At 37.9% G+C, this 129,068-nt stretch overlaps 1 protein-coding gene across 2 annotated transcripts; it reads left to right on the forward strand.

The window, feature by feature from the left end:
• Nucleotides 1–13,429: 13,429 nt before the first annotated feature.
• ANO5 (anoctamin 5) lies at nt 13,430–109,867 on the forward strand. 2 transcript variants are annotated; one of them, XM_070624516.1, is made up of 22 exons: nt 13,430–14,274; nt 24,586–24,635; nt 36,580–36,627; nt 47,953–47,994; nt 49,959–50,072; nt 55,546–55,614; nt 56,664–56,948; nt 61,937–62,050; nt 64,638–64,753; nt 79,117–79,251; nt 79,599–79,704; nt 79,800–79,860; nt 84,256–84,407; nt 86,449–86,523; nt 88,109–88,331; nt 90,014–90,183; nt 90,792–90,889; nt 95,745–95,875; nt 98,078–98,283; nt 99,956–100,134; nt 101,553–101,658; nt 104,686–109,867. In XM_070624516.1, the coding sequence occupies exons 1-22, from the start codon at nt 13,509–13,511 to the stop codon at nt 104,884–104,886; spliced, it is 3,447 nt and encodes a 1,148-aa protein (XP_070480617.1). In that variant the 5' UTR covers nt 13,430–13,508; the 3' UTR covers nt 104,887–109,867. The 2 variants fall into 2 exon arrangements, with proteins under 2 accessions (XP_070480617.1, XP_070480618.1); XM_070624517.1 differs by lacking the exon at nt 47,953–47,994.
• The last annotated feature ends 19,201 nt before the right edge of the window (nt 109,868–129,068 follow it).

A 129,068-nucleotide genomic window follows, 5' to 3' on the forward strand; every position in this document is an offset into this window, starting at 1 on the left:
AGTTGAGGAGAGAATCATACCCCTCCCTTCCTAAAAATACCTCGCTCTGACCTCTGGGGACATCCTCAGCTTTGGCTTAACTGAATGCCTGTATTGTCACAGGCGTGCTGAGGTTCCTTCAAGCAGCTGTGAAATACTGGATTTGACAATGGAGAGCTGAGCAACAAGCAGCAGATGCTATATAGTAGTTTGCTGGCTGTGGCTAAGCTGGGAGAGCAAACTCTGAGCATGTTTTATGGGCGCTCTTTAAAGATCCCTGGAAATGGTATGGGGAGACACTTTGCTGGGCAAAGGAGTAGGGTACTTTGGAAGTACTGACTGGGGACAATATCAAGGTGGGAACCTACTTTCGTTTCTGCCTCATGTGTCCATGTAGAGTGACCTCTAAATCCAGAATGATCATATCCCAACACACTTAACTTAGTTGTTCTTACAAAGATCCTGTTTCCAAATAAGGTCACATTCACAGGGACCAGGGACTGGGACTTGGACATATGTTTTGAGGCGGACACTATCCAACCTGCTACCCTGTCCTACAGATGTGTCCCTTCAGTTGAGAATCACTAGCTTTTCTGCTCATCTCAACCAAGCAAGACAATTTTGTCCAGCTATATTTTCTATAGTTTGTATTATCAAAACTTTAGCGTTTTTTATTTTCTAGAAAAAATCATATTTACTTGAATTTCATTTTTCAAATATGTTCTCTCTTTACCCACCTCTCATCCCTATGAGGTAGGAATCCCCAGAACGCCTGCCAGTTAGTGTGTTGCACTGATACTTACCAAGAAAGACAGCCTCAGGCCATTCACTACCCGGGCCACGACTGAACTATTTCCCTTTATTCCTGGGCACCAAGCAGACTACATTTTCCACTCTCCTTTGCACTTTGGTGTGGTCATGTAACTGAATTCTGCCCAAAGGAATGTGAGCAGAAATGTTGCTCATCACTTCAGCCAACCCATCAAACCCTCTCATGAGATCACACATTCACTGCTCCCCCGACGCTCCCTAACTCACCTCCGTCTGGATATCTCCATTCGGGGAAAGCTTGGAAGCCATGTGTTGATCATGGCCAATATTCCATCAGTCTGAGTCCTTGAATGATTAAGTAAATAGAGCTCCCCAACACTGATCAGGAATGGAGTAAGAAATACAATTCCCTTCCACTCAGTATTACGTCACTGAGATTTTGAGAATTCTGTATCAGAGGAGTAAACATCCTCTTAATTAATACAAGCAGCTAGGGTGATGAGTAATCTGTTCAATTATTAGGATTGAAATCCAGACACACAGAATGGCAAGGGGATATTACATGAAGAATGAAAGGGTAAAAATGCACATTTCAAAGTAACCCATTAGGCCCTAATGAAAGAGCCCCTATGTCTGCCTTCTGCTTCCTCTCCTGTCGTTCACACCTTACTCACTCTGTTCCCACACACTAGTCTCTTTCCTGGACTTGAACACAAAAACACACTGCAGGGCCTTTCTCTACCTGGTTTACTCTTCCTTTGATTCTTTGCAATTAGCTTCTTCTCATTATTCAGCCTTAGGTTAAACATCATCTTCCCGAAGAAGCCTTTCTAGAAGCCCCTATTTAAACTACACATAAGTAACCTCTCTCATGCCCCCAGCCCAATCATTCTCTATCACATTACTCTGTTGTTGTTCCTATAACCCTTTGAAATGATCATTTTAATCTTTTTGCCTGTTTATTTATCTCTCCTTCAGACACTGGAAGTTCCATTAGACTAGGGACCTTATTTGTCGTGGTCACTATTCTGTCCCCAGAGCCTAGAACAATGCCAGTCAACACTGAGTATGCTCAGTGATAGTTGTTGAATGAATGAATGAGAGAAAAGAGGGAAAGAAAGAGAGAAATGGTAGAACACCCGAGAAGATCATTGTTACTTACTGACAATAAACTTTCGCTAGTTAAGTCCTGAGTCTTTGTTCTGTAAAAGGACCTAATATGATCTATACCATACTGTACTGTACTATACTCTTAGAGAATAAGATACTTTCAAATTACTTCCTGTCTTTTTCAATGTACTTCACATAGTAACTGGCACATTTTACAAAGAAGAGAATATGTAATTCAGATCAAAGATATAAGAAAATGTTTTAGAGAAAAAGATTTCAGTCTGAGGACAGATAATTAGATGTTTTTGGTTACAGCAACATAATGGGACTTAGGGAAAGACCATCAGGGCTCAGTGATTCAACACTTCACAGGAGGGCCAGGCTTAGGAAAGAGTCAGGAGTCAAAAGCAGGTTCAAAGGGTCCAGAACAGAAGGCAATAACCATCCTATGGCAGGAATGGTCTAGCCAGGACACCCTCCCATCCTAGATGTTGTTACTGCCGTCCTGACACGGCCGAGCACGTCATTGCTCAGATTAGCATTGTTCAGACCAGCATTGTTAGATTCTACCTCCCGCCATGGTGAATGAATTCGGATCTTCTTTTTTGTTTTGGTGCCATTTGCTCATGTTTCAAAGAACTAAATGGGAACATCTAATTGGCAAAGTCATGTGACCACTCCTTAGCTTCTACCCCATAAGCTTCTGTGTCAGGAGGGGAAGGAGTACCCCAAAAGAGAGATGCATTCCAGAAACCTGTACTTGCTGAGGCACCAAGGCACCAGCCTGCATGTTGAGGAGTTGGATGTTCTCAAACGAGGTCAAAGTGAGGAGGGATAGAGAGTTTTGAGGACACCAGGGAAGGCTGTGATCCAGTAAGAAAGAGCCTTGTGTGCCAGGCTCAGAAATTTGGGCTTTATCCAGGAGATAATGTGCGTATTATTTCTCTAACCAGGCCATAAGTTCCTTGGAGGTTTAGAGGATAAAATGTTTCTCTCTCCACCCCACTCCTACCCCATACTGCCAAGAGGATAACATGTTGACATGAATTTATAATAAAGGAATATAAATAAAAAGTCAAAGAGCAGGGCAACGTTAGACATTTAGAAAGAGGTTTATTTTTCTCCATCCTCTCCCTCTGACCCTTTCAGGACCCTGGAAACACCTCTTTCACTTCTTCTCCCCTTCCCTAGGAGGTACGCACGGTAATGGAGGAAACAGTACTTAAATTTGGAGTCAGTTAGATGTGATTGCCAATGCTCCACTGCTCACCAGCTATGTGACCATGGGCAAGTCCTTAACCTGTGCGATGTTCAGTTTCCTTGTTCACAAACTGGCCTTATAGTAACATCTCACTATTGTGAACAGTTTAACCTAATAGGGCAGTTCCTCTCTTTCTCCTCTGCCTGCCTCATACTGAGGCACCAAATCCAGTCCCAAGCACCCAGCAGTTCTCCATTGCTCCAGGATTCATTTCTCACCTTCTCCCCTCCCCATGCCCAGCCTCACGTTCTTGCCCACCAGATGCATCTTAAAAGAGGTAACTTGTGATGCAACAAATGAAACTTGAATGGTGCAATTACAGGCAGTTAGAGAGTAATCTTTGTTAGGGCATCCCTAGGGGCATTTCCATAACATAAATTAGAGATCCCTTTTGCATACAACACATCTGCCAGGTATTAAGAGTTTTCAGCTGTAATGTATAAAATCAATAAACCATTAGGACTTAGAATAGTGCAGGAAGCCAGAACATAATCTCCAGAGCCTATTGACCTCCTTGGAAATACTGGCTTTACCACTTACCCGCTGTGTGACCTCAGGCAAGTTACTAAAACTGTCTGTGCCTCAGTTTCCTCACCAGAAAAAGAGGGCAAATAACGTCTATTGTATGAGGTTGTTAAAAAGATTCAATAAGTTCATATCCATAAAGCCCTGAGAGCAGTGCCGGGGTTGGAATTGAAATCAGTTGAATAAAATGGTTAAGAGGAAGATCCCTGTATATAAAGAAAATAATACACAGGCTTGTACTATTAATCTTCTTTTATTCAAAACAGCTAAACCTACAGTGTGAGCAGACTTGCAAATTCTGACTCAGAGATACATACCTCACGCTCCTACCAAAGGAAGGTTAGTCACACCAAGATTTCTGAAGTGTGACACATACTAGGCACTCATTCACGCCTTGAGAAGAAAATAGATGACCCAAGCCAGACACAGATGTCTTTAGCCTCTTTCACTCTCTTTTACACACACACAGAAACACACACATCTTTCTTTCTGTCTTTCTCTTACACTAGCTCTATATCTTGTTGTCTCAAGGACTATTAATTTTCAAACAAGTTAAATGTAAACAATTATAAAAACTAACTAGAAATTAATTAAAAACTATAGTATGGCATAGTACAGTATAGTAGTTATGAGCATGAGCTCTGAGCCATACTTCATTTCTTTAACTGTTTTACAGATGGGCAGATTGAGACGAGGAGCTGTAAAGATATCTGCGTGAGATGATTGGGGAGCGGAGCTACTTTCATTGCGTATCAAGAGACTTACATGCTTCCTTGCCTCACCACCGCGATCCTCCCAAAATGGCATTATGCCCATTTCACAAACGAGGAAGCTGGGATCCGACGAGAGTTGGAAGCTTGAGCAAGATTATAAAGCCAGTAAGTCACAGAGCTATGATTTAAATTCCAGTTTGCCCACCCAAAATGCCATGTTTCTTTCTTGGTTTCTCAACTTTCATCACTTGGCAGTAGTTAGATGGAACTATATGAAATTATAGGAATTTATAGGTCAAAAATGGTCACATTCAGGAATTTCATATAATTCCATGTGTACTTAGAGATGTGCTGTGTAGAAATCATCACAACCCTTTCCTACCACTCCTGCTTCCCTCTCTTTTCCTTTGCTTTCTCAGATTCACAGCCTCACATGAGATAGGTGTTGTCACTGACTTGAATGAAACACCACTGGGAAGAATTTTGGAGGAATATAAGATATATTCTCTGCTCTCAGGTGACTACAGTCTAGTTGGGGAGATAAGACAGTCGCCGAAGAAACCATCAGAAAGCAAAACAATGGAGGAGAGATTTGTCTGTCCATCAATCAATGTATATTTCATTATGTCAAGGCCTGAGCTTGCCTCCGGTGGCTGCAGTGATGAGAAAGAGACTTGGTTCCTGTCCTCATGCGGCAATGGAGGAGAGATCAGTGAGCAACCAAATAATCACAGATGTAAAATATGCTTGGAGTGCCCAGAGTTCTTTTCTCTTCTGGTTATACTCCCTTCCTGAACAAGTCCTGGTCCTTCTGACCCTGCTCATGGTCCCTCTGAGGGGACTTCTCTGACCTCAGTGGCGTGGATGTCAGTCAGTTAACTTGGCAAGCAGCCTGTTTTCATTTTACAGACTCTCATTTCTTCGCCTTTGAAGATGACTTTTCTGGCAGTTCAGGATTACAGCCATCCCTTAATGTAAAACAAATATGTAATTAAGCAGAGTAGGCTCATTTTCTCTGTGAGTGACGGCTTGAAACTACAAATAAGTGTCTAACTTGGGGGAACTAAATAAAGAATGTGATTAAAAACTTTCTCCTTAAAACACGAAATTACAAACCACAGCAGGCTCAGTTACAAGTATGCTCATGATTTGGGAAGAATGAAACGTATTCTTGATGCTTCTTATGCTACTGTGAGAAACTTAGAGCCACTGGGTGGAGTACACGAAAAAGGATTTAATTAGGTGGACAAAACCACATATGTAATTGAAGTAGTGAAACTCTTTAATTGCGTTTTCTTTGTACTCTTGGTTGAAATTGTAACCAAATTAGACACTTTGAAAATAGGCTGTTTTCATAAACATATTTTATATAAGGCCTGACCAATTTTAGTATACGTAATCATATGTTTTCACTAACTTGAAGCTCCCGTATTTCAATCAAGTTTGGTTTTCTATTTAATCCATGTTTTAAGGACTCCTTTTGAATTTAAGTAGCGGGCATAATGTATTTTAGGGATATGAAAATTAATAAAGAGAAACTTTACTAAAATGGAGTTGGGAGACTTGAATGGGGAGTTTTTACTCCCCATTGTACCACGTGATGTCAACTACAGGAAGAATTGTTAACTACAGGTCCCAACAGAAGAAGTCAACAGGAATGAATCACCAATTACAGAACCTAAAAGGAAAAGATGCACATTACATCTCCTACAAGACATCAAATACCCCAGCAACTCAGCTAATGAGAAACTGTCACTCTTGCTTTCCACCAATGGACTTTTGTCCAAAACAACCCCTCTCAACTTCTTCCTTTTTCTCTGTAAAATAACGTTTCTCTTTTTTGCTTGCTGGACTTGCCTAGGGCTTTCGCTATAGCTTGTTTGTTCTGATTTGTAATTCCTTTGGTATTTCTGAATAAACCCTTCTTGCTGGTAAAATGACTGGCTGTTTTATTTTTAAGGTCGACAGGAAACATGAATTAGCCAAGAGTAATATTTGAATCCAAGCATTAAATCATCTTTAATGGAAACCTACTATTTTTCAGAGGCTTTTATTTCATTGCCACAGCACTAAAGATCATTTTAATGCTATGTAATGGAGTACTTTAATCAATATGTGAGTCCATTGGGTCTTAAGTTCCTCCACTGCTTCTAGCCATAGTTGTATTGACATTTTTATGCACTATGCACTTGATTTCATAGTCCAGAAATTTCTGGGTTTTCCTCGTAGATTACCAGAAGTATTCGACTGAGAAAAATAAACCGTTTCCTGAAAATTAAAGGAATGAATATACTATTAACAATAAAAGGTCCAAGCTTCTCCAAAATCCTACCACTTAAAATCAACTCAACAGTAATAATAACAAACGCAATAAAATGAAAATGGCTTCCCGTGGTTTAATATCTGAACAAGTGAAAACGAGATATTAATATGTATTTCACCAAATAACCCTGTGAATTTTCTCCATTTTGTAAATAAGGAAACTGAAGCTCAGAGAGATTAAGAGTCTCACCAAATATCACACAGTTAAGAACTGAGAGAGCTAAGATTTGAAATCAGTTCCATCAAAACCCAAAACCAACACACTTATCCACAAACAATATTGCCTGATGGGAAGGAAGAAAATCAACTATGAGGCTTCATAGGAATCAGAGAGGCTGTACAGTGATAGCAGTAGGAAATTACCCATTGTGGCTTCCTTCCAGATGAAATCATTTTCAATAACTGATGAGCAAGACATTTCAAAAGAAGAAATAACAGTAATTTAGGTGTGTGTTATAAAAATATTGGACAAAATCGGAGCTGATTTTAGTTTCCACCTTGAAAAGCTATGTGGTAATTAAGACCATGAACTGTGGAGTCAGGCTGTTCTGGATCCAAGCTCTTGCGCTGTGTGTTAACAGCTGTGCAATTCTGAGCAGTTAACCTCTTTTAGCCTCAGTTTACTAAAGGATTTTTTAGAATAGGAATACAGTAATTCTGTCTTAGCCTGAATTTCCACTAAAAGCAGAGCCTGACATAAGACTTATGTGCAGGAGAATTATTTTGGGAAATGATCCTAAGGAAGAGGAGTTGAGGGGTGGTGGGGGTGTTGGGAAGAAAAGCCAGTCCAAGGGCAGATGGGGGTCGGTCCCTCCAGTGAACCTTGAAGAGCTGTGTTTATTGAATGCACCTCAGAATTGCCCCTCCAAGGAATGGAGAAGAGGAATACTTATCTATCGTCCCCTATTGGTCAGAGTTGCCTCATGTTGTGCTAACTTCCTCCAACTCAAAGGTTTGCACATATGTTAGAGTGGCACAGGGGACACACATAAGAAACCCACTTCATGGTGGTGGAGAAACCCCAGGGCAGAAAGCATGGGATACTCAGGAGAGCTGAGGCAAGGTCCTGTCAAATCATCCTTGTGTGCATCTAGTTGCCACAGTAAAGACTGGAATAAAAAGGTGAACCAAAAAACTAGTGATAGAATATCAGTGATGGCCAGGGGCCAGTGGACGGGATGCGGGGATTGGCTACAAATGCATGGAGTGGTTTTGGGAAATATTCTGTATTGTGAATGTGGTATTGGTTACATAATTGTAGTCATGTCACAAAATTTATCTAACTGCACACTTAAAATTGGTGAATTTAATTATTAATGTAATTATAATTATTAACATAAATTATACCTCAATAAAATTGGTTTTAAAAGAAGGATGAGCCAGGAAGCTGTGCACACATACCAGAGGTGTCTGATCATAAGGACCCACCTCATATCATCATGAGGAGTCACTGTAGTAACACATGCAAAGCACATAATGCATATTTTAATAATAGCAGCTATACCAATAATTATAATCACTATACGATATAGTTACAATATAAATACAATATTATAATAGTAGCAATTATTAATCACTAACTTGAGATAATACTGGTGACTTTGAAATAGATAGAAGAGTCGGGACAAGTGTGCCTGATCCAGAATGCTCTGATGTTAACATGCATGCTCTTTCTTCCGCATCACACTTCCTGGAAAGTGCGAGAGTCAGAATTATGCATGGAGACTCAGCATGGCACGGGTCCTGCCAATCACTGCGAAGATTTGGAAAGAGGTTCTGGATGTAATGACTGATACAGGGGCAGTGAAGGATAACCTTGAAGGGGAACAGCTTTTCTCGGTGACATGAGAAGGTTCCAAGAAAGCTTTGATGGTAAAGAAAATGTAGAGCCAGTGGGTATAGACTCTTTATTGGAAAACTTTATCTGTAAACGATGAAAGGGAAATATAGTAATATAGGTATATCCACTCAAGGCCCAAGATCCAGATTCTTATTTGATGCACCCAGTGTAGACCATATGGGTTCATTTTCTTTTAATCCCCTGTTTATGTGTATGCCAAAGAGAAACAACAATCCTAAGCATCTGCCATTTAAACAAGAGGATGTGATTGCTTTATACTGAAAGCCACTTGTCCTTACAGGAATATGTAGCATAAAGCACAGAGAGGTCTGAGCTTGCCTCTTCTGTCATTTGCTGCCCCCACTTGCCAAAGGTCCAGCATCTGTCTTCAAAGAGAAGCCAAGAGATTGGTGCTCAGATGGAAAGACAAAGTCCTGATTTACTGTCTCTCTCTCTGCTGATTCCACTAGTTTCTTTAGATCATTTTTATAATTTCTTCAGAATTAGAAAATTATTTCTCAGAATGGCACTTGGCGCTCTCAGAGCCACAGGCCACTGTAAGTGTGTAATCCAATTATTCCTCCAGCTGCTAGAAAGCAAAGGGCCTTGGAGGAGTCGGCTCCCGACTTAGGGAAGAGGAAATTGGATGATAGACCTTGGTCATACCCTTCATTCAACACATATTTATTGAGAACCTTTCTGTGTCAGGCACCAACCTACATGCCACAGATACAAGTGAAGAGAACCAGCAAAACCTCAGCCTCTATGGAGCTTATACACAAATAATTATGCAGGAGCAAATAGATATTCAAAGTCAGAAAGAGATAACAGCTATGGAGAAAAATCATGCCAGCTAAGAGGAGAAGGATGTGAGATGGTTGTCTTAGAGTGCTCAGCAAAGCTCTTTCCAAGAAAGTGACATTTGCATAGAAAACTGAATAGTATAAGAGAAGGAACCATCAAGCATCTGTGTGAAGATCTTCGTGGGAACAGCAAGTGCAAAGTGCTTGGGAAAAGGTTGGGAAAGTGCTTATGGTGTTTGAGGAACAGCAACAAGACAGTGTGGCTGGAACGTGACAAGAGAGGTGGGAAATTATTAATAGAGATTTAGCCAGGCCCAGATCATGCACATATAGTGTTGCAGTCGTGCTGACAGGAAAGGGGTTTAGGGCTCCCCTAGAGGTAAAACGGCAAGCAGGACAGTGCCCTTTGTAACATCAGTTGCTGTTGTAAGCAGGCCTGGGAGAGAATAACACATCCTTGTTCTTTGTCTTTTGCTGAGACAGTGACATCTCTTTAGTCTGGGAATCAGTGCCATTTTTCTAGTTACAAGGCAGAATAGATGCACCATCCTAGGCAATATATATGCGTTATATATATATATATATATATATATACGCATATATATTATATATAATGGCAAATATCAAGCACACATGTGAGTGCTATGTATTAAACTGGCTGGCTGATGACCACGCTGGTTTCAGAGGCCAGCCTGTAAAGGGAGCTTTTTCTAGGAGAGGGAAGAATGCAAGAGGGTGGGCAGCAATGAAAGTGCTAGTAAACAGGACTAGGGCTTAAAAAAGTCAGGATTCAAAGAGAGAAATTTTGCAAATAAAGAGACTTCGCCCTGCCTCTGAAACCAGGGGGTACTGAATGAGGAATCTGTATGGAGTCAGAAAGAGCCTACAAATTCCAGAGAAACAGTTAAAGCAGCGTTTTGAGGAGAAAACAATCCCCACACCTAGTGATCCTACTTACTGGTAAATTGATAACCTTCCTTCTGCCAGTCAATAAAACTTTCTCATGTTTGTTACATTTCTATTGTTTCCAAAGCCCTTTCATGAGTGTGATTTGTTTGACTTTCTTATCAACTTTGGGAAGTGGGCGGAATGGCTAACAGCCTTAATAGTCACAGATGGAGGACCTGGAGCTCAAAGAAGCAAAGTCATCTGTTCCCGGTCACTGTGCTGTTTGGCTCATTAAGGGACAGAGACAGAGATAGAATGCAGGTCTTTTGACTCCTGATTCAAAGCTCCATACATTAGAGCACACTATTTTACCTGGATGGTAGTGATGTTGAAAATATATGGATAAATGAAATTTTTAGTGGCTTAAAAAAATAATGAATGCCTGGTCGCCCAAAAGGAGGAAGAAATACATTCTAGGAGTTAAAGTCTTGATATGTGGAGAGATTGAGAAAGTAGATTAATCCAGATCACAGAACCGAGGGGCCATATCCTAGCTTTAAACACCAGGGGGGAGAAGGATGCATTAGATGACCTCCTGGAGCCTTTTCTGGCCTCCAGAGTTGAGGTCATGAACTTCCCCTCTTCAGAGTTAAATCCATCTATTCAGTCAGGCTGCCAGAATAAGAAATATTCCCATGCAGGTGTCGCTCACATGTACACATTTACCTTTCATACAGCTCAGGCTTTCTCACATTGTATACAGACCCCCCTAAAGGGCTTTTCCCATAGCAAATTCACACTTTTACTTCTCTGTTGGCAAGCAAGTATCTTGAGCTTCCAGTTGACAGTTTACTTTCCTAAGTATCACCATTTATATCTTTACGGCTGTGTTTCTATTATCATTTGAATACTTTTGTATACCATCCTTAGTATAGGACACAAAGGGCATTTTTTTTTTAAAAAAGGCACTATTAGCTGATTGTAATAGCATTGAAACACAGGCTGAAATCATTTTGAGAGCTAGAAAAGACAACTTTTGGACCCCAATCCAATACTTAACTGTGTGGTCAATTACATTAAGGGAACAGGTATTCATGATTCAGAACATCCTTCTGGAAATGTTATGGTTTAAGATTGTGTCTAAAGAGGCAGGGCGTAGCGATGGAGGAAATGGACAGATCCTAAAATTATGAATGGATAAGCAACATAAAATTTGTTAGTGATAAGAATACAGAGAAAATTTCTCCAGATCTAAAGAGGTGTGGATAAGATAGAGACCTTCACCAAAAGAACACAAGGAGCTTTCAACTTTTTGTTAATAAAGTTTACTGGAAGTTGATAAAATATCAACTAATTCAGCATTCAAATATTCCATTTAATTTCGTGCAAAATGTGAACATTGAATGTCATCTTACAGTGCTACTTAGAACATGGTGCAGAATCAAGAAATGTAAAACGCATAATTTATAAAATTATAGAAAAATAATTTTATTGTGTTTATTTTTATTTATTCTATGTAAAGCAAAGACTGTTCTCGTCTGTTAAATTACAATATCCACAGCACCTAGCAGAGTACCTGGTATACAGGAAGAACATGAAACAAATCACGTTGTAAACATTTTATTAGAATCAAACAATGATTAATAATCAAGAGGTAAAAACAAATACTTGTAATGCAAGCAGCAATTTATTATAATTATGTGCAAGTCTATTGCTTGACTTACATGTTGATGCAAATAATCCATAGTCAATCTACAAATCAAAATTGAGATGAGTTTATTCTGAGCCACATTTGAGAACTATAGCTCGGGACCTTCTTTCCCCAAGGAAGGAAGGGCATCGAAGAAGTGAGGTGTACAGAGTGGTTATATAGCATCTTGGAACAAAGTGCATACATCAAACATGACAGGACTATCTCTTTTACTGCTGTCACCAGATGCTTAACTGGCACAGCAGGTCGGTGGTCAGCAGGTCAGTGGTCACAAGGTGAGCACAGCAGGTCAGTAATTAATCTTTAGTTTCCAGGAAGAGATGCTTATCCTTAAAGAAATGCCAATATGGGGGGAGCTACATCTCCATCTTTAAGGGCATCATTCTTGTCTTTGGGATATAGAAAATGTTTAAAGCAGACGTACAGTGCATGCTTAACAGGCCACGTCAGGCACTTTTGGAAAAACAAGGTCAGGCCGAATTAGTTTTAAACCAAATGGCTTCCTCATATATTCCAATATATCCTATTGCTTTTCATTTCTTTGTCACATGTATACTGGCATTTCAAACATAATTCCAAATGCATCAAGTAAGGAATTACCTAATTTCAAATCACTTGACCAGAACTGATGTATTCCCAGAGGTTTTAATAGGGAACAGATAGCAAGGTACAGAAATAAAACGTGATTTCTAGTTCCACAGTTAACCATGACCTTCCCCTAAACACTTCTCTCTAGGCCTGTTTCTTCACCTATAAAAGATAATTCTCAGTTCTAAAATGTCAACAGAAAGGGGAAAAAATAGAGTAGCTTAGAACTGAAGAAAGGTCAAGTGTTCCTTGGTCATCTCCTCCTTGTCATTCCCATCCCTGTCCCAAGCTCCCTCCCTCCTCAGCATCTCAAGGCCCTCAGCTCAGATCTGCACCTCACCCTTAGCTCATCATCGGTCATCCATATTTCTCCCCATTAGACAGTAATTCTTCTTATCTCTCAATTATCAGGGAGCTGGCAGTGGACAGGGTCTCAACAACACAGAACCAATTCAGAGGAGCCTGTGAAGAATGGGACCATTCACGCTGCTTGAGGTTGAAGCGCCGGAGTCGCTAAGGACATTGGAGGTGGACCAGGGCTCAGCGTACATGGGTTAGTTTTGAGAGCAGCTAAATTGTTAGCACATTATGCCAGGATGCTACACCTGCTCTTCGAAACACCCCTACGAGGTTGGAACTGCTATCGTTCTCATTTAAAGATGAGAAAACTGAAGCTTATAGAATCTTGCCCAACGCCATCCAACTTTTAAGGGGTAAGATTAAATTCAAATTCAGGCCAAAATATATGACTTTCCCCCAACTGTATTAAACAAAGATCCAGTTCGGCGTCCAGAAACCAGGAGAAAAATCAAAATCCACTCGCCCGACGCGGGAGGAAAGGAGGGGGCTGCTAGAATCTTGGAGGCGCGGGTCTTAAGGGGCGGGGCGGGGTGTTCCTTAAGGAAACGGGGCTTTTTCCCACCCGACAAAAAATAACTTCCCAAGTGGGAGGGGGTTCCCTGCGAGTGCCACCCTGCGAAGGCGCAAGGCTGGGCAGATGGAGGAGGATCAGGCCAACTGGCTGAGGGCGCAGCTGGCCCGGCGGCGGGGATCGGAGGAGGAGGGTTCGGAGACAGGGGAGGCGGCAGCCGCGGGGTACCAGGAGTCCGGGACGGGGGCCGACCCGGGGGAATGGGACCAGCGAGGCTTGTTGACAATGGAGCCGACCGGCCAAGAGAGCCGGGGGGCGGCGAGCCCCGAGTGGGGACGGGAGAAGACAGGCTCCGAGGAGGGAGGCGAGGGGACCGGCCCCCAGGAGGCGGCGGAGCCGGGGCCGAGCGGCTCGGGCGGGCCGGGGGGCGGGGAGATGGCTGCCCCCGAGGTCGAGAGGAGGAGGGAGGGGCGGGGAGAGGCGCGGGAGAGCGGGAGTGGAAAGGAGGCGGAGAGGCCGGGAGGCCGGCCGCCCCGCACGTTCCGGGAGAGGTACTGGGAGGGGTCCCGGGCGCGCTACCGGGAGAGGACGGAGAGGAAGTGGACGCCGGGCACCAAGTGGAAGTACCGGCTGGAGAGGAAGCCCCAGGGGCTGAGGAAGCCGAGTGCGGTGGACAACGGGGAGCGCGACGTCCTCCCGGAGGAGACAAAGGAGACCTTGGTGGGCTGGGTCCCGGACCAGGAACCCCGGCAGCCCACGATCCGATTCACTCTCTGCCCCCGATCTCGCCGCCAGTCGCAGTGGTCCTCTCCCTGCCGCCCCTCGGGCAGTGTCATCAACGAGCTGGCGAAGATGGGAGACCCAGACGTCCTGGAAATGGTGCAGGAGAAAGGTGGGAGCCGGCGGAAGGGCGCAGGGGCAGATCGGGCTCCGCGCGGACCCCGCCACCATGCGCGCAGCGACCCCGGGGGACGTTGGCGGCTCCGCGGCCTGGATCCCGGGGACGTTCGCGGAACGGCGCGCCTTGCGCGAGACGGGGACTGCGAGAGGAACGGCCCCTGCCCGGGGCGGGGGTGGCGCCCCGCGATTTCCCCTGCTTCTCCCGCAAGCTTGGGACCTGTGTCCCGTGACCCCCGGGGTGCCGAGACCACCCTCGTTGCTCCCCTGGCCGCGGGGCGGTGAGGTGATGCAGGCAGGCGAGGCGAGCGCGCCGAGCGTGGGAGCTGAGGTGCCCGGGCCTCTGACCCCGGGCGCCGGGAAGAAAGGATCCCCACCGAGAGCCGCAGCCGTGGGTGCATGACAGCGGCCCCGTGTGTGCGGAGCCGGCCCTCGCTTGAGTCCTTTTGCCTCTCTTTATTTGCTGATTACCGCTCACGCTTTGAGACCCTTCTTAATTACAGGAGGGGCAGAATCTAAGGTGGATCACCTTGGGATCCTTAGGCGCTTGGGAACGCTGCTGTTTTACCAACGTTCAGTGCATCTTTATTTCCAGTGAGAAATATTTGCTTATTATTTGCGAAGGCCTTTGTACGGATTTATATTCGCTGGCTCTGTTTCAGTGCACACATTTTCCTAAAAATGCACATATTTTTCTGAGTCTATCTCCGGGACCCTCAAATGACACCCAGTTACCTCATTGACACTGGTTTTTATGTCTTGTTTAGTATTAGATCTACACATGGAAACAGTTTTTCTAAGTGATGAAAGATCTAAGCAGTTTTACTATTCAGTCTTCAAACGCCCCAAGAAATACAATGCGTCATTGGATCCTCCTTCCCTTTCTTAACAGCTCTGTTGAGATATACTTTACATGCCGTAGATGTCACCCATTTCAAGTGTACAATTCAATGGTTTTTAGTATATTCACAGAGTTTTGCAATCCTCACCATAATCTAAATTTAGAATATTTTCATCATACCAAATAGAAACTTCTTAGCCATCACTTCCCATTGCCTACCCCCAGCTCCAGGCAGCCACTCATCTATTCACCGTCTCTCTAGATTTACCTGGTCTGTACACTTCATGTAAATAGACCAGCAGAATGTGATCTTTTGTAACTGGCTTCTTTGCTTTAGCATAATATTTTTAAAGTTCATCCGTATTGTAGCTTGTATTGGTTCGTCATTTCTTTTTATTGCCCAGTAACATTCCGTTGTATAGATATGCCACACTTGATCCATTCATCAGTTGGTGGGCATTTGAGTTGTTTCCACTTTTTCTGCTACTATGAATAATGCTGCCATGAACATTCATGTACGAGTTTTTGTATGAACGTATGTTTTCATTTTTCTTGGGTGTATACCTAGGAGTAGAGTGGCTGGATCATGTGAAGCTCTATATTGAACATTTTGAGGAACTGGCAAACTGTTTCTAAGTGTCTGCACCATTTTATATTCCTAGCAGCAATGCATAAGGGTTTCAATTTCTCCGCATCCTCACTAACACTTGTTATTGTCTGTCTTTTATTTATAGCCATCCTAGTGGTTGTGAAGTGGATCTCAATGTGGTTTTGGTTTGCATTTTCCCAATGACTAATGTGCCAAGTATCTTTTCCTATGCTTGTGGCCATTCACATATCTTCTTTGGAGAAATGTCTTTTTAAATCCTTTGCCCATTTAAAAAATTGAATTGTTTGTCTTTTTATTACTGCATTGTACAAGTTCTTTATGTATTCTGTATATGTGATTTGCAAATATTTTCTCCCATTCTGTCAGTTGTCTTTGCAGGTTCTTGATGGTGTCACTTGAAGGAACTCCCCTCTTGTTAAAATCAAAAAATATTTTAAAGATAGAGGGAAATATAACTAATGAAAACTTTAAGCTTTAACTAATGGCTCTGCTAAACAATACAATAACTTTAGTTGTTAGGGAAAATGATTCGTATTGAGTGGTGCAAAAGAAGTTAAATGACTTTCAGGTGTATAAAGTTGGAATCCCCTTTCTATACTTATTTAATAGTTTCCTCCTTTGCTGAGAATTACTTTCTGTTGTAGTTTCAGTAATCCAAAGGTCGAAATAGATTTTTTTTTTCCTTTAAAGCATTCACTAATTCCTTATGATTAGGTCTTCTGAAGTAAAGTTATGAGAAGGTACAGAAATACATTCTTCACTGAGGGAAGAGTGGAGGAAAAAAATGTGGAGCATGTAACTTTCTATGTATAATGAAGGAAAAACTATCAGTATGGCGTTACAGAGATTGCCCATTACTTTCTTTCAGGTGTTAGAAAAGTATGATCTAAGTTCACATCAGCATGATTTTACTTCCTAGAATGTGTACTGCAATTAGTCTTACTTCAGCATGAGCTGATCCAGCAGCTTGGGGCCATCCCAGGAAGGTTTTAGAATTTTTCCCAAGATGATTTCAGTTTTCCTTTTTCTTGGCAAAGGCCTTTGTAATTTATTGATATTCCCCCTTGTTGTGATTGCAGATTTTGCCACTGATATTGGTGGAGATAGGAGAAAAAGATATTGATGTGGAATACCTTATATATCATGAGCGGGTCTAGTAACCGCATCCTGCCCGTATTCTTGCTTCCCGTTTTCTTCATAGGTCCAGAACCCAAGCAGCAGAGGAATGTGGCACTGGCGTGAGCAGAGCCTAAGCAGCAGGGTGATCCAGGCCATTCAGATGACTCGTATTTTTCTAAATGTTTCTGTTATTTTGCTAGGCTGGTTTTATTGCCTATTATTGAGAGCTGTGTTATTACTAGGGTTATATGAAAACGGCATTGAATGAAGATGTATTTTGTTTTTGTTTTTAAATTATTTATTTATTTATTTATTTTGAGGAAGATTAGCCCTGAGTTAACATCTGCCTCCAATCCTCCTCTTTTTGCTGAGGTAGACTGGCCCTGAGCTAACATCCGTGCCCATCTTCCTCTCCTTTATATGTGGGACGCCTGCCACAGCATGGCTTGATGAGCAGTGCATAGGTCCACGCCTAAGATCCGAACCAGCCAATGCCGGGCCACCAAGGCAGAACGTGGGCAATCAACCGCTGCGCCACTCGGCAGGTCCCTGAAAATATATTTTTTAACAGTGACAATCGAATGAATTTTTCAAAGCCCAGTTCTAAAAATATGTTTCTTCCTGGAGTTTAATGACACGGTTATGAAAACAAAAGTGCTGATTGAAGAAGCCTGAAAAAGGCTGGGTTCCACCACATGAATTTTTAGGAGCTACTTTCATTTCTGTGTTTTAAAATATAAATGGATTTCTTAAAGTAAATTTACTGATATCGGTAAGCCTACATGTTGTATATGATGTATTTCCGAAATTGCCTTTAAAGAGTAAATATGAGAAAGTTAAACAATTGATTTACATGTGATAAGATTTCTTCCCAGAGAGAGAATGTGAACATTTTGCCTTTTTGACATAGTAGTTAATGAGATATTTCTGGGTTTCGTTATGTTTTCTCTGAGGTTATTTTCTTCACAATTGAACATATTAAGCAATCAGTGATCTCCAATTAGCTATTTTCCCCACTATCTAATAATTTTTAAAATGAAATTCTCAGGGCAAAGTGTAAAAGAAAATTTAAATAGCTATGTAAACAAAGACTGTAGTAAAATGCCAGTGTCGCTGAAATCGAACTATTGACTGGTTGATGTTGTAGGGAAGTTATGATTTGAAATATTCACCTTTGGCTGATTAATGATTCATTCAGCTTCGGAAAAGACAGTTTTACAGTTGAATGTAAAGTTGCTTGCATCTTTCCATCTACATTAAGCATTGTATTTAACCAAACCACCTGTCCTTTAGTAAGGGGATATTTCATCGCATGTATTTATTTTATGCTGCTGGAGGGAGTGTAAAGTGAGATGACCATTTGGTAAATGCAAGGGCTATTTTTGGCTTCTGCATTTGCTGGGGTGTGTGTTCTTAGTAATGTGCTCTCAAAGCTCAGTCTTTGGCCTGGTTTTACTTTTATCTCATATTTTGTGTTTCTCCAAGTGATTGGCATTAACCCCGTCATATCTGGTTTCTAGCCCATAGGAAGACTATAGTCATGTCCGTTGATTTTAGAGGAAGTTGGAGGAATGACAAGCAGCTGACTTAGAGGTGTTGGCTTCAGCTCCTGCCTCTTCAGCCAGGTCTCTGTTTTGACAGAAGTTTGGTGATTAGGCATAATTGTCGCAGCTTTTTAGACTCACTGAGTGTGAAAGTGTGTCTTCGGCTATGGCATGTGTGAACATCTGTGTGTGTGCAAGCCAGAGGGAGCTAGTGAGCATTGTGTGTGAGAGGGAGCATAGTGTGAGAGGAAACACATCTATCCTCTTTAATCTTTCTGCTTTTCAGAAAAGGATAGAGTTTATACAAAGTGTGCTCCCCTATGGAGCGAGGTGTAATTGGCCGAGGTTCCCAGAGAGGGAGCAGGTAGGAGGCCAACCCGGGGAGCAGGTGAGGAGGTTTCAGGCCAGGCCTGAGAGGACGATGTCAAAACTGACAAAATGTGAAAAATCAGCAAGCGTTAACCAAAGAAGAGAACAGTTGTTACTTCTGGGGAAAGGAAGCAGCAGGTTGAATGAGGGTGTTAAGAGAGAACTAGTAGCCGTAGGAGATAATCTGGAGGAACCCTAGCGTCCCTTTAACACTTTCTCAAACGAACACATTGCATCAAGTCCTGGTCCCGGTTTGAAAATGCTTTTTCAACTAGTTGTTTTGTGTTAAAAGGAGCAAAAATAGTTATAGGAGGGAGGAGTTAGTACTTGCAGTTTTTCAACTTTCTCTTCTAAAAAATAGAATTATGAATACTCTTTGAACCCTAGCTTAGGGCTTGCACTTGTCTGCTCTGTGCTTGGGACTGTATTTAGTTCTTCTGCGTAATCGTGACTGTTTTTGTCCTCGAGAAAACAAAAGCCTCCATGAGTCAGTGCTCCAGGGGAATACTTGGTGAAGCAAGACATGTATTTCTTAGCAGCCCATTCTTTACTCAGTATATGAGTTTGTTAGCTTGGTCTCCTTTTCATTCAAAAATCCAATGAGACGTGGTCAAGACATTGCGGAGTTTGGCGCTGTGCATCTAGACAGTATTTATGGGTAGAACCCTATGAAGCTTTAGATTTTTCAAATAATTTTTACTTACATTTTTAATCTTTTAGATGAGAAAACCTGCACTCAGGAAAGTTAGTAATAGAGCTATAGTTAGTTAAAGTTTGTTAGTTTTCATACTTGATTTACAATAACTATTAACTTTTTAATGACAGATCCTGCATCAAGGAGATCTCGGTACAAAAAAGAATTTTGTCTTTATTCTGACACTCTAAAACTTATCCCAAAGAATTTAAGACAGTTTTGAAAATTAATGAAAGAATAAAACATATCCTAATAATAATATCAGCAAGAATAACCAACGTTCATTGACTTCCTATGTGCCAATGACTTCGTGAAGCAATTTACATGCGTTATCTCATTTAATGATTACACAAACCTCGTGAGATAGACCTCAGTACCATTTATATGATATTTGATAGCTTTGAATCTGTGTCTTATTCTTAAGTGGCAAGGAAGGCTAGGAAATGTGGCTTTTGTTTTTTTTGGTGTTTTTTGTTCGACCATATTGCTGCATCACATAATTCGGGTTTTGTTAGTAAAGAAGAAGGCAGACAAAGGATATTTGTGGGCGGCCTGCAGCTCCTGCTGTATTAATTGCCCACCATTAATAATCTGCCCCATTTCATTAAATGGAATCTTCTTGAATTGCTCAATCCTAGGGTTGCTTCCGTCCTCTTTGCCCCTCAACTTGGACATCTGAAATTTGACAGCAGTTTGTTTCAAATTTTTACTCAATATCTGTAATCCGTTTACGTGTCTTCACATGCACCGCCCCAGTCCTGTGCAGACTGCTGGCATCTCCTGCGCTTCAGTGCGACAGCCTCATAATTTGTCTCCTTCCTCCGTGCTTGATTTCTTTTAACCCCTTCTCCACTCAGCAACTAGTGCTTTTTATAAACTGTAAATGTAAATACTATTTAAAAGCTTTTTTATAGCATATTGCTTCATTTGGAGAAAAATCCACGTGTACCGGGTCCTCCACAAACTGTCCCCGCACCATGCCTGTCCAGCATCTTCTCCTGCCCCTCTGCCATTTACCTATTTATCTCTAGCCTCACCTTCACTTCTTTGAACACCTCACATTGTTCCTGCCTTCCAGCCTGTATGTGTTCTCAAATGGCTTGCATCCTCTCGACCTTCAGATATCAGTATAAATATACTCCCTCAGATTTTCAGAGTTTCTCATATCTAAACTACAGCTCCTCCCCCCCACTCCCATTTCTCAACTCTGTCTGTTTTATAGCTTTTATCACAATTTTTGGTCTGTTTCCTCCACAGTACCGTAGATTTCTTGACAATAGAGAATCAACAAATGTTAGCCATGATCACCATCGTTATCATTATTATATTGATGGTCATTGTCAAGAACTGTGATAGGTTTGAGATTTTACTGAACTTGGAAGTTAGCAGGTAATCCGTCACAGTTTCGTGGATACTGGTAGAAGACATGAGATAGGTATGGATATTGGATCAGAGATAAAGGACAATTTATTACTCACAGTATTAACTGTAACCAGAGTAGCCGCATTTTGTGCCACTTTCCCAAGCCCAGGTTGCCACAGATTAACACAAAGAGGGCCAGATAATACCTGCATGTGTGATGGGTTGCAACACAGGAGAGCAGTTTAAGCTTAGGGAACTTTAGTCTTTTGTGTTGGTCAGTAATTATTCGCTCCCTTTGCTCTGGAGGGAGACACTGCTCCCATCTTCCAAGACTGTAAGCAAACCTACCTTTTGCTCCAGAAAGAGACACTGTCTCCATCTTCCAAGGCTTTTCACTCAACCAAGATCCTTGAAAAGATAATCCAGAACAAAGAGTGGTCAGTGTGTTACTTGCAAGATGCACAGAAACACGAGAGAGCCAAGGAGAATTGTCTCCCAACAATAAATGCCCTTAAGTATTCATCCGTAAGTAGCATACTTTGGCTTTCCATAATTAACTTTATATAATTGAAATATTACAGTTTCTGCCTTTTTTTGCTAAACAGTTTTGGAGATTTATCCATGTTTTTGCACACTATTGGAAAATTCATTAGATTTTGTTGCTAAATATAATATGTGGTATGATTATACCACATTGTGAATATCCATTCTACTATTTCTTGATATTTGAGATGATTTTGGTTTCCTAGTTATTCCCAATAGTACTTTGTGAACATTCTTGTACATTCGCATGTGCACGTATTTCGATTCAGTTTATACTTAAAATAGCACTTTTCAAACTTTTAACTCTCAGGACCCCTTTATACTCTTAACAGTTACTAGGAACTTAAAAGAGCTTTTGTTTATGTGAGTTATATCTACTGTTATTTACCAAGGATAGCCACTTTTGCCACTTTAACATAATGCTGGAAGGTCTAGCCAGATGAGTTAAGCACATGAAAAGAAATAAAAAGAATCCAAATTGGAAAGGAAGAATTAAAATTATCTCTGTTCGAAGATGATATGATCTTATATGTAGAAAACCCTAAAAATTCCACCAAAAACCAGTTAGAACCTATAAATGCATTCAGCAAAGTAGCAGAATACGAAGTCACCACAAAAATCAGTTGCGTTTTTGTAGACTAACAATGAATAATCTGAAAAGGAAATTAAGAAGACTATTCAATTTACAGTAGCATCAAAAAGAATAAAATACTTAAGAATTAACTTAACCAAGGAGGTGAAAGACTTGTACAAATAAAACTAAAGACATTGTTGGAAGAAATTTAAAAAGGTATAAATAAATGCAAAAACATCCTAAGTTAGTAAATTGGAAGACTTTACATTGGTAAGCTATCAATACTCCCCAAAGTGATGTACAGATGCAGTGCCATTCTCATCAAAATTCCAATGATGTCTTTTGAGGAAATAGAAAAACCCATCCTAATCATACATATGGCTTTTCATGGGACCTCAAATAGCCAGTTAATCTTGAAAGAGAACAAAGCTGGAGGACTCACACTTCCTGATTTCAAAACTTGCCACAAAGCTCCAGTAATCAAAACAGTATTGCTGGCATAAAGACAGACTTAGAGATCAATGGAATAGAATAGAGAACCCAGAAATAAACTCTGACATACATAGCCAAATGATTTCTTTACAAGGGTGCCAAGACCATTCGGTGGGGAAAGAACAGTCTTTTCCACAAATAGTGCTGGGAAAATTGGATATTCACATGCAAAAGAATGCAGTTGGACCGTTACCTAACACTACATACAAAAATTAACTCAAATGGATCACAGACCTAACCGTAACACCTGAAACGATAAACCTCTTAGAAGGAAACAGGGAAAGCTTTCACAGCGTTGGATCTGGCGCTGGTTTCTTGGCTATGACACCAAAGACACAGGCAAGAAAAAAGAAATAGACAAATGTACGTATGAATATTTAAAAAAATTTGCATCAAAAGATACTATAAACAGTATAAAGGCAGCCTACAGAATGGGAGAAAATAATTGCAAGTCATATATCTGATCCATAATATATGGAGAAGTCCTAAAACTCAACAATAAAACAAACAATCTGATTCAAAAATGGGCAAAGGGCTTCAATAGACATTTCTGCAAAGAAGGTGTAAAAATGGCCAATAAGAACATGAAAACATGCTGAACATCATAACCATTAGGGAAATGAAAACACTACAATGAGATGTCACTCAAATCCGTTAGGATGGCTACTATGAAAAAAACAAAAAGTAAGAGTTGGGGAGGATGTGGAATAACTGGAACCCTCGTGCAGTTGGTGAATGTAAAATGGGACAGCTGCTGTGGAAAACAGTTTGCTGGTTCCTCAAAAAACTGTAAATAGAATTCTCATATGATCCAGCAATTCCACTTCTGGATATATACCCAAACTAATTGAAAGGAGGATCTTAAAGAGATATTTGTACACCCATGTTGATAGCAGCATTATTCACAAGAGCTAAAATGTGGAAGCAACACAAATGTTCATGAACGGATGAATAGATAAGCAAAATGTGGTATACACATACAATTTAATATTATTCAGCCTTAAAAAGGAAGGAAATTCTAACCTATGTTACAACATGATGAACCTTGAGGACATTATTCTATGTGAAATAAGGCACTCACACAATGGCAAACACCGTGTGATTCCACGTATGTGGGGAATTTAGAAGAGTCAAAATCATAGAAACAGGAAGTAGAATCGTGGTTGCCTTGGGCTGGAGTGAGAAGTTGTTAATGGGTATAGAGTTTCAATTTTACAAGATGAAAATAGTTCTGGAGGTGGATGGTGGTGATGTTGGTTCCACACTGTGAACGTGTGTAATGCCATTGAACTGTACACTTAAAAATGGTTAAAATGGTAGCTCTTATCACAATGAAAAAAACTGGGAAAGAACAAAAAAAGCTGTACAAATGGTAGGTTTGTATTTTCTGTATTTTCGGAATATATACTGACACTTCTTAAAATTACAGTTACTGTGTAGATGGGCCGTAAGCGGTAGCAATATTTTATTCCATTTCCATTGCGATTTTCTCCAAAATTTTTTATATGGAAAGTTTTTGACTTGAGAAATTTTTCTCAATGTTTTTCCAAGTTGGAATCACTAGAGAATAGGAATCTGAATTCCATACTGAACATTGTTTTAGTGTCAGAAACTTATTTGAAGATGTCTTCCAGTCCAAATGATTCAACACATAACATCCTGAAGATGTCTGTGCATCAGGAAGGTAATCCGGCTGATTTAGAAATGGTGGTGCTGTGTTAGGGCTTTACTTGCAACCGGTTTGGTTCAGTTCCTGGAAAACATGCAGATAGAATATTAAATGCCACAGAATGAGAACTGAGAGATGGCGACGGACGTCCCTACTGGATGTTTAACGCCCAGCAGTTTTGTAGCTGTGGGTTAACAGCTACATTTATCAGGGTTAAGTTGATTTCTTAATGGGTGAGGTTATATTCTACACATCAGTATTTGATGCTCTCCCCTTGATTCTAGACGGTTTTTGGTGCTGACTTCCTTTGAAGGCTGTTTCGAACAGCTTAGCTCCAGGAAGATCTTGGACAATTTCTTCCAGCATTTTTTTCTTTGAACTTTTTTGTTTGATTTTTGAGTTCTTGTTTTCTCTTTATACAGACTGTTAAAATATTCTGATTAGCTGGCCGTTTTGACACGTTCTTTTTTTCTTTCTTATTTAATTTAGGGAGAAGAACCAGTAGAGACCCAGACTATGCTTCCCATATAAATGATGAGGTAAGTTAAATTGTATGTATTAGCTTCCTGTGAGTGAGAACGAAAAATCAACACAAGGTTAGAAATGTCCTTCATACGAATACTTAGGTCTTTGTCCTTCAGTTACTTAGGACTCACACTACATTGTCTCTATTTTGTCTTCTAACCTGTTCACTTATCAGTAAGCAAAGCAAATTCCATGTTTCATGTAGATTTAATATTGGATCTCTCTAGATGTTAAAAAGGGAGCAAACAGAAGTTTGGATTTGTTTTAAGGCTCCCTGTGAAATAAACCCAGCTCTACCGAGACTTGGTAGGCAAGATAATAATATTTGGCTTAACACTTTGCTGGAGTATAATGCAGTGATGGCATTTATCATATAGTTATTAGTGTGTGATTAATGCTTATCGATGACTGTGCAGGAGTTCAAGAGAGTCAACCCAAACTAAGGAAACATATTAAATAAAAGAGTAAATCAAATTAAATATAAGTTGTAAATATACAAAATTGTCTTAATCAAAAATCTTATTTTACTTACATAAACTTGCAAAAAGATACCAACAATTCAGATTTCTTATATACGGCATCGAAGTATTCTAACAGTATTTCAGATAAAATAATCTTCCCTAGTTCTCTAGTTGACCCAGAGCAACACTCTTGGAGATAAATATATATCCTTGAACTGGGTTGTGGGTGTCTAGCCAGGTAGAAAAAGTTTCTTTAAAAATAGCTTGTTAAGAATGACTGAAATTCCCATCCTGGGGAAACACAACCTACTAGAAAAGGTTGGCTGTGTGCTAGTTAGCTGGATAAACTGGCTGGATAAGCTGGTTGGCTCAAGATTCCCAGAAGTTCTGGGATTCCTTTAAAAACTCAGTGACCAAAATGCCGAGTGCAACAGAGTATGAGCAGTGAAGGGACTATTAAAATCATTTAGTGCAGTGATTTTTACAGTGTAATTTGTAGACCACCTGAATAAGAATTATATGAAGAATTTCTTAAAAATGCAGACTCTTGAGCCCAACCTCAGACAATCAGTATTCTTGGAAATAAGGTAAGGAATCATGACTTTTAAAAAGCACCCTAGGTGATTCTTAGACATTTAAAGTTTGAAAACCAGTGTCATAAAACAGGGTGTCCACAAGGAAAGTGACGTAATTGTGGCACAGAGAAATGTGTATTGAGTAAGTGAGTCAAGACAGTTATCTAGAAGATAAAGAACATGCAAAGTCAAAGTCTTCATGTCTTTGGAGCAGATTGAGGAAAGATTTACCTTGTGAGATTGATCCAGTTTAAATGATAAGAAATATATTGTCATTTTCATTTTGGTCATATTAACATAATAATAATATACTCCTCAGAGATCTTTATAGGTATTGCTCAAGTTATTTTCAATTACAGTTCATATTGTTTGCTTTGTGTGTATCCTTCATATTTCTATATATTCCAGACTTAAACTTCTATAACAGAAAAACCACTTCATCCAGTCATATTTATGCAGTTCCCCATCCCTTTGCACATTTCAAGAGTAATGGATATTGCTTCCTTGCTTTCAACCTCAGATAGGTCTTCATTTGAAACAATTTTGCTCAGATTTCTTAAGCTTTACATTTGCCTTGCCAAACTGAGAAGTCTTATTTAATTAAATTTAAACCATAGTATTTTAGAAATATCATATGTCATAATTTTTAGTAGTTTTTTTTAGTGTTACTTTTATAGGAAGGCCACAAGTGAAAGGGGAATGGATTCAATCCTAGGAGAAGAGCACTGCCATGCCAAGCTCCCTTGTAGACTTGATCTGTAGTTTGTATAGCATACCTTTTTTTGGTGTGGAAGATTGGCCCTGAGGTTACGTCTGTGCCAATCTTCCTCTATTTTGTATGTAGGTCACCACCACAGCATGGCTTGATGAGCACTGTGTCGGTTTGTGCCTGGGATCTGAACCTGCAAACCCTGGGCCAGCAAAGCAGAGTGCACAAACTCAACAACTTCACCACTGGGCTGGCCCCAATATATATAGCTTACCTTTTCAATATAAAGTACTTTGGAGTAAAAACAGCACCTCCCTGAAACAAAAATGAAGAATGGCTGATAAAGTTTAGAGTGATTAAATGGATATATTATTGAATTAAACAGTTCAAAAGTGACTCTAGCTTTTGCTTCCAGAAAGATGAAGCAGGCAAAATTTTCCCTATTCCTTCTGCTAAGTACAACCAAACATCCTGAACATTATATATAAAACACACATAAGAAGACTATGAAAGTTAGAGGGAAGAAGGCAGAATGGCTAGCAACCTCGGGATTCAAAGAATAAGACTGAAGTTAGTTCCCTGGGTTTTCTCTTTCCTGCATATATTGCAGACCGGGTGCTGGAGAAGCCGGCAATGCAGGAATGCTAACTGATCCAGACAGATAAAGCATCAAGAAAAGCCTACTCTCTTTAGCCAATGGACCAGGAAAAGGGTGACCCAGGAATACAGGAAACTTTGGATCAATAACTGTTTTTTGTAGCCAAATACCACAGAAAAAAATTATGGTCCTACCACCATCCCTTCCAAAAGAGCTTAAGTGGGGAGAATAGACTTTCACCCTCACCTGATGGTAAGAGGGTGCCCAATCTCTCTGTACAGTTGGTGTCAGAGAAGGCTGAGTGGCAGCCAGGACGTTCATACCCACGGGGTGATCTTGTGCTCCTCTCACACACCCCTCTGCGTGGTGTCACTGGAAACCAGGTAGGCAGCTTGCACTTCCACTCTCATCAGCAGTAGCAAGGTGCTCAACTCTTTTCTATTGGGTTGGTGTCAGAGGTGGCCGGTAGAGAGCCAGGAGTTTCACCACTGTCTAGAGGTAGAGGAGCCACCCCCACACCACTCCCTGCCATGGTGACATCAGAGGCCATGAGGGGAGACTAAGGGGGCACCTTGCCCTTTCAAGCCAGGTTGGGATCTTTGAAGGACTAATGATAACCTTGGACTCCCACTCCCACCTATCAGTAACGAGAAACCCTTTCACCACCCCACCACCTCCTCATGGCCACAGAGGCTGAGTGAGGACTTCTGCCCCCATCAGACAGTGAGGCATCACCCACTTACCCCACCGGAGTGGTGTCAGGAGACGTGCTAAAACAGAAGACTTCAGTAAAATCTAGAGTTTCATAATGTAATCCTCCCAAAGTTCAGATTTCTTTAGAAAGTCATATCTAATACCAAGAACCAGAAGGATATCAATCTGAATGAGAAGAGACAATCGATAGATACCGATGCTGAGGTGACACAGATATTAGAATTATCTGATAAGAATTTTAAAGCAGCTATCATAAAAATGCTTCAGTGAACAATTGTGTACTTTCTTGAAACAAATAAAATATTAGAAAATCTCAGCAAAAAAAGAGAAGTTTCAAAGAAGAACATAATGGAAATTTTAGAACTGAAAAATAGAATAACTGAAATAAAAAACTAGATAGCAGAGTGGAAGGGATAGAAGAAAGAACCACTGAATGTAAATAGGATAGAAATTACCCAATCTGAACAGTAGAGCGAAAGAAACTGAAAAAACAAATGAAAAGAGACCCAGGGACCTGTGGGACTATTATAAAAGATCTGGCATTTGTGTTATTGTAGTCCTAGGAGAAGAGAGTGGGCCGAAAAGATATTTGAAGAAATAACAGCTGGAAATATCTCAATTTGTCAAAATACATAAACCTGCAGATTCGAGAACCACAAGATAAACCCAAAGAGATTCACACCAATCAAACTAAAACTAGTTCAGAAGACTAAAGACAAGAAAAAAAATCTCAGACATAGTGAGAGAGAAACAACACCTTAACTGTAGGGGAAAAGTAATTAAAATGACAGATTTCTCATCAGAAACCATGGAGGCTGAAAGAAGTGGCACAGATTTTTTCAAGTGCTCAAAAAAATGCCAGTCCAGGATTCTACAGCCAGTGAAAATATTCTTCAGGAATGACCAGAAAATCAAGACATTCTCAAATGAGGGAAGACTAAAAATTTTCACCAGCAAGTCTATCCTAAAAGATTGGCCAAAGGAAGTCCTTTACCAGAAAGAAAATGGCATAAGAAGGAATTTTGTAACATGGGGAGGAGGGAAAAATCAACAGAAAGAGTGAAAATATGATTAAATACAATAGACTTTCTCCTCTTGAGTTTTCAAAATTATATTTGACAGTTGAAGTAAAAATTTTAACAGTGTCTGATGTGGTTCTCAATGTATGTAGGGAAACATTTAAGACAATTACAAACAAAGAAGATTTGGGGATGTAAAAGGAGGTGAGGGTTCTATACTTCACTTGACAGATAAAACTTGTACACTGTGGCTGCGATAATATATATAATGTAATATCAAAAGCAGCCATTTGAAAAACTGTACAAAGAGATACACTCAAAAACTGTTTAGGTAAATTAACATGGAGTCATGAAAAATAATATTCCAATAACCCACAGAAAGTTGTGAAAAATAAAAGAGAAACATAAAGCAGAGGGAACAAATAGAAAGCAAAAAACAAATGGAAGAATTAATCCCTGATACGTCAATAATTACATGAAATGTAAGTGTTCTAAACACAGCTATTGAAAGACAAAGATTTGCAAAGTGGATTAAAAAGACACATGAAAGAGGATTAAAAAATATACATTATGGCTGAAAATATATGCAAACATTAAAAAGAAAGCAGGAGTGCTATATTAATATCATGTAAAGTACACTATTGAGCAAAGAAAATTACCATGGACTTAGTGGGACATTGTATAATGATAAAAAGAGTCTATCCAACAATAAGACATAGCAGAAATAAAGTTGCATGCACCAAATAATACCATCACAATATGTGAAGCAGAAACTGATAGAAATAAGTAATATACAAATCTATAATTATAACTGAAGACTTCACCTCTTAACAATAGATGGAACAACTAAATAGAAAACCAGCAAGGAGAGAGATGAAATCAACACATCAACCTACAGGATATAGTCGACATTTACAGACTGCTTCACCTAACAACAGAATAATGCACATCCATTTCAAGTGCTGACAGAACAAAAGCCAAGACAGACCACATATTGGGCCATAAAACAAGCCTCTACACATTTAAAATAATTTAAATCATATAGAGTATGTTCACTGACCACAATGAAATCAAACTAGAAATCAGTAACAGAAAGATAACAGGAACATCTCCAGCAATTGGAAACTAAACGACAAACTTCTAAATAATCCGAGGGTCAAAGAAAGTCTCAAGGAAAAACCAAAACCAAAACAAAAAGCGTTGAACTGAATAAAAGTGAAAATGTGACATATTAATTTTGGAGGGAGGTAGCCAAAGAAATGCTCAGGGAAATTTATAGCACTGAATATTAATGTTAGTTAGGAGGAAGAGTCTCAAATCAATAATAAACTTCCATCTCAAGATATAAGAGCAAAATAAACCTGGAGAAAACACAAGGAAGGAAATAGTAAACATAAGAGCAGAAATCAATGAATTGAAAACAGAAAAATATTAGAGAAAATCATTGAAACAAAAAGCTGGTTCTTTGAATAGGTAATGAAATTGACAAACCTCTAGCTAGATGGACAAAAAGAGGATATAGAGATGGAAAAAGAGAGAGAGGGAAAGAGAGAGACACACATATAACCAATATCAGAAATAAAATAAGGCATATCACTATAAATTCTGTAGATATAAAAAAGATAATAACAGAATACTAAGAATAACTTTACGTATACATTTGACAAATGAAATGGACAAATTCCTGAAAAAACGCAAACTGGCACAACTCATTCAATATGAAATCAATAATTTGAATAGTCCTATAATTACTAAGGAAATTGAATGTGTAATTTAAAAATTTCCCCAAAAGAAATCTCTCGGCCCAAATGGTTTCACTGGAGATTTCTACCAAGAGGTTAAAGCATAATTAACACCAATTTTATATAGTCTGTTTCAAGAAATAGGAGGGGATTGAACACTTCCCAATGCATTTTAGAAGCTTGCATTACTTTGATACTAAACTTAACAAAAACAATACAAAAAAAATAAAATTGCAGCCTAGTATCCTTCATGATCATGGACGTGAAAATGCTTAGTAAAATATAGCAAATAGTATATGAAAGTAATTGAGTCCCGTGGCGAAGTGGAGTTTGTTCCAATGCTGGAAGACACGTTTATTGTTCAAAACTCAGTTGATGCACCTGGTCATGTTAAAAGGCTAAAGAATCAAAATCACATGATTTTGTCTCTTTTTCTTTCAGAAAAAAATCTAAATTCAATGCCTATATGCATATACAAACTCTAAGAAAACTAGGACTAGAGAGGAACTTCTGACCTGATAAAGAATATCTACAGAATACCTACAATAGCATCATATTTAATAGTAACAGACTGACAGCTTTCCTCCTGTGATCAGGAGCATGGCACAGATGTCTTCACTCACCACTCCTTTAAATGTAGTACTGAAAATTCTTGCAATAAGGAAAGAAAATAAAGTAAAAGCCATGTAGATCAGAAAGGAATAAATAAAACTCTCCCTATCTGCAGATGACATGACAGTCTAAATAGAAAATCCCAAGAAATCTATTTAAAAAAAAAACCCCTCCTAGAACTAAGTGAGTTTCATACAGAAATTAATTGGATTGCTATATACCAGTAATGAATACGTGGAAACCCAAATTGCTGTATAGGTTGGTGCAATTCCTATCAAAATCTCAGCAAGACTTTTTGTAGATAGAGATAAGGGAGTTCTAAAATTCATATGGAAATGCAAAGGAAGTAGAAGAGATAAAAGAATTTTGAAAAAAGTAGAATAAAGTGGGAGGAATCACTTTACCCAATTTGCAGACTTATTTTCTAGCTGCAGTCTAATCAAGACTTTGTGGTGTTTGCAGAGAGAGGCACATAGATTGATGAATCAGAATAGAGACTGCAGAAATAGTCCCATACAAATACAGCCAAATTTTTTTTGGACAAATGTGCAAAAGCAATTCCATGGAGGAAGGATAGTCTTTTCGACAAATGGTACTGGCACATTTGGATATCCAAATCCATAGGCAAAATTATGAACTTCGACCTAAACTTCACACCTTGTACAAAAGTTAATTCAACATTGATCATAGATTTAAATGTAAACCATAAAACTATAAAACTTTTTGAGCAAAAAATAGGAGAAAATCTTTGGAAACTAGATCTTGGTGGAAAATTCTTATACATGACACAAAAGGTATGATCCATAAAAGAAAAGATTGATAAATCAGCCTTTATCAAATTTAAGAACTTTTGTTCTGTGAAAGATTCTATTAAGAGGAACAGACAAGCTTCGGACTGGGAGGAAATATTTGCACATCACATATCTGACAAAGGACTAGTCTCTATGGTAGATAAAGAAATGGCAAAACCTAATATTAAAAAACAGCCAACCCAGGGGCCGGCCCCGTGGGCAAGTGGTTAAGTTTGCGGGCTCCGCTGCGGCAGCCCGGGGTTTTGCTGGTTCAGATCCTGGGTGCGGACGTGACACTGCTCCTCAGGCCACGTTGAGGCGGCGTCCACATAGCACAACCAGGAGGACCTACAACTAGAATATACAACTATGTACCGGGGGGATTTGGGGAGGTAAAGCAGAAAAAAAAAAAAAAAAAAGATTAGCAACAGTTGTTAGCTTAGGTGTCAGTCTTTAGAAAAATAAAAAAAATGAAAAACAGCCAACCCAAATAGGCAAAATACATACTGAGATATTTCCCTAATGATGATATATGGATGGCAAATAAATACAGTCATTTGCTGCATAATGATGTTTCAGTCAACAATGGACCGCATGTATGATGGTGGTCCCAGAAGATTAGTACCATGTAGCCTTGATATGTAACAGGCTATACCATCTAGGTTTGTGTGAGTAATGTAGGGAAGGAAAAAAGTTTCCTTTACCCTCCTAGGGTCTCCTGGCTGGTCTAAGAATTAAATTGACATGAGACAGATTAACAGGAGGAAAACACACAGAAGTTTAAAACATGTATACATGGGTGAAACCCAGGAAAACGTTTCACTGGAATGGCGAAAACTCTCACCGTAGATACCATCCTCAGCTACAGACAAAAGAAGATGTTGGAGCTAGGGAATGTCTGGGACTTCAAAGAGAAGGAAGGCAATTCATTGGTAGGTGAAAAGGAGCAAATGTTTGAAAACAAGTATTTGGCCAACCAGAAACAGAAGAACACAGAGGGGAGCCCAACAAACAGGCTTTTCCAGGTTCTTCCCTGCCTACCGCTAATTCATATCATGCTAAGGTGATAGCTCACTTCCTGAGTCAAGTTCTTTTAATCTGGATTGTTTTAGGCAGTTAATGGGAGGTAACAAGAAAAACTTTCAGAGTCTTTGATTTCTTAAAAATAATCAGCCTAAAATAATCCTCATGTTAAAGAGACACATTTTGGGGTGGCAAATTTTGTTCCCCTTCAGTACATTCTCTGATGTTCACTCAGTGACAAAATTGCCTAACAAAGCATTTCTCAGAATGTTTTCCCTTCGATAAGTGACACATGACTGTACATAAAAAGATGTTCAGTATCACTGGCCATTAGAAAATTGCAAATAAGACCACAGTAAGATATCACTATTCTCCTGTTAGAACCACTAACATGGAAAATAGTGACTATACCAAATACTGGTGAGGATGCAGAGAAACTGGGTCTCTCATACAGTGCTGGTGGGAATGTAAAATGGTACAGTTTCTTTAAAAACTAAACATATACATACCATGTGACTTAGTTATCACACTCTTGGGCATTTAGCCCACAGAAGTGAAAACTTATATTCACACAAAAACCTGTGCTTAGCAGCTTTATTTGTAGGAGCCAAGAATGGGAACAACCCAGATGTCATACAGTAGGTGACTGGATAAATAAACTGGCACAGCCTCACCGTGGAATACTACCCACCAATAAAAAGTAACAAACTACTGATATGCACAACTTGGATTGACCTCCAGGACATTGTACTGAGTGGAAAAACAAAATCTCAAAAGACCACATGCTGTATGATTCTATTTTCAGTGAAATGACAATATTACAGAGATGAAAAACAAATTAGTGGTTGCTAGGGGTTATGCGTGTTGAGGAGGAGGAAAGTAGACATAATGTTAAAGGGTCGCCTGAGGGAGATCTTTGCGGATGGAACAGCTCCCTAGCTTAATTGGGCTGGTTCTTCCTCAAATGTGCACGTGATACAATGGCATAGAATGACACACACGCATTGTACTCGTATCGGTTTCCTGGTTTTGACATGCTGCTATAGTTATGTAGGGTGTAACCATTCAGAGAAACTGGTTGGAGGGGTACATGGGATCTCTTTGTACTATCTTTGCAAATTCCTGTGAATTTATAATTATTTCAAAACGAAAAGTAAAAAAAAATAAATTGGATACAACTTATTTAACTTTCCTCAACGCCGTCTTGATTTTCTTTTACTGACGCTCAAATGCTGTAAAAACACAAACTCTACACTGCAGTCAATTTTTCAAAAAAGGCGTTGATAACAGAAAATTCATTCACGCTTTGGATTGAGGCAGAGATGACTAGAATAGTTTGATTTGGCCCATTAGCAAATTTATAGTTATGATGAATGTTTGGGCCTTTTACAAGATGGAAGAATGTGTAGAAATTCCAGGCTCATTACTTAAAAATTGGTTTATACTTTCAAAGTATCTTATGTGAATTAAAAATTTATGATATAATAAATATATTAAACTTATGATCACTAGAAATTAAGCAAAAATTAATTTTAAAAAGCCGACATTTATTGAGAGCTTCTCATGCGTTTATCTTATTTAATGTCACTGTACAGGAATTGTGACATAGAGAAGTTAACTTGCTTGAGATTACATATATGGAGTAATTCGTTTTGCATAATCAAAGAAGAAGGTTATGAGGAGCCTATAAACTGAGAATATATAAATTGGTTTATTGTTATACCTATAATGTCTTGGTCCTGGGGTTCTGAACCCAGACACTCTTATTCTGGAGCATGCTCTCTTAAGCACTCTACAGTATTATTTCTTTAAGAATGCTGTTCTAAGAACCCTGCCTACGAGTATTTTCTTCTGAATTTCAGTCTCCAGATCATTGCTACTTATGTTTAGAATATTCAAGGTGGCTACTCAGTTTCTATGATGATTTATAGATCTTCTGAATATTGCCATGTTTTCTTGCTAGTGAGAGTTTATATCATTCGTTCATTTCATTCCGTTTTGTACCGCTTCATTCAATTCCTTAATGCTTGGGGTCAGGGAAAGAGGCACCTGAGATCTAAAAGCCAGGACCCCTGGAGAGGGGCGTGTAGAATTGGGAACAGCGCAGATGCTCCTTTTGCCTGAGATTAAGGTCAGTGAGAAATGAGATGTGGCAAGTACTCAACAGAAAGCATGAAGAAACCTGTGTTATTTCATTTTACATTTTGCAAACTGAAGATATAACCACAGTTTTTGACTAGAAAGTCACAGCAAACTCAGTTTTCCTAAAGCGAGAGATTGTAAAGTGACTAGCCTGGTTGCTTTTGGAACCTTTAATATATGGTATTCTTGCGTCCTTCTAGAAGTGCGACGACTGACTGTTCTCCAGCGTAGTGGAAAAAATTATGTAATGAAGAGTCAGTATAAAGTGAATCTATAATAAATTTGTATATTGTTTTAAACGCAGAAATACAGATCAGAAGCTTCTATTTCAGAATTGAGTGATCAAGATATTCATTAGCCTTCTTTGATATCTGATGTATTTAGAAGAGTTAATGGAATTCATTCAAGGTCCACAGGTAGATAGCATCACGTAACAGTGAAATAGGATTTTGAGCATATATTTAATCATAGACTCTCAGCTTCCCACAACTCTTCCTTCTGTTTCAGTATAACTTAAATACGTTAGATGACATTCATCTTTTTATGGAATTCATATTGAATACAGTGGTAAGAAGTTTGATGTGTGTTCAATGCTCGCTTCCTCATCCTCCTTAGGAGCGTGGATGAGTTACTGCTTTTGCTGTGGCACATTCTGCTTCTTTTTGTAGCATTGAGTATATTTCCAAGGTGCCCTGTGAGCTCTTTTTAAATATATCCATAGCACATTTTATCTCCTGTTTTCAAAACTGGTCTGCCCAGCATCACCTGGGTATAATGAGAGGCTGTTTGTGACTTTCCAAGAACCAGGTAGGTGAACTCCCAGTCTGGACACGAGTTTGAGGTCATTTCTGCCAGCTACCGCCTCTCCCTGGCACCCACTGTCCCTGTCACTAGAGATTGCTGAGAAGTGATTGGCTATGGTCTCAGGAGCCTGTGCTGCAGTATGCGGTCTGTCGTGGGACGTGTGGATTTAAAGTCCCCTGTACACCAAGGGAAGCATCACTGTTGCTTTAATTACAAGTGGCTCATGTGTATTTATATCCACGTATGGCTTTCTTTCTTGGGTTGTAAGTATAAATCCTTAAGAATCCTGGTGGTGCATTTTTCCAAGATATTCACTTTAGTAATTTCAAAAAGTTATGGAAGGCCTAAAATAGCCAATTAATTCTGCCCTTTTGGTCCTGTTCAGGATTCAGCATCATTCAAAGAATGGAGCTCCCTGTTATTTCTCTGTAATGTAGTAGTGCTTAAGTATTTCTTTTGTGTGTGTTTTTTTTTTATGATTTGATAAAGCTGCCTCCAAAATTCTCATTCTCTCTCAAGCTTCTCTCTTCACACATACACACATGCATACACACACATATATACACCCACACATGCATGAACACATACACACACTTATAAACACATATACATGCAGTTTTGCTTTCAATTTCAAGTGTAACATGGCTCCCATGAGTTGCAGGTTTAGTATTTCTGCGTAGAGAACCTAGAGTTTTTGTTGTTGACAGTTGCATACTCCGCACTTGCGTCATTAACAGCACTCTGTCTTCCCCATGGTGCTGTCGGCAGAGCCTGAGCAGCAGAGAGACCAGCTTCCTCATCACTGAAGAATCCGAGGTAAGCAACATCAGTATTACACTCTTTGACATGGACACAAATGGGGTCTCTTTTTATAGTCTGTGATGGTGATGCTCTCCTCACCAGTTCAGAATTATGTTTTAGGTCCTCATACATGATGTTTGAGAATTTATTACCTTGGAAAAAATCACTTTCTTATGGGAAAAGAAAGTCACATCAGACATATTAATGAGAATGACACATAAAGCAAAGCACTTTGCTTGCATTTTAATTTGTCAGTTTTACAATTGAGAAAATACAAGGTCTGAGAGGTTTAATGACTTGGCAAAATTATCCGTATATCTAAGGGGCAGATCCTGGACTAGAGAGGCCTAGTCCAGTATTCTTTTTCCTCCATACATCACACTTCCTACCTGTAGTGCGTGCCTAAGATTGATTATGAAGAAGTGCAATCTATTTAAAAATCAAATTTGAATATCAATTAAGAGGTTAGTAAAGGGATTCACAATTTTTCATTAGTTGCTTAGTAGGTAAAAGGTGCTTTGGGGAAGATGGGGAAATAGAGTTACATTCTTATATTGACAATTTTAATTTTGATGTTTTGCTTTTCACTAGTGTTCCAGAATGAAGGTTGTGGGTTGATCAAATTATAATTGAAATTTTATTGGCTTGTTTTTCTTTTTTATTTATTTTTGGGTTTTGGCCATGTAAAGCATTTACATGATTCCAAAGTTGAAAACCATAGATCAAATAAAATTTAGTGGAGCCTGAAGCTTATGCTATTTTGGTATCACTCTTTAAGCACAATAGTGGAACAATAATTTTCTTTAAAAAATTTACAAGAGTGTTTGATCATGAGAACACATTGCTAGAAGCCTCCCTAAATCTTAGAGGGGCTGCTCAAAGTAAGAGGGCCCGGGGCTTGGACTTTATTACCTTGAAGCTCAGTCTATCTTGGGTTGAAACCATGAAACGCATTTTCAAAGAGCGCGTGTGTGTCCACATACATATGCACCTGCTTGATATTCCACCTCCTTCTTATACTCAGCAGCCTACTGTAGATACTGCTCTGTTCCTTGGTTTTCACTTAAAACCATATCCTGGAGTTCCCTCTGTGTTGTGTAGGGAATTCATTCTCATTCATCTGTAAGCTGCATAATATTCTGTTGTGGGGGTTCAGCAGGACATGTTCATTCAGTCCCTTTACTGATAGACATTTGAGTTTTTTTCAGTCTTTTGCTGTTGCAAATATTGCCACAATAAATCCCCTTGGGAATCAGTCTTATACTATTTTGGCCAGTGTATCTTTCTGAATAGGATTTCTGAATTGGAGAATAAAGTCAGTGTAATTTTGCCATATATGCCAAATTTCCCTCCATTCTGCATTTCGAACCAACGTGTGAGAGTGCCTGTTTCTCCATAGCCTTGTCAACAGTGTGTTGTCATGATTTTAGATTTTTGCCTATCTGACAGTGTGAGGTGGTTGCTGGGAGCTTTTTCAGTTAGCTCTATATTTTAGTGTAGTTTGAATTTGTGTTTCTCTCAATATGAGTGAGATATTCATCTTTTTCTGTGTTAATGGTCATTTTAATTTACTGGACCATTCTATTCTTATATCTTGTCTGTTTTCCTGTCAAGCTGGTAGGTCTTTCTTTTTTCTCTTGATTTCTCTTGGAGCTGTTTACATATTTATTATTATCACCTGGTCTGTGGTAAAAGTTTCAAATAATTTCCCCAATTACATCATACACTAATAATTGAAATTTTAGATTCCAGATGATTTTAAAGTGATTTATAGTGTTTCATTTTTTATGATGGCGTTGTCTTTGGTTGAACAGTAACTTGCTAAAATTAAAGTCAGTTTCTTTTTCTAAAATACTTTTTATTTTAGTGTAGTTTTAGTAGGTTTATTATGAATACTCTATGTAAAGTTCCTTTGCACCTCACATTCATTTTCCCCTGTTATTAGCATCTTGCATTAGTACATTTGTCACGATTAATGGACCAACACTGGTCCGTTATTATTGACTAAAGGCCGTACTTTATTCATATTTCCTTAGTTTTCCCTGATGTCCTTTTTCTATCCCAGGGGCCCATCCAGGGTACGAGACTGCATTTAGTAGTCACGTCTCCTCAGCCTCCTTTTGGCTGTGGCACGTTCTCATACTTTTCTTGTTTTTGATGACCTTCACAGTTTTGAGTAGTACGTGTCAGGTATTTTGTAGAAGGTCGCTCAATTAGGACTTTTTGGGTGTTTTTCTCCTGATTAGACTGGGGTGATGTGTTTTTGGGAGGAAGACAGTAGAAGTAAAGTGCTGTTTTCATCACGTTACATCAAGGGTGCATCCTGTCAACATGACTTCTCGCTCTTCGCATGACCCTGATGCCTGGCTTGAAGAGCGTTGCTCAGGTTGCTTTGCTGTAAAGTTGTTCTTTTCATTTCCCTTTCCTTCCTGTGCTCTTTGGAAGAAGTTCAGGTCACTATGTGTAGCCCACACTCAAGGATCGGGAGGCTGTGCTCCACCTCTTTAAGGGTAAATGAATTATTTGGAATTCTTCTCTCTGGGAGATTTGTATCTTGTTATTTATTTATTCCTGTATTTATTTATGTATTATTTGTGTATTTATTTATATCTCTATCGACTCATGGATCTTTCTTTTATATTTTATGTTATAAACCCAATACTACTTTTTTTGTTGTCCAGATTCTTCTAGCTCTGGCTTTTGAGAGCTTTTTCAGTTGACCCTTTATCCCTTTGACATATCCCCATTAATTTTGTTTTGCTTTGTGTTTAGCATTTTTTTTACTTTCTGGAGCTCCAAGATGCTCAAAGCTCATCTTGTACTTTTCCTGTGTCGGTCCTAGAGTCAACCATTTCTCTAGGGACGTTTCTCTTTTAATGTCGCAGAAATATCTCAAAAGAAAAATTCATTATCAGTCAGGGTCCTATTTAGCATACTCTAAGTAGGATAATTTGAGGAGGGCTTAAGAAAAAAAAGCTTTTACAAATATGGGGTGCAGGACCGTCGCAGGATGTATACATCTAGTAACCATCAATCTGTTATCACCCCAACTGAAGGGAGCAATTATTAGTACCCAGAGGAGAGAGTCATGTACTTAAGACATTCTTGAGAGGCTCAGTGGCCTTCACTGGAGGGATACAGCCATCCTGAATCCAGCCACAGGAAGGAAGACGTTCATTCCTTCTCTCCAATCATTTGTGGGAAGCCAGAGGTCAAGGGAACTCTTTGATAGCTATACCAATCACCTTCATGAGAAAAAAACAAGGTTGAGAGGGATAGAGAGGGGATCTTCTGGGACAAATCAGAGCTATCCAGCAGAATATGTATCATTGGACATATTTTCTATAGGGGAAAAAATGGAATCGTATGGTTCTTACCATTATTATTGTGATAGAACTTCATTATTTATGATTCTATAAATATAAAATTATCGTAATTTAACATTTTATTTGAAATAAAGTAGTCAACACTGGATTTGATTGAGATCCTAAATGGCTAGCTAAATTGCTAGTATTAAAGTCATTAAATGAAATACAGAAAAATGGAGAAAATTGTACCTAAGAGAACTTGTCTCAGAGTGAGTGCCCTTTGTGTTTGGGAGGAATAGTTTGAGAAGCACTTAGAATTTAAAGAAGGAGGAGTGGGAATTGGAAAGGCACTCTAGAGGCATGCTTAAACAACAATGAACATGCCATTCACGGTTTTTGAAGTGGTTTGGGTCTCCTTAACCTCAGGAGTGATAGTCCAATTATTTAACCACTTGTATAGCACAAGTTCATACCAACCGGAAGGTACTTATGAATAAATGGACCAGAAGCAATTAGTATGAATATAGCATAGTGTTTATAATTGATCTGTGTTTATATTTAGAGATGATTGCTCCAGAGTTCAGACATTTAATTCAGTCTCCTGGTGATCTCATTCAGTTTCATGGCTTTACATACCACTGGCATGGTGTCAACTCTCAAATTTCAGTTTCCAGTATAGACATCTCTCCTGAGCTTCAGACATAAATATCCAAGTAATTTCCAATCATATGCATTCGGTTGTCTAAAGACATCACAAGATTAATATGTCTAAAATGCAAATTTTTCTCTTTCTTTGCAAAAAATTGCTCTGTTAAAGTCTTTCATATCTCAGCTACAAACAATCCATCCTTCTGGTTGCTCAAGCCAAAATTTTTTTAAAGTTGTCATCCTTATTGTTAGGCATTATGTTCAATGAAATGCACTCATTTTAAGTATACAGTTTGATGAGTATTAACAAACCACAGCAATCAAGATATAGATTCTCTTTACCTCAAAGAGCTTCCTTTTGCTGTTTCACCCCTGCCCTAGGCAACCACTGATTTATTCTTGATTTTTTCTAAAGTAGTATGTGAATGGACTCGAACTGTATGTACTGTTCTATGTCTGCCTTCTGGCTTCTTTCATTCATCATGATGTTGGTGACTCATCAAAACTTCAAATCATGCTGATCAATTGACTCTTGTTGAATATACCTGGAGTTCTTTTGTTTGTTTTATTGTTTACCCATTCTATGGATATGCCAAAATTTGTTTATCCATTCCCTTGTTGATAGATATTTGGATTGTTTTCAGTTTGGGGACCATTATAAATAAAGCTATTAGGAACATTCATGTAAGAAGTGTTTGTGTAGGCATATATTTTCATTTCTCTTGGTTAATTTCCTAGGAGTAAAATTTCTGGTTCATATGCAAAGTGTATGTGTAACTTTATATGAAACTATGGAACTGTTTTAAAAGTGTTTGTACCATTTTCATTCCTGCCAGTAGTGTATGAGAGTTCTAGTTGCTCTATTTCCTCACCAACACTTGATATTGTCAACTTTTTAATTTAGGTAATCTAATGGACGGTAGTGGTATTTCGTGATTTCAGTTCTAATTTCCTTGAGGAATATGATATTACACACCTTTTCATGGGCTTATTGGCCATTCATTTATCTTCTCTAAACTATCTGTTCAACTCTTTTGTTCATTTTTAAAAATTGCGTTGACTCTCTTCTTATTGACTTGTCAGAGCTGTTTATTCTGAATGCAAGTCCTTTGTCAGCTGTATTTATTGCTAATATTTTCTCCCAATCTGTGACTTTCCTTTTCATTTACTTCACAATACTTTTAGAAAAGCAAATTTGAAAAGTTTCAAAGTTCAGTTTCTTATCCTTTTTCTTTTAAGATCCTTGCTTTTTGTATCCTATAAGAAATATTTGTCTACATCAGAGCAGGGGTGATTTTCTCAGATTTTCTTCAGTTTTGTAGTTTTAACTTTTACTTTTGGTCTGTGATCCATTTTGAGTTAACTTTTATAGAGGATTTGTGATGAGGATCAAAGTTTATGTACTTATTTTTAATATGCATATTTAGCAGCATCTGTTGAAAGGGCTATCCTTTCCCCATATATTACATTGAGAGCCTTGTGGAAAATCAACTGACTATGTATGTGTGAGTTTTTCTAAACTCTCTATTCTGTCCCATCATATCTCTGTTCTTGTGCCAATATTACACTGTCTTGATTACTCTCACTTTATAGTAAGTATTAAAATAAGATAGATTAATTATTCCTACTTTCTTCTTTATCAAAATTGTTTGGCTATTCTAGATCCTTTGCATTTCCATGTAAATTTTAGAATCAGCTTGCCAATTTCTTTAAAAAATTTACTGATATTTGATTTGTATTGCATAGAATCTGTAGACCAATTTGAGGAGAATTTACATCGTAACAATATTGATTTTTCAGTACATGAACATGGAATATATCTCATTTTGATCTTCTTTAATCTAACTCAGCAACATTTTCATTTTCAGTAGACAAGTCTTACACATATACTGTTAAATCTCTCCATAAACATTTCATATTTTTTGATACTCTTGTAAATGTTTTTTTTTTCAATTTCCAATTGGATATTGCTATATATATATAAATTATTACCTTGGTTTTAAAAGACATACAGATTTGAAATACATGGCAGAATAGTTCAAAATGTCGGACTTAAAGTGTTCAAAGGTATTTTCATTGTACAGGAAGTAGTAAAAATGCTAATTTATATTAGATCCTTATAAGTTAGAGGTGTATGTATTATCTTTTGGGCAAAATATAGTAAAGGAATGAATAGCCAACTATTAGAGGGTAAAATTGAATAATTTCAAAAGTAGGTGAGAAGGAAGAGTGAAAGGAATATAGCACAGTACAGTCTTTCTGCATTTGGAATTCTAAGTTTGAAATAAATTTTCCTTGGAACCTTTGAAAGTACAGCTCCATTATTTTAATGAATCCATCATTGCTCATAAGAAGTCTGGGGCCGATTTGATTTGCTTTTTACTATAGGTAATCTATTGTTTTCAGTTTGTTTGATTTAGGTTTTTATGTCTGAAATACTGTTAGGTTTGTGTCTTTAGCCTCAGAGCTTTGACGTGCCTCTGAATGTAATCTGCTTTCATTGATTTTTCATGGCACGTGGAGGGCAGTTTCAGTCCTAAGACTTATGCACTTGTTTTCAGCTAAGGAAAACTTCTTCTCTGGTATTTTGCTGATCATTTCTTTCCTTTATTTTCCATATGCTCTCTTTTGGAAAGTTTTATTGGCAAATACTGAACCATTGTGATTGTCTTGAATTTTCTCTCATTTTAAATTTTGTTGTCTTTTTGCTCTCTATTCTTGGAGTTCTCCTTGACTTTGTCTTCTAGATCTCTCTCTGTTGGTGCATACATGCAAAGATGACAGCAGTCAGCATATGAGACATCCTAAAGCAGCGTGCTAGTGCCACGTGAGCAGTGCAGGTGCAAGGGCAGGAGGATGTCAGATGACAGAGCCCTCACTGTATGGAGGGAAGTCATGAAGAAGTCAGAATGGGCTCTTGGAAAAAAGGGAGGTTGACTTGAATGAAATGAAAGCATATAGAAGGCTCTAGACCACATTTCTTTAACTTCTTGATGTTAAGCTTTGTTCTACATGTGAGCATTCCTTTATGTGGTCTCACATAACCTAAAAAGATGGTGGTAGTATTAGGAGATATTTGCTCTGAATTATTTTTTTCTGTGTTAGTTGTTATGGTATTTAATAAAATATATTCAGACGCTTCACCAGAATATTCATTGTTTTAAAGTTCTGAGCCAGTCTATTCCTTGGTTGACACCCAGAATAGTTAATTTGTCTTAACACACCTCTTCTACACGGCAAAATATATTGCAGGCCTAATCATGAAATGAAATAAATAATAATGATGGCCAGAAAAGAAATCCATACAGTGAAAAATTTGTATTATTGAATTTACATACATATATATTTTTGCCAGTTAAAAAAGTAAAGACTAAAAGTAAATATATTATTACAAAAAAGATGAATCAATACTTTTAAATTATGTTAATTAATTTTTGTGAAGAAATGAGGGAAAACCTTGTTCCTACATATTAGTCTATCTCAGAAATGAATAATAGTGTTATAGTGCCTGTTTTGGGACCTTTTGCAAATGTGTCAGTGATGTACTTAAAGTTGAGCTTTGCATATTTATGTTCAACAGTGTATAGCCAGAGTTGTAAAGTATACTCATAGTTGATCAAAGAATATATTTCATTACTTTTAACTTCAAAAGTTTCTTTAACGTGAAGCAACAGCTATACCAATAGTTAGGGAAAGTTTTGAACATGAGGATGAGAGTATTAGAGATTCACAAAATCCCATTGCACAGTTAACTAAGGAAATCATAATACTGTGCATGTCTTTGTTGTTTTGAGATCTGTTGTATCTGCTTTCAAATATTTTTGCCGTGGAAAAAGAATTCCAGTAGAAGGATCTTCACCAGAAAGATCCATCCTAAATTCAATTATATTTGATAAAAACTTTCAGTTTTTCTTCTTCTGCAAAAATAACAAAAGCGAAAAACAGAGAAAATGGCTAAATGAGAGGTGAATATTGATGTTATTGGTCCCATTACCACAGAAGGAATGTCTAGTTTTTGGTGAAACTGATTGATGAATTCAAACATTGAAATTCTGGTTTTTTCTGGACATGTAAGACAGGCGTCTTTTGTCATTTTCCCTGGCATTGTCCTTATAAATTGGATTCTCTTTTTATGTGCGGATATCCATTTCCTTAAATTTTTTGCTGCATCATTAATGGTTTCTTCACAATTTCTCTGTGCCAGTCTTCAAGGAACAGGCTTAAAGCTTGACGTTTCACCGTACATTCTTCAAGGTTCCTTGCAGGTGCTTGCAAATATTTTTGTCTGGTTAATTCATCTAGTACTTCGCACTAGAAAAATAGGAAGGAAAATTTCACACAGCTGTTATTGTTTATTTTGAAGTTATAGTTTAAACATAGGAATATGTAGACCACAGAGGCCGGGAACATGACATGCACTCAAAGCAATCTTCAAGACAATTACACATATACTCTCAAAGCGAGGTCTATTGCTGAATCCACGATCATTGGCATATCCGGATCTGGTCACATATAACTGGGGATTCTCCAAATTAACCTCCATTTACAAAATTGAAACTTACATATAGGTTATTAAAATTCAACAAAAGCTCAGCAACTGTTTAGGAGTTAGACAAAATTATATTTTTCAGGGTGGACTATTTTGTCAGTGATGTTGTTTAGAATTTGCTGGTAACTGACTTTTTGTCGGTTTCCTTGTTTTCGTTTTGCTTGCACCACTGCCCAGCCTTTGGTGTACCAAGCTGCTTATATGTCTTCATTGCCATTTGCTGAAAGTTAACAGGATCTACCCAATAACTCTATTAAACATACAGAATACACAGTGTCTGGCACGAAGAAATCAGGGTATGCTAGTTACTATTTAATTGCTGTGGTTTTGTTTAAATTTAGGACTTGTGAAGGGTCCACTCAGTAAGAGGTTTTATAGTTTGTAGATTGAATATCTATATCCTTAACATCAAGGGATGATATAGTTTTTAATATGAAATTCAAGTCTCAAGAGCAGTTGGACTTTTTTTTTGCTTAGAAATTCAGAACATTGAATGGGTTGTTATATAATTCCATGAATTGATTTTCATTCTCTTAGAATATACAATCCGGAAATGTCTATAATACTGGACTTTTTTCTCCCTAAACTCTCACTAATGATCAGGGAGCTGAGACAGCAACTGGAGTCAGCTACCTGAGTGCTGCCTGCTACTCCCACACTAGGTAGCGCCTACACTGGTCAGTGGCTGGCCTCTTGAGGACATTCAAAAACAGCCAAGGAAGGCTGTGAGGAATGAGAAAGAAAGGAATAATAATCCAGAAGAGTGACAAAAATTGTATCTAATGAGAGAAAGATGCTATTGACAACTCCTACAATATAGCACAGCGATATAGGTTTTCAACTCTGCTCCTAGAGAAGGGAATCTAAAGTACCTTCTTACAAATAAATTAGATTGAATTTAATGAATCAAAATTATGTAGACAAAATTATGTTTATGAAAAGCTTATAATATATGAAAATTTATTTTAATATTACAGTAATATGAAAAAGGCAAGAAAATTGTGTACGTTAAATATGTACTTAGTGCTTAGACAAAACCAGAAATAAATACATCAAATAGATACTGAGGTAACAAGAAAATAGGAATGATTTTAAAAGTAACTTTTCATTAGTTTCAGTGTTATCCATTTTTTTAATACAAAGTGAACACATTCAGCAAAAGCTGGAAATATATAATAGATTATTATTTTATTCTATTATTTATTCTATTTATTTATTCTGAATTTTTATTGTGTAGAATGTTAATATTACCTTTTTTAATCAAGTCCTTTGGTGATCTTCATTCAATATATTTAAAATCAAGTTAAAAAAATATTAACTATTGAGTCAATACTTTTTCAGGACCAATTGCTGGTATTGAGCCCATTGGTTTTTATAATGTGAAGATATCATGTGTATTGGAGAAGCTGCAAACTAACTTGATATTAGATGTATTTATCACAGAAGGCTTTCTGCCAATCATCTAGATGATTTTTGTACACTGAGCTCCCAGCAGCTCTTGAACGTGGTGGTACCTCGGTAACCTGACTCCAGGGCCAACTGATCCTTTAGGCACAGTAGGCACAGTGCCGACAAGGGGCCCCAATACTTTTTTGGAGCCCATGGAAATGTCTTAATTTTAATTTCTTTTAAAATCAGAAGAAAAAATCACAAATATAATAGTATGTATCTTATCTGTATGTGTGTGTATATGTATATCTATTTTAATTTTTAATTTTTTTTTAATGGAGGAAGGGGCCCATAAAAGGCAAACAGGCCAGGGCCCATGGAAGTCATAATGTGGTCCTGCATGGCCCCTTAGGGTACGCCTGTTACATTTCCCTTAACAATTCTGTAACGAATTTAGGGAGAACATCTGAGAAAAACAGTAACTTGTAAATCTCATGAAAGATTCCAAGAAAATCAAAGTGCTGAGGTGAAAAATTTCAGCCCAACAGAAGAATATAGTTCAAAATCTGCTTTATTCAATGACCAGCATCCATCATGTATCTGTCATGTTTTTAAATAACAGCAGTGTTAACTCATCTGTCATAGTAGGCTTGGCAGTTTACAAAGCAGGAATTTTCTCTCCAATGTTAGGCTATTGTAGGAAACAACAGTTTAAGCAAAACTTTGTACGATAAGAACTGAAACCCTTTATTGATCATTTTATTAGATTAGCTATCATTTCATGGACTATAAAATACACAGACTACTTGCCTTTCTGTACCATAGGTTTGGTTTTCTTTCAAATATTATTGATTACTCCAGATGTTTTTAGGTAATTGCCTTGGTGTTTAAAAATAGTGGTCATAGTAACTGAAGATTGAAGATCACTCAGCGTTGGAATAATCCAATGACATTTCCTTTTTTCCCCCCAGTGTTTTGGGAGGCTATGAAATGTTTTACACTATTGGGTCAACTTTCCATACCATACAAATAATCCCAGAATAATTGTAGTAACTTTGCTTTCTTTGCCTGATAGGGGTACACTTAACAGAATACCTATTTTACTTTACATCTTCATTATTTACATTTCACTTCATTTTTATTTTTTCTCTCTCCTTTCTTCCTTAATTCAGTTCCACAAATATGTATGGTTTAAAGTTACTGTATAAAGAACTTAGGGAAAATTACTTGGAAGTCTTTGGTTTTTTCTTTTCTTTATTTGTTTTCTTCCTGTTTTTTGTTCTTTCCTTCTTGCTAACTTCCCCCCCACCCCAGCTTTAAATATCACACACACGAGTTCACACGGGTGATTGTACTGAGGGGTGGTTTGTGTGCGTGTCCGTATTGGGGGAAACTTTTCTTTAATCCTGGGCAGGGTTCTCTAACTCTCCATTGATTGCTCCACAGCCCGCAAAGCGATTCAATTTGTTCCTGCGGCGACGTGTCCTGGTAAAACCGGTGTGGAATGATGCTGCTTGTGCTCTGGGTGCTGCAGTGATAGCCGGAGTCATTTCTCTTCCAATGAACACTATTGATTTTGGGGGACTTTGTCACTGGTTTTTAGTCCCCAGGCAATTGAGGTTTTAGAATAGTGATTCTTAATCTTTTTTGGATCTGATTAAAGCTATGGACCCTCTTCCAAAAATCTGTGTGTGTGTGTGTGTATATTACATACACATATGTATATACACACATACGTACACAGTTTACATGCAGTCTCAGAGGTTTATGAACCTCCATCAGGAATTGAGGTCTATGAACCTCAAAATAACTACCTCATTCAGAGAAAAGCAGCCCAGATGTTTGCCTCATTATAAATAGGCATTTCTAAGAACAAATCAAATGTAAACACAAACACATACACACACCGAAAAATATGGTCTTAATGTCATGTCTTGAGCAAAACAAAAGAAGGATGTGTTTTAATAGTATTCAGTTATACATAACAAAATGGTGAGGTTTTTCTGCCCCGGTTGGCTTTACCCAGTTTTTGTTAACAGTCCTAAGACATGTACCTCCTGGTGACTTACAAGGCTACCAGTGATCTCTCTGTATTTTAAAAAATGTCACAGTTTATAGTTGGGGCACGACATAGTGCTAGAAATTGGGTTTTCCTCGGTAGCCTTTGGCTTTCAGAAGGGAAGTCTGTATATACCCATTTTGACTGAACACTCAGAAAAATCGTTGGAGTCACTGTTCTTCTAGCTGCTTTGTTCATTCCCTTTCTGAGACATGTCAGCTATGCGTTCATATAGATAAAATACAGTTACTCTGTTCACACACCGCAGATCCAACAGGAGGTTTTTGTCTTATTTTTACATGACTGATCTATATCCATTCCTTTTTATGGGAGGTCTGCCTGGCCTGACTTGGGTGAAAAAAAAGCATAAAGTACCATAAAAGAAACTCATAAGCTAATATAAATACCAGTCATGAAAATTAAAAACATCCGGTTCCCCAGTCACAGGTTAGTTAAAGCGCCTGGAAAGTTGCCTGTATTACAACTTTGCATCACAGGGTTAGAGAGATCACGTATGTCCATACCTCATCTCTTTGTATCATTCTAAGTGTTATACGCAGGCTATTCCAGTACTAAATATCAAAAATTACATATAAACTATGAAGGAGATCAAATCAGTCAAACATAAAATCTCTTCTTTCTGAAGCTCTCTAGTGTTTTCTCACTTTTGAAAGGGAAGGAATTAGAACTATAAAACATGTGAAAAGCAAATTTTTAAGTCTAACTATTATACTGAGAGAATTGATAACACAAATTCGAACAAAGGATTGATTTTGGTTCATTTAGGAAATTGATTTTGAAAGGAGATTTGCATGAGAGTTTACTTATAGAGAAGCCGGCTGGCAAGCTACCTGCTTTCTCGTTTTTAACTGCACCTTGATTTTATTTTAACCCTCCAAAGTTGAATTATAAATTGGCAATTTTATGAAAATGTAGTATAAACATTAATCGTAAGTTTATTTTCTTACTGTGAGATTCATTAATTGGTCTGTAATTAATCACACCCCTAAAGCAGTGTGCAACCATGAATTATTTGTTGGACTAGTGGGCATGTTGTTTAATGAAGATAACAAGTCTCTCTCTAAATATGCGTTTTGGGGTGAGTGTATGCATATATTCATTTCCTACTTTGGTGTAATTGCAGCATTTTTGTTGTGTGTGCATGTAGTTAACATGCTTAGCCCCTGTTGTTTCGTATATGTCTCCTTTATGGGTTGTCACTTTCTAAAACGAGCGTCATCTTCTGTTGATGGGAACTCTGGTTATCTGCCTTCACCACCATTTGGGGACTGAAAAAAATTAGATGGTGACCAAATTTTAGCTAATCCCTTTCATGTTTTTGCCATTTGAAAATGAAATTGATTTAAAGTTGTGTCATTCATGTCTCCTGCAGTTTAAAAGAGATGAACAAAGCAAAGATTCTATCTTCTTCCGAGATGGGATCAGGCAAATTGATTTCGTGCTTTCCTATGTTGATGACATAAAGAAAGAAGCCGAGTTAAAGGCGGTAAGTGCTTACATGAGAGAAACGAGAGTAATAGAAAGAGGCCCCTGCAAGAGTTTCACAGGGATGTTCCCGCTGAATTATGTAGTGAAAGTCAGAGGCCTCTGAAGTGGTTACTGAAAGCCGAAACTCTGTGAGAAGACTACGACACGGGCAGCCTAAGAATGGATGTGTAAATTCGACTTTATTTTTTTGGACATTTCAGACACTTAACTTCCTTTTCTTCTGCCTCCAACTAACTGATTTTTTTTTAAACAGCTCACCTTAGATATGAAACGTGACATTCAAAATCTGAGTTTGTCTGAATGTAATATTTATCTTTTATATGCAGTTTTCAGTTTGAAGACATTTGGCTAATCCATTTTATCGGAAACAGCTTTCACACTATGCCCTATTTCTTATCCTTTTGTCTTTTCATTTTCACATCTCTTTCTGAACTTATATTACTTATTCTTTTTTTGTTTGCTGTATCCGACACCATAATTAAGTTCATAAGACCAAGGATTTTGTCTCGTTCATTGCTGTATACCCAAATGCCTAGAACAGTGGTTGGAGCATAATGGATGCTCAGTAAATATTAGATATTTGAAATATTGAATTAATATATTAATCCATATGTATAAGCATATATATATGCACACACATTTATTAATATACTTACATAGGAAATAAATGTCATATAAAGTAAAAATAAACAGCTATAGATATTATCTCCATAAGACCCAATATGTATCCATTTCTGTCCCTTTCTTCCACCTTTTCCCTGGAAACTCTTCCAGCAGCCCTCTGAAATTCATTCATTATCAGCATTTTCACCTCTTCTCTGAATGGCTCCCTCCAACCCGGCTCTTCATGGAGATTCGTTGCCTTCTCCACCCGTCCTCCCAAGTGGTGGTGGTGTTTTCCTTGTGGAGCCTTTTTCCGCAGATGAGTGAATGCCTGCCCTCCTTGTGTCTTATTGAGGATTGCATTCATTCTCCTTCCCTTGTCCCTGAGTTCCTGAGCTTTAAATCTCAGCAGAGTCATCACTCCCCTGTATCGTTGTTATTAATCTGTCCCTGGGTCTTCCCTGTTATTTCTCAACAGTTTTAGCTCCAAGTTCACTACCAGGCTCTCCTTTTTTAATTATTGATAATCTCAATGTGTACATAGATGATTATTTCAGCATCCCAGCGTCTCTGTTTCCTGAAATTATCTTTGTCTCTAACTCAGCCATCCATTCCCCTAGAACTTGTCATTAGCATTAACTGCAACTCTTTATAATCTCATTCCAGGCATCCAGCTATCTGAACAAGCCCTCAGACCTTTCTGACTAGTAGGGTTCCTCCTTCAGCTGTGCCAGGACCAGAAAAGATACACTGATCTTAGCCCCTTCTCACTGCTGCTCTTATTCAGCTCTTTGTATGCTTATCCAGCTTAAATCTCATGCTCAACAAATGGAATCACTCTATTACATGCCATCAAATTCCTTGCCCCTCTCTCAATTGTACTTAATTGGCAAAACAACAACTTTAGTTAACCTCAGCTCTCCACCTACCATGTGCCAGAGCCATGCAGAAAGACATAAGATTCACTTACTGGTTTTCCCACATATTTGTACCCATGAACCTCTGCTGCGTCCCTAATGCTGTCTGGCAATCAGACTTGGCTTCCTTATTCTATTCAGCCTCCCACTCTCCTGGATGACTGCTTTGTAACTTTTCCTCTTTTCTCATACCTCCAATACCTCCTCCCCATTTTCAAGCTAAGTTGACCACATTTTTCTAATTCACTGAGAAAAATGAAGCAAGCAGAAGAGAAATTCTAAATTTCCATCACCACGTCTGTCCATCCACCAGCATCTTCACTTGTATAATCTACCTTTCTTCCCGTTAGCACGGTCAAACTATCCTTCTCCCTAAAGCAAACACCTCCGCTTGTGCCCTGGATCTCATTTCGTCTTGCCTATAATTCAGGAGTCACCAAGACTACCCCTAGGTTAGGTGATTTATTAGAAGGATTCACAGGACACAGCATGTAGTCATACTCAATGGCTATGTTTTATTGCAATGAAATAATGCAAAGTAAAGTCAACAAAGGGAAAAGATGCACGGGGCAAAGTCCAGGGGAAACCAGGAGCAAGCTTCCAAGAATTCTCTCCCAGTAGGGGCACACAGGATGTGCTTAATTCCTCTAGTAACAGTGACATCTCATGGAAAGTGTTGTCTACTAGGGAAGCTCATTAAAGACTCAGAGCCCTAGGATTTTATTGGGGGCTGGTCACCTTGTCACCTTCTGCCTAGCACATACCAACGTTTCATAGTCCCAGAAGGAAAACAGATGTTCAGCATAAACTATAGTGTTTGTACAAACAGTTTAGGTAAAGTGAACCACTCTGATCAGTTCTGGGAGTGATGGGAACCTTCCTGAATACCAAGTTCCCAGATGCCAGAGCCAACTGTGCAGGCAGATCCCTTTCTAAGGAGAGCAGTTTCAAGCCCGTTCTATTGACTCTTCTCTATGCCTGCTTCAGGATATTGCTCTTACAATTCTTGCCTCTCTTTCCTAAATTATATTTTTTGTTGTCCTTTATTGGATCCTTTTTTTTTGTTTCACTGAGGAAGATTGTCGCTGACCTAATATCTGTGCCAATCTTCCTCTGTTTTATGTGGGATGCCACCACAGCATGGCCCAGCCTGCGGTGGTAAGTCCATGCCCGTGATCCGAACCTGCAAACCCTAGGCCACTGAAGCAGAGTGCGCGAACTCAACCACCACACCATCGGACCAGCCCCTGTGGGATCATTTCTTTCAACAAAGAAATGTGCTGTTAATTCTTCCATGTTAAAAAAAAAAGAAAAAAGCAAGAACAAAAATCTTCTCTTGATCTTAATTTCCCTGCCAGCTGTTGTCCATTTCTGAAATTCCTTTCTTCTCAATTTTCTCTTAAACGCATTCTTATCAGGCCTTCACCATCTTTCTATAAATGAATGCAGTGGTCAAGTCTCAACTCTCATCTTACTTGACCTGTTTGCAGCATTTGCCACAGTTTATCATTCTTTTTTCTACTACGTATGCTCTTCGCTTGGCTTCCAGGACTCCACATTCTCTTAGTTTTCTCTTATTACACTATTTGTTCTTTCTCAATCTTTTCTTCTCCCTGGTCCCTTATTATTATAGCACCTCAGCCGCCATTCCTTAATCCTCTTCTTTTCTCAACCTGCATCAATTTCATTGAAGATACATCCTGTCTCCCAGTTTTAAAACCAATTCTGTGTTAATTCCAAAGTTTACCTTTCCAGCCCATACTTCTCTCCCATATGACTATTCTGCATCTCTCCTTGGAAGTCTGAGAGACATCTCAGACTCAACAGGTCTGAAATGAACTCCTGAACCTCCCTCGAAAGCCGCATCCATTTACTGGCCTTCTCCATCTACAGTTATTCATCATGCATTTCAGTAGTTGCAAAAGATGTAATTTACAAAATATTGTAAATGGTCCAGTTAAATCATTTTTTGGCATATATCCAAATAAAGTAAATACCATGGAAATTTGACACCCACCGTCATTCATTTAAAAAAAGAAATTATATGAAGAAACCCTTTTATAACACTTAAAATCTGACATCATTTATTTTTCTCCTTCACCTAAAATTTCCATTCCACTTTCCATGCATAAATTTTTCCCAATGTAAATGTTTTATCTTTGGGAATCTTTTTTTGTTTGTTCATTCATAAGTTTGCTAAAACAAATATATGTATATACATTGAAATATTTTTGTTTCCTTTAGCCATAACAGTCTAAGCCTTGAACTTTTCCTTTTGAGTTTTTTTTAACAATTATACAAATGCATAATTGATAAAACATCATGAATATATTATAAAATTTGACAAGTAATTATCTAATATAAAAAGCATACTCATCATGGGCCTGGCCCAGTGGCATAGCGGTTAAGTTTGCACGTTCCACTTTGGCGGCCTGGGGTTCGCTTCTTTGGATCCTTGGTGTGGACATGGCACCACTTGGCAAGCCACGCTGTGGTAGGCGCCCCACATATAAAGTAGAGGAAGATGGGCATGGATGGTAGCTCAGGGCCAGTCTTCCTCAGCAAAAAGAGGAGGATTGGCAGCAGATGTTAGCTCAGGGCTAATCTTCCTCAAAAAAATTAATTAATTAATTAAAATAAAATAAAGAGATTAAAAAGCAAACTTATCATAAATGCATCAATTAACGAGATGGACAGAGGGGCTTTAAAAAATATTTTCTTTATTCATAAATGAATGAAAATTACTCCTCGAATGAGATGGTTTTGTTTCAACTATATTCCTCTTTTGTTTTTATATATACTAGTATCAATTAAGCTTATTCAGCTAAATAAGTAAATTGTAATAGAAAGAGTATTATTTTAGCAGTTTTAATCTTTTTTTAACTCCTGAATTATATCCCCAAATTACGAAGTGATTTGTCGTAAGTGTACTATTTAATGGTCTCCTAGCTAACAATCCTATTAGCTCTGCCTTCAATTTTGTTGAACTTAGAGAATTGGTGACCATATGACTTGCACAAGCATTTGTTACTACAATGAGAAGAGTTACTCACTTTTTCAATACTGAAAATATTCTGAATGGCCTTCCTGCCCCTCCCCCTTGTTTGTTTCCCAGAAGCGGGCAGTTTGCTTTGCTATGGCAGCATAGAGGAAGGGTGATTACAGGAGGGGAGCTGAGAAGGACAGCTTGCTCCGTCGTCATAGACCTGTTCTCATCCGTGGGAACAGACTTAGCTTCAGATGTAGGCAACACTGGGAGTGGAGAAAAAGAACACAAGAAAATGATCTTTCGTTCCTTGTGTAGTTTGAAGATATCTCAAGGTGCACATGTCCATTCGAAAATGAATGTCTTGTAATATCCTAGGAAGCCTTTTAAAATTTCCGTGACTGTGAAATTTTTTACAGTTAAGTCATAATTAAGGCCAAAAGATTTCTCAACAATCAATGCAATGCTTTACGTTCTACAAGTAATGATTATTTGTATTTAATTTAATTTTACTTTTTCTAATTGAAGCCATTCTGTTGTTCAGGATTAAAATGTCAGGATGATATTTTGGCTTAAAGTGCATTAAATATATAGTTTATTTGAAGAGTACGGTTAGGTTTGTAATACTGAATCTTCTCAGCTAGGAGCAGGATATGTCTCTCTGATTACCCAGTTTTTTTCATGTTATTCAGTAAAGTTTTGTGCATTTTTTTCAGGTAGAGATCCTGCACATTTCCTGGAGATTATTCCTAGATGTACTGAATTTTTATAGTTATATTGTGAATTATAGTACTGGGGAAAACCAGTACATGGCACAAAAAGGGGGTAATACATAACGTACATTTATTTACACCCATGGGAAGAGCAGAGGACCAGCTGAAGGGATGGTCATTGTACAACAAATCTGTTTACCACCGGGCAAATAGAAATGTTCTACATAATTGTATTGATTTGTTTTTCCATAGGAAAGAAGAAAAATATTTGAGCAAAATCTCAGAAAAACAGGCCTTGAGTTGGAAACTGAAGACAAAAGGGTAAATTTATACTAGAATCTTGGTGTTTTAAGTGTTGTTTCCTCCTCCTCTGGCCTTTGACTGGATAGACTGAGTTTGGGAGCCATACAGTAGCCTTTTTGGCCGCAGATATGTACACTGGGAATGGTAGGGCCGATGGGCTTGCAGGCGGGTAAGTAGGTCAGTGCTCTGAATATGAGATAACGAGTGGAACACTTAAAAACAGACATACGTCAGTCTATTCAGGATACAAAGGCAGTGAAGACATGGCTTTTGTTTCATAGGTGTCTCATTTTGAAGGCTGCCTATAACGGTTTTTGTTTCTAATCTGTCTCGTTTTGAAGATGCCCTAACTAGTTAACTGACTAGCTTGCAGCACAAGCTGCAAGGTAGGGCAAAAGATGCTTTTTCTGCTCATGAATATGCCAAGTTCATTTTTTTTTTTTAATCTCCTGCCATTTACTGGTTTTGTAGAATTTCCTTCAAAATTGTTTTTAAAGACCTGTTTGAGATCCCACTCTGTCCATGAAACTCTAATAGTCTCTAGTTCTAAATTAATACTTTCTAGTTCTTACTTATTCCTGTTTTTACTAAACTAATAAATATATATTGTACCACACAATCTATAATTTAATTATTCTCCTGTGTAATGAACCCTTTTTTACCTAAAGTTCTTCCTCTGGGTATGGGCTGTACACAGAATCTGAGTAAGAAGACTGAGTAGGTCTTACACTTTGTATGTGTCCCTCATATGCCCTAAGCATGAAAACGTAAGACATTGCCGGGAACTACATATGTATCTGTGGATTTCGGTCCAGTGTATATTGACCCTGAAATATGTTTAAAAAGATAGTCTTTGTCTCTGTTTCACCCACACACATGTATATAATATATATATATTATACTTACATATACATGTAAAAGTTCTGCTGAAAAATTTCAGTAAATTGAAAATGCTGTGATATCTTTAATTTGTTTGAGATGTTATCAAATTTTGTTTCGTTTCTTTAATCAGCTCAGTAACAAACAGATCAGTAAGCTTTCTATTATTTTGCCTCCTTTTTATACAGAACTCTGAAGATGGAAGAACTTATTTTGTCAAGATCCATGCCCCATGGGAGGTATTAGTTACTTATGCGGAAGTGCTGGGAGTCAAAATGCCCATTAAGGAGACTGAGATTCCCCGAGATGAGAAAATGTCCCTGAGCTATCTGGCTGGCCCTGTGAAGCTCCCAAGGAATGTGAAGCATCCTCGTCCTGAATATTTCACTGCCCAGTTCAGCAGAAATCGGCAGGAACTCTTCCTCATTGAAGACGAGTCAAGCTTCTTTCCATCCTCAATGAGAAACAGAATTGTAGGTAGATAAGTGCTGGGAGCACATCCCTTCCAGTGAGGGACGTGTGATGTGTACGTGCATATGAGTGATACTATATTTGCAGGGTGTGTCTGCGTACATTTTGATAAGCATTTGGTGGTATCGGGCAGGTTTGGAAGTCCACTTGGACCAATCAAATCTGTTAACCTCCCTACTTCTCAAACTGTTGTTTAAAGGTGAATGCTTGACAGTGTGGACACAGGAAGGAAAGAGGCATCCTGTGATCCGGGGAAGCACTTGGTTGAGAGCCAGAGGACTTTGAGTGTATAAGATCTTTGTAAAATGGTTTCGTAATCTTAGAGTTTGGTTTTATAAATTCAGTGCATTGTAGGAGGAATATTGGTCATTCCAAATGGAAATGGAAGGTTTTAATTTCTTTATATATAGATAGCATTTGAGAAACCTCAGAACTTTTTACTTTCATTTAAAACCATTTTCAGTCTTTTGAATAATAATATTTCCTCTCTATTTGTAGTCCTAGGCTCTTTAAGTTTCCCACTAAAACCCTCTCTCCTCAAGAATAGCAGTTTCTGTGCCAGTTTCTTTGTGTAAAGATAGGAATAACATCCCCCTCATAGGTTACCCTGAGAATTGAATGATTTGCTTTGAGAAGTTTCTGGAACATGCTAAGTGCTCCATGAGTGTTAGATGTTGTTATCGTTGATCTGACTTTAGAAGGAAAAAGCTCAGGGTCTTTGTTGCTCTTACCCTTCTGTCTGTTGCCTATTAATGTGGTCACAGGGTTCCAGCAATCACGAGACCCTCCCCTGGGGCTGCCTGCCCTCTGCCCTGAGGAGCTAGAGGTCTTTAGGTTCAGCACATTTAAGTGTGTAAGAAGGATCTTGAAATAATCATTTTTTCTAGTTCCTAAATTTACTGACAGGAATATTAAACAAAATGTAATGCCTAGAATTTACGTATAAAAATGTGAATCCACAAACTGAAAAGTTTCTCCCTTTTCTTACCAGGATTAAAAAACAACCACAATCCTAAGAGGCAGCTTTTAAGGGAATAAGGAGCACGTGACACACAATTAGAAGACCTGGTTTCAAGTCTTAACTCTGCTACCTTCTGAATAAGATAACCTCTCTTAAAACAGAGATAACAATGGATACTGGCATGGTTGGGAGTATCAAATGAGTGTATGTGAAGCACTCTGCAAATTGTGAAGCACTTCTGATATGCTTATTGCCTTAGAAAGTTGTTAACAAAAGGCCGGTGACCCTGTAGGAACAGAAGAGGAACTGGATCAGGTGTAGACATGCCAGTATTCATTTATCTTGACTTGTTCTTTGTAAAGAGTGCCTCTACCTTAGGTTAATTCAGCATTAAAACACAACAGTTTTCCCCCCTTCTGGGGGGAGCAGTACTCTTCTCGCTTTGTTGAGGAAGTTATTTGGGAAACTAATGTAGAAAAATCCCTTCCTTTCTACCCTCATCCAGAACACTATTGTTTATGTATGTGCAAGTTGAATATTATCACAAGAGCATCTTACATCAGTATAGAATTTTATGCTTTTCAAAGCATCTTCACAATCATCATGACATCTGAGTCTCATGCTATGTATTTTATAATATCTAATACATAGATACAACGTAGTTTTATTAAACATTTCCACTTCTGACAGCTATTGAGTTTGTCTCCAACTTTTCTGATATTACAAACAATTCTGCCGTTTACAACCTGGTATTTACATATTTTAGCATATATTTAAGTTTTTCTGCAAAATGGATATCACATGTAAAATTTATGGATTTAAGGGCATGCATATGTAAAATTTTAGATATATTACACTATCACCCTTTGCAAAAAGATATGCTATTGTAGATTCCTGGTAACAACATATGAGCGTGCTAAGTTTTCCACATATCTCTCCTAATACTGGAAATTGCCAATCTTTCTTTTTAAATTGTAGAATAACATAAATAGAGATAGGCTTACAAATCATAAGTGTACAATTCACTGAATTATTACAAAATTAGCACAGCCGCGTAACCATCACCCAGATCAAAACAGAAAGCGTCCGTCTCCCCCGGAAGCCCCAGTGCTGCCCGCCAGCCACTGTTTCTGTCCTTCTCAGCAGAGGGCCACTGCCACTTCTAAGAGCAGAGACTAGTTCAGCCTGTTTTTAAACTTTATGAAATGGAATCATATAGTATGTATTCTCTTGAGTCTGGCTTCTTTGGCTCAAAGTTCATTAGGGGGATTAATTTACCTCTTATGTAAGTTTTTGTTTATTCATTTTCATTACTTTGTATGGAAATTTATTTGTGTCTGTGTCATGGTTTTAATTTGCATTTGTCTGACATAAATAAGATCCATCACCTTGTGTATGTTTATTTGGCATTTAGATATGTGCTTCTGTGAGATCCCTGCTAACGTCTCTTGTCTGTTTTTCAGTTAGGTCTTCCCATTACTCATTGTTTTGTAGGAACTGTTTATATATTCTTTAAACGAGCCCTTTGATCATTGTATATTTTACTGATTTTTTTCCTACTTTGTGCTTCCCTTTCTTTCTTTTAATGGTTTCTTTTGATAAACAATGTTTTTGATTTTAATGTAGTCTACTTTCTCAAGCCTTTACTTTATGAATAATGCTCTTAATCTTTAACTACCACCAAGATCATGAAGTTAATTTCCTATTTTATCTTCTAGAAGTTATATTATATTACTTTTCACATTGAGAACTACGATCCATCTGGAATTAATTTTTGTGCAGGGTGTGAGATAGAAGCCAATTTTTCCCCCATATATCGTTGTATAATTTTCCCCCTATTTATTGTTGTAAGATGTATAGTCATTCAACTTATACCAATTACTGAAAATATTCAGCTTTTCATACTGTTTTACAGTTCCACCTTTGTCGTAACTCAAGAATCTATGTATTCATAGGTTTACTTCTGGGCTCAATTCTACTGCTTTGATCTTTTTATCTATTTTTGTGTTAATACTGACAAGGCTGAACTTTACCTGAGTTCTGTAGTCCCGGAAAACAGGGACAATTAAAGAAATGCCCCACTCTTCTCGTTCTGAGAAACTGCTTATCATGAAGAACGACCCTTTCCCCAGTGACTTCAAGAATATTCATCAATAACTCCCCACGGTGTGACTTGACAGCACCATTTACCACATAGTTCATCCTAAATTCACTCGGTAGTTGAAGCGTCCTTCTGTGTTAGTTGTCTTTATCCAAGGGAAAAATAAAACCTCTCATATCCTATGTCGAGCAGGTAGTTACAACTTAGCGCCAGGTGCCCAGGCTCTACTCCCATAGAGAAAAGGGGATACGGATGCTCTTTTTCTTGACGTTTACATTTAAGAGAGATGGCACCCAGAAAACTTCAGAAAAACACTCCTGGGTTGTAAAACTGGCAAGAGGTTTGTCTAGCTTTTACAAAGATTTATGTACATCTCAAAAGGATAAAGAACTTAGAAGTTCTCTAAAGGAAATGCTCTAAGAAAAAAGGAGGCGGAGAAAGTCTCTTTCTCTTTAGACACCAGAGAAATATCAGTTCTTTTAGATCTATTCTTACTCTTGCAGTCTCTTCCTTTTGTTACTACCTTATAGTAATAGAAGTCAGACACAGGCACTCCCCGTTCCTGTGTTTTGTTTCATAGATGCTCAGCTGAACTATTTATCGCCATTGATCCATCAAAACAAAGTACTTCTTAGCTGGATTGACCAAACTTTCATTAAACTTCTCTCTTTCCCACAGGACCCTAAGCTATGAGGCACCCTCAACCTGAGCCAGCATTGGCCTGTGGAATAGCCATTCCTTAACACAAAGGAAGACACTCCGGAACCTGAACTTACTTCTCCCTATAAAAGAAAAGCCCTTTTCTGTCTGACTTTCAGACGTTCACAGATCTTCCTATTGCAATAGTCTGCCTCACCCACTCACAATGATCTTTTCTAGTAATGTCTTCCCTAAGTCCAGATTTGTTTTTATTTGACAATACCATGCTGTGTTTCTTTTACCGTAGCTTTATACTAAGTCTTACTATCTGGTAGAGTAAAATTTTCCACTTTATTAACACCCCAAGACAGAGCTCTTATTTCGGTGAATCATTCCTAAGGAAACAATCGGAAGTATGTAGAATAGTTAATATTTATCATATTTTTCATAAAAATTAAAACCGCCTTACATAAATTATGATTTATTTACCAAGATGGAATATTAAGCTGCCCTCAAAATGAATAACCAGATTAGATAATGATGATTCAAGGACAACAGCCATTCCAATCTCTAATTTCTTAAATGGTGAAATGTAAAAAAACAGAGGGAGAAGGCAAATATATCTAAAACAGTGCTAAAAAGACCAAATTCGGAAATCAGAAAAGCAGAAATTCTGAAAAGTTGCTGGAAGCCAAAAAGCAGAGAAAATTGAATTGATAGAAATCCAAGAGCAGAGGACACCAAAGCCCAAATTACATGGAGGGGAAAATGGGTATAAAGATATAAGTGATTGCGAAGTAATTATAGAGATAATGTTGATTTAATATGTTCACATATCAGGAAAAGGCCCTGTAGAAATCATCAGAGTAATTAAAGGAAGAAGTGTTCAAGGCAGCTTGGCCAAGTATCACTTCTACCTTATGTTCCCCTGACTGAACTGCTGGGAGCAGTGATATTAGACTCCAACTTGAAGCCCTGATTATCGTAGGAATTCTGGCAAAGGGACTCCCAGAGGAGCTTGGGACAGGAGGAGCAAGATCACTTATGATCCATAGCCCCTTCTCCCCAAGGGAATAGTGTGCTCCCATACCCAGGAGCTAAAATACCTTCAAACTCTACACAACCTCACCCTCTACGTCTTCCCCCAAACATCAAAGGGAAGCTTCCTTCTGTAAGCATAGCCTGTATCTATACTCAGACCAAGTAGCACATTATTAAATTGTGAGTGAAAAAAAATGTGGAAAGTATAAAGTTCTGAAATGTGTGTCTCTTTGTTGCTTACCTTGTAGGTTTATTATATTCTTTCACGGTGTCCTTTTGGCGTAGAAGACGGGAAGAAAAGATTTGGGATTGAAAGACTGCTCACTTCTCACACTTACTCCTCTGCCTATCCACTCCATGATGTAAGTATATTTGTGGTCTTGAATTATGAGCCCATTCATTTTCCCTCTTCCACATTCAGAGGTTGCCTTGTTGGGAGAGACATTTTCAGTTTGCTTCCTCTTTCATGACGGGTTGGTTAATTCTCTCTCATGTTGGGGAAATCCCTACAGTCTCCCTCGATCTAAGCTGAGAACTTGACCAGCTATGTTGAAACACGTAGTTAGTACCTCTTCACATCGGGATTTCATTGGAAATTCATTAAAAAAAACTGTTACCTTTTCACATGAATTTTCTTTAGAACCCATATTGAAAATAGCAGTTATATTGAAGGAACCTTTTAGAACATCATATTTGGAAATTTCTATCTGAATCCATCAGATCTTTTCTCATTTATACAGTTTTGAAGCCGTAAAGGATTTGAATTACATACATTCATGTATTCATTCATCAAATACAGTTTTGGTTTTAATTATATATAAAGCCTCCTGTTAAGTATTATTGGAACACGACCGTGAATCCAAGCTCACAGACCAGAGATTTCTGGGAAATAAAGTACGTGTACAACTGCAAAACGAGTTACAGACTCCCGCCTGTAAGAAAGCTTGAGACAACTGAATTTGGGAAGAATAATTCTCAGGGCCCAGGAGATCATCGTACAAAAATATTGAGCTTTGTAAGTTCAACAAAGAAGTGACATTTTATATGATACACCTATTCGACCAAATCTGAAAACTTGGCTTGACAACCAAGACAGCCTAGTTTCCGGGGGTTTCTGAGGGAAACCTTTCCTTCTGGATATTGCTGTTTAAATTTCACCACCTGTTGGCAGTAGACATTATGTGACTGAACCTATTGTACACTCCTTAGAGCTCACACCCCTTGGAACTTCCATTTCTTTTGTTCCGTTGCTCTCTTTCATACTTAAAAGACTTTTTGATGATGTCCTCTCTTTTCGAGAAACACATTCCCCAGGAATATAGAAGAACGGAGCATCTTCATTTAAACAAGCAGCATCAAATCATTGGCCAGGTTTTGAAGGGAATTTTGCTGTAATTGTTTCCAAAAGCACAGAGCCAAACTATCTCTTTTCCAGGACTTAAACTATTGTGCCAGCTTTCCTTATCAGTATTTATTCAATAGTATGAGAATTGACTCTAGGTCTGTTCAACACTGATTAATTATTTATCTTTGATATGTTTCCTATAAGGATACAGCAATATTTTCCAAAATGATACAGGAGTATCAATTCAGGTGAATTTAACTTAAATGTCAGAGAAACCATCCTCCTCACCACCACAATTTTTCCCTGGAGCAAAAGAATTTCTAGAGGATTATGGGTTCTAAATAAGGCCACTGGCATTTGGTGATGTAGAGAGATCTACGATGGGTTAATAAACACTTTGCAATGCATTCTTTGTCAATCTTTCTTCACAAAAGGGTTCATCCCCTTTTTGAAGATTTTGAGAATTTGTTTGTTTGTTCATTTGTTTATAGGCCATTCATTCTCTTCTTACTATTACCAGGTCATAAAGCCAAACTAGTATCCTCAGTCACCAGCAATTTTAATCCATGCGTCTAGTATTCCTGTAGAGTCCTTTGTGCTCACTAGGAAATCGGGGTTACTGAGCTCTTATTAGAGATAGCAGTAATTTACCGTTAATTTTACTTTTTTTTCTTTCTTTCCTGAATGCAACTTTAGGTACTGGTTTTCCCTTACATACTTTAAAGAATTATTTTTCAATATTCCCAAATAGGCTGCTTTTTTCTTTTTTTTTATACCATTTTTCAGGATTCAGTGGGATTAGCTACAGAAGAAGAAAAAAGTTAGGATTTGGATGATATAAAATCTTATACCTTGTCACATAGAGATTTTCATATGTGCTTAATTTTAAATTGGATATTTATTGAATGCCTTCAGCTGTACACTTGTGTAGGCTAACGCTTAAAAAGAATGCTTTGAATGGCTGTGTAGTCAGTGCTCTGCTGGGCCCTAAAGGGATGTGAATAAGGCCCTGCAGGATCTACCATGGGGAAAACTTAGGCGTGAAACAATACTGAGGCTCTTAAGTGCTGAAGTTTGTTGTATATATTTTAAGTTTTTCGGGAAATGGTTATCAGTGATGGCCAGTGAGGACAAGACAGGTTCCATAGAGGAGATTCCTGTCATAGCTGTGTGACTGTGGGTCACTCACCTACCTTTGCTTGGGGTTTAATTTTTCCATCTGTAAAATGAAAGTGTTAGCCTGTTTCTAAAGTCCCAGCTAGCTGTGTAGTTATATGAACCCCTGAGCCGTGGCTGTTCTATTAGAATTTGAGTAGAGAAGAACGGGCATTCTGGGTGAAAGGAAGAGCTTGAGTAAAGGCAAAGTCTCAAAGTTTAACTTGTATTTTTGAATAACTGGGTTCAAGAATTCAGTAAATGAAGCGTTACTATAGTGCATGGTAGATTTTAGCAAATTATTCCACATCAACGGAATATGAAAATCCAAGTCTAGAAGTAAGAAAGCATTTGCTTCATTTACGAACCTTCTTTTAAAAGCACTGTTTGTCTACTTCCTCTGGTCTTTTGCTTTGTCATTCAAGTACTTTCTTCTTCACTATCTCTAGGGTCAATATTGGAAGCCGTCAGAACCTCCTAACCCTGTCAATGAAAGGTATATACTTCGCCAGAACTGGGCTCGATTTTCCTATTTTTACAAGGAGCAGCCTTTAGATTTGATTAGGTAAGTTTCGTACACAGGATCAAACTGATTAAAACTTGATGATGTGGTTTTTGTTCGCACTGGCATCATATTCTTTCTTTCTACGACTATTTTCACCCACTGCATTTTACACCTTCTCAGTTTTATATCGACACTATCATTTGCTCATTCATTTGTGAGCAGATTGCTGTTGCCAGAGCGCTCTAAAGCACCATGCAGATAGAATTTGGTGGTTAAGATATTGGCCTTCATATTTAGGTAGGTAGGTTCAAATCCACGTTCTTCCTCTTAGAAGCTGGTGTAAACTTGGTTGAGTTACTTAACCTCTGTGAGGCTCATCTGTAAAATGGGAATAACAGTAGTACTTTCCCTATGGGGTTATTTGATAATCAAATGAGATGTATATTTTTTAGCATAGGGCCTAGTACTTAGTGCTTAATATTGTAGGGGAGGAAGACATCTCCTCTACCCACTCTGGGTCCTTCTGGCCGGAAAATGAATTAAATTCCCATGAGACAGATTAACAGGAGAAAATTAAGCGCAGCTTTATAGCATGTATACATGGGAGAGGCTCAGGCTAACTGAGGAACTTGCCAAAAGGGCTGAAGCCACCACCTTAAATGCCACCCTCAGGTAAAGGACAAAAGGAGGATGTTGGGGGTGGAGGAGTTAGTTATGGGAGAGCACCAGAAAAGCACAGTGAACAAGGGTAAGATTATTATGCAGATGTAAGTCCTTGCCTTCCACATTGATTAAGAGTTTCTAGAGATAAGGTCATCCCCCCTTCTTCCTGGTACAGAGTGGGAGACACCTTTACAGATGGAGATTTCCTTTACAAATGTAAATGTCTCTTAACAAAGGGTAAGTAAATTCTACTTTTCAGAGTTTCTTTCCTGTCTGCAGTTTTTAAAAGTAACCAGCCCAAGATAATCCTCATGCCAAAGAGACATATCTTGGGGTGGCCAATTCCAGTCCCCCACAATATATACAAGTTTTGTTTTGTTTTTGTCTGAGACCAGGAATTTAGAAGATGGCAGAAAGGTTGTATATGGATATGTATGTGTGTGTGCCAATCTCAGAGAGCAGTGATGACAATTGTTATATAACCTCAATTCTTTTTTTTTTCTTTTTTTAAATCTTTTGGCACAGGTAATCAACAGGCTTAGTGTCTGACCCTGTCTGAGTTCCAGGCTCTCAGCTTATTTCTTTTTTTTTTAAAGATTGGCACCTGTGCTAACATATGTTGCCAATCTTCTTTTTTTTTTTCTTCTCCCCAAAGCACCCCCCTATCCCCGCCCCATACATAGTTGTATATTCTAGTTGTCAGTGCCTCTGGCTGTGCTATGTGGTACACTGCCCCAGCATGGCCCAACAAGTGGTGCTATGTCCACGCCCAGGACCCGAACCAGCGAAACCCTTGGCTGCTGAAGCGCAGCACAGGAACCGAACCACTAGGCCATGGGGCCAGCCCCTCTCAGCCTATTTCTTTAGACAGTTTTATTAGCTAAGCAAGAAGACTGTGGTTGCAGCTTCCTGCTTTGAACCATAATAAAACTACATAGATACAGGATATTAGGAGAGTCCAGATATGATTTCGGTAAGGATCCATCAGATCACAGACCTCTGGCTGCTCTTTGTTGTTATGCACCATCAAGTCGGGTCTGACTCCTGGGGACCCTCTGAGTGAGTGATGTCCACCATGTCCTATCCTCACCAGTCCTACCCAGCTCCTGTAGACTCATGCATATGGCTTCCTTTATGGTGTCAACCCATCTCATGGTTGGTCTTCCTCTTTTCCTGCTGCCTTCTGCTTTTCCCAGCATCATTGTCTTTTCCAGAGAACCTGGCCTTCTCATGATGTGCCCAGAGTAGGACAGCCTCAGTTGTATCAGTTTTCCTCCAGCGATAGTTCAGGCTTAATTTGCTCCAGGACCCACTTGTTCACCTTTCTGGCAGCCCAGGGTGTCCGCAGAGCTCTCCTCCAGCACCATATCTCAAATGAGTCCATTTGTTTCCTTTCAGCCTTCTTCACTGTGCAGCTTTCTCACCCGTCCACAGTAGTTGGGAATACGCAGGCATGGATAACTTTGGCCTTGGTCTCCAATGACATTTTGTTGCATTTGATGATCTTTCCTTATTCTCTCATTGCTGCCTTCTGAGTCTCAGTCTTCTCTTGATTTCTTGGCTGCAGTCTCCATTTACATGATGACTGAACAAAGGTAAACAAAAATCTCTAACAGTTTCAGTGTCCTCATTGTCTACATTAAGGTTGTGTAGTTCTGCAGTCATGATTTTTGTCTTCTTGATGTTCAAATTCAGTCCTGCTTTGGCATTTTCTTCTTTCACTTTTGTCAGAAGTCATTTCAAGTCGTCGTTGCTCTCTGCCAGTAAGATGGTATTGTCTGCATATCTTAGATTGTTAATATTTCTTCCACCAATTTTCACTCCTCCTTCCTCTGAGTCTAGCCCAGCTTTCGTATGATATGTTCTGTGTGCAGATGAAACGGATAAAATACACCCTTGTCTGATAGATACAAACAATATGAAGACAAAATGTACCTTTGCCTGTATGAAACCATCCTGTCTCTCCATATTCTGTCTTGACAGTGGCTTCTTGTCCACAATACAGGTTACAAATCATGACAATCAAGTGTGGAGGCACACCCATTTCTTTCAGAGCAGCCCGTAGCTTTTCATGAGCCATGCAGTCAAAGGCTTTACTGTGGCCTATGAAACATAGACGAACTTTCTTCTGGAATTCTTTGGAGCACTCCAGTAGCCAGTGAATAATCATAATTAAATCTCATGTGCCTGTCCCTTTTCAAAATCCATCTTAGACATCAGGCATTTCTTGCTCCATATAAAAGCCTTTGTTGCAGGGCTGGCCCCATGGTGTAGTGGGTAAGTTTGCACACTCCACTTTGGTGGCCCAGGGTTTGCTGGTTCGGATCCTGGGCGTGGACCTACACACTGCTCATCAAGTCATGCTGTGGAGGCATCCCACATAGAAGAACTAGAAGGACTTAGAACCAGGATATACAACCATATACTGGGGCTTTCGGGAGGAAAAAAAAAGAAAAAAAGAGGAAGGTTGGCAAGAGGTGTTAGCTCAGGGCCACTCTTCCTCACCAAAAAGCATACCCAAAAAAAGAAAAAAGCCTTTGTTGCAGCACCTTGAGCATCACTTTACTTACGCCAGAAATTAGAGCAATGGTCCTGTAGTCACTGCTCTCCTTGGCATCTCCTGTCTTGAGGATTGGGACATATATTGAGTGTTTCTAGTCCACAGGTCATTGTTTTGTTTTCCATACTTGTTGACATATTCTTGCTAGGATTTTGACAGGTTCAGTCTCTGTGGCTTGAAATAAATCTATCGATTTCCCATCTACCCCTGGCAACTTATTTCTTCCCAGTGCTTTCAGGACAGCTTTCACTTCATTTTCTAGAATTATGGGTTCTTCCTCCTAGGCAGTGTTTTTACTTGACGATTTATGTTTGTGCTGCTATGTTTGCGCAGCAGAATGGCATCCTTTTAAGGAGACTGATTTCAATGCACACATCCAAATCAACTGAAATGTTATCTCGACAGCTTCATTTAAGGCAAATAAGTGGGAAATTTTTGAGAATAAATAAAAGACAGCATGTATAAACTGGTGCTTTCTGTAGATCATTGTATGAACTCTTTGTTAGATGGATGTTTTAATTGTTTTGAATAATGCTCATTTAATTTTTTAAATTGTAAAAGTAGCACATTTATCAAAAAGAGTTTCAACTAGTAAAGAGATGTTCAAACTTTTAAGTGAAATTTCACCTCCATTGAACTCTGCAGAAGTAACTACTCTTGAAGATTTGGTCATATCCACTCAGTCTTGCTGCATGCATGATGAAACATGTACACAAACACGTTTTTTCTCTTAGAGCAGTGGCATCTTTATTTATTTTTTGCTGAGATTATCTTTTTTCACTGAATAATATATTATTGGTACCCTTCCCTGTACACACAGATCTATCTCATGCTTTCTAACCAAACACGGAGTGCCATATTATAAATTTTGCGTAGTTCATTTATCTGTTTTTCTATTGAAAAACATTATGCTGTCCCCAAGTTTTCACTATTACAATCAGTACTGCTAAGAGCATCTGCAGACACTGTGCCCTTGGAGAATATTTTCAAAGCAGCAAAGTTGTGAGAAGGAAGGTTTACATGTTTTACATTATTCAGAATATATTGAGAGTATTTATTCATCTAACAGTTTTTAACTGTCTACAGATGTTTCTGCTATAAGTATTCCCCAAAGATTCATATGTATAACCCTAATTATATGCAAACACATTATGTCGCAGGTCAGTGTGGGTGTGCATTGCTAGCGCTTGGCTGATTTCCTCTTACAACAAAGGGGAAGAAGCTCAGCTGATCCATCAGATGACAGTGTCTAGCATGAATTTAGGAACTTTTTAAAGTTTTTCATTCTGTTATAACTTTCCATTTATAGAAAGTTATACTCTTTTTTCATTTCTATAGTGAAATAATTTTTTTAATAAATTTAAATTTTTAACAAAATTTAATGCCAAGAGTGATACTAGGTGTAAAGTTTTAAACGAGGTAACTGAAAAGGCAAAAAAGAAAACAATGCATTATCACAGAGGTAGCAATTGCAGAAAACAGCAGGTATTCCTAGGGTCTCTTTTCAGTGGTTGTGTGAGATAACATCCTTATTCTTAGGACTAGATAATGAAGTATTTAGGGGCAAAGTACTGTAATGTGTTTAATCCACTTAATTTCAAATGGTTCAGAAAAAGATATTTATATATACATATATAGTTATAAAAGGAAACATATATAGGGAGAGAGTGCAAATGGAACAGTATCTTCACAATAAAAGAATTAAAAGGCATATGGATGTTATTTGAATTATTCTTGCAAATTTTCTATATATTTGAAATTATTTCCAAATTAAAACTTTAATAAAAAGGGAGTCCAGAAATAGGTCTGTACATATACGTTCAGTTGATTTTCGGCAAGGTGCCTGGTCACTCATTGGGATAGTTCTTTCAACAAACGGTGCTAGAACAAATGAATATCCGTATGAAAAACATGAATCTTGACCCTTTCCTGTATGAAAATTTACACTAATTTGAAATGGATCAGAGAGCTAAGTGTAAGGGCTAAAACTACAAGACTTCTGGAAGAATATGTAGGAGAAAAATCTATGTGACCCAGGGTTAGGCATGGACTTTTCAGATGAGGCACAAAAAGCACAATTTAAAAAATGGATAAATTTGACTTTGTTAAAATTAATAATGTCTGTACTTTAAAAGACACTGTTACAAAGATAAAAAGGCAAACCACAGACTGGAGAAAATACTTGCAACCCATTATCAACAAAAGACTCTTATCCAGAATATTTAAGGAACTCTTACAACTCAATAATAATACAAAATAATTAAAAATGTATGTAAAGATTATAACAGATTCTTCACCAAAGAAATCTATTTATGGATAACCAATTAGTACATAAAAAGATGCACAGCACCTTTATCCACTAGAGGAACAAAAATTAAAATGTCATTGAGATACCACTATACATCCACTAGAATAGCTAGCATCTAAAAGATCGACAACCATAAGTGCTGACAGGAATGCAGCACAACCTGAAATCTCAAACATTGCTGGTGGGAATGCAACGCAGTACAGCAACTTTGCAAGAGAGTTTCTTATAAAATTAAATATGTACTTTCTATATGACCTAGCAATTCCACTTCTAAGTCTTTCTTTTTTATTGAGGAAGATTAGCCCTGAGCTAGCATCCGTGTCCATCTTCCTCTACTTTATATGTGGGACGTCTGCCACAGCATGGCTTGTTAAGTGGTGTGTAGGTCTACGTCTGGGATCAGAACCGGTGAACCCTGGGCCGCCGAAGCAGAGCACATGAACTTAACCACTGCGCCACTTGGCCAGCCTCCCACTTCTAAGTCTTTGCTCAGAAAAAATGAAGTGTGTGTCCATAGAAACACCATTATTTAAATGTTCGTAACAATGTAACTTACAATAATAAAAAACTGGAAACCACCCTAATTTCCATCAACTGGAGAATGGATAAACAAATTATGATGTATCCATACAATAGATTTTTTTCCTCAGAAATCAAAAGAAAGAAATTACTAGTACATGCAACGTGAAGAATGAATCTTAAAAGCATTATACTAAAGAAAAGACACAGGCCACAAAAGGCTACATACTCTTATGTTTTCATTTATAAAACATTGCTCTGGAAAAGGCATAACTTTAGGGACCCAAACCAAAGTAGTGGTTACCCACATCAGGATGTTGGGGAAAGGGTTAACTACAAGGAGCTTGGGAGATGATGGAGACACTCTGTATGTTGATTCTGATGGTGGTTACATGAGTGCATATGCGTTTCAACTTATTGAACAATACGCTTAAGCCAGGTTTATTTTATCGTATGTAAGTTATACCTCAGTCAATTTGACTGAAAAGAAAAACCACTCCTCTAAGAGGATTTACCTTCTGGGATGGCAGATGTGATAGGGTTTGGCGAAGAATCTCAGAGTAGGGAGGGAGAACTTCTCCTTGGAGAACTGAGCAGCATTGGCTTGGACGAGCTGAGATCCTTACACGTGGCCTGGAGACAGTATTGAAAGCTGTCTGAGAAAGACATTCCTGGTATAGGTGAGACACATCTTGGGATTCCCCAAGACACCACGAAGGAGATGAAGCAAGGGATGGGGGCTGAGTTGTGCAGGTAGGAAGTGGCAATTGAATGGTTAAATACTGGCTGCATACTTAGTGGGATCTCATTTGTGCCTTGAGCCAGTTATTAAACTCCAGTCCACCTTTCTATAGTCTGCTTTGTGAAATTGAGGCTGGACCTCTGAAAACCACATACATGCTTTACCAGCTGGCTCACTGTTAGGCTCTGCCAGAAAGGGGCACTGAAGAGACTGAAAGGCTGGAGGAGGAGGAAAGGATTTGTTTTCATTGTTTTTAACGGGTTTCCTGTTTGCTTCCTGGGAGCATTTCCCCCAACAGTGCTGTGGCAGTGCCTGCCTGTTGCTGCCGCAGAGTTGCTCCCAGCGCTTGAAGAACCAGCCCCATCAGGCCTGCTGTGAGACACCAGCACCAGCTGGCCCTCTTCTCCAGTTATCTCTTAGAACTAACCTACTTCAGTGTTTGCTGGTTTATCTTGCCTGTGTTTATTTTTATAAAAAGAAGGAGATATATGTATTAGCTAAAATTTCTCCTTCATTGTTAAAAGTGGCATTCTATATAGACTCTTTCGAACTTTGCCATTTTCACTTAACAGTGTATCCTGAAAATCAATCCACGTGAATTCATAGAGGCATTCCTCATCCGTTTTATGGCTTTATGGTACAGCATTATATGTATTTGGACATTGAGCTAGTTTCCAGTGTTTCATACTTATTAAAAGATGCTTCAATGAATAACCACGTGCATGTGTATTTTTGTATTGTTGGGAGTGTATCTTCAGACTAGATCCCTGTACCTTACATCGTTGGGTCACAGGGTAAATGCATGTGTAGTTGTGTTAAATGTTGCCACATTCCCCCTCACTGGGATTGGACCATTTGGAATTCCCACCAGCACTGTATGAAAGTACAGAGTGCACTGTCAAGTTTTCTAATTGTTGCCGAGCTGATGGTTGAGATATGGTATTTTAGTATATTTTAATATCCATTTCCCGTTTTACGAATGAAGTTGAACTTCTTTTTGTATGTTAAGGGACATTTTTGTGTCTTTTTTTATGAATTGTTTATTCATATCTTTTGTCCATTTTTCTCTAGGATTTTTGTCTTCTCAGTGTTTATAAGCTCTGTATATACTGAAGATTTATAACTCTTTATCTGTGATATATATTCCTAATATTTTCTTCAAGTTTATTTGCATTGCGACTTTCATTACGGGGTTTTTTTGTTTGTTTCATTGGTTGGTTGGTTTTTGCTACATAGAAGTACTCTTTTTTTACATGAAGTCGAATTTATCAATTTTTTTTATCGCTTTTGGATTTTTAGTGACAGAATGCCTTTTTATATGCATGAGTTAAAGAGGAATTCACCCACATTTTCTTCTGTTTGCATAGTTTCATTTTTTATGTTTAGATTCCTGATCCATTTGGAATTTATTCTTGCATATCCTGTGAGGAATAGATCTAATTTGATCCATTTGTCTCAACACCATTTATTCAAAAGTTCATTCTTGCCCCAGTGATTCAAGGTACTACCTTCATCACATACTAGATTTTGCTATGCAGTCGAGTTCATTTCTGGATGTTCTGTTCTAATCTGTTGGTCTAGCTACCTATTCATCCGTCAGTACCAGGCCATTTTACTCCGAGCAACTTTGCTGTAATGTCTCAACATCTGCTTGGGCTAATACCTCATCATAGCTCTTACAGTGTTTCCTTGTACGTTCTGTATGTTTATTCTTCCATATAAATTTCAGTATCAACTTGCTCAGCTCCTTACCAACAAAAATTGTTGGTATTTTTATGGGGGTTGCATTAAGTTTATAAAATAACTTAGGTAGGCCTGATATTTTAGTGATATTAAGACATTCTAATCAAGGAAACGAGATGTCTTTTTCAAGCCTACTTTTGGCTTTTTCAAGAGTGTTGTAGAGTTTTCTTTGTATAGGTTATGAAACTTTCTTAAGTTTTATCCTAAGTATTTTATATTTCTTGTTCCTATTACAAATTATGTATTCTCTTACATTATATCTTCTAACTGGTTATTATTTATATGTTGAATGCTATTGATTTTTGTGTGTTAATTTTATATTCTGATGCCAAGATGAATTCTTTATTGAATTAGTTTTATCATTGATTCTTTAAGGCTCTCTAGGTATATTATCGTCATCTTTAAATAGAAATATTTTTTTCTTTACTATTTCCTAGATCTCTAAGTATTTTCCTTTGTGCAGTTGCATTGGCTAATAATTTCAGAGCAATGTTAGATAATAGTGGATATAATGAGTCTCCTTTTCTTGTTCCTGATCTTTGTGAAAATGCCTCGTGTAGGAAATGCTTTTGCCCTTGTATGTTACCTTACCATTTTGCTAGAGGTCTTTGAGAGTTTGCTTGTTTGTTTGTTTTAAAGTTTGATTGTTTTAACAGATTATGCCTTGGAATTGATTGTTCTAAGTCAGTTTTCTCTGGTCCTCATGGATCCTTTCAGTATGTAGCTTCTATTTTTGTTCTTGTTTTTTTCTGGAAAGTGTTCTTGGGTTATAATTTTAAAGTATTAGTTTTTCCCAGTGTTTTAGTTATTTTCTTTGGACCAAACATATGCATGTTTGGTCTTCTATTGTCTATCTTCCTATCACACAACTTCTCTGAGACTCTTTTTACTTCTTTATGTGATTTTCATTCTTTTCATAGGTTTCCTATTTTTCTTATTGTCTTTTATTAGATTTTCACTTAATTCTCCCATTCTTCTCTCTTGAATACCTCATAATTTCAGCATCAGTTCTGATATGATTTTATATGATTTTTCTTTTTCCTCTTTTTCTGGGAGTTCACTTCTTTTTTAATTTATCCCTGTTTTTTCCTACTTCTCTTCTTATTTTTATCTTTATGCTGTTTTCCTATATTTACAATTATTTATTTGAGAGCATTTAATTCAATTTGTAGTGCTTTATTACAGTATTTCTCATGTTCTTTTGGGAGAATTTTCATTAGCTGAAATCCTTTATTTCACCCTTTCAGTTTCATTTATTTATTTTATGAGGAAAACTGGCCCTGAGCTAACATCTGTTGCCAATCTTCCTCCTTTTGCTTGAGGAAGATTGTCCCTGAGCTAACATCTGTGCCAGTACTTCTCTATTTTGTACATGGGATGCCACCACATCATGGCTTGATGAGCGATGTGTGAGTCTGTGCTTGGGATCCACACCCTTGAACCCTGGGCCGCCAAAGCAGAGTGCACGAACTTAACTACTATGCCACCGGGCTGGCTTCACATTTTCGGTTTTTTAAGTCTAGTTTTGTGTGGACATGGTCTGCTTTTTTCTATTGTGTTATTTCACAGAGTTTTTAGCATCAGAGTTCCCTCTTTGGTTTGTTCTTTCCTATTCCATGCAGTTTCTTTTGCAGATGATGGTGTGTGGTTGTCATGTGCCATTTCTTCATTTCTACAGGATCCTAATTATCCCTCTTATTTCCTTCTTTCTCTTTACTTCCACACCTTTAAGGAGGACCACGCTTTGTATCTGATTCTTCCCCAGGAGCATTGCTTTTCTGAGGCTGCCACTTCCAGTCTTGCTCATTTTCAGACCCCTTCCTTTTAACTGGTGCTGTGAATGACCAGGTCCCAACATGTGGTCAGTATTATGAATTTAGTTAGACTTTAGTTCCGGGAGTCATCTTGATCTTGTCTGTTTGTCTAATGTCTCCACCCTGCTTTCCCTTTTGTGCCTAGAATCCCATAAGCATCTTCCTCGCTGCTCTCTGTACCTCAGGTTTGTGGCAACAGGTGGCAGGTGGTGTGTTGGAATTGGCTTTATTTCTTCACTTATGGGTCATTTGAATATCATGGTGTTCTCTGTCTTGATCCTGAAGGCCTCTATCACGTGTGGTTTTCTTTCCTCTCCTTGTTGCTTTTATGGTTTTAAGGAAGGTTTTGTGGGAAAATTTGATAAAAATATCCTTAAAAGAGAAGGAAACTATCCATAGATATATAATTACAATGCACACATTCCTTTAATGAGCATTTATGAAGCATCACTAGATATCAGGCAGGAGGGTAGGACTGAGAAGATAATCAGAACGTGGTTTCCTGACATGAATGTATTTGCAGGAAGACACACAAATGCATAATGATTAAAGCAGAGTGATACTCATCAGAGAACAGCACACAGAGGAAAGGCACCTGCCTGTATGACAACCTCAGAGAAAGGTTCACACGCTTCTTCTTGAGCTGTGTCTTGAGAGATAAGTAGCTAGGTAAACAAGTTAGGTAAGAATATCCCAGGCAGAGAGAATAAGTACAGAGCCCTGGGCTGAGGAAGAGCATTGTCCACGGGGTTCTTTATGTAGAAGTAATAGTAGTGAGATTGATGAATGTTTATCAGGAACAAAATCATGAAGAACACTGCTAAGATGAAAGGATGAAACCTGTGAAGGAGGGAAAGGCCATTGTTCAATTTTTGCTTTGGAAACATCACCCTATTGGAAAGAAGGAAGGTAGTTTAGAAGGATACAAGACTGAAGTCAGCGAAGTAGGAGGCTGTTAAAACTTTCCAGTAATAGATGTTGAAAGTCATATCCAAGCCACTCGTGACAGGAAAGAGAGGGCACTGTGGATTAGAAAAAGGTTTTATGACAAAATTTCTTGGACCTAGTAGAAGATTGGATATGGAGGATTAAAAACAGAAAAGAAGGCAGGATGTCTTGGGGTGCCTAGAAAGAGATTTAGAATATAAGAATTCAAATTCCTAGATTTCACATATTTTCTGTTATCTCTACACCAAACTTAAGTTCCGTGTCCAAATCTTTGTAAATAGTTTTACTGCCTTTTTTGGGGCACTGATCATTTTGTCATAATAGATTATATTTTTTCAGGAAAAATGGAAATGCCAAGGTTGCAATCATTGGTTTATCCGTCTTCAATTTTATATGCCCTCTGATCCCAATTTTTCTTTCCAATTCAAGAGCTTCATATAATTTTTCTTTTGATAGCACCTATTTTGAGTGGCCTGATAATTAGAAATAAAATTGATGTTCTGCTATATAGCAAATAGCTTAAATAAATGTATTTACAGTGATGATAATGGTGCTATTAAAATGCCAAGACATTGTAATAGCTAAGCTAAGTTTCTCAGATGTCTGTGGATTCACTATAAAAATGAATCTCTTTAGACTGAATGTTTGCCTTTTTTAATTCATTCCTCAAGCCTGTATTCAGTTCAGTTCTATCATCATTCCTTTGATTATGTGCTGTGCCTCAGACTAAGTCCTAGGTCCTAGGAATACAAAATTAGATGAGTGCCTTCTCACAAGATGTCTCAACCAGAATTAGCGAATGTCTTCTGCCTACCGAATGCCATGCTAGACGGTCTGGGGCCACTGTTGAGTTGAAAGTCTGGTCAGTTAAATGGACAAGTTGAGAAATACCACAGGTATAAATATAAGGCACACTTTTCTAAAATATTAATACTTAAAACAAAGGGTTCTCCTTATATTTCAGTCTTTATAGAGTGTCTCATGTTATTAGATTTCTCTCATTTTCTTTGTTTTGAATAATAAGATAATTTAACACCTTAAATGTTATTTTAATAACGTATACATTTCTACCATAATACAGATCTAGGACCTGTCTCTTACTTTTTGCCCTCTTAAGAGATGGTTTAGTTCTTAATGTGTTGTTAAGATCCCTAAACCCAACGATTAGTAAAATAATTTCTATAAACCCTTATAAAATAAATGCTTACCTCAGTATTTCTCTTTTTGAGAATCTTTTTTTTTTGTGGTGAGAGAGATTCGCTCTGAGCTGACATCTGTGCCCATATTCCTCCGTTTTGTATGTGGGATGCCACCACAGCATGGCTTGATGAGTGGTGTGTAGGTCTGCACCCAGGATCCAAACCTGTGAACTCCAGGCCGCCAAAGTGGAGCATGTGAACTTAACCACTGTGCAACCAGGCCGGCCCCTTGAGAATCTTTTGAATATTAATTAAAAGTCTGCAGTTCTTGAGGACTGTTCTTTTCTAATTCTTATGAAATAAGATTCTTGAAATTTTAAAGGGAGAAAATGTAGTTCTTTAAAAGTAAGGTTATTAAAATATCCAATTCTGTATGAATTTCTGAAGAATTTTTAGGTTAAATCTATGGCAGTGGTATTAATGTTTTACAAAAATTATCGATTCTGTAACTTTTAAAGCATCAAATGGAAATACATATGGTGAATAGTAAATTCTACAAAATCAAATAATTTTCTTTTATTTTAGATTTTGATGTTATGCCATATTACAGTGTTCACTTTTTTTTACAGTAATTGCTATAGTTCTCAGCAAAAAAAAAAAAAAAAGGAAAAAAGCAAGTTCACTCATCCTATGTGTGAGAAAACCAAAGGAAGTTGTGAATGGCAAATTAGCAAGGGGATATGATGGACTCATAATTTAGTTTCAATGTTTATAGTAGTTTGAAGAGCAGAACAAGGGAAAACAACAATGTAAAAATGTTTATTATGACTGGAAAGAATGAAAGATGGTACCAGCAGAAAGATGCCTGTTTAACTAGAAAAGATTAGAAGAATGAGAGGTTGAATAAAGGAGATTCAATAAAATTAATATTGGATATGAGAAAAATATTTTAAAATTTTATCATTGGGAGGAGCCGGTCTGGTAGTGTAGTGGTTAATTTTGTGCACCCCGCTTTGGTGGCCTGGGGTTCACGGGTTCAGATCCCGGGCATGGACCTACACACTGCTCATTAAGCCATGCTATGGCACATTCCATACGCTAATAGATTTATATATAGCATGCTACGTGAACCCAAGAGAGATCACATCTATCAGCCTAGGAAACTGTGGAAAGCCTTCACAGATTTGGTGAGCTGAGCTCTTTATGAATGAGGAACATGATTCTTTTTTTAAAAAAAAAAAACTAGTTTTTTGAGGTAGAGAAAATGACATTCTCTGGTTCTCTGAGGGATTCCGTAAGGGGGACTCGGTTTAAAAAAAAGAACAAAATAATTTGCTTGTGAGATTCGAACATTTATGCCAAGTAATGCTGTCACTTTTCAACTCTTTGTAATGCAAGAGCTGAACTGTATATTCTATGGAACTTTTATCAAGCTGTCACTTTTCATTCCTTGGTTTGCTACCCATCTCAATTCTGTAAGCATCCATCAGAGAGCCACACTTGAAGGAAGATAGAAGTTTATACATACACTCGCTTTCGCCTGCTGTGGTCAGAGTACATTCTTCAGTTTTAGAAAGAGAGAGAAAGCAAAGGTCGGTGCAGATTGTGAATGTCATTTTGATTTAAGTTAACTGCTAGAAGTCACACTGGAGAATCTTCTGCAGTTTATTTCAAAACGTTTAAACTCTTTAGAACTTTTCAAATTACCTTATTATTTCAAAATTAAAACTTAACTTCCGCTCAGTTGGCTTCCTACTTATATGCGTTATCTCTTTTAATCCTTCCACCAATGCTGTGGAGAAGCGTCATCCTGCATTTTATGATGTAGAAAGTGAAGTTTAGAGAGTTTAGCAGCTTGACCAAAATTACAGGGCTAGAAAGCGGTGGAGCCAAAATTAGAACACAGGCCTGTCTGAATGCAAGACCAAGCCTCCCTGGGCTGCATCCTTCTTCCAACCTCTGATTCTATTTTCACCCTCTTTCACAGGAATTATTTTGGAGAAAAATTTGGCATCTATTTTGTTTTTCTCGGATTTTACACAGAAATGCTGACCTTTGCCGCTGTAGTCGGCTTAGCTTGTTTTATTTACGGCTTGTTATCAATGAGCGATACATCAAGCAGGTAAGTGAGCTGAGTCTCCCGTGTAGAGAAAGTGTCGTGATCTTATGCTAATGGAACTGTTATTTCCCAGCATTTGTTTCAGAATGTTTCCTCATTGTAGCATATAATTCGTTTTTCCGCAAAAGACCCAAACATAGCAGCTACCCCTCATCTGGTGCTTTATGGAAAATCTGTTCTTAATGATCAGCTCTAAAGATTTTGTTCTTCAGAGCATGGCTTGACCTACTACAGAAATGGCTGTTTCGTTGCCCCCTCTGCCATATGTGAGAAGCTGTGTAAACGGTTGTTCTGATAAGAACTCTCAAACACGCATCATTTTTAAAATGACTTTGCTGTTCCGTCTGCAGCACTGAAATCTGTGACCCTCTGATTGGAGGCCAGATTATCATGTGCCCACTCTGTGACTTCGTGTGTGATTATTGGAGACTAAATACTACGTGTTTGGCTTCACAGGTAAGGATGTATTGTGATATGTTGAAAAGACTTGCAATTTCCCTCCTTTGTATTGCATCTGATACTAAGTACTCTTTGTGATGTTGTTTTTAAAGGTTTCCCATTTATTTGATAACGAGTCAACAGTGTTCTTTGCAATATTCATGGGAATTTGGGGTGAGTAAATAGTCATGGAAAAAACTTTCTCCACGTTATATGACCCATCCGTATAACATGTACCAATGGCATACCTTATGTACCAAAGGTAATTTTAGATCTTTGTGTCTTTGCTGGCATCAATACACTGATGGAGTCCACATCAGTGGTCTTTAGTCCTTGGTCCAAAAATGGTCTCTATTGATCATCTGTTCATTTCTCTGAGAGACAATATAATTTTTTTTTGAGGAAGATTAGCCCTGACCTAACATCTGTTCCCATCTTCATCTACTTTATATGTGGGACACCTGCCACAGCATGGCTGGAGGAGCGGTGCATAGGTCCGCACCTGGGATCTGAACACACGGACCCCGGGCCACCAGAGCGGAGCATGCAAACTTAACTGCTGTGCCACTGGGCTGGCCCCAAGAGAAATATAGTTTTTGAAACTTTACGTATATTCAGCTCACACTATCTCCCAGCACTGTGGTAAAAACTCAATAAGTACTTAATTTAGGAGAGAATAAAGATAAATATTTGGTAGCTGCAAGATGTTGAGTCCCGGATACAAACTGAAACAAGAATCAAAAACTGCTGAGGGATAAAAATCAATGTTTGAGTCTGAATTCTCAGTGTCTAATTCTGGTTTCAGCTTCCAGTTCCATTTGTTGAAAATCTTCCATATAAAGTGGAATTCCCCTTAATTTTGGAAATGTCCCCGTAGTTTGTCTTTCTCCTTTCACACAGGAAATAGAAGTGTCATGAAGTTGTTCCTACCATCAGTGAAGAAAATATTTTCTGTAAGAATAACTCAGCAAGAGGAAGTCTGAAGACTTCTAAAATATGTCCCAAAATCTAGGGGACTCTGGGAAAAAATAGACTCTTTTTCTTTCCAATTAAAAAAAAAAGTCTTTAACAAACACAAATATATGCATTTAAAAACTGGGCAAGGGAGCAAGGGCATCTTGATCAAGGCAAAAAGGCACCAAAAGTTGTGAGTGTGTGTGAAGCAGAGGGCTTTATGAGTTTCTCTCACTTCTGCTTGGCTGTGGCCTGAAGAGAGCAGCCCAGATTCAAAGGGAGAACAGAGGACAGAGAAAGCTTACTAACACTTCTCCAGCAACCCCGAGTTTGGTACGTTAGTGTAGGGCCATCTCTTCATCACGTGCTGCCAAATCCTGCCTGTACCATTACTTGGAATCAGAAGTGAGTGATAGGCACACAAATTACGACAAATGTAATAGTTTTCAGCTGTTTTCACTGGGAGAGACTGTGCACCAACCCTAACTTACCTTCCAGCAAGATGGAGGAGCAGCCGTATGTGGAACACCTAGCATGACTGTAAGGATTCTGAAGGGCGCTGCCATCACTCTTTCAGAAAAGTTGATCATAGCAGCGAATTGATTTAGCTTTGGTTTTTGAGGGTCTTGGCCAAATTCTATGGAAAGAACTTCAAGGATATTTGTTTTAGTACAACAACTAATAACCAATTAAGCTGAATCAAAGGGTGAGTTGGCGGACTAGGTGTGAAAGAAAAGTATTCCACCTTAAAGAAACAACACTAATCCAAGGGGTCGAGACCTAAAAATGATGCGTAGCACGCTTTGTAGTGGATGGTAGGAGATACTTTTTTTTTTTTAACTTTTTGGTTTATTTGTAATAAAAATACATACCCATGCTAGGAACTTCAAGCAGTGTGTAGACGCAGGGAGAAAATAATGTTAAAATTACTAGAAATAGAATCATTATTTTGGCAATGATTTTTCAGAATCTTTTACTCTATATGTGTGGGCACATGTGTTCATATAATTTTACATAAATGGTATAAAAATATGCATAGTTTTAAGCCTACTTTTTCTTCAACAAACAATGAGTGATGAGACTCCTTCCATAACAATAATATGTGGATGGGTGTGTGTGTGTATTTTAATGGAATATGATTGCCTTTTATGAATTTATCACACTTATCCACCCAGTTCTCTATTGGACATTTAAGTCACTTCCACTTTTATCCCCTCAGTTTTACTGAGATATATTTGACATATAACACTGAATTAGTTTAAGGTGTACAACATAATGTTTTGATATGTGTATATATTGCAAAATGATCAACACAATAAGTTTAGTTAACATCCATTACCTCACAGAGTTACAAATTTCTTTTCTTGTGGTAAGAACATTTTAAATCCACTCTTTTAGGAACTTTCAAATATGCAACACAGCATTTTTAACTGTAGTCACCATGCTGTGCATACATCCCCATAACTTAGTCTCATAACTAGAAGTTTGTACCTTTTGACCACTTTCACCCATTTCCCCCACCCACCACCCCTTTCCTCTGGCAACCACCAATCTGTACTCTGTTTCAATGATTTTCTTTAGATTCCACATATGAATGAGATCATACAGTATTTGTCTTTCTTTCTTTGACGTATTTCACTTAATGTAATACCCTCAAGGTCCATCCATGTTGTCGCAAATGGCAAGATTTCCTTGTCTTTTTTGTTGCCTGAATAATATTCCATTGTATATATATACTACATTTTCTATACTCATTCATCCGTCGATGGACACTTAAGTTGTTTCAATCTTTTGGCTATTGTAAATAACACTGCAAGGAAGCAGAGCAGATATCGCTTCAGGGTAGTGATTTTGTTTTCTTTGGATAAATACCTAGAAGTGAAATTGCTGGATCATATGGTATTTCTGCTTTTAATTTTTGGGGGCACCTCCATACTATTTTCCATAATGGCTGTGCCAGTTTACATTCCCACCAACAGTGGACAAGGGTTCCCTTTTCGCTACATCCTCGCCAACACTTGTCCTCTGGATGATAGCCATTCTACAGGTGTGTTTTTGATTTTCATTTTCCTGATGCTTAGTGATGTTGAGCTCCTTTTTGTGTACCTGTTGGCCATTTGTATGTCTTCTTTGGAAAAATGTCTAATAGATCCTGTGCCCATATTTTAATCCTATTGTTTTTTTTGCTATTGAGTTGTATGAGTTCTTTATATATTTTGGATATTAACCCCTTATCAAAAATATGATTTGCAAATATTTTCCCTCATTCTGTAGGTTGCCTTTTCATTTTGTTTATGGTTTTCTTTGCTGTGCAGAAGATTTTTAGTTTGATGTAGCCCACTTGTTTACATTTCTGTTGTTGCCTTAGCTTTTATGTCAAATCCAACTAATGATTGCCGAGTCTGATGTCAAAGAGCTTACCCACTCTGTTTTCTTTTAGGAGATTTATGGTTTCAGGTCTTACACTCAAGTCTTTAACCCATGAACCCAAGAATAGACAGAGAAGATTGTCATTTAGTGATACAATAGAAAACTATACACCAATGAAAAGAAATGAACTTTTGCTTTACACAGCAGCATGGATTCAGTTTACAAACAAACTTGAACCAAAACAAAACTTGACATAAAACCTACCATTTATGTAAAGTTCAAAAACAGGCAAAACTATCCTATGATATTAGAAGCTAGGAAACTAGTTAAATTTCTGGCTCAGAAGAGACATAAGGGAGGGTTTCTGGGGGTGCTGGTGGTGTTCTATTTTTTGATGCTGGTGTTTATTACATGAACGTGTTTATCTTGTGAAAATTCTTTCAATTGTGCAATTATGTTTGATATACTTTTCTGGAAATATATTACTCTTCAAATGAAAGTTTATTAAAATTGTATGTAATATATAATATATATTTGTGTGTACATATAAACATATATATATAGAGAGAGAGAGAGAGATTGTGCTGTGGAATGGCTCTTATGTTTTCTTTAAATTTCCCTAAGCCTAAGAAAGTGGTACAGTTGTGAATGATTTCAATAAACAGCGTACAAACAAATTCTAGATGTTAGTAAAAAGTTAAGTTTAAATGTTACTTCACATTATCTGAATGAAGAGAGACAGTAATGTGCCTGAAAAATTTTTTCTTTGCATGGACTACTGTCTAAGAAATTAACTTGAATTTTTCTTTTTTGCGGTGAGGAAACATCTGTTAGCTTCCTCTTTTTGGTGAGGAAGATTGGCCCTGAGCTAACATCTGGTTCCATCTTCCTCTGTTTTGTATGTGAAACACCACCACAACATCACTTGATGAGTGGTACGTAGGTCCACGCCTGAGATCCGAACCTGCAAACTCTGGGCTGCCAAAGAGGAGGGCGTGAACTTAACCACTATGCCACAGAGCCGACCTCATAACTTGAATTTCTATATATGAGTTATTTCAACATTATTACATGTATTATGCCAACATTAATCATTTTATAATTTTATCGTCCAACTTAATAGTGACAGAACAATCATGCAGCCAAATGATTTTTAAAAGTAGAGGAAAACCCAGTTATTTTCTTAGTCACTTTATTTCTCTGTCTCTTGATTATAGTTGTTTTTATACATTTCTTTGCTTGTAGTCACATTGTTTTTGGAGTTTTGGAAACAGCGACAAGCTCGACTGGAGTATGAGTGGGACCTGGTGGACTTCGAAGAGGAGCAGCAGCAGCTCCAGCTGAGACCGGAATTTGAAGCGATGTGCACACACAGGAAAATGAATCCAGTGACTAAGGTAGATTAGGAAACAGAAATGGGCAGCATGTCTCAGTGGACACGCTGTTGTAGGTTGCCCCTCAAATAATGTGTATTTTAATTTGCCTTTAATATATTCTCCAACTATAAATCATATAAACTTCTTTAGTTGTTTCTAATAGATATTTCAGATGCATACAGAAGTAGATAGAAAAGTAAAATGAACCCCAGGATGGACCCCTCAGCCAGCTTAAATTAATACCAATTCTTGGACAGTCTTGTTACATTTATACATCTATTCCTCTCTGCCACTTGACTATTTTGAAGCAAATCCAAGACATCATATTATGAAATACATAGTTTTAATACTAAATGAAATAAAAAGAAAATGGAAAATAGTATCTGTACTGTGGGTTTTGTTTATAAATATGTATATGGAAATGATACTAAGTTAATATGCAAAAATTTAAATAACATTGTATTAAGATAGTGGGCTTATGAGTGATTGTTTTATTAGATCAAATTTTATTCACCTAATCCTTTTCAATTGATTATAAAGAGAAGATCATTGCACTGGTGTATGGGGTGGGGGGTAGTTCAGATTTTGAGATCCTTAACTGACAAACCAGCTGTGTATTGTTGACTGAGCAATTTGACTTCTTGGACTTCAATTTTTTATGTGAAAATAGAAGGTACTTTGCCTTCAAAGACCAGACTCTTGGCCACGTATTCTTGGAGCCCCTCCCTCTCCGTAACCTTACATCACTGTGTTACCAATGCTACTAAAGGGAGGGTAGAATATGTTTCTAACAGGTTCTGCAGTAGAATTCCCGACTCTGTTCAGGACACATTCTTGAGGTGTGATACTCAAAATTCTGTTCACACTTTAGACATTACTAAACCTTTACTAAATTGCATGGAAACATTACAAAAAATTCAGGAAATGAATAAAGGAAAGAAACACCTCAGAAAATACATTAACAACTTGGGTGGCATTTTGAAATTAAGAAAATATATTAAAAGAGATATTGTCATAATAATGACATGTGTATCTGTTCATATTTTATGGGATAAAAAAGTAAATTAAAAGAAGGCCTATTGGCTTTACCAAAAATTATTGACATAAAAACAAGATGTAATGAATGTTTACATTTGAAACCAGATGAAAAATAATATGTATTGATTCCCAGTGACTTATGAACTTCACTTATCTTTAATGGTTTTGAAGTCAAGTTTTTTTGACTTACTTGCAGTGTTTCCTCAGTGGTGAGTACAACCAGAACTTTCACATTTGAGTTTGTGTAGGGAACACACATATGCCTGCATGGACGCACACACGGACACACACATATATAATCACATATGTGCACACATATCCTGGGGTTTAAGAGAGCTCATGGACAGCCTATGCTGCCTGTTGAGTTCTGTTTGCATTCAGTTCCCTCTTAAATCCTTAAGGTATAAAATCTTATGTTTTAGATAGAATTGCATGATTTAGCTTTCTACTGACAACTATTTTTTTACCATATGGCAGTATTCTTTTGGGTAAGCTGTAACTGCCCCTTGATATAGCTAAGAATGTCAGTTGATATCATTAATATCTTCCATTAATGACTTAAAAAAGCATCAAGGGAGAACATCCTTGGCCCCTGGACTATGTGGAAGAACACAACCCTATAAATATAAAGAAGGCCCCCTATTTAATATCATGCCAAGCAATTACAGAGCAACGCAATTCATCGCAATTCAACTTAATTCACTTAGAATAAAATTGTAACATCGTTAAAGCATGTCCACTCAAGCAGCAGCCCTCAGGGGTTGACTTGTTTCCTGGCTCCCAGGCCCTGAATACCACTCTGAGCCAACACTCAGGAACTAGTGTGTGTCCATCACGTCTCATCTGAGATCCTGGAAGGTTTCTCCTTAAAGGGAAGGAACCACTGTTAGAATGTAGTCTTCCGTGAGCTGTAGTGGAAGCTTTGGGGAAGTTTCTGCTTTCGGCATTGTGATTTTGACTGCTACTTGGAGTCCCAACTTTGAAGTAGACGTTGAATTTTGCTGTGATTTCTTCAAAATTATAGGAGATGGAACCCTACATGCCTCTATGTAGTCGTCTTCCATGGTACTTTTTGTCAGGAGCCACGGTGACATTATGGGTAAGCGTTCTTTAAAAACTGATATCATCTCTGACACGCAGTCGTATTAGGATTATCTCCACAGTTTCATCTGCAGGAGCTCTTGAGTCCCTCCCTCCCCCGTCCTTTTATCTTGAATAGAGCTCTTTACAAAATGAACCGTAGTCCACCTGAGTGTGCCACAATTGAACCTTGGAAGAAGAGCTGGAGGGAGAGCGAGGAGCTTTGTCTTAGAGCCTGACTCTCTCCCCTCCCAGCTCTTCGTTGATTAGGGGAGAATTTGAAACCAGAACAGTATGACAATTTGCAGACTCTGGTTAGTTTTTAAAAAATCATTCATTTATCTTTATCTCTACTTAAAATATCTGCAAAAAATGAAAGAAAAAAACTCCCATATACTATTGAAGTTCACTCTCTTGCTGAGATAAACAGAAGAAAATCTTCCTTCTTCTCCTTGAAAAATTCAGTTGGCTTATCCCATGTGAGGGAGTCGGGTTTTCTCCATGCCTTTTAGCCATTAGATTCCCCCATCACCATAATCTATTTCCTGCCTTCCCTTTTCCAAATTCGTGCCCTCCTACAGGCAGCCTTTAATTTGAGGAAAAGAGGTCATGTTACCCTCTGACAGTTTAGCAGGTTGAAATATCATTAGCAATTGTAGATTATAGTTTAACCTCACCATCCATATTGTCTCATGATTTTTTATCTTTGGCATTTAGCATTTGGTGAAGGTATTAATTTTCCTATTTTAAATGCATTTTCTTAGATGATATAACAATCATGGAGGAGAGATGGCAGAATAAAAGGGGGACAGTAATCCATTTGGAATGCTCCTTGTGAATTACTCTGGAGTCTGGTCCCAGAAAGATTTTTCTTCCTTTTGTTTTCAGTACTCATTCAATCTGAGTCTCTTCCTCAACTTTCAGAATAAAACTCTCCAATCATCTCTATAAAGCCATCCCTAGATTTTTGTGTTTTTGTGGTTTGGAAAGTGTATAAAATTTATGCAGACTCTACACAAATATCTACACTACCAGGCGTATCAGACCACTAATGGCAACATTCCAAGAGGAAATGAAATAGAATCTTTAAATGTATTTTTCTCTGGGAAATAAGTGATCTTCACACCACATGTTTAACTCCAGCCTAGAGCAGAGGTTGGCAGACATTTTCTGTAAGGGTGCCAGATATATTTTAAGCTTTGTAGGCCACAAATAGTCTCTGGCGCACAATTGTCTTTATTTTTCCTTATGACCTTTAAAAATGCAAAAAACATCCTTAACTCCAGGGCCATCTAAGAGTAGGTAAGGCCATGGGCAGAATTGGGCCTTCTGACTAGTTTTCCAGCTCTTGCTAGAGGATGGGCAGCCAGTAGATTTCTCTTTTAGACTTCCCCAGCTGCTGCCATATGCCTCATCTCTAACCCTTTTACTTTACTGGTGTTCATTTCCCGCCGTCTGTGGGGCGAGAGGCTGACTTGGTTTGCTTTCCATGTCAGAGCTGCTGAACTTAATGTATGAGACAAAGAGAACAGTGTGTTGCAGATATGTGTGCATCACAGAGACACAGAGACCTGGGTGACCAATTCGTTGTTTCTCTCCCCTAGATGTCTCTCGTCATCGCGTGTATGGTAGCTGTGATTGTATACCGCCTGTCAGTCTTTGCCACGTTTGCCAGCTTCATGGAAAGTGAAGCATCCTTAAAGCAGGTCAAAAGTTTCCTCACTCCCCAGATAACCACCTCACTCACTGGATCGTGCTTGAACTTCATTGTCATCTTGATCTTGAATTTCTTTTATGAAAAGATATCTGCCTGGATTACAAAAATGGGTAAGTTGCCCAGAGCGTTAGTGTGACTCTGAACAAGGGTCCCTACCAGTGCTCTACATCCATTTTGGATCTTCCCGCAGGGAGTTCATTTTTTAAAGGTACACTTTAAGGCAGTTCTACTCTATAGGTGGACCCGTAGCCCGGTGCGGCAGAATCACCTAACAGCGACATTCAGGCCCATCACAGTGGAAGCAGGAAGAAGAACTAAAAGGAAGAATTAGGATGCTGTAGATCTTTTTGAGTATTCTTGTCTTAATTCTCCCTTGTTAGGGCTAGCTGAATCCTAAGAAAAATCCTCACTTTTCTCAAGACATAATTTTTATTTCATGTGTGTGGTATTTAGAAGGTATTTGATCTTGCAAACGATCATGAGAAAAACAGAACCATTAGCTCCTCCTGAAGAAATCTAAAATTTCGCACTTCTCTTTTCAGTTGCCATGTCTTCGAACCTGGATTATTTTCTTTTAGAAAATGTTAAAATTTCTCCTCAGCCCGTGAGGGGAGGAGGCGGGGTGACAGGTGAAGTGGGAGTCAGTGAGGGAGGGGAGCGCAGAGCACAGGTGCTTCTGGCCCTGCCCCCGCCACTCGGAAATAAGGTCAGAGACTCTCCTGGAGGCCTCAGCCTCTCTGAGCACGCTCTCCAGGAGCCGTGCCCGCCTCCAGACCTGTGCAGAGAGGTCGTGCCCAGTGGTACAAAACGAGCACGTCATTCCCTCAGCACTGGAGTGAGCACTGGAGAGCAACTTTCGTTAGACACTCTCCTCAGGTTTGGAGTTCCCGTCTCTCAATTTTACTTTTCTTGTGCTATCCGCAGCAAAACCATTCATCGCAGGCAGCACCTGAAAAATCACAGCTTTTTTCAATGACAAAAATCACTTATATTCACATCAGAGATTTTGTGGGAATGCAGCTAAATTTCACTGAAAGGGAGAAGTTGCCTGTGTGTTTAGAGTAATCTGTATCACTCTCTCCGCATTGCTGAAAATGGGATGGATGTGGCTGGATCAGCTCATGCGCTTGGGAAATCATCAGCTCAGAAAAACACGCTCCCTTCCTCTTATCTGCCTCATGATACCCTGCTGTGGGGTCAAGAGAATCTCATATTTTCTTGTCTTTGGAATTCATTAAATGGTAGATCATGCATTTTAAATAGAGAGGGAAATGTGTGCTATAACTGCCTCCATTTGCGTGGCATTGTTTTCAAAATTGATAGAGCCAGTTAATTCACGAGAGGAAACGCAGTTCGGTTTGGAAATCATCCCCTGCCCTTGATAGGAGTTTGCTTTGTTTAAACCTGATTGAAAACACACGAGAGAGAGGGAGCTGATGTGTTTACAGGACATCATGTCCTGTAAGGGGTTGAGTATGAGGCTCTGTAGTCTGATATGGGTTTGAATTCCATATTCTGACTGGGTGACCCTGGGCAAGTATTTCACCCCTCGAAATGTAATAATGACAGCTTCCCAGGCTTCTCCAGTGATAGAGTAATACAAAGTCTCTAATAGAAAGTCTGGCACAAAGTCAACAGTTACTTACTGTTGGTCTATTATGGGTGGAGTGGGGATCATTGCAGCAGGCTCTCAGAATAAGATGAGTAGATAGCCGCTTGTCCCAGGAAGTATGAAATGTAAGGAGAAACAGGAAGGTACATCATTAAACTTTGGTGTTTTTTTACTTAACAGAAATTCCTCGAACTTACCAGGAGTATGAGAGCAGTCTTACCTTGAAAATGTTCCTGTTTCAGTTTGTAAATTTTTACTCGTCCTGCTTCTACGTAGCTTTCTTTAAAGGGAAGTTCGTGGGCTATCCCGGAAAGTACACATATTTATTCAATGTGTGGAGAAGTGAAGAGGTAAGAATTCCCTTGAGAGCGGAGATTTGTGGCTTCAGTAACTCAGTGTTAACCAAATGCCTTCTGTGTGGCCACCGCTAACTCCAATATTGTCAAGTTGCAAGAGAAGTGTGAGATGCTGATCCTGTCCACAGAGGGTACTAGTCTTAGAATCCGACCATCAGATAGACTTTCCAGTTTCTTCTGGACAAGAAGTTATATTATGCCTATTGTTTGGCAGTAAAACGAGCTGTGAAATGGGATAAGTACGTTCTGTATAGCCGACGGCTCCCCGCAAAGGATGAATGACAACTTCTGGAGCTGTGGCAGAAAGGGCTCCACCAGGAGTTACAGAGTTAGACCAGATCAGTGCTTTCCAAACCTGCCTGTGCATCCAAATAAAGATTCAGAATTTTCTAACAATGAGACTCAGAGATCCCCAGCTGAATCTAATACAGCTATCCTGGTGCTGGTCTGTGGTCACACTTGGACCTATTGAGCTAAATATCCCTTTGCTATCCATGCCAAACAAAATCTTCAGGTTCTGATCTTCTGGTTTGGGATTTCTTTTGTTGCAAAAGTCCATCTTTCATCATTCACTTCTTTTTTCTCTTCTTGCTTCTGACTAGTGTGATCCTGGAGGCTGTCTGATAGAATTAACAACCCAGTTGACCATCATAATGACTGGGAAACAGATCTTCGGAAACATTAAAGAAGCCATTTATCCGTATGTACGACTTAGAAGCTTTTGCTTAATTTAAGTAACCATGAGAGATTTCCTCTGGAAGAAAATGGAATTCTTTGATTATCATGATGCTTTTGTTAGCAAATATTTTAGTCAATAAAAAAACTTCATTTTTAATCAACAGTCAAGAAGGAATTAAGGTAACAGAGGCTTTTAAATATGCATCTCTACTGAGTATCCACCTCTCCTGTGAAGGTTCCAGTGGAAATCTAGACATTATCTCTGCTGCAGATTATTCTATGTGATGCACATTATTCTCAGGATTACTAAGCATTGAACTCTGTAAACAGATCTATATGTCATGGACACACCTAGGCACAAAAATTGGTTGTGAATGAAATGCTGGTATGTGAAGAGGTTGCTCTCTGTTCCGAAAGCACAGCAATAATGAATACATTATAAAAAGAGACAACCAAAATGACAGTTGATCTTCAATATAAGATGAACATCCCCATGGATAAAAAGAGAAGGCTCATACACCTGTGGTCCTGCAGGGCTCCTTGTTAGGAAATGACAGTGTCGGGTTCTCACACCTGCAGCGTGAAGTGGATTAAAATGCCCTGCTTAAGTCGGGGGATGGGGCAGCTTCACTACATGTACTTGAAGCCAGGGACTGGGTTCATTCTCACTTATTCATGAAAGAAGCTTGAAAAGATCCTTTCCCTCTGCTGCCCTGGCACAGTTCCATGTGCTCCCGGGCTTCTATTTCATGTGCTGACGAAGGACATAGACATCCTTTCAAGCAGTATTTGATCCACGACATTCCTAGTATTGCCACAGAGAAATAACTCCAAGCCGTTGTTTTAAGTGCTGGCTCCAGATTGAGAACACAGAGGACAGAATGGAGGTAACCCCTAAACCAAACACAAGGGAGGCGATAAATATGCACAGACAAGATAAGAGACAGGCAGACAGGCGAGTAAAAGAAAAAAGAAACAAGTAAAATTAAGCCTACAAACCAAAATTCCAAAACTTATAATGAGATTTAATGCTACAAAGGCTGCTAACAAAATCAAGTTTTAGAAAGTGAACTTACTTTATCTAGAAGATTCTGGCAAAGTCTAAAAATATATGAGGAGGTGATATGTCATGAAAAAGGATTAGGAAGTCATTTAAGTAAAAACATATAAATTAAGCAAGAACAAATGAGTATAAAAAAAGAATCAATTGCACGTAAATGAAAACTGGTACTTTAAATAGAGTAGAACAGATGGGATCAGTTACACACTGGAATGGAATTTGTATGCTGAAAGGTTATTTTGAAATCTATATGAATGGAGAGAAACATTGTATTCATGGATTGGAAGACTCAACCAATTATCTCCAAAATTGATATATAGATTTAATGTTATTCCAAGCAAAGTATCAAGAGGATTTTTGTAGATATAGACAAGTGGATTCTAAAATTTATATAGAGGGCAAAGGAACTAGAATAGCCAAAACTATTTTGATAAAGAAGAATAAAGTTGGAGGAATTACACTACTTGATTTTAAGACAACTGTAAAACTATATTAGTTTTACAAGACTGGGATTGGCAAAGGGATAGATTCATAGATCAGTGGAACAGAGTAGAGACTGCAGAAATAGAGCTACATACATATGGCCATTTTATTTTTGAGAGAAGTGCAAAAACAGTTCATTGAAGAAAGAACAGTCTTTTCAACAACTGGTGCTGGAACAAGTGGACATCCATATGCAAACTAACGAAACTCGGTGTGAACTTTACACCTCATTCAAAAAATGAACTCAAAATGGATTATAGATGATAAAACTATTTTTTTTTTTTTAAGATTTTAGTTTTTCCTTTTTCTCCCCAAACCCCCCCGGTACATAGTTGTGTATTCTTCGTTGTGGGTTCTTCTAGTTGTGGCATGTGGGACGCTGCCTCAGCGTGGTCTGATGAGCAGTGCCATGTCCGCGCCCAGGATTCGAACTAACGAAACACTGGGCTGCCTGCAGCGGAGCGCGCGAACTTAACCACTCGGCCACGGGGCCAGCCCCGATGATAAAACTATTTTTAAGAAAGTAAGGAAGTGATGAGGATAAAATTCAAGATAGTGGTTACTCTGTGGGGATCGAGGAGTTTGTAGTTGGAATGGAGCACGTGGGATTCCTGGCAAAGTTCTCTTCTTGAACTGGGTGGTCTCTTTTCCATTTTGACTCCAGTTACACACGTGTCCATCTGTCTGACATTGTCTCAGAAATCTCAGGGGTTCTGTTCCCTTTTCATTATCTTTTTTTCTCTGTGTTTTTCAGTTTAGACATAAGCAGTATATGTGTTCCTTTTAATCTGCATTTGCTAGAGTACTTCGTATTGTCTCATTGCTTAATTTTTGCCCATTTGGAGGCAAAATGATATCTCAGTCTGGGTTCACTTTGCATTTCCCTGAGTAATGACATGAATGAGCATTTTTTGGTCATATGTATTTCATCTTCAATGAAATGCTTGCTCATGTTGCTTAACCATTTTTCTACTTGTCTGTCTTTTTTTAAGTTGATTTGTAGGAATACTTTATAACTTCTGGTTGCTGTGTTTTTGTTAGTTTGTTTTAGGTTATATGTGTTACAAATATTTTATCGCAACATAAGTTTTGTCCTTCCATTTTTTTAATCGTATCCTTAGATCGCAGTTTCTCAACCTCAGCACTATTGACGTTTTGGGCCAGATAACTCTGTTGTGGGGGCTGCCCTCTGCCACGTAGGAGGTTTGGCAGCATCCTTGGACTCTGTCCACTAGGTGCCAGCAGCCCACCCTCTCGCCAGTTGTGACAACCAGACATCTCTCCAGACATTGCACATGTTCCCTTGTGGGCTAACTCACTCCTAGTTGGGACCCACTGCTGTAGATGCACAAAAGTACATCCTTCTGATATAGTAAAATTTATCCATCTTTTCTTTTATAGGTTGGCATTTTTTAAGTCTTGTTTAATAAATCCTTCCCTACCCCACGATCAAAAAGATATTCTCATACATTTAGCATTGTAACATTATTGTCTTTCTCGTTTAAATTCTTAATATATATAGAAAAGATTTTTGTGTTTGATGTGAAATTCAAATTTAATTTTTTACACTCATGCCCACATATATGTATAATTGTCATGTTACCGTTGATGGAGAAGCTCCTGTTCCCTGGTCTCTGTGATCTGCAATACCATTTATGCCAGACAGCAAGTGCAAGGCTATTTCTGGGTACCGATGCTGTCCCAGGGGTCTGTCCCTGCACCAGTACTACACTCTCTTATTAATGCAGCTCTTTAAGTCTTGACATCTGGTGGGGAAAGTGTTACCAATGGATTGTTCATCTATAGAAGTATCTTGGCTATCCTTGATCTTCAGTCTTTCTGTATAAATTTTAGAAACATCTTGTCAGATTTCACATGGAAAAATATTTTGATTTTTTGTTTGAAATTAGATTTCAGTTGTTTCAATAAAAACACCTGACATTTTTATAATGTCTTTTTATTCATGAACATTTATTTGGACTTAAATGACTTTTTTTTTTTTTTGCTGAGGAAGATTCTTCCTGAGCTAACATCTGTGCCAGTCTTCCTCTATTTTGTATGTGGGTCACCACCACAGCATGGCTAGTGAGTGGTGTAGGTCCGCGCCCAGGAACCAAACACAGGCTGCTGAAGCAGAGTATGCCAAACTTAACCACTAGGCCATGGGGCTGTCCCCTGCACTTAAATGACTTTAAAGATAAATTTAAACTTCTACATACACGTCTTATAAATCTTTTGTCAAATCCATTTATAGGTACTTTTAATTTTAGTTGCTATTGCAATGGTATCTTTTAAAACTTATGTTCTACCTGTGTTTTGTGGATGTATAGAAACGAAATATAGTGATAAACTCTATTATTATTTCTAATAATTTCTGTCTGACTTCATTTGGATTTTCTGTGCAGACAATCCATCACATCATTGTTAGTCATCATAGATTCTCCTTCACGTCCCCTTCTTTGCCTGTTTGTTTTTCGTCTGGTTGTGTTGGCTCAGCCCTCCAGCAGAGCCTTGAGTGTGACCATGCACACTCTTATTTTGTTCTTGATTCTAACAAGAATGCTTCTAACTTTTCCCTGTTAAGAATGATGTCTGCCCCAGGATTTTGGTAGATGCTTTTGATCAGATTAAGGTAATTTCCTTCTTTTCCTACTTTTCTGTCATAAATAGATTTTAATAGGTGCTGGAAATATATCAAATGAATTTTTCTCCATCAATTGACATGATTTTATGTTTTTCTCCTTAAATCTGTTAATGTGGTCTATGACAGTGATTTTCTAATAAAAAACCTTTTTTTTTCCTTAAAGTAGTCCAACATTATCATGATACCTTATTTTTTATATAGTATGGATTTAGTTAGGTAATATTTTGTTTGGGATTATTGCATTTATTTTCATGTGTTACTTGATCCTCTGTATTTCCTTTGTCATACATTTTCTATTGTAACCAATTTCTCATTTCTTTGAGTGTCCTTCTGAGTAGCCTGACAACATGAAGGTTAGTGAATTACACAGAAAAAATGATCCTATGATGACCCCCTCCTCCACATGCTCTTTAACAGAACTCTCTCGGAATAAATGTATTTCCATGGGGAGAGTCAGGGATGTCTTATTTTCTTAATCTCCCCAATAAAGAACTTTGGACCTCAGCATGTGTTGTGAAAAGAACAATTAGATTCTGATTTGGACTTTAGAAGTAGTCATAGCTCTGCTTGCTCCGTGATCTTAAGTTACTTAATTTCCCCTTCTACCAAATTCTGAATCTAACTCTCTGATTCTCTGACCCCTGTTTTTTTAACTCTATTTCATGTGTTTACTCTTGTCACTTCCTACAGCTTGATTCTGAATTGGTGGAGACGCCGAAAAGCTCGGACCAACTCTGAAAAGCTTTACAGTCGATGGGAGCAGGATCACGACCTTGAGACTTTTGGGTCTCTTGGGCTATTCTATGAGTACTTAGAAACAGGTAATTTTCTACCACTGTCTTGAAACACAGAGTCAGGCTGAGCAAAGTAAGTGCTTTTCCAGCTCTTAATATTTCTTCCTGCCTCGCACATAGTAGATGTTCAATAAGTTATTGGATGGTGGCTGAAAAGATAGATGGAGAATATAAAAAAGATTGGCTCAGTATTTATATTCCTCACCGATAGAATGAAGAATGATGTTTAGTTTCAAAACACCAATCTTAGAGATATTTTTCCTATCAGTTGGATGTTAATATTGTTGAACCAAGTAAAGTAAGGATCACTTTTTAACACCTGTCTCAAATTAGCTTAAATAGCTCTTCCTCCTTTTGTTTGCCTCAGTGACAGCTCAGAGAGAGAATAAGTTGAAAAGCATTTCTGGAGCCTGACACACGTTTAGTGTCAGGCTGAGAAGAAGAAGGGTAACAGCACTCGTGCAGCGGAAAGCCCGGCTGACCATGAGAAATGCATAAGGCATTCTAGGGACGGAACAAAGAAGAGATCTCGAGGTGGCATTTTAGGAGAAATAATGATGGGGCTGCTTGTGTAGTCTACTCAGAGTGCTTCATCTCAAGGGACCTTCTCTGCTTCTCTGGTGGAATTAGGAGGACAATTTTCTTAACTTACTTTCTAGGCCCATAAAATCATGGTGGCATGAACGAAATGATCTGAAATTATTTCTGATTCTCCACCGTAATACATACATATGATATCTGGATTGAAATAGGTAAATTTAGGACAAATAGAAAGAAGACTATTTTATAAGCTGCTTGTAAAATTAGGTAGTCCTTGCTTTATGGAGTGATAAGGCTGTAATTTTTAATTAATTATGTAAGTTTCAAATGAATTGTGCATAAATGCATTAAAGATAGCTGAAATTAAAAGATGAAATCAAGGTTTCATGACAAGATTACCATTTATTGAGACACATCTAAGAGTCAATTTATTCTGGATGTGTTACACATCCGTTATCTCTAATCTTGAAACATTCTAGAGAGTAGTCACTGTTTGCTGCATTTTACTTTAGAGGATACTGAAACTGTGATGGGTTAATTAATTTGCCATGGGCTGCAGGATTTTAGATACGGATCTGGGATTTGAACCTAGAAAATTCAAGCTGTTTCTACATGACGCTTCCTCTTAACCTATCGCTTGGTTCAGTAGAGAAGGCAAGAAAAGAGGTGGTTTGTTCACTTAGTTTAGTGACGACAAGACTGAGTTTTATAAGGCAGTCTCATGAGATAAGCTGAAATCTAGACACAACCAAGACCCATCTGAAATAGAGGACTAGCAGGAGATTCCTTCTTTCTTCTTTCCTTCAATGGAAAGCCATTCCTGTATCTCAGACTGTTTTTTCCTTACTTGTGTGAAACCCAGGCTGCCAGTTGCGTGGAGTCTTTTACCACAAGCATTGTTGGAAACAAAAGAACAAAAATTGGAAGAGAAGCCGGCTTCTACACAAGCGTTGAGTCTTAAAGAGGAAAGAGTAAAACCTATTTAGAAAGATGTCAAGATGGTACATTGGATGAGGACCTCGACAAATACCTCATTCCAGAAAATGTGTATTTCCTTTGCCCACATATAATTTATGTTTCTGATGCTTTAGATCATTTTCTGATTTATTCTCAAATATCTTGTTTTGCACTGCCTTTTCATCTGTTAGCTTCTTTAAATCTTAAATAATGCATTTGTTGATAAGGCTTGTAGTTGAGTGCTTTTATATACCCAGCACGTGCTGGCCATTGGAAGCATCCAAATGAATCAGTCATTATCCTTGAGCACAAAAAAGTACATAGATTACCAAGGGAGTAAACCTTGATTGCCTCGCTGATGTGCCAATACCAGGATATAAAGGCTAGACCTGCATAGACCTAAACATAGCCCACTATAAAAGGCTGTGTTTTAAGAGGATTAAGTATATCCTATCTAATAAGAATGGACGCTTTCTTCAGACAAGCAGATCTCAAAACAAAACAGTAAGGTCGGAGCTGAGCTATGCGTACGCAGTTTCTCTTTCCTATTCTAGCAAGCAGATAAGTCCCTATGCCTCCCACAGGGAGGAGGGAGTTGGCAGATGGAAGAGACCTGGACTGTTGTGCTGGTGTAGATCCCTCCAAAATGAGGGAAGTGGCCAGAGTTGGGTGGAGTGTCCCCTCTTTTCCCCTCCACGATAATGAGTGTGAATTTTTCTTTTTTCTCTGCAGTTATCCAGTTTGGATTTGTGACATTATTTGTGGCCTCTTTTCCTTTGGCTCCTCTTCTTGCTCTCTTGAATAATATCATAGAGATCCGAGTGGATGCCTGGAAACTTACTACTCAGTACAGGAGACCTGTAGCTGCTAAAGCTCATAGCATAGGTGTTTGGCAAGACATTCTTTATGGAATGGCTGTCCTTTCTGTGGCAACTAATGTAAGTGTACCTATTTCGGGGGTGACTTTGTATTTTATTTTGTTTTCCTGGGGATGGGGAGATGTGAATGATGCTTAACTCACTCTTTATTTACATTGATCTCTTCATGGTGACAATCCATAAAATAAAACATCCCTAAACTTCGGTGCACTAAACAACACAGAGAGATCTATGACAGACAAATTCTTAGAAATGCAAGGAAAATTATAAAATCACTCTTGTTAAAATACTATGATAACAGTTTCATAGGGTGTGACAAAGTAGACAGAAAATCAGTAATGGTATAAAGGGTTTGAGTAATGCAGTTAAAGCTTGATTATACATAAAGTTGTTTACTACAAACAGAGAATACACAACAGTTACCTATTACATTTATGGAGCACTTATTAACAATAATAATAAAACCAAATTCCCCAAAGCAGAAATTTTGCAGTCCATGTTCACCTACAGTAATGGTTTAAAAATTGAAGTTGATAATAAACTAGTTAAAAAGGAAAATCTAACTGCTCGACATCCACGCTTCTAAGTAAGCTTTATCGTATAAAAAGGAAACGAAATTGAAATTATAGAAAGCTTAATTAAAATGAAAACCTATGAGAATCAACTAAAACCACAGTTACAGAAAAATTCAGAGCAATAAATGCTTTCCCTATTAAAAAAGACTGAAAACCATGAGCTGAGTATATACCTTAAACTAAGGCAAAATGTAAAACTAATCAATAAAAAGTAGTAAGAATTAATAAAGATATAATCAGAAATAATCAAATTAGGAAACAAACAAAAAGCAATATAATTGCTAAATAAATAAAGAGTTAGTTCATTGAAAAGACAAATAAAACAAGCAAAACTCTGAAAAACTCTAACAAGAAAAAAGTGTTGTAAGGTGCAAGTGAGAAAATTATGGGAGATTGCTATGTAATCATTTATTCCAATACATTTTTAAAGTCTATTTGAAACTGACACTTTTTTAGAAAATAAAAACTGCCAAAATTTATTCAGTAAGTTATAGAAAACCTGAGTGCACCAATAGCTACAGAAGTAATATTAGACATTTTAAAAAATCTACCACTAAAAATGTAGATGGCAGAGCCAGATGGTTTTAAATTGACTTATCTAACCTAAAGGAAACATGCTATTGATACTATTCCAGAGCTTAGGAAAGGAGGAGAAAACACCATTCCGGGGGAATCAAATAGTTACTTGATTAATTGCACTGAACTGTGGGAAATTTACCAGCACAGGGTCTTCTGTCTCTCCATTCCCTCCCTGCCGGCCTCCTGCATGCGCGCACGCACACACACAATCACTGCCCTAACCTGTGGAGTTGGTCTAGGCAAGGGAATTTGGTTAAGGAGAGTGTGAACTGTACTGTGAAACAAGGAGAAATGTAAGAAACAGCAAGGCATGGTGGAAACAGCATGGTGTTTGGGGATACATTTAGGCTCAGTTTTCAACTTAGCCACTTTCTAGCTATGAAATTTTGGAATACGAATCATACACTGTAAATGAACTATTTTATCTTTTAAGCCGAAGACTTATAGATTAACATGATTTGTAATAACATTTTAATCATTTGGCATCCACATGGCACATGGAACTGAGAGATGCACAAATCGGATATTTTTAAAACTGGATTGTTAGCTCATGATCTCTCTCTTGCTTTGTCCTTCAGGCTTTTATTGTAGCGTTTACGTCAGACATCATTCCTCGTTTAGTTTACTACTATGCCTACTCAACAGATGCCACTGAGCCCATGAAAGGATATATCAATAACAGCCTGTCGACATTCCTGATCGCTGATTTTCCAAACCACACTGTACCTTCAGAAAAACGAGACTTCACCACTTGCAGGTTTCCTCTTGTTTTCTTAGGTTTCAATTTTGCCCTTTAAATATATGTCTTAAGTTCTCTGTTTCCTTCATTTCTTATGATGTACAAGATTTACTTGGAGCAGTAAAAATCCTGGATGAAAAAAGTGCATCAGTTCTAGAATTCACACGTTGTGTGATTCTGATTTGGAAAAGTAGAATGTCCAAAAGTAAGAGAAAATTAGGGGTAGAGATAATATCAGTTTTCAATTGTTTCTTATTTTCTAAATTTATTAGAAAGACTTCTCACCAAGAAATGCCCCTTGGTCCCAAGTTGTAATATCTATAGATCATACAGCATGATCATTGTATATATGCATTTAATCTACTTGAATTTAACTATATATCCTTGAAAAGAGAGAGTGAGAAAGAGAAATAACAATATGACGAGTTCACCAGCCACCCCACCTGAGGGTTTCTTCCTCACGGAGAACAGGAAACTAGATTTGTGAACCTACTGTTTCCACACTCAGTGTATCATGTACTAGGAGGATCTTTTACTCTGGGATGGAAAGATTATATTTCCGTATAATCTTTATATAATATATATAATTATATTTTACTACATAAATATATATATATATATATATATATATATATATATATATATATATAAAACATCAAAGCCCCTTAACTTAACTCTTAAACCAACAGCTTCATCTGGGATTCCAAGACAGAAACAGCAAAATGTTGCAACACAGGTAGACAAAATCATTGTTATAGTCTATATTTGCATATAGAGGAATTATAGGATAGTGTTTAAGAGCATGGACACTTGTGTCCGATTTCTTGATGTCATCACTTCCTAGCTGGACTAAGTCTTTGAAGAACATCAACATCTCGCAACTTTGTAGAAAACAATGAGATTACCAAGTTGAGCACTAAGAAAACTCCAGAAGGATGGTAAGGAAAACAAAAGCAATGCAACGTCAGATAAGCCAAGAGAAAATAGAGTTTCAAGAAAGTAGATGGCCCACAATGTCAAGTCCTATCCTTGAAAGATCAAATAAGATGATGATTAAAACGTTCCTTCAATTTAATGACAGGAAACAGTTGGTTTCCGTGGAGCGATGGGTAGAGCTAAGTATGTTAAGGAGTAGGAAGAAAGGGAATGGAGACCACAAATTTTGCTGACTGGAGAAATTTGTCTCTGAAGGGCAGGAGAGAAGTTTCGCTGAGTCTCCCCGTCTCACTTGAGCTGCATCAGTACTCTACATAAGTAACGTATGGCCATGATTTTTATCCATACAAGAAAAATAAATGTTTCATGAGAGCAGTTATCCTCCTATGACTTGACTTTTGTGATCAACTACAAGGGTCTTAAGGGAAATAACAAGAATTTCTGCTGGGCCTCGCTGTTTGAAGTGATAGCTCACTTTTGCATTTACTTGTATTTTTCAGGTACAGAGATTACAGGTTTCCTCCTGATCATGATCAGAAATATTTTCATAATATGCAGTACTGGCATGTCCTTGCTGCCAAGATGACCTTCATCATAGTTATGGAAGTAAGCCTGTCTTAACTTTCGTTCTAGCTAGTCTGTTTTCTCCTTTTAGGCATGTATTTCTAAAAGTATCTGCTCAGCAGAAAAATTAGCATTATCTCAGTAAATTGTTTTGAAATAAGTATTTGTTGTCACAAAAAGCAACTTAGAGATATTTTCAGTACAATGGATTGCCTGTTATTCACTTACTATTGCTGACGATATTAAGGTGACAGGAAAGAAAAGAAAAAATATGGCCTCTTCCCTGGAGTTCAGGAAAAGGGCAGAGGACCCACTGGTTTTACTGAATACCTATTGTACACTGGTGCCAGAGGCTATGATAGCAACCTTGTAAGTTAGATTTTATTATTCACCCTTGAAAAATGAATCTGAAACTCAGCAAAATTAGGGAATTGGTTTAAAGATAATCAGCTAATATTAGCCCTGAGTTTCAACGCCAGAGGTCTCACTCCCAAGCCTCTGCTCCGCCCACCATGTTTCCTCCCTTGTGGACTGTCTCGTCTAGTTATGGATGTAACGCATGCAATAAGAGAGAACGGACACAGAGAGGGTGGTTGAATAAGCTACAGACCATCAGCCATGTGGCCAGTGAGGGAGAGAGTAGATGGAAGGCATTTTTTCACTTTCCAGCAAAGCTCAGTAGTAGACAAGTTAAATGCAAGCACACACAAATTCCAGTCAGTTTTTGTTCAGTTTATTTTACTTTTATCAAAGTTATACATGTAAATAGTTTAAAGTCAAATAATTCCACATGATGAAAAAAAGAGCAGTCTTATGTAATATTCCTGCCTGTGGTTTTCCTCTTTCTCTCTCAGTTCTTTATGAATTTATCACTCTTTCATTCCACATCTTCCATCAGAAGTTTGGATTACCTTTCACTCTGATAAATTGCCCCAAAATTCTTTTGATTTTTTGTTTTTCTTTCTTTATTTTTCCTTTTAATCTTTTGAATCATCCCAGGCTCTGTCTGACCCACCATCACCCTAAAACTTCTCTTCACCTTCTTTTGTATTGAATCCTGCATTTTCTGCAATCTGTGTTTCTCCCATTCTTGGGTTGCTTGCTTATTTCGATGAAGCGCATCTTTCAGTAATTTTCTGAGGAAAGTTATAGGCCATCAATTTTGAATATTGAAAATTTCTTTTCTTTCTTCATAGATGATTAATTGGTATAGAATTCAAGATGAAAACTCATTCTCCCTGAAAAAATTTTAACCGACTTTATTTAGGTATTCCTGAAGTTTTTTAAGACATTGCTCTATTTTCTGTCAGCTTCCAGTGTTGTGATAAAATCCACTGTCATTCTGATTCCTCAGTCTTTATGATCCTTTCACAAATCAATAAGCTTTGAGCATTCTTTCACTAGCCCTTCTTTTATGAAGCTTCACAAGACAGTGCCTTGATATTGGACAACATTTTGTTGCTCTGAACACTCACTGAACCCTGTGGATCTGAAAATTGTGCTTACACTTCAAGTTGGGAAACTTGCCTGTGTTATTTCTTTGATAATTTCCTTCTTTTCTCTGTTCCGTCTTTCTGGGACTCCTATTATTCGGATGTTATACTTCCTGTTTTGAAATTCTAATTATCATTTATTTTCTCTCCTATAAATGGAGGGATTCATGGGGCCGGCCCCGTGGCCAAGTGGTTAAGTTCACGCGCTCTGCTACGGCAGCCCAGGGTTTCCCTGGTTCGGATCCTGGGCGCAGACATGGCACCACTCATCAGGCCACATTGAGGTGGCGTCCCAGGTAACACAACTAGAAGGACCCACAACTAAAATATACAGCTATATACTGGGGGGATTTGGGGAGGGAAAAAAAAAAAAGAAGATTGACAACAGTTGTTAGCTCAGGTGCCAATCTTTGAAAAAAAAAAAAGTGGAGGGATTCATGCTTTTGTCTTTTTATTCTACTATTCTTTTGCTTCCTTCATTACCTCTGTTTCCCCTTAGTTCCTATTTCTGTGTTTCGATCTTTTTCTTTCATGTTAGACTTTCTTACATATTTGGTGGTTCTTGGCAATCTGCTTATGTATAAGAGTCAAGCAGTGCATGCTGACTATAAGCTTTGTGTGCATACAGGGGGAAGGTCTCTTGCATTTCACTGTAGGATGATAAGGTAGTGAAGGGACTTTTTCATTTGAGACCTACAAAATTTTGATATCTGTAGTTCTAATTTCACAGACTATGTCCCCAGAGAAAAATCCTCTAACCGCCTGTCTGTTGAGCCATCTCATGGCTGCCTGTGTTCTGAGAGCTGAGCAAGGCAGGAGGGACTAGGGATCCTGGGATTCAGTGTGCCAAATTCCACTTAGCTGCCCTGTTTTCAATATGGCACCGCACCTCCATCCTCCACTAGCTTTGGTGTCCCTGAGTCCACAGCTTTCTCTTTTAATTTCTACAGAAAATAAATTACTCAGTTACTGCCACGGTGGGGTCAGAAAGTAGTTCCTGGATACGGATGGGAGAGGTTCTGAAAATTCAACTCCTCCTTGTACAGATTTTTAACTAATCCCCTTATTTTCAACTCCACCCACACTTATGCCTGCAGAGTCCTTAGGACCTTCTTTCCTGAACTTTTCTGATGATCTGAAACAAAATTGGCTTTTGTCTGGTTGGTTTCTACCGTCACCAAGTCACCAAATGCAAGCTTAGGTGCCAGCTTTCTTCACTCTCTTGACTCTGTTGTCACTGTTCCCTCTCTCTTCTTTTTGTCTTTGTGAGTTATACCATTTTTTTAAAATTCCCTTACAAATATGTTAGTAGGTTTTCAGGAGGGAGCGTAGATAAACAGTATATTCAATAACTGTATTCAACTGGAATTTCTGTAATTACATATTTTAGTATATATTTGTTTAATGTTAATCTTTGTAGGAAAGTTCCAGGACAAGGACTTCATCTTCTTGCTTTTCCTTGTACCTTTTGTGTCGAGTATAGTTTATTGAATGAATGAAATGATTTGTAAGAACTTCCTGCTGGACATTTGACAAGTCTAACAGTGTCTCTGATGTGCTTTTCTGTTTCCTCCAGCACATTGTGTTTTTAGTTAAATTTTTGTTGGCCTGGATGATCCCTGATGTTCCAAAAGATGTTCTGGAGAAAATCAAGCGAGAAAAGTTAATAACTATCAAGATTCTCCATGACTTTGAGCTTAACAAATTAAAAGAGAACTTGAGAACTAGTTCTGCTGAATTTTCCAAGCGAGTCATGATCCAAGAAAACCAAGTATAGCTGGGCAAGTCAACACTCTCATCACCATATTGAGGAGCAGTTGGTGGCCTGTCTGGCTGGACAACTCTCCCCTGGTTTTAGGGCCAGAGGCCAGAAGCCATGTGTCAGTTTTACCCCTTCTTCTTCTTCTTTTTTAACTCCAAAAGTTTTTGTATACTTTTATAGAGGCCATCTTTATGAGGTCGGAAGAATACCACTTGTCTGCTGCATTGGCAGGGCCCTCCCCAGATACTGTTTTCTGGGCTTCTATAAATGATTGTTAAAAGTGCACATGGAATCAGAATACTGGAAAATCATGGGATGTTGCAGCTTAGAATTAAACACTGGACGTGGGCTGTCCCATCGCCTCCAGAGCCTCTGCACATTTTCATGGTCTTCTGTTGGGTTGTTTTATACCTCTTTCCCATCAAGAAAATGTTGGGACAAAAAGAAAAGAAGTCAAGAGGCCTACTGATCCATATATATCCTGCCATTTTAGACTATGCAAATGAAAAACCAAAATCACCTGACGTAAGGAAACTCACATATTAAAAATATTGGTTAGATATCATGGCAGGGGTTTGTTCCTGAAATCATCCTGAATAAGTTAAACTTCCATCAAAATCCCAGATGGTCCTTCCCGAGTTGATTTTTCAAGAGACAGAATGTTTGGCTTCCAACTCAAGACTAACAACTCAGTTCTTAAAAGATAACATCTTGGTAACAGTAGTTTCAAAACTGGATTGTCTTATCTGGAAAACAGCATTAAGAAGTGGTTATATTGCTTCAGGTCTTCAAGTAAATGAAAGACATTATAGAGAAGTAAATGTGTCTTCTTAGTGGTTAACAAATGCAAGACAATGTCTATTGATTAATTTACTGACCTTCATCTAAAAAAATCGTTGAATTATTTTTAAAAATCCTTTTTATTCTGCAATACCTATTTTGCATCATGAAGCCTGTTTGAGCATTAGTTATTTGTATAAGTTAGGTACAAGTTGTTTATAAAATTTGATCTCTTTGTTTAAAGAAATCTCAAATCTTTTAATGAATTGACAATCTTTTCTATTGAGGCATCGCTTCATACAACGCTCAGTGCCTTGTTCCTATGCCTTTGACACACAAGAAGTGTTATTATTGGCTGTTAATATGACATGGTGTAACATCTCAAATGTGAGCTTGTTTTAGAGAAATTATCAGTTTAACATCAATCCCAGAGTATAACACCAAAAAGGGATCAACCAAGTGAGAATGAGGTGATGGATTTGATAGCTAAGTGAAATAAAATATTTGTTGAATTCTTTCTTTCATACTTAGGCCTATGGCACATGAACACCAGTTCTTGTTCCTCTTTCCCAAAATACTTCATTTGGATTTTTAACACTTTAGAGTCAGAGATACTGTGCAGTTACATAGTATTTGAATCTGTAGTTTCAAATTACACTCCACTTTCAAAAGAATAGTGTTTTCTTAATTGCATACAAAAGAAGAAACTTTATCACAAGATGTTTTCTTTTAAAGTAGTGGTTCATTATTTAATGCTAATACATTTTTGTGAAAGTACCAGTATTAAGAATATGGCAGGTAGTATTAACTAATGATCAATATTAAGCATTTAGAACTGAGGATTATAAATTTTATAAGACCATGAGACAGTTACCCCAATATTGGTAGTAATGATTTGTCATCCTCTGTGTAGATTTTATGAACATTTTTGCGTCATTTGAAATTCATTATTGAAGAGTAGTTTCACATGTTGAGGAGATATATTTCTTGCTTGAGAAAATGAGTCAGTGTTGCTATGAAATAAGCCATGGATGCAGCATCTTTGGCTTGTGAAATTAAACTCTGTGTTACTACGATGTTGTACGTGGCACACAGCTCATATTGCTTCTTCCTGGGTGCTAATAAAAATAAGGAAGAGCATGGAATTGGTTTCTTGGATATAAGCTTTAATTTTTATGGCTGAACATTACATATAGAGCTAGATCGTAAGATAAATAAAGACAAATTTAACTCACAAAATTATCTTAAAACAAAGCAACTCAAGTGTCGAGTTTCGAGGATGTATGGAGAACTAACCAGGGAGAAAATAGTTTTCAAGAAAAGTAAATAGTTCCTATGATTGGGATATATTTTCCTTTTAAGATGTTATTCACAAGTACTTTATATCATGTTTTAATTTTCTACCAAAAAGTTTCTTCTTGTTTCACAAATTTTAAAATGAAATACAAGTATCCCTCATTTTCCTAAAAGCTTGCTAACCAGAATCCGAAGCCAAATCGATTCAAAGCAGTTTGTCTTATCTAATTAAACCCACTGGTCATTATGGGAGGGCTGAATCAAGAGTGCCTCACTACCAAATGTAAGTTGATATGTATCACCATGGCACACATGTGCATCTAATCAAACCCATAATTACTTTTTTAAGAATTGTTCCAAGAAACATTTGAGATCTTATTTGAAATAGTTTTAAGTGCAAAAGCCAAAAAATTCACAACTCTTTTCAGATGTCATCACCAATTGTTGCCTCCATCAGTTCTCTTTGCACACAAGATGCAGAAGCCACTTCAAAATATTTATTTTAGAAGAATCCGTCAACAAGGGAGTGTCTTAATTAAATGCAATGCTGTCTCATTTTTGCTGCATCTCGTGACTCCTTTTGGCTGTAACACTCTTCTTTTAACGAAGCCATTAAGCAAGTTATCATGGAGAAGAAGGAGAGAAGATGAAGATAAGAAGAGGAGGGTCAGAGGAAAAGAGATCAAAAAGGTCTCTCCTTATAAACCCACCCCACGCATGCTTCTGTGGGGGGAGAGGTGTCATGAGGCGGCGTGTTGCAGCTGTGGGTGGTAAGATGGATGTCTCTGTCCTAAGCCATCTAATGAGGGTGAGAGAAACAGCAAAGAAATTTCAAATTGAAAACTATTATGTGTCAAAAGTGAAACTTTGATTCCGAAGCGATTTTGCAGCATTGAGTGCTGTGTAGCCCCGGATCTCTGTTGACTGACTGCAGCTGAGGGTGAGGAAGTTGTCCTGCTCATTCAAAACAAGAACTTACTGTTTTGAAAGGAACTCTCTAATAGTTGTTTTTAATTAGTAATAGTTGTGTTATCAAAGAATCTTATTAGGGAAAGTAGCATTTCAAATAGTACCATTGGCCAGGCTTAGAAGCCTGCTCCCATGATTCACTATAACTATCGTATCATTCTTTTTCTAGACAGTTTTACGCTTCTACATCATAGGTAATAACTAAAGTATGTCGGTTCGTCCAGCATTATGTAAAAATTCATGAGAATATCAAGGATCTCATGGTTCAGTGTGTGTGAGGTACCTGCTTCCATCACCCCCAGATATTCAATTAGGTATGTCTTTCCTGTGAGTGATTATGTACCATGGTGTTCACCAAAACAATAAGTGCCCCTTTTCCTTTTCTTTCTTTCTTCTAATTTTTTCTTTTTTTTTGCAAGGAGCTTAGGGTATGCAGGTATGCAGGGAAATTTGTTCTTAAGTAACATGTACATAAATCTCAAGAGATTCAAATTCACTCAGTGAATAAAGTAATGCTTAATTTTAAACTACATTTTGATATGAACTCAATTTATTCTTACAGTAAAATGTTGATATGATTTTTCCGAATTTGAGTGCTCTAAGACGTTTTAAGTCTTTTTTTGTTTAGAAACATTAATATGCTTTGCATGTAACATGTTTCATGAAGTTACATTTGTCACATTTAAAGATGGAAATTCCTTGACGTAAGAGGCTTGATGGTCCAGAAAAATTGGAAAAGGTGGTAGGTTTATTTTGTTGCTTTTTCACTTTCTTTTTTCTACTTTGGGAGGGGATAAAGGTGTAGAGGAAGACCAAAAGGGGAAAATAGTATGTTGAGATGTTGTCTGATTTTTTTTTCTGGTCCCATCTTCCCCAAAAGGAAATTGGCAACCACTTTCATTAGAGTCATCTGGGCTCCTTGTGAGAAATGCATAGCCCTTGATCCTGCCCCAGATCGCTAGGAGAACAGACTCTATGAGAGGGGCTTTAGAAAATCTCCAGGGTTACCTTTTGGGGATATAACATTGATGAGAATTTCATAAAATGCCAAATTCTCTATCCTAAAGCATTTTTTTTTAATAACTCTCAAATATTCATTTATCATTCCAACCCATCAGGAAAATACGTCAAGTCATGTAGACTCAGGATTTCCAAATCTGTAGAATTGCTCTAATCCTGCAGTATGAAGAAGTAGTTGAAATCTTATACACTAAGAACCCTAGACCTGTAGTTGCTACTTTATTAAAAAAAAATAGCTTAAGAAAGGTAAAGATATCATGTATTTGATTTTACCAATATACTCAAGGAAATAAAGTGCATACTGAGCAGAAATTAAGGTGACTACATCACATTCTAAGTATTTGAAAGAAAGAAATAGATTCTCAGGATTTAATCTGGATAGCAAAGCTACTATGACTATTGTAGAATAAAGGATTTGTTATAGAAGATAGACCTTTTGAAATTGTGGGAGGAACTGGGAAGTAATGGTCTGGAAGGGAGATTTGAAGGGTCAGAGAAAAGGCGCCACTCAGCTTTCCTGAAACACTCCTGTAGTAGTGGATATCTAAGTGGATATCCAAGTGCTGAAATGAGACTGGGAAGGACAGCTAGAGAAGTCTGTGGCAGCTGTTGCTTCTGTAGAGCTATGACTGCTGTGAATTTTCAGCCAAGTTTCATTCAGGGCCACTGCTGCTCAGGAAGATCTGGACATGGAGTGGAAAAGAGTGAGGACAAGCTGGAGCCAACTGTATGTCCTTCACCATGTCAGGCCTCGAAGACCTTGAGAGAGAAATAACTACTGCTTCACTTCTGTCTGCCTGCTTTGCAAATCTGACCTGACACCAAACAGGGAAAAGGCTTCTGGAAATTGCAGCTCCAGCTTAACCAAGTTGACATAGTACAAACTGCCGTATAGACCAAAAAATATTAATAAAATTATTGATCATTTGAACATTGTGATTAAAAAATAGACTTAATTTGCCTTCATAAAATGTTGTATGCAATGACTGAAGAACAGGAATTTCTTCTTAAGCACATTCTAAACATTTAAAAAATCTGACCAAAGGGGCTGGCCCCGTGGCCGAGTGGTTAAGTTCGCGCGCTCCGCTGCAGGCGGCCCAGTGTTTCGTTGGTTCGAATCCTGGGCACGGACATGGCACTGCTCATCAGACCACGCTGAGGTGGCATCCCACATGCCACAACTAGAAGGACCCACAACGAAATACACAACTATACCGGGGGCTTTGGGGAGAAAAAGGAGAAAAATAAAATCTTTAAAAAAAAAAAAATCTGACCAAATATCAGGCTGTTAAAAAAAAAAAACACTGCGAATTTCAAAGGACTAAAATTAGTCTGATAATTTTCTCTGTCCACAATAAAATGAAACTAGAAGACAATAGTAAAAAGATAACTAGGAAAATTATTTAACAAATTTTGAAATAATTTGATCAAAATGTAATCAAAATGGAATTTAGAAGACAATTTTAATTACATGGTAACAAAAGTGCTGTACAGCTCAAATTTTGTGCATGCACTAAATACTTCCTATGGGTGGTTTTTAGGGGAAATATATAGCCTTTAATTAGGCTATTCAGAAAGAACGTGGACAGAAAAAAACAGGCTAAGCATTGAAAGAAGTTAGAGAACAGTAATGCAAATAGAAAATAGGGGAAACGAAAAATCAATTTAGAGGAGAAATTAATGAAAAGCATACAGAAAAGATTATTCTTCAGGAAAACATGTTAGAGTCTGCTCCTTTATAATCAGCAATGGGAAATTACACTTCTAGTAATTATATCCTGGATTTTGCTCAGACCATTGAAACCCTTAGAACAACTAGAAAAATTGGGTAAAATGCTTAAAAAATTGAAAATATCAAGCAAATTACAAGGCAAAGGGGGACTTGTGGCATTATAGAATCAATATCTAGGAAAGGAGAGAAAAACAGTCAGAGAGTTAAGCCTGTGTTTGTGGTCATTTTTCCCTCAAGTAAATTGGAGATTCCAAAAGCTAAAGTAAAGCTGAAAGGAAGAGACGTTCAGCTGAGTATTCAGCAGTCTCAGGGCTTAGGAAAAATATTTAAGTTTAGTGTCCACCAAGGATACATAGCCCTGATAAAATTCCAGAGCTTTCTGTTGCAACATCACCTATAAGGACACAGAAAGGTTAAAAGTCACATAACAGAAAAAAGATACTCCATGGAAACACTGGCTAAAATAAATGAAATAAAATAGATCTATATGTATATCAGACAAAGTAGATTGTGAGGCAAGAGACAATACTAGAGATTGAGATATTTTATAATGAAAAAATGGTATTTTTTAAAAGAATACATAACTCTTCTAAATATGGACACATCTAGTAAAATGTATAAAAATATAGAAAAGAAATGTCGATAGAACTAAAAGGGATAATAAATACACAACTTATTTGAAGATGTTAACATGCTCTTAATACCTAGAAGACTAAACAAGAAAAAATATGCAATAAAGATATGGAAAATTTAAATAATGCAATCAATCAACATGGCAACTGAAATATAGATAAAATTACATCCGACAATGGCAAAATACACATTCTTTTCAAATTCACATGAAACTTTTACCAAAATAGATTATATCCTGGACCATAAGTCATACCCAATTAATTTCAAAAAACAGAAATCATTCAGAGTATATTCTCTGACCATAGGGGATTAAATGAACCCAACAACAAAAAGATAATTAGAAAATCTCCCAAAATGTTTCTAAATTAAAGAACATAGTTCTCAATGCCATATGGATCAGAGAAGAAATCTCAATGGATATTAGATAACATTTTTTAAATTAAAATGAATATTGACATCTCAAAATTTGTGCGAAGCAGCTAAATCACTTTTAAGAAAAATATCTAGAAATCTTAATGCATACCTTAGAAAAAAATTATGGAAATCAATTATTTAAGCTTCTATCTCGAATATATAGGGAGAGAAGTTGGCAATATAAGCCCAAAGAATGGAGAAAAGAGTAAATAATAAAAGTCAATGAAGTAGAAAGCAAGCATACAATAGAGAAAATTAACAGACAAAAGTCTATTCTTTGAAAAAATTAGCAAAAGTGATAAATAGCAAGAAATGATCAAGAAAAAGAGATATCCCACATTACCAAAATCAGGAGAACATTTTCAGCACTTGGGAATAGGCAAAACAATAAGCATTAAAGAAATGATAGATAAATTTAACTTCTTTAAAATTAGGAAATTCTATTCAATAAAAGACAACATTAAGATTGTGAAAATAGGAGAGTGATGTCACCATCATGGCACAGTGAGCTCTCCTGGTAAACTCTCCCCTCTAAGATACAATGAAAAGGACATTCATATTCCAATAGAGGACATGCACACAACACAAAAGACATCTGAGAGACCCACACAGCCATAACCTCTGAAGGTGGAAGTGCTGGAGAGCCCCTCCAGTGAGGAAGTGGAACAAGGTAAGAGAAACCTCTTCCTCCCAAAGGACAGCAACTCAGGGACTGCATGTGGCACCAAGAGGAAAGGGGAGGGGCGCTGGCCCTCCAAGGGAATGCCATTACTCTCTAGGTTCCCTCACAGCCCGAGGGAAAGCCTCACACAGAGGTTACTAGCTATCACAGGGATGTCTTCATAAGCTAACACCCCAGGAGAGCAGATAGTGAGAGCAGAGCAAGAAGCCCTTGAGACTGTGCAGAAGAAAGAAAGCACCCCTCCCCCCATGCCGTGCCCCAGTTCAGCAGCTGGGAGCTGAAATGCAGATCATAGTGGGCTCAGAATACACAGCTCTTGTCCACTCCTCATGGCAGCAAGTAAAAGCAGCAATCAAATACGACCACAATGCAGAACCACAAATCTATGCCATATAGCAGTATGAAGAAATATATTAAATATCCAGACCAGAAGGAAAATGGCAATTGCCCAGAAATCAACCCTGAAGTCACAGAAATCTATAATCTAAATGACAGAAAATTCAAAATAGCTATCATACAAAAACTCAACAAGTTACAAGAAATTGCAGACAGTTCAATGAATTCAAGAGCTACTTCACAAAAGAGATTGAAACTATAAAGATGAAGCAATCAGAAGTATTGGAGATGAAAAACAATGGATGAGATAAAGAAGAATATGGATTCCCTGAACAATAGAGCTGGTATTATGGAGGAACAAGTCAGCAATATTGAGGACAGAAATAAAGAAATGCTTCAGATGGAGGAGGAGAGAGAATTGAGACTAAAAAGAAATGATGAAATTCTCCGAGAAATATCCCACTGAATTAGGAAATGCAACATAAGGATTATAGGGATTCTAGAAGAAGAGAAGGAGAATGGAGCAGAAAGCTTGTTCAAAGAAATAGTAGTAGAGAAGTTCCCAAATCTGGATAAGGAGCTGGAAATGCAAGTGAAACACCAGTAGCTCTCCCAACTATATCAGTGTAAAAAGACATACCACAAGGCATATAGTAGTGAAGCTGGCAAAAGTCAATAACAAAGAAAAGATACTAAAGGCAGCAAGGCAGAAGAATATAACTTACAAAGAAACTCCTATTAGGCTCTCAGCAGTTTTCTCAGCAGAAACTCTACAGGCTAGAAGAGAGTGAAATGATACATTCAAATCTCCAAAGACAAAAACATTCAGCCAAGAATATTCTATCCAGCGAAAATACCCTTCAGATATTATGGAGAAATAAAAAACTTTCCCAGATAAACAAAAGCTAAGGGAGTTCATCACCACAAGAGCCCCCACCACGAGAAATCCTCAGGAAGGCACTCATACCTGAAAAAAGAAGAAGAAAGGGGCCACAAAACCCTCAGTAAGGACACAAATAAGTAAAAAAAAAAAAGCAGAAAATCGTAGCTGTCCTTCAGAACAGGTTAGCAAACACTCAAGTAAAACATTAAATAGAAAGAGAAAGAAGACACCAAAAATAAATATAATCTTGTCATTTTAACCACAAAGTCACAAGATGAAATAAGACATAACAAAAAGAACTTAGGAGGGGAAAAGGAAAGGGATGGAATCAGCTTAGTCTAAGGAAATAAGAGCTTATCAGAAAGTAGATTATCTCATCTACAAGATTTTTCATACAAACTTCATGGTAACCACTAAGCAAATAAGTAGGACAGAGACACAAATAATAAAAAAACAGAAAACTAAGAAAACTACCTAACCAAATTGGTAGTCCTAAATCCAGGGGATGAAAAACAAAGGAAATGCAGGAAAACCAGAAAATGAGCGATAAAATGGCAGCATTAATCCCTCATATGTCAATAATCACTCTAAATGTAACTAGATTTGATTCTCCAATCAAAAGACACAGAGTTGCAGGATGGATTAAAAAACAAAACCCAACAGGGGTGGCCTGGTGGCTCAGTGGTTCAGTTGGCAGGTTCCACTTTGGCAGCCTGGGGTTCACCAGTTAGGATCCTGGGTGCAGACCTACACACCACTTATCAAGCTATGCTGTGGCAGTCATCCCACATATAAAATAGAGGAAAATGGGCAGAGATGTTAGCTCAGGGCTAATCTTCCTCAAAAAAAAAAAACACAGAAAACATTATCCAACAGTATGCTGCCTCTAGGAAACACATCTCAGCTCAATTGTAAAACAGGCTCAGAGTGAAGGGATGGAACATGATACTCCAAGATAATGGTAAGCAAAATAAAGCAGGTGTTGCTGTACTTCTATCAGGCAAAGCAGAAGTCAAGTTAAAACAGGTATAGAGAGACAAAGAGCAGTAGTATATAATGATAAAAGGGACACTCCACCAAGAAGACATAACACTTATAAATATCTATGCACACAACACAGGAGCACCAAAGAACTGTTAACTATTAACTATTAAACCTAAAAGGAGGTATTAACAACAACTCAATAATAGTAGGGGGCATCAACACTCCGCTCACATTAATGGATAGATCATCCAGACAGAAAGGCAACAAGGAAACAGGAATTAAATGAAAAACTCGACCAGATGGACTTCATAGATATACACAGAACACTTGATCCAAAAACAGCAGGATATACATTCTTCTCAAGTGTGCATGGAGTATTCTTGAGGATAGACCATATTTTGGGAAACAAGGCAAGCCTCAATAAATTTAAGAAGACTGGAATAATTACAAGCATCTTTTCTGACTATAGTGCAATGAAACTAGAAATTAACTATAAGAAAAATGCTGAGAAAGGGACATAGATATGGAGACTAAACAACATGCTACTGAACAATTAATGGATCATTGAAATTTATGGAGAAATCAAAAAATATCTGCAGACAAATGAAACTGAAAACATACCAAACCAACTCATATGGGATGCAGCAAAAGTAGTCCTAAGAGGATTTAATATCCAAACTTCTCAAACTATTACAAAAACTTTTGGTAGACGGACCACTTCCTAACACATTTTATGAAGCCAGCGTCACCCTGATACCAAAGCCTGACAAGGACAACACAAAAAAGCTAAACTACAGGCCAATATTGCTGATAAACATAGATGCACATATTCTCAACAAAATATTGGCAACCTGAATACAGCAATACACGAAAAAGATCATACACCATGATAAAGTTGGATTTATCCTAGGGACACAGGCATGGTTCAATATCCACAAATCAATTAATGTGATACCGCACATTAACAAAATGAGCAATAAAAACCACATGATCATCTCAATAGATGCTGAGAAAGCATTTGACAAGCTCAAACAACCATTTATGACAAAACTCTTCACAAAATGGGGACATAAGGAAAGTATCTCAACATAATAAAAGCCGTGTATGACAAATCCACAGCCAACATCACAATCAATGGGGAAAAACTGAACACCATCCCTCTGAGAACAGGAATAAGATAAGGGTGCCCACTCTCACCACTCTTATTCAACATAGTACTGGAGGTTTTGGCCAGAGCAATTAGCAAGGAAAAGGAATAAAAGGAATCCAAATAGGAAATGAAACTCTCAAACAGGAAGTGAAACTCTCACTGTTTGCAGATGATGTGATTTTATATATAGAAAACCCTATAGAATCCATCATAAAACTATTAGAAATAATAACTACAGTAAAGTTGCAGGGTACAAAATCAGCTTACAAAAGTCAGTTCCATTTCTGTACTCTAACAGCAAACTAACAGAAAGAGAACTCAAGAATACAATCCTATTTACAATTGCGACAAAAAGAATAAGATATCTAGGAATAAATTTAACCAAGGAGGTGAAAGACCTTGGTTTCAAAGACGATGACAACTATAAGATTTTATGGAAAGAAATTGATGTTGACACAAAGAAAATAGTCCATGCACATGGATCAGAAGAATAAACATAGTTAAAACGTCCATACTACCCAAAGCAATCTACGGATTCAATACAATCCCAATCAGCATCCCAATGACATTCTTCACAGAAATAGAACAAAGAATCCTAAAATTCATATGGGGCAACAAAAGACCCCGAATAGCTGAAGAAATGATGAGAAAAAAGAACAAAGCTAGAGGCATCACAATCCCTGACTTCAAAACATACTACAATACTATAGTAATCAAAACAGCATGGGCTGGTATAAAAACAGGCACACAGATCAATGGAGGAGAATTGAAAGCCCAGAAATAAAACTACACATCTGCAGACAGCTAATCATTGACAAAGGTGCTAAGAACATACAATGAAGAAAGGAAAGTCTCTTCAATAAATGGTATTGGGAAAACTGGGCAGCCACATACAAAAGAATGAACGTAGACCATTATCTTTCACTGTACATGAAAATAAACTCAAAATGTATCAAAGACTTGAAGGTAAGACATGAAACCATAAAACTTCCAGAAGGAAATATAAGTAGTACGCTCTCTGACATCAGTTTTAAAAGGATCTTTTTCAATACCATGTCTTCTCAGACAAGGGAAACAAAAGAAAAATTAAGAAGCAGGACTTCGTCAGACTAAAGAGCCTCTGCAAGGCAAAGGCAACCAGGATCACAACAAAAAGACAACCTAACAACTGGAGAAAATATTTGCAAATCATATATCTGACAAGGTGTTAAACTCTGTAATATATAAAAAACTCACACAACTGAACAACAACAAAACAAACAACCTGATCTAAAAATAGGAAGATGATATGAACAGACACTGCTCCAAGGAAGATTTACAGATGTCCAACAGGCACATGAAAAGATGTTAAACATCACTAATCATCAGGGAAATGCAAATCAAAACTACACTAAGATATCACTTTACACCTGTTAAAATGGCTATAATCACCAAGACAAAAAATAAATGCTGGAAAGGTTGTGGAGAAAAGGGAAGCCTCATACACTGCTGATGGGAATGCAAAGTGGTGCAGCCACTGTGGAAAACAGTATGGAGATTTCTCAAAAAATTAAGAATAGAAATACCAACTATCCCACTACTGCATATTTATCCAAAGAACTTGAAATCAACAATTCAAAGAGCCTTATGCACCCCTATGTTCATTGCAGCATTATTCACAATAGCCAAGATGTGGAAGTAACCCAGGTGCCCATCGACTGATGAATGGATAAAGAAGATGTGGTATATATACATACAATAGAATACTCCTCAGCCATAAAAAAAGACAAAATCGTCCCATTTGCAACAACATGGATGGACGTTGAGGGTATTATGTTAAGCGAAATAAGCCAGACAGAGAAAGACAAACACCATACGATTTCACTCAGATGTGGAAGATAAACAAACACAGGGACAAAGAGAACAGTTCAATGGTTACCACAGGGAAGGCAGCTGGAGGGTGGGCACAAAGGGTGAAGGGGAGCACTTATATGACGGTGGACAAATAATAATGTACAACTGAAATTTCACGATATTGTAAGCTATTATGACCCAATAAAAAAAAGAGTGTGAAAATACATGCCTCAAAGAGAAGATATTTTCAAAGTAAAGACTCATACCCAGAATATAGGAAGAAGTTTTAGGTGAAATTAAAAAGACTAACAGTCCAATTTTAAAAGTGGAAAAAGACTTTAACCAGACATTTCACAGAAGAAGTTATCCAAATTACCAATAAAATATGGAAAGGTAGCAGCATCATTAGTCATAAGAGAAATGCAAATTAGATGGGCACACTCCTACTAGAATGGCAAATATGAAAGAACGGATAATACCAAGTGTTGGAAAAAAGGAGCAACTGGAATTCTCAAACATTGCTAATGGGACTGATGATTGTTACCTTCACTTTGACAATTGTTTGGGATGAGCTACTAAATCTAAACATTGCTTTACCCTTTGACAGAGTAATTCTTAAATACGTATATCCACCAAAAGACATGAAGAATGTCCATAGCAGCTTTATTCATAAACTAGATACAATCTAAAAATCCAACTACAATATAATGGAGAGTTATATTATATTAATTAAATACAATATTAACAGCAATGAAAAAACGAAGTACTTATGGATAAATTTCACAGAAAACAAGAGAAGCTAAACACAAAGGAGTACATTTGCATGTGTAATGCACATGATTTTGATGTATGTAAAGTTAAAAAAACAGGCAAAAACTAGCCTATGATGGTAAAGGTCAGAATCATGGTTACTTTGAGGAGTAACTATCATTTGTGAGACTGCATGAAGGAGTTTCCTGTGGTGCTGGTAATGTTTTATATTTTCATTTGAGTTGTGGTTACATAGGTGTACGCGTATGTGTGAAATCATCAAGCTGCACACTTATTTGTTCACTGTACTCTATGTAAGTTAAACTCAATATAAAGAAAAAACCATTGAAATTATAACCATAGAATGGAAGATATTACAACATGTATTTCATTTTTTTTTTTTTTTTTGAGGAAGAGTAGCCCTGAGCTAATATCTGCCGCCAATTCTCCTCTTTTTTGCTGAGGAAGATTAGCCCTGAGCTAACATCTGTGCCCATTTTCCTCTATTTTATATGTGGGACGCCCACCACATCATGACTTGATGAGCAGTTCAAAGGTCCACACCTGGGATTCGAATCGGCGAACCCCGGGCCACCAAAGCAGAATGGGCGAACTTAACCGCTGCACCACCAGGCTGGCTCTCCCACAATATTTTTGGAAACTGCTACAAATTTATAAGAGAATGGCAGACAACCTGTTACAGAAATGATCAAGAGGCTTGAACACATGCTTCAAAAAAGATTTCCAAATAACCAATAAACACATGAAAAAGTGCTCAACATCATTAGTATGGCAGGCAATACCTCTCATGAATATAGACATAAAAATACTCAAAATATTAGCAAATCAAATCCGACAATGTCTAAAAAGAATTATACACCACAACCAGGTGACATTTATCCAACTTAAGCAAGACTGCTTCAGTCTTCATCAATCAATTAATTAATCCATCATATCAGCAGACTAAAGAAGAAAAATCACATGACTATATCAATAGATGCAGAACAAGCATTTGAGAAAATCAAACACAGATTCATGAGAAAAACTTTCAGTAAACTAGAATAGAGGGTAACCTTCCCAACTTGATAAAGAACATCTAAAAATCCTGCAGCTAACGTCATACTTAATGGTGAGAAACTTGAAGCTTTTACAATAAGATTGGGAACAAGACAAGGACATCCCCTCTCAACACTGCTTTTCAACATCATACTGGAAGTATTAGCTACAGCAGTAAAACGTAAAACAAACAAAAAAGGAAATAGGAGATATACATTTGGAAGAAAAATAAAACTGTCTGTTCACAGATGGCATGATCATCTATGTAGAAAATCTAAAAGAATGGGGAGAAAAACCTTCTGGAACTAATAAGTGATTATAGCAAGGTTGCAGGATACAAGGTTAATATACAAAAGTCAATCACTTTCCTACACACCAGAAATGAACAAACGGAATTGAAATTGAAAACACAATACTATTTACATTAGCACCCCCAAAATGGAATACTTAGGTATAAATCTAGCAAAATATATACAAGATCTACATGAGAAAAATTACAAAACTGATGAAATCAAAGAAGAACTGAATAAATGGAGAGATATTTCATATTCATGGATAGGAAGATTCAGTATTCTCAAGATGTCAGTACTTTCCAATTTGATCTATAGATTTAAAGCAATTCCAATCAAAATCCCACCAAGTTTATTATATCTCAATAAAAACAATTTTTTAATCCCACATTATTTTGTGGATATTGAAAAACTGATTCTAAAGTTTATGTGGATGGGGCTGGCCCCGTGGCCGAGTGGTTAGGTTCGTGCACTCCGCTGCAGGCGGCCCAGTGTTTCCTTGGTTCGAATCCTGGGCGCGGACATGGCACTGCTCATCAAACCACGCTGAGGCAGCGTCCCACATGCCACAACTAGAAGGACCCACAACGAAGAATATACAACTATGTACCAGGGGGCTTCGGGAAGAAAAAGGAAAAAAAAAATAAAATAAAATCTTAAAGTTTATATGGAGAGGCAAAAACCGCAGAACAGCCAACACAATACTGAAGAATCAAAAAGTTGGAGGATTGACATTATCTTATTTCAAGACTTACTGTAAAGCTACAGCAATCAAGAGAGTGTGGTATTGTCAAAAGAATAAACAATAGATCAAAGAAACAGAATGGAGAGTCCAGAAATAGACCGCATAAATACAGTCGATTGATCTTTGACCAAGGAACAAAGGCGATACAATGGAGCAAAGACAGGCTTTTCAACAAATTGTGCCAGGACCACCAGACACCCACATGCAAAGAACAGGAAAGAAAGAACAGACATTAAGACTTCACAGAGACCTTCACACTTCACAACAATTAACTCAAAATGAGTCACAGACCTAAATGTAAAACACAAAACTATAAAACTCCTGGAAGATAACAGGAGAAAATCTAGATGACCTTGGGTTTGGCAATGACTTTTTAGATACAACACCAAGAATACAATCCATGAAAGAAAGAATTGATAAGCTGGATTTCATTCAAATTAGAAATTTCTGCTTTGCAAAAGACACTGTCAAGAATGAAAAAGACAAGCCACAGACTGGGAAAAAAGATTTGCAAAAGACATTTAATAAAGGGCTGCTATGCTGTATCGAGAGGAGGGGAGGAGGAAAAGCAGCAGTAGCAGCACAGAATTCTGAAGGAAAGAGAAATTTGAGCACTATTTTCATCTCAAAATGAAGATGGAATAATTTCTAATTTCTAGGTATGGTAATGGTATTATTGCTATAATTTTGAGAGTACATATCTTTTAGAAATACATCCTAAATATTTGCAGGTGAAATGACATGATGATTATATCCTTTGAAATAATCCTGGGTGGAGGGGGGCAGGTTAAATGGAAGGAGATATAAACCAAACAAGACTGCCAGGTGTTCACATTTGTTGTCGTTCAGTAATGGGGACATAGGGGTTTTAAGAGCTATGCTTTCTACTTTTGTATATGTCCGAAATTTTTCACAATAAACAGTTAACAACAAACTACATCCTGTCTGACCAGCAATTTCACTCTAGAAATCTATGTTACAGAAATACAAATTTGTGAATTGCAGATAGGAAATTGATAGTAAAAAGTTGATAGTTCATGTATATTCTTTTCATTGCAGTATTGTTTATAACAGGCAAATATTGGAAATAACAGAAGTAATTAGTAAAGAAATGATTAAATAAGTTAATATTAAGGGCTCCATATTAAAATTAATATGCAGACTCTGCAAAAACAGTAATTTCATTTGCGTACAGTTGAGTTCACAATTTAAGTCACACTAGAAACTAAGAAAGGCAACAAAAATACTTTGTTTCTGTCTGTGATTACGCTCATCTCGATCGCCACCTGCTGGCAGGCTCGGAGAAATATAATTTTTAACCGTTACCAGATTTCCGATTTAGCTGGATCCGAGGTTTACTGTACAAAGGTGTACTTTAAGTGGGTCTCAGTAATTCCTGGATGAAAATGCCCAGTCTCTCAGATAGCCTGCCTCCCCTCTTATTTCCACTGCGAAGATGGTGTTCCAGTTTATTAGGAAGGAAATGTGACATGGGAGAAGAGTCTCTGGTGTCGCTGTGATTTTGAAGAGTGTGCGCCGCTCTCCACTGTTCTTTGGCAAAATAACCTTCGTAGGTGTGGTCACTGGGAGATCTGCTAGTATCCTACAGCAAGTGAGTCTGTGGGATTGGCTTGAATAATAGTCCTTGCCAGGAGCAACTATCTTCCACTAGCCAGCTCTGCTCTCCTTCAGCTTTTGTTAGCTAAAAGCCCCTAGGCTTATGTCATGTACCTGTCTAGCACCACACCCCCCACCCCCTTCCCCTGACCCAGTGGCCTGCTATCAGTCTCGGCTAGATAGTGCCCTCAGTCTTCCAGGTGCACTAAATGGCAATTTCACGGGTTCTCAGCTTAGGATCCATATGCACAAAAATTGAGGGAGGCTTTAGGAGGAGAGCTAGATGTTCTGTCTGATCACACCCGTCCTCCTTGTTGTTATGCTGGGCTGATCCATGTTCATGTGGCGTCCTCTGTATAACCTCCTAGTGTCCTCTTAGAGACCCAACTGGAAATCAGGCAAATACCTTCCTGCTTTCAGTGCTCCCCTGCTTGCGGCAGAGACTGCAATCGGGATTTAGTGAAGCACTGTATTTAGGATGTGATGCCAGGGAGTGAGAAAGTGAGACAGGGAATAAGGCACGTGTTTATTAATGGGTTACCATTACAGGAAACTAGAGTTCAGCATCACTGAGAGTCCTCCCGGGGACTGTTTAAAACAAAGCTCAGAATTATCACACTGAGAGATGAACAAGGTGGGGTCTTTATCCACCAACTCCCGTCGCTCACTGATTGAGGGTTGATTCTAGGAATGATGACTCTTAAGCAGTTCTACCTGCCCCACCAGGGCTCACATTTCTGCAGCCAGTAAAAAATCATTCAGGTAAAGAGATGCAAGTACTTGGGGTAGAATGGCAACAGTCATGGAAATTGTCCACCGAGGCTGCAGGTGAACTCTAAATGAGTGGAGGGCAATGGGTGGGGTACCAATGGCATCTTCTTACATCCCCTCACCTTATTAGGACAGGTATTCCTCTCTCGACTGAGGCCTACGAGACGAAATTGAGATTCATGTCTGATTACTGTGCTTTCCTCCCGTTGACTTCGTCTTTCTTATCACATCCTCCAAAGCCACGAGCAGTAGGATTTCCCTCTCATCATGTCTGGCTTCTTCCCTCTTCTAAATCGAGTCTTGCATAAGTTTTTTTGTTGACAAAAACTGAGACTGTTTTCTCTATGCACTAGAAGAACTCTGTGAGTGACACCTCTAAGTTTAGTCTCGATTGTCAAATGGAAGCCACATAAATTTATTTTTCAAAAAACAGCTTTATTGAGGTATAAATACATAACATACAATTCAATAATTTAAAGCACAATTCAGTGACTTGTGGCATATTCACAGATATATGTGATCACAACCACAGTGAATTTTAAGATATTGTCATCACCTCACAAAATAACCCTGTACCATTTGCTGTCACCCTCCCCTCCACCCAAAACCCCTTTCTAGCCTCAGACAACCGCTAATCCATTTTCGGTGTCTGTAGATTCCCATATTTTGGACATTTCATGTGAACAGCATCACATAATATGTGGCCTTTTATGACTAGTTTATTTCAGTTGGCAAAATAATTTTGAGATTCATCCCTTTTGTAGCATGTGCCAGTACTTTATTCCTTTTTATAGACAAATAACATTCTACTGTATGGACATACTAAGTTTTGTTTATCTGTTTATCAGTTGATGAACATTTTGGTGGTTTCCACCTTTTGACTATTATGAATAATACTGATATAACATTTGCATACAAGTTTTTGTGTAGACCTGGATTTCATTTTTCTTGGGTGTATAACGAAGAGTGGAATTGTTGGGTCATATGATAAACCAATGCTTAATCATTTGAGAAAACAAATGAATTTAGTAAATACTTTCCCTATATATAATGCCTGTATTTCAGTATTATTAAATTGCTGCAAGATTCTCCCTTGCGTCTTAGAAGCTGAATATCACCTTATACTTGCTCTTTATATTCTTTTTTTTTTCCCTAAAGGTTGGCACCAGAGCTAACATCTGTTGCCAATCTTTTTTTTTTTTCGTCTTTTTCTCCTCAAAGCCCCCAGTACCTAGTTGTATACTGTAGTTGTGCGTGCCTCTGGTTGTGCTGTGTGGGACGCCGCCTCAGCATGGCTTGATGAGCGGTGCCATGTCCATGCCCAGGATCTCAACCAGCAAAACCCTGCGCTGCCGAAGCGGAGCATGAGCTTAACCACTTGGCCACAGGGCCGGCCCCTCCTTTTTAGATTTTTTTTTTTTTTTTTGAGGAAGATTATCCCTGAGCTAATATCTGCCACCAATCCTCCTCTTTTTTGCTGAGAAAGATTGGCCATGAGCTTACATCCATGCCTATCTTCCTCTACTTTATATGTGGGATGGTTGCCACAGCATGGCTTGATAAGTGGTGCGTAGGTCCATGCCCGGGATCCGAACCGGCAAACCCCGGGCTGCCGAAGTGGAACATGCAAACTTAACTGCTGCACCACTCGGCTGGCCCCTCTTTGTATTCTTTTTTGAATAAATCTTAATTACTCCAGCTGGACCAACATCTTGTTCTGACTAAGGTGAATTGCATATGTACTTGGAAATACAGGTAAATACATGAATAATTTTCAAAATGTTATTCTCCTTACACATGTAAAAAATTATGTGAGTTTTTGGTGAACCTAAAAGCTTTGTAAGGATATAAACCAAATTGTCAATGGTGGCTCCTAAGGAGTAAGTTGAGGGAAATAGGGAAGCCATACTTCCTTTTTTCACTTTCTGAAATTGGTTATTGTCTGAATTTTATTGCAATGAGTATATAACAAGTAGATTTACTTTTAAAGACTGGATGACCCACATGCATGATGAAAATTAGTCAAAATATTATGGTATATTTCTCTTGGAGGGACTCATGTATTTAGATCTCATTGGCTGAACCCCTTGTAGTGTTACCTTAACTGACTTGCAGTTTTGATTTTGGGTTTTTTCCAGCTTTATTGAGATATTGACATATAACATATGTAAGTTTAAGGTGTACAATGCGATGATTTGAGACATATGTATTTCAAAATGATTACCACCATAAGGTTAGTTCTCACCTTCACCCTCTCATAATTGCCATTTTTTTGTGATATTAACATTCAAGGGGCCGACCCCCTGGCAGAGTGGTTAAGTTTGCGTTCTCTGCTTCAGCGGCCCAGGGTTCACCGGTTCAAGTCCTGGGCGCACACCTACACACTACCTATCAGGCAGTGCTGTGGCAGCATCCAACACAGAAGAACTAGAATGACTTACAAGTAGGATACACAGCTATATACTGGAAGAGAAGGGAAAAAACCCTTTAAGATCTAATTTCTTAACAACTTTCAAATATATAATACAGTATTGTTAATTATAGTCACCATGCTGTACATTTAGATCCTCTGAACTTATCCATCTTATAGCTAGAAGTTTCTACCTTTCACCATCTCCCCATTTCCCACACCCCAACCCCTGAGCAACCACCATTCTACTCTCTATTTCTATGAGTTCAGCTTTTTCAGATTCCACATGTAAGTGAGAACATATAGTATTTCTTTCTCTGTCTGACTTGTTTAACGCAGCATAATGTCCTCAAGGTGAATTGTGTATATACTTGGAAATACAGGTTAAGTACATGAATCCACATTAGGTTAATCCATGTTTTCACAAAGGCAGGATTTCCTTCTTTTTAATGGCTGGATAATATTCTATTATATATATATATATCTATCTCACATTTTCTTTACCTATTCATTGGACATTTATGTTGTTTCCATATCTTGGCTATCATGAATAATGCCTAAGTGAACATAGGGGTGCAAATATCTCCTCAAGAGAGTGATTTCATTTCCTTTAGATATGTATTGAGAAGTGGAATTGCCCTATCGTATAGTAGTTTTATTTTTGTTTATTTGAGGAACTTCCATACTGTTTCCATAAAGGCTTGTACCAATTTACATTTCCACAAACAGTGCTCAAATGTTCCCTTTTCTCCACGTCCTTGCCAACACTTGTTATCTTTCATCTTTTTGATAATAGCCATTCTAACAAACGTGAAGTGATATCTCGTTGTAGTTTTGGTTTACATTTCTTGATGTTTAGTGATGTTGAGCATCTTTTCATGTACCTATTGGCCATTTTATGTCTTCTTTGGAAAAATTTCTGTTTAAGTACTCTGTCCACTTTTTAATCAGATCATTTGGGTTTTTTTGCTATTGAGTTGTATGAGTTGTTTATATATTTTGGATATTAACCCCTTATCAGACAGATGGTTTGAAAATGTTTTCTCCTATTCTGCAGGTTGTCTTTTCACTTTGTTGATTGTTTCTTTTACTGTGCAGATGCTTTTTAGTTTGATGTAGTCCCACTTGTTTGCTTTTTTTGCTTATGCTTTTGGTGTCAGATCTAGAAAACTTTTTACCAAGACCAATGTCAAGGATATTTTTCCCTATGTTTTCCTTTAGCAGTTTTACAGTGTCAAATCTTATTTTCAAGTATTTAACACATCTTGAGTTGATTTTTGTGAGTAATGTAAGATAAGGGTCTAATTTCATTCTTTTGCATATGAATATCCAGTTTTCCTGACACCATTTATTGAAGAAACTATCCTTTCCCATTGAGTATTCTTGGCCCCCTTGTCAAATATCTGTTGACTGTATATGCATAGGTGTCTTTTTTATGCTCATAACATACTATTTTGATTACTAGTGTTTTGAAATATAGTTTAAAATCAGGTGATGTGATGCCTCCAGCCTTGTTCTTTCTTAGGATTGCTTTGGCTATTTAGAATCTTTTGTGGTTCCATACAAATTTTAGGAGCCTTTTTTCTATTTCTGTGAAAAATGCCATTGGAATCTTTATAGAGATTGCATTGAATCTATAGACCGCTTTGAGTAGTATGGATGTTTTAACAATATTAATTCTTACAATCCATGAACATGGGATATCTTTCCATTTATTTCTGTCCTTTTCAATTTCTTTCATCAATGTCATGTAATTTTCAGTGTGCAGATCTTTCACCTCATTGGTTAGGTTTATTTCTAGGTGTTTTGTGGGGACACTGGTACTCCTCATTTATATCATTATAGTGGTCTGTAAACTTCTCTAGATGAATCACCTCCTCTGTGAGGCAATGCCACTGGAGGAAGGCATGAATACTACCAGACAAAGCCTCAGGTAACATAGTATCCCCAACGGAAACTTCTTTCTTTTATTTATTCTTTTTTGATGCTATCATCAATGGGATTTTTTAAAATTTCTTTTTCAGATAGTTCATTGTTAGTATATAGAAACACAACTGATTTTTGCATATTGATTGTGTATCCTGCAACTTTACTGAATTTGTTTATTACTTGTAAGAGCTTTTGGTGGAATCTTCAGGATTTTCCATATATCATGTCATGTCATCCGAAAACAGAAAAAATTTTACTTCTTCCTTTAAGATTTGAGTGCTTTTTATTTCTTTTTCTTGCCTAATTGCTCTGGCTAGCACTTCCAGTACTATGTTGAATAGGAGTGGTGAGAGTGGGCACCCTTGTCTTGTTCCTGATCTTACAGGAAAAACTTTCAGAGTTTCATTGTTGAATATGATGTTAGCTGTGGATTTGTCATATATGGCCTTTATTATGTTTACATAATTAGTGTTATGTAAATGATATTATGATTACAGCCTCAGGAGATTGTCTCCTCCCAGAGTGACTTTTTCCTGGAAGTATAAGGAGTTGCTTCTTGAAGTGGGAGAAAAGGGAAGTTTCCGTTGGGGATACTATGTTACCTGAGGCTTTGTCTGGTAGTATTCATGCCTTCCTCCAGTGGCATTGCCTCACAGAGGAGGTGATTCATCTAGAGAAGTTTACAGACCACTATAATGATATAAATGAGGAGTACCAGTGTCCCCACAAAACACAATAAATTAGAGAACACGTACCTTCTGAAGTAGAAGTGTTGGAAGCTGTGGATAATGAATTTAAAATAAACATGATTAAGTTGTTTAAGAAGATAAAAGACTATTTAAGAAATATAAAAATAACACATCCTTAAAAAATGAGCAATGTAGAAATATTACTCATTATGATTAGTAATTATAATTATGATTAAGGGATATTGAAATTTTTTTCTTTAATACTCTAAAGAAGAATAGCTAACTTATGTGTCCTAAGAATCCAGACTGGCAGCTTAAGAGTATGAAAGATTATAAGGTTTAGGAAATCATAGAAGTGGGACCACAGCAAAGGGGAGAGCTCATACCCCAGCTAAGGGATGCAGCTGCTCTTCAGCTCTACACAATCGCTGCCAGATATGAGTTAAGGCTCATAGTGGCCAGGTCTTCCAGTTATTGGAGAAAAGCCAGAAATCCAGAATTTTGTATGAAATGTCACCTTTAAATCATAGCTTCACTGAGATATAACTTATATACCACCATATTTACCCATTTACAGTGTGCAATGAAATGTTTTTAATGTAGTCACCAAATGTGCATTGCCATAATATAATTTTAGAACATATTGTTCTTTCCCAAAACAAACCTTGTACCCATTAGCAGACACTCCCTCCCCTCCTCCCCTAGCCCTCCATAAAGCGCTAATCTACTTTATGTCTCTGGAGAATTCTCCCATTTTTTAAATATATGCTCTGGATTTTTGTTTCTAAAAAATTGTCAGGGACAAACAAAACCTGTCTGTGGGCAATGTTCAGCCTAAGGACCTCGAGTTTGACACCTCTGACACAGTCATAAAATGTCAAAGAGGAGCTTTTTCTTGAGATTGGGGACTGGAATAGATAAGACTAAATAATTTACTAAACATTGATTTATTGCAACTATGAACTGAAAAATGGGCAAGTGAGGGAGAACAATAGCTATCAGCGCCACCATTTATGACACCACGCGAGAGGACTCACGTATGAACTCCAACTTAATATTCACGTGTTGTCAAGCCTCCATGAAGTGCACTTCTGCTTCTGGATATCAGAGTAACCAGTCCTGGACTTGCCCTCAAACTATAAACTATTAGACTTCACTAGCTTGGTCTCCTTGAAAGAAGGGAAACAAATGAAGAGAACTCTACTAGCACCCTGCTGAACAACTCTCA

Source organism: Equus przewalskii, chromosome 6 (genome assembly GCF_037783145.1).
Source record: "Equus przewalskii isolate Varuska chromosome 6, EquPr2, whole genome shotgun sequence".
NCBI classification, from domain to species: domain Eukaryota; kingdom Metazoa; phylum Chordata; class Mammalia; order Perissodactyla; family Equidae; genus Equus; species Equus przewalskii.

What these genes read in the sequence shown, in the direction of transcription:
- ANO5 (XM_070624516.1), top strand. Translation starts at nt 13,509, where the DNA reads ATGGAGGAGGATCAGGCCAACTGGCTGAGGGCGCAGCTGGCCCGGCGG. An exon ending in AAGAAGCCGAGTTAAAGGCG is followed by an intron (nt 50,073 to 55,545) that starts GTAAGTGCTTAC and finishes GTTTTTCCATAG; the next exon opens with GAAAGAAGAAAAATATTTGA. An exon ending in TCCTTTCTGTGGCAACTAAT is followed by an intron (nt 98,284 to 99,955) that starts GTAAGTGTACCT and finishes TTTGTCCTTCAG; the next exon opens with GCTTTTATTGTAGCGTTTAC.